This window comes from Vulpes lagopus, chromosome 24 (assembly GCF_018345385.1).
Source record: "Vulpes lagopus strain Blue_001 chromosome 24, ASM1834538v1, whole genome shotgun sequence".
NCBI lineage: Eukaryota > Metazoa > Chordata > Mammalia > Carnivora > Canidae > Vulpes > Vulpes lagopus.
Window position 1 is genome coordinate 21,415,254 of NC_054847.1, and position 144,179 is coordinate 21,559,432.

A 144,179-nucleotide genomic window follows, 5' to 3' on the forward strand; every position below is an offset into this window, starting at 1 on the left:
TAAAGAGCATTTTGTTTGTATTTATTTCTAAAAGCTAAGCTGTGTTTTACAAAATTTAGTGTAAGAAAGAATCAAAGAGGGGGCTAGGTGAAAATGCTTTCTTGAGGGGATTGTGATATAGTCTCATTTATTCTGATCCAATGGGTTAGAGTTTAGCAGAAAATCTACATTTTTAACAAGCATCCTTGGTGATTCAGAAGCAGGTGGTTATGCAAACTTGTTTTGATACTGAGAAACAATAGTCTGTGTATAGGATTTAGGGATAAATAATTAGATTTTTCATGTATTAGAGGTTGTTAATTTTATGTACTCTTAAGAAAAGATGTACAGGAAAGAAAAGTTGGCAGATCATAAAATATCACTTCTAAGAGAATTTCTAAGATTTCATCTACTTTATGGACTGAATGTTTGTGTCCCTCTAAAATTCATATGAAGTGTCCTTGTGCTAGTATCTCAGTGGCCACATGAAGCAGATGATAACATCTAACTGGCTGGGGGTGATTTTAGGCTTTTGGAAGAATAATGGTGATTTTTAGTGAAGTCAAAGACTTTGGCACATAGGCTTTCTGGGTAAATGACAAGGACCACAGCCAGGCCAGGGCTGCTTCATCCATCTAAGAATTGCACAAATGCTTAATATATTTAGGAGTTAGATCACAATAAAAGTGATATGGACAAACTTTTCATCAGTCTCAACTCTTCCAGGATCTAGAGTCATTGCTGAACTGAGTGCTATGGAACCAAAATGGGGGTCAACCTTTGGTATTTCTGAAAATCAGGCTAACGAGCTCTTAGACCATTTATACAATTTATCCTTCATACTAAGAGTAGGAAATTTTGAATAAAAAAAATGGTGCCAATTATGTCACATTTTATAAAGTATACTTATGTGGAAAACAAAATGTTAAATTTCTTGTCTTTGGCTTCAATTCCATTTTTAAAATATATATTAAATGCCAATTGTGTGCAAAGAACTGCACTCTAGGAAATACAGAAATTCAATTTCAGACTATCTCATGGAGTAGATAGGCTCAAATGCCACAAACTATGATGCAAATTAGATCTGTTTGAATTCTCTAATTGCAGGAGTAAAAACAGAAGCTAAGAGACCAGAGAAGCACTTTGCAATTGAAGTGACTCTCTTAAGTGTGCAGGTGGTAAATAATTTTGTATAAGGTAATCTGCTATATTCTTGAAATCTTTATACTTTAAGCACCTCATTACTCATTCCAGCATTGTTAGAGAACAAGGATTTGTGTGTACATAAATTTTCTAGACAACTGTTGCTTACCTCCTCAAGCACCAATTCCATTTTCAAGTATGATTTTTAAAATTTATTATAAAAGTAATGGAGAATAGTATAAAAAATGAAAACAAAATAGTTAAAATATCACTATTGGGACTTCTAGCTTTAGCTCTGACATAAACATCTTGAAAGCTGTTACTCTTAATCTTACAAGGAAAGGATGGACAAACTAAAAATCAAGACCTGGGTGAGGGGACGCCTGGGTGGCTCAGTGGTTGAGCATTTGCCTTTGGCTCAGGTTGTGATCCCTGGGTCCTGGGATTGAGTCGCCTGCTTCTCCCTCTGCCTCTGTCTCTGCCTCTCTCTGTGTCTCTCATGAATAAATAAATATAATATTTTTTTTTTTAAAAAGACCTGGGTAAGACCTGGGGTCACACAGCAGTCTACTACCCTGAAATCTGGAGAGAGAAAGAGAGAGAGAGAGAGAGAGAGAGAGAGAGAGAGAGATCCATTCAGAAATCTGAGCTAAAGCAAGAAAGATAGATAGATAGATGATAGATGATTAGATAGATAGATAGATAGATAATAGATAGATAGATGATAGATTAGATAGATAGATAGATAGATAGATAGATAGATAGATAGATGATAGAGAAATCAAGATCTTCTTACCTGGGTCAAAATGTACTGATGCCATAATCTGGTTGGAACATTTAAAAGACAACTTTGGTGAATTCCTAGACCCAAGTGTGGACTAACCTGAGAGTGAATCTCTTCTGAGCTGATGTCTTAGGAGAGTCTACAAAACATTCCTGAGCAATCCTCCCAGGAACTTTACTAGATTCTTTCTGTGAGAATCTGAGAAAAAGTCCCTCATGGCTCTGGAAAGGGAAAGAGAAAAATAACCAGAGTCATCCTTATAACGAAGTCCCACTCTCTAGGTAAAAAGACTGCCAAAATTCAGTTCTGATACATTATTTCAGCTGGAGAAAGGGAATCCCTCCTTATTCCAGCTCCCTCTGGTTTTCCTACCTTACCAAAGGGGAAAAATACTCAGTAAAGGACATTACTTCATTGAAATAGGTTAGTAATCCTTCAGGCAAGGAAAGAAGTAGGGGGCAGAGAGTAAATTTATACCAATAAAGAAACCTTGTGATGGTCCCATAACCGAGACACAGGCTCTGTAAAAGACTGGAATTTAATTGGAAGATTATAGAAAGCACCATGCCAACAGGGCTCTAGAATAATAGTAGATTGCAGTTTAAAGATCTTCAAAGTACAGACTGTATTCAAAGAGCAGTTCTTAGGAAACCCCAAAGGACACAAAATTGAGGACACTAGAGGAACTTAAAGTCTCTGGCACCTACAGCTGAAAAAAAGATAGTGTAAGGTCGTCTAACTTCTAGAAAGATTAACATGAGTCCTCACACTAAGAGACTATTTAACTCAGTTCCTATCACCTGATACAATATATCCAGTTTTCAACAAGAAAGTATAAGACGTGTTAAAAAACAAGAAAACCTCACTCTGTGAAAGCAAAGATTTTATAAAGAAAGGAAAGGCATCACTGAAATGAAGGTAAAATAAACTTCTTTATTTTTCTCATTCTTAATTTAAAAATATAACAGCTGTTTTAAAAAACAATAGTTACAATATTTTACATGATTATAGTGTATGGATGTGGATAAATGAAATAAATGGGCAGTAATGTTACAAGAGATAAGAAGGAAGAAATGTAATTCCTCTGTTACAAGTTCCCTATATATTGGTATAGTTTATTTGAGGTTTCACTTAGGTTAGTTAAAAATGGATATTGTAAACTCTAAAAATAATAAAGAAGTATAATGGATATGCTAAGAGAGGAGATAAAATTGAATCATGTAAAATGCTCTATTAAAATTAAAGAAGGGAGAAGAAAAAAGTGGAAATAAAGAGATAAAGAATAAATGCCAGGAATAGATAGGTACAGTCCTGGTAGGTATTAATCCAACTGTATCAATACTCACTTAAAATGTGAATTGTCCAAGTACACCAATTAAAAGATAGATTGTTAGAGAGGATAAAAATAAGGTACAACTATAGGTTGTCTGTAAGTAACCCACTTTAAAGTCTTAAGTTAAAACTAAAAAGATGTGGGCAGCCCTGGTGGCTCAGAGGTTTAGCGCCGCCTTCAGCCTAGGGTGTGATCCTGGAGACCCAGGAAGGAGTCCAATGTTGGGCTCCCTGCATGGAGCCTGCTTCTCCTTTTACCTGTGTCTCTGCCTCTCTCTCTGTGTCTCTAATAAATAAATAAAATCTTAAAAAAAAACCTAAAGAGATGAAGAAAGATATATCATGACAATGATGAAAAAGAAAGCTGGTATAGCTACATTAATTTTGGTCAAAGTAGACTTCAGAACAAGGGAAATTATCAAGGATAAAAAGGGACATTATTTGATGATAAAAGGGTCAATTCTCTTGGAACATAACAGTCTTAATGGTTGTACACCCAACAACAGCAAAATACATGTGGCAAAAACTGAAACATATATCTGAAAAAATTATTGTTAGAGACCTCAGCACCTTTGTGTTAATAATTGATAGATCAAACTGGAAGATCTGGATATAGGTGACTTGAGTAGCTATTTCCATCAACTTGATCTGACTGGCATTTTTATAGAACACTCCACCCAGAATATATATTTTTTTCAGGCTTATGTGGAACATTCACCAAAATAGACCATGTGCCGGTTAATGAAATATACCTAACACATTTAACACTAGAAATCATACAAAGTGTTCATTACGCTAAGTGAAAGTTGCCAGACACAAAAAACTATGCATTACTCATCTTTTACAAAATTTAATTTGGAACACCGATTAGAATTTCATTATATTTATATACACTAAATTTAAGAGAATGACCATATTTACATTAATGAATCTTTCTTTTGAAACTATCATATTTACATTAATGAAGCTTTCTATTGAAATGATTATGACTATTATTATAATATGACCCCAAACTGAGCTGTATATATTAACCTTATAAATTTATTTCTAGATATTTTGTAGGATTAAAAAAAAGACTCTTTGGCAAATGGATAAAACTCTTATTTATATTATTTTATAAATTATTTTATTACATTTATATTAAATATATATATATTTTTTAGCTAAGCAACTTGAATTCTTATGTAAGGAAGTGTATCATCTGAAAATTGAATTTTGGCCTTTATTTTCCAAAAATGTTGAATAGTATATCTTTCTCCTCTTTCTATATGAGCAAAACCAATTGCTTTTATTTAGGAAAGTGATATACTCCTTTCCTTTATGCCTCTCTGTTTTCATGTTGTTACGCTTTAAAAAATGACCCTGTCATAATTATGAGAAACCATGGCACCTATGTGTATTTTTATTTTTCTTCTGATTGCTCTTGCCTGTCTTCTGTTCATTCTACTAGACACTAAAGAGGCAGCTTTTGACTTGTTTTATTCTCCATTGCCTCATTATTTCATAATTCATTACTCTCATATATGAGCATTTTTATTTCTCTTCTATTTTTTGCTTTGGGTTTACTTCATGATTATTTTTCTAACTCCTATGTTGGATATTTAACACATTTTCAGTTTTTCTTCTTTCCTGGTGAATGAATTTAAGGTTCTAAATTTTCGTATAAGGAATAGTCTAGCTTTAATATGTAAGTGACAATATGGTCATTTTCAAGATCATTCAGGTCTCAATAACTCCTATGATATGTTTTAATTTCACTTTTAGTTCATTAGATATTTAGAATGTATAAATTTTCTAAACATATATTTTTATGTTATCTATTCTATTAGTTTCTAACTTAATCGCCTTGTGGTCCAAAATATGGAAAGTATATTTTTTTGAAATCTGTCATAACTTGGTTTTTTTTTTTTGCCTTAAAATGTAGCTAATGTAAATAAAATTTTCATGTGTACTTGAAAAAAATGTATATTCTTTAATTGTTAGATGTAGGGTTCTATCTATGTCCATTAGATAATGTAAAGTATTTTCATTTTTTTCCTGCTTGACACATCAATAACTGAGATAGACATCTAAAATAATTTGTGTACTAATGAGGCCACAACAGAGTCTGGATTTTCATTCTGAATTGATTATATATCCTTTTGTTTGTTTTGATTTGTTGTCTTTAGTTTCTATTTATTTCGGTAACCACATGCATGATGAGTCAGTCATGCAGCCTTACTTCCTATATATCTTATAGACTCCACCAAGATTTTTCTTCTTGCTGTGATGTTTTCTTTAAGAATATTATTAAAAAGTTCTTCATGTGGTAAGTCTTTGAGCCCTTGGATACCTGAAAACTTATTTTCCTTCAAGACTTGCAATGATAATTTCATTATTTTCCTGTATATCAAGTTGCTTTGAGCATGCTGATGTTGATCTGATTCATATTTCTTTTTGGTGCTACACTTTCCCTTCCAATATCCTTTAAGAAATTTTTACAATTTCTTTTGCATCTGATGCTCTTAAATTTTGTAGTTATCATTTATCTGTGCATTTATAGTGATTTTCTCCATCCTTTTTGTTATTTAATTTTTAAATCCTAAGGTTTTTTGAAATTTTTAATTCTGGGAAAAAACTTGGTCAATATTCCTTTAAATATTACCTCATTTTTCCCCCCTCATTTCCTTTTAGACTCCTAGTGCATGGCTACTGACCTATATACCTCTAGCTTTCATAGCTCTGAATTCTTCCTTTGATACTTTCTTTCTTTTTATCCCTTCTTGATGAATTCCGAGGCAGATCTTTGAGTAAATCGCCCAATTCCCTATTTTGTTCACTATTCTGTTATTTAGCTGTTTTCAATTTGTTACATAAACTCCTGTACTAAGTGATTTATTTTAACCACTCTGGTTTTGTTCTCAGAATTGTTGCCCCGACTTAGGGATTTGCATTTAATATGTGCAATAGGAACCTCACCTCAGTGGCTTAACCAAAGGACACTTAATTTTATAACATATAATAAGTCTGAAATAGATTGTTCAGGAATTGTATCGTAGATTTATAATACCTGTAATGACTCAGGCCTCTTTTATCTTTTTCTGCTCAGCTTTTACTATCCTATGACTTTATCTTCATGTTTAATCTCACTTAGTATCAATGCCAGCACTGCATCTTTATCCCAGATAGAAAGGAAAAGGGATGGCAGAGGGCAAAACATACCTTTTTAAAGATGTTTTTGTAGATGTCCCATCCAGTAATTACTGCTTTTGTGTCGTTCGGCACTACTATTTCATATACAGCTTCAAGGAATGCTGGAAAACAGTTTGTTGGTTGAGCATAGGACCACTCTGGAAAGTAACTGGACCCACGTTGTAAAAAAGGAAAAATGTATGTTAAATAGTCAAGTGGCAGTATCTTCACCAATGCTTATGAAAATATGGTTCTGGAACTTAATATGTTTCTGATCTAAATATTCATTTTTTAGCCCAAAAATATCCTTTTATTATGTTTTTATATTTTTCTGTGCCCTCCTACTATTGAATAATTGTTGAATTTTCTGAATTTACCCTTTTTGTCTTTTATTTCATCTTCTCTGCCATTTTTTCTATCCCTTTACATTATATTATCTGAGAATTCAATAATTCAATCATGTATATTAATTCACTCTTCACTTTTGTTTATTTAGACTTTCTATCAATAACATTAATAACTTCTGTTAATTTTTAAGAACTCTTTCTTGTGCTGTGATTATTCTTTTGTCATAGAAATGTGATCTTCTCTTATGAATATAATATTTTATAAAAGATTTACAAGGATATTAATTTCATAATTTTAAGTTCTTTTATGACTTATGAATTAAATGTTTTCATCAGTATTTATTTTTCTGCTTTTAGGTTGGTGTTATTCATCTTATTTATACTAATGATTTTCTCCTAATGCTTGATGATTCTTGGTTACTGTTTGTGTTTATATCATGCTTATAAATGAGGAACTAATTTATTAGTTTTGAAAAGTTGATTGCAATTTTCAGAACACTGGGAGTTATCATTTCCCTGGATTCAGGGAAGTTGTGGTCAGAGGTACTCGGAGATTCAAGTCTGCTTTCTGTGTACCAGATTCCATTTCCTTGGGAGGATGCCTACTTTGCCATCCCATCTCCCCGCCTTTTTTTCCTGTCCTCTAGGGCTCATCTTATCTGGCCTATGTAGAAGAGATGTCTGATTTAGAAAGTTTTTTTTCCAGTCTTTAGCCTGAGAGCAAATACTACTTTTAGCTGCTTTGACAGTAAGTCCGACTATTCTTCAGTTTTTAAATTAATTTCCCCTATGGTGGCTATGTGGGGCCCCTTCTTCTTCCTGAGCTAGTTTTCCATGACCAGAGGCTATTCTCCTGCTCTTCAGTGATCTCCTGTCTTGCAGGGCTGGGGCTGCTATGTTGTCATAAAACTTATTTTGTATCTTGCAGACACTTTTCAACATTTCTGCTCTAGTGATGCTGCTGAAAACTGCTCAGTTATCTAGTGCTTACTGGGGATGTGTTTTTCTTCTGGATATGACTTTTGCTACTTATAAATGAGTCTTTGGAAAGGCAGAAAGGTAAATATGTGTGCCTGGTCAATCATCTGGAATCAGAAATAAAAGCATCTTTGCAGTGCTTTTCAGCAAGAATCTCATACTCATTATCTAAAGGTGGGGGAGAGTGAGAAATATTTTTGTAGCATATTTAAATAACCGGTCCCCATCACTCTTCCATGCATATTCTAGTTTCTGTCATCAACTCCAAGATCAGGGGTTCCAAATCCATGCTACATCAACCAATGCCATTTCTTCAAGCAATACAGAAGTTGGGAGTCCAAACCTTGATCCAAGTTGTATGTTTTCTAGCTTTGTTTCTTGTTTTATTTCTTGGAATATGTTTTCCCCATTTGTAAAATGGAATCAGTTACCTCCCTTCAGTGTTTTTTTTCAAGAATACATATATATGAAGATAAAATGATTACTGCTTTTTAGATGTAAAGCTATTGTTTTGTACCACATGAAGCTAAACTATGAAAATTTTCATCTTGTTATACTAGAGATGAACCAACATTCTTTTGAAACATGAATATATTTTATCTTATATTTTAATAAATTTACACTTCTTTTATCTCCACCCTGAACCCACTCTTTGCCTACAATTTAAGAATGGGGGACTTGTATCTCTTTAGTGCTCCAAACATTAATAAATCAGAGGCATGCTCAAGTGGTTGTTGAATTAACCTTTTTATATTTGAGAAAGAAAAAACTCCCAGATTCTATTAAAATCATCATTTGTTAATAAAATGAGATACATTAAAGTTTTTCAGAGAAATCTATATTTTTGTTGATGGATGAGAATTAAATCTGTGTGTGGCTTGAAGGACTGCAGGCAGGCTGCACCTGTTCGGTTGTCAGTGCTTAAATTTGTAACGCCAGAGTAGGTGTTGCTTCTCATTGTCAAGTATTAGAGTAAGCAAACTACACTTTCTATCAATCATACGTGGCATGCATTGTGTGTGCCTGCTGCCTCTTGAAGCTCTATTAAAAGAGTATAACACTGGACGGGAACTGTCAAAGATTTAATCTACCTGTGTCCGCCTCCTTCTGCATCCCAGTTGAATCATAGACTGATGAGAGATATTGGCATGCTGACAACACATAAGAGGGGGAAAACCTGTAGACATCATTCATGCATTGTATTTTATTTCTGTTTTGAAAGATTTGAGTTCCACATTTTGAATTTCCACATTCTAACTGTATACCACATATGCAAATTTGTGCTAGCAAAAGGAATATGTAGCTACTTTAAGATTCATGGTGCTGGTAGCAATGAGGTATTATTTTTCTAAAAAGCTTGACTTTGTTTAATGACACTCTGTGTGCTTCCTTGTTCATTGTGAAATAATCTAATTCTCTTTTTAATAGGAAAGGGTGATGACAAAGGCGTAGACACACAATCACCACCAGCTTTCAATGGGAAGGCTATTATATCAAATATTAATTACTTATGAGTTAAGAATAATTAGGTGTGAAAATTTAAAAAGTGAAACTGGAAAATGGAAATAAAGTAAATATACCCAAATTCAGAAAACAAGCACCTTGCTTTATCTGAAGGGATGGACTCTTTCCTGTCATGTCTCTCTAGCTTCTTCATGTGTATCTTTAAATAACAAACTGTAACCAATGTAGAGAACAAAATGTTGAACTATTAGTTTTCAAAATATCCAGCATTTCTTAGAGTGACCATTTATATTGTTGTTACATTGTAAAAAACAGACAATCTGTCACTGATGTTTTTGTAAAGTCATTTTGTAACTTAGATACACTGTTCTTCAGAGTTAACACAATATGAAGAGAAATTAGAACACTACAGGATAGTGTATCCCACAGTCCCTCCCATTCACGTGTCCCAGGTAAATTTTGGTCATTGTTGGGTCATCAGTTCATGTTTAAACATTCTGATAATTCTGGGGGCACCTGGGTGGCTCAGCAGTTGAGTGCCTGCCTTCCTCTCAGGGCGTGATCCTGGGTCTAGAAATCCCCACATCAGGTTCCCTATGGGGAGCCTGCTTCTTCCTGTCTATGTCTCTACCTCTCTCTCTCTCTGCATCACTCATGAATAAATAAATAAAATCTCTTAAAAAAAGCATTCTGATAATTATGAAAGTGAGTGTATTCTAAATTGTGAATTTAACACAGATCAGAATGCTTTAGCTTTTTGAAATGTCAATGAAAAAGTCCACACTGTGCTGTAAATGTATATTATGTATAAATATACTTTTTCATATGGAATTAAATTGTACTTTCTTGTGAATGTGGCTTAGGAAAACCTGAGTTATGGTTGTTTGAACTCTATGATTAGGAAAATGTTAATAAGTATTATTAATTATATTGACCACAAAAGAACCTTAGTATTTCTCTCATACAGTGTCTTATTTTTAATTATATCTTTGAAACAATAATTTCTTTTTACAGAAGCCATTAGTCCTGAAAATCAAGGAACATTCAGATTATTTCAATACTTTTGACATGTTGATAGATAATTTTATGTTATCAACATGAATGGATTAAGGGGATGGCTGGGTAAACATTATTTTAGGATATATTTCTGAGGATATTTCCAGAAGAGAGAACATTTCAGTTGGTAGGCTGATGAGAGTGTATTGCTCTCTCCAGTATGGGTGGGCACAATTCAATCTTTTGAGGGCCTGAATAGAACAAAAAGGTGGAGGAAGGTAAGATTCCTTTCTTGCTATCTGGTTGAACTGGGGTGTTAATCTTCTATTGGTTCTCTTTCTCTGGAAAGCTCTGACTGCTATAAACATATTAATACAATCAAATACTAAATAATTACCAAAAATCATGATGCATTATTTAAAAAATTATTTTCATAGATAAAACTCAGAAATATTAAGTAGTGTCTACTTTCTTTCCTTTGGGAGGATTTTTCTTACTTGCATTTTAGATTTTGATTATGCACAATCATCTATTGTGATTGTGCATTAGGCCTATTTTTCCTTATGGGACTGTTGTGTGGTCTACTTTGTAGAACCCTCCTTGCCAAATGCAACTCTTGCTTCTATTCTGGGACTCAGTATTTCATATTTCAGGCCACATGAAACTAAAATTTCTTAATTTCTCAATGTGGGAATCTTTCCCCATGTTAGTAGGAAATATTTAACTCCACAACCATTATTGTATAGATTTCAGATCTAAATTCCCTGCCAGTTTCCTGAGCAAAACAAGCAAGATCTTAGAGGCCATATATTAAGATAAGGCCTGACTTCTCAGGGACTGCTACTTCTTGCATGAAGGGATTTCTTTTCTTTTTTGTTATAGAACTTGAATTAATATTTATATTTGTATTATTGTTTTAAATTTTCTTTCTAGGATTCATCCTCTTTTAGAGAAAAGAAGGAAAGTCTTTATTTATCTGCATTAAAATGAGTTGGAAGCATCAAAATGAATTTCAAGTATACAGTGTACACTAGAAATATTTACATTCTAAAACTCTAACCATTTCCTCCAATAGTGGTAAATAATTCTTTATCTGTTTTCTGGTTATAAGGGAACAAATAACTTCATTTCATTCACATAGCTTACTTTTATAATTATGCAAGATCTAAAAGTTGGGCATTGTTACCCAAACTTCACAAACGAGTAAAGAGAAGTTCAGAAAAGCTAAGAAACTTGCCCACAGCCACTCAGCTAGTAACTGGCAAGAGAAGTTTGGAATCGGAAATTGTCTGATTTCAAATAATCTTTATTTTTTTTTTTTTTTTTTTTTTTTTTTTTATGATAGTCACAGAGAGAGAGAGAGGCAGAGACACAGGCGGAGGGAGAAGCAGGCTCCATGCACCGGGAGCCCGATGTGGGACTCGATCCCGGGTCTCCAGGATCGCGCCCTGGGCCAAAGGCAGGCGCCAAACCACTGCGCCACCCAGGGATCCCTGATTTCAAATAATCTTTAGCTTTCGGGAAGGTCTTGTAGCTGCCAATAAAATCAATCCAACCACTGAGCTGTCTATGATAAGGCCACTGGTCACAGTGACTTTTCTATATCAGATACAATGTAAGGTACTCCAATAACATTGTTCACTTAGGACAGTACACACTTCAGAACACATTCTGCATATTTCAGGGGCGGGGCATGATGGCAGAGGAGTAGGTTCCCCAAGTCACCTGTCCCCACCAACTTACCTCGATAATTTTCAAATCATCCTGAAAACCTATGAATTTGGCCTGAGATTTAAAGAGAGAACAGCTGGGACGCTACTACAGTGAGAAGAGTTCGTGCTTCCAACAAGGTAGGAAGACAAAAAAATAAAAATAAAAGAGCATCCAAGGGGGAAGGGCCCCCACGAGGAGCCGGGCCTCCCCTCCCCCCCCCCGCCCCCAGAGCCTCCAGGACAGGAAAGCCCAAGCCTGGAGAAGCGGGAACTTTAGCAATCTTCCCGGAGGGAAAGGTCTCACAGGGAGCTCGGGCAGGATCCCCAGAGGGGCAGTGGAGGCCCCAGGTCCCAGGGTCACTAACAGAGGAGGTGTGGCCCAGAGGAGAGCGCCCCACACTGCCGCCGAGCTACCTAAAGGGCTGGAGCACCTGGTGGGGCCTCGGGAGCAGCTCGGGCTGGGAAGGCTGCACGGCCGGGAGCGATTCCAGGGGCACAGGCCCCCGAGCCCAAGGCGCCGGGGGACACAGCCCCCATCCTGCGCTCCCCCTGGACAGGTGGAAGCGGGGAGGGCCCAGGACCATGAGGACGCTCCTGCCCCTGGCGGCCCCTGAGCTGTGCAGATGGGCGCCCCCGCCCTGGGAGCATGCAGGCCCCTGAGGACCGGGAGCTGTGGCAGTTACTGCAGGAGCTGACTCCAGGGCTGGAGAGCTGGCCGCCACCACTGCTGCTGTTCCTCCTGGTGTCACTCTGTGCCTGGGATGGAGCTGGGCTGCCAAGGAGCAGAGGCCCCACGGGATAAACAGCTCCCACTGAGCCGTGCACCGGGCAGGGGGCAGGGCAGCTCCCTCAGGTGCACCCACCTGAGACACAGCACCTCAGGCCCCACCCCTAGAAGACCAGCTGGGAGGACAGGGGAAGAGCAAGTTCTTGACCCAGCAGCACTGGGAAGCTCCAAGGGAAGTCGAGGGATTTACAGACTATAGAACCAGAGGATACCCTACCTTGTTTTTTTTTTGTTTGTTTGTTTGTTTGTATGTTTGTTCTCTTTTTTTTCTTCCTTTTTCCAGCACAACTTGTTTTTAGGCACTCTGCACTGAGCAAAATGACTAGAAAGAAGAACTCATCACAAAAGAAAGAATCAGAAACAGTACTCTCTCCCACAGAGTTCCAGAATTTGGATTACAATTCAAGTCAGAAAGCCAATTCAGAAGCACAATAATAAAGCTACTGGAGTCTCTGGAAAAAAGCATAAAGGATTCAAGAAACTTCATGACTGCAGAATTTAGATCTAATCAGGCCAAAATTAAAAATCAGTTAAATGAGATGCAATCCACTGGAGCTCCTAATGATGAGGGTTAATGAGGTAGAAGAACGAGTGACTGACATAGAAGACAAATTGATGGCAAAGGAAAGAAGCTGAGGAAAAAAGAGAAAAACGATTAAAAGGTCATGAAGAAAGGTTAAGGGAAATAAATGACAGCCTCAGAAGGAAAAATCTACATATAATTGGGGTTCCAGAGGGCGCCAAGAGGGCCAGAGTGCCAGAAAGTGTATTTGAACAAATCATAGCTGAGAACTTCCCTAACTTGGGGAGGGAAACAGGTATTCAGATCCAGGAGATAGAGGGACCTCCCTAAAATCAAAGAAAACCATTCAACATCCCGACATTTAATACTGAAACTTGCAAATTCCAAAGATATCGAGAAAATCCTTAAAGCAGCAAGAGAAAAGAGATCCCTAACTTATATGGGGAGAAGTATTAGGTTAACAGAAGACTTCTCCACAGAGACCCGGCAGACCAGAAAGGGGTGGCAGGATATATTCAAGGTCCTAAATGAGAAGAACATGTAGCCAAGAACACTCTATCCAGCAAGGCTCTCATTCAGAATAGAAGGAGAGATAAAGAGCTTCCAAGATAGGCAGAAACTGAAAGACTATGTGACCACCAAACCAGCTTTGCAAGAAATATTAAGGAGGACTCTGTAGAAGAAAGAGGAAGTCCAAAGAAACAATCTATAAAAACAGGGACTGAATAGGTATTATGATGACACTAAATTGATATCTTTCAATAGTAAGTCTGAATGTGAATGAGCTTAATGATCCCATCAAAAGATGCAGGGTTTCAGACTGGATAAAAAAGAAAGACCAATTTATTTTCTGTCTACAAGAGACTCATTTTAGACCTAAGGACACCTACAGCCTGAAAATAAAAGGTTGGAAAACCATTTACCATTCAAATGGTCCTCAAAAGAAAGCAGGGGTAACTATCCTCATATTAGATAAGTTAAAGTGTATCCCAAAGACTGTAGTAAGAGATGAAGAGGGACACTATATCATACTTAAAGTATCCAACAAGAGGACTTAACAATCATGAATATTTGTGTCCCTAATGTGGGAGCTGCCAAGTATATCAATCAATTAATAACCAAAGCTAAGACATAGTTAGATAATAATACACTTCTACTGGGAGACTTCAACATGGCACTTTCTGCAAATGACAGATATTCTAAGCACAACATCTCCAAAGAAACAACTGGACCAGATGGATTTCACAGATATTTATAGAACTTTACATCTGAATGCAACTGAATACACATTCTTCTCAAGTGCACATGGAACTTTCTCCAGAATAGACCACATACTGGGTCACAAATCAGGTCTTAACCAATACCAAAACATTGGGATTGTCCCCTGCATATTTTCAGACCATAAGGCTTTGAAACTAGAACTCAATCACAAGAAGAAATTTGGAAGAAATTCAAATACATGGAGGTTAAAGACCATCCTGCTAAAAAATGAAGGGTCAACCAGGAAATTAGAGAAAAATTAAATAGATTCATGGAAACTAATGAGAATGAAGATACAACCATTCAAAATCGTTGGGATACAGCAAAAGCAGTCCTGAGAGGGAAATACATGCTTGCAATACAAGCATCCCTCAAAAAACTGGAAAAAACTCAAATACAAAAGCTAACCTTGCACCTAAAGGAACTGGAGGAAGAACAGTAAATAAAACCTACACCCAGCAGAAGAAGAGAGTTAATAAAGATTCGAGCAGAACTAAATGAAATAGAGACCAGAAGAACTATGGAATAGATCAACAAAACCAGGAGTTGGTTCTTTGAAAGAATTAATAAGATAGATAAACCATTAGCCAGGATTATTATAAACAAAAGACAAAAGACTCAAATTAATAAAATCACAAAAAGAAAAGGAGAGATCACCACCAATACCAAGGATATACAAATGATTTTAAAAACATATTATGAGCAGCTATATGCCAATAAATTAGGCAGTCTAGAAGAAATGGATGCATTTCTGGAAAACCACAAACTACTGAAACTGGAAGAGGAAGAAATAGAAAACCTGAACAGGCTGATAACCAGGGAGAAAATTGAAGCAGTCATCAAAAACCTCCCAAGACACAAAAGTCCAGGGCCAGATGGCTTCCCAGGGGAATTCTATTAAACGTATAAAAAAGAAATAATACCTATTCTGCTAAAGCTGTTCCGAAAGATAGAAAGAGATGGAATACTTCCAAACTCATTCTACGCAGCCAGCATCACCTTAATTGCAAACCAGATGAAGATCTCACCAAAAAGAAGAATTATAGACCAATATCCCTGATGAACACAGATGCAAAAATTCTAAATGAGATACTAGCCAATAGGATCCAACAATACATTAAGAAGATTATTCACCATGACCAAGTGGGATTTATCCCCAGGATGCAAGGCTGGTTCAACACTCATAAAGTAATCAATGTGATAGATCATATCAGCAAGAGAAAAAACAAGAACCATATGATCCTCTCAATAGATGCAGAGAAAGCATTTGACAAAATACAGCATCCATTCCTGATCAAAACTCTTCAGAGTGTTGGGACAGAGGGAACATTCCTCAGCATCTTAAAAGCCCACAGCAAATATCATTCTCAATGGGGAAACACTGGGAGCCTTTCCCCTAAAATCAGGAACACGACAGGGATGTCCACTCTCACCACTGTTATTCAACATAGTACTAGGAGTCCTAGCCTCAGCAATCAGGCAACAAAAAGAAATAAAATGCCTTCAAATTGGCAAAGAAGAAGTTGAACTCTCCCTCTTTGCAGATGACATGATATTGCACATAGAAAACCCAAAAGACTCCACACCAAGATTGCTAGAACTCATACAGCAATTCAGCAGTGTGGCAGGATACAAAATCAATGCCCAGAAGTCAGTGGCATTTCTATACACTAACAATGAGACTGAAGAAAGAGAAATTAAGGCGTTAATCCCATTTATAATTTCACCCAAAAGCATAAGATACCTAGGAATAAACCTAACCAAAGAGGTAAAGGATCTATACCCTAAAAACTACAGAACACTTCTGAAAGAAATTGAGGAAGACACAAAGAGATGGAAAAATATTCCATGCTCATGGATTGGAAGAATTAATATTGTGAAAATGTCAATGCTACCCAGGCAATGTACACATTTAATGCAATCCCTATCAAAATACCATGGACTTTCTTCAGAGTTGGAACAAATCATCTTAAGATTTGTGTGGAATCAGAAAAGACGCTGAATAGCCAGGGGAATATTAAAAAAGAAAACCGTATCTGGGGGCATCACAATGCCAGAGTTCAGGTTGTACTACAAAGCTGTGATCATCAAGACAGTGTGGTACTGCACAAAAACAGACACATAGATCAATGGAACAGAATATATAGAGAATCCAGAAATGGGCCCTCAACTCTATGGCCAACTAATATTTGACAAAGCAGCAAAGACTATCCACTGGAAAAAGGACAGTCTCTTCAATCAATGGTGCTGGGAAAATTGGATAGCCACATGCAGAAGAATGAAACTAGCCCTTTCTCTTACACCTTACACAAAGATAAAATGGATGAAAGATCTACATGTGAGACAAGAATCCATCAAAATCCTAGAGGAGAACACAGGCAACATCCTTTTTGAACTTGGCCACAACAACTTCTTGCAAGATACATATGTGAAGGCAAGAGAAACAAAAGCAAAAATGAATTATTGGGACTTCATCAAGAGAAAAAGCTTCTGCACAGCAAAAGAAACAGTCCACAAAACTAAAAGACAACCTACAGAATGGGAGAAGATATTTGCAAATGACCTATCAGATAAAGGGCTAGTTTCCAAAAACTATAAAGAACTTATTCAACTCAACAGCAAAGAAACAAACAATCCAATCATGAAATGGGCAAAAGACATGAAGAGAAATATCACAGAGGAAGACCTAGACATGGCCAACATGCACATGAGAAAATGCTCTGCATCACTTGCCATCAGGGAAATACAAATCAAAACCACAATGAGATACCACCTCACACCAGTGAGAATGGGGAAAATTAACAAGGCAGGAAACCACAAATGTTGGAGAGGATGCAGAGAAAAGGGAACCCTCTTACACTGTTGGTGGGAATGTGAACTGGTGCAGCCACTCTGGAAAACTGTGTGGAGGTTCCTCAAAGAGTTAAAAATAGACCTGCCCTACGACCCAGTAATTGCACTGCTGGGGATTTACCCCAAAGATACAGATGCAGTGAAACAGCAGGACACCGCACCCCAACGTTTATAGCAGCAATGTCCACAACAGTCAAACTGTGGAAGGAGCCTCGGTGGCCATACACAGGTGAATGGATAAAGAAGCTGTGGTCTGTATATACAATGGAATGTTACTCAGCCATTAGAAAGGACAAATACCCACCATTTGCTTCAAGGTGGTTGGAACTGGAGGGTATGATGCTGAGTGAAGTAAGTCAATCGGAGAAGGACAAACATTATATGGTCTCATTCCTTTGGGGAATATAAAAAATAGTGAAAGGGATTAAAGGGGAAAGGAGAGAAAATGAGTGGGAAATATCAGAAAGGGAGACAGAACGTGAGAGACTCCTAACTCTGGGAAATGAACAAGGGGTGGTAGAAAGAGAGGTGGATGGGGGGTGGGGGACTGGGTGACAGGCACTGAGCGGGGCACTTGACTGGATGAGCACTGGGTGATATGCTATATGTTGGCAAATTGAACTCCAGTAAAGTGAAAGGATTAAAAAAAATTCTGCATATTTGCCTTCAGAGAGGTAGTTAAGAGAACTAACTCTTGAATCATATGTCTGCAGTTCAAATCCTAACCCTGTGTGACCATGAATAAGTTATTTAACCTCTCTGAGCTTAGTTTGCTTATCCACGAGGTGAAGATCAAGTAGTATTTCCCTGATTAGTTTTGGTGACATAAACAACAAATATATAAATAGCACTTAAAATAGTACTGGACACTTAGTAAAGAGTTTAATACATGTTAGTTATTATTATTCAAATGATCCATATGGAAATATCTTGCATCAGTTAGTCTATAATTGACAAAATATTTAGTATGCATCAAATATGGCAACAAAATTCTTAAATTCGTGAAATGCAACGTGTTTACCTTTTTCCAAGTGGATCTGTTAATTAAAGTCCTTTCTCATTAGCAGCTGTGCCTTTTTCATAGCAAAACTTTTTTTTTATACTTTCAATTTGTGAGAAGCTAAGAAGCATATGACAATTTTAATGAGGCTCCTGTCTGCTTACATGAAATAAAAATTCTTCCACAATTTTTCTAAACTTAAAGTTCTCATTAGAATTTTAATGCCTGTGTTTTACTCTTTTTCAAACTATCACTGACATCAGCACTGAACCTTTTACTGTGAAGTTTAATTTATATGTTGGAATGCCATGAACACATAAATATGCCTCATAACAACACTATATGGAATGTACTCTGAAATTGGAAATCATAGAAGTTAGTAATAATTTATGTGTCTCTCTGGAGTATTTAAATCTTCACTGATATTAAGTTCTTAATAAGTAATTTCTGATAACATTTCAGTGACCTGTCTCCTTAACGTTTCTTTTTCATTTAACTAAAGACCTTTCTTCATGGGGATGGCATTAATCCTAATAAGATGGAAATAGTATTCCTGCTTTTCTTTTTTTCCCCCCCACAGCCTATGCCATCTGAAAATTTCTGTATTGAAGGCTTTCCCATCAAGTGGAAGCAGATTCAGTAATTTCAACTTCACCTGCAGATGCTGGATCCTCCTCTATTCAAAGTAATATGATACCTGTTGTAAACTGAGAGAAGCAATCAATAGCTAAGAGTGAGGGGTCATTAGAAATGTTAGAGTCTCAAGCATTTGGACAAGATTTAAAATAGTACCATGAGGGATTAGCTAGGGGGTGAACAAGTTATGGATAAAAGGATATATTAAAATTTAAGTCTGACTCTCAATATCATTTAATAGGTTTCTTCAGGAGGAATCAGAGATCTAAGATTGACTAAGTGGAGGATCAAAGAGTGTCTCTATGTTTCTAAGATTGCTAAAATGAATTAAAAAGGCAACAGATCGTTAGGAACATAGGAAAGATTTTCAGCCTATTGCTTTCCAGGAGATGAGGGGAAAGTGGATTTATCAGATAGAGTGAAAAATGATAGAAGTGATGTCCAGGAAGTTATAGATTAGCAGGAGGTTAGCACTAGGAAATTTTAGCTATCCAAAATTTTCAGAGAAAAAAGAATGACTCCAAATGAGATGGTGGAGAGATGAAATATTATCTTCATTGCTTGACATCTTGATCCATTCATCCATCATTTTAATTAGGCACTGAAGAATATTAAGTCTAGAAATGGACCCAGATTTTGTGGATCTGAAGAGCATATATTTTTGGTGTCCTTAAGAATACAAAATTTCGGGACTCCTGGGTGGCTCTGTGGTTGAGCATCTGCCTTCAGTTCAGGGCATGATCCTGGGGTCCTGGGATCAAGTCCTGTATCGGTTTCCCCGCGGGAAGCCTGCTTCTTCCTCTGCCTATGTCTCTGCCTCTCTCATGAATAAGTAAATAAAATCTTAAAAAAAAATACCAAATATAAAATATATAGTTATAAGTATATGGGTAGGTAAGGCCCTTGGAAGAGTTCATGCAATTCAGAGGACCTGAAGCTAAATTTGGATTAGCTGTTCCCTAAGTTCACCTCTTGTTGAGTGCCTGCATTCCAGGTACTGAGCCAGACACAGTAGATAATATGGAGAGAGACTGAATATCTTATGTAAAACCAGGGCTGAAATGCACATAGTCATGGACTTTATCAGTCAAATATATATCTACCATGTTATTCTGAGTAGAGAAATGATTTTGTTTTCAATGGCAATGATGTATTTCTTAATGTCCTAAGGATCTATGGATCTATGGGCCACACATGGGCATCTTCAGCATATTGCTTGCTGTTACATTTTTCATAAATGAAAGGATAGCAATGTTTCAGTGCTCAGGCAATATTCAATTATTGCAATATGGCAGTTGAAATCTCTTGATGGTCCAATGATTTCATTGTAAGCAATATTTTTCTTCTACCAGACTCTACATAATAATTAACTAATTCCTGTCCACTCCAAAAAATGGAATGAATCAGAAATAATGAGGGGGAAAGAAAGACAAATAAAATGTCTTAATAAGCCACAAACAACAAGGCATTAAATAAACAAAGTGTTTGTGACATTATCACTGTAGCCTCTTTACCTTTGCTCTTGAAAGAGAACATTATCTTGGGTGTAATCTTACTTCATACAGAAATCTCTCTATATCATGTAATATTTTATTAATATAATAACAACAAAGCCATTGATAATAGTGGAATAATATTTTACAGTTACAGAACACTTCTCTTCAAGATAAGTGGGATAACAATAGCTCTGATTTCACTGCTTATTAAAACAGTTAAAATAATAGGTTTCTGATTTGCATAAGCTGCAGATTAATGGTGTTTACTGAGCAGTGGAAGTCGTACTTATATTCAGAATGCCAATGACAGGAGACATGAAAGTCGGAGGCATCCCGTCCTCCTGTAAACCAGTCACATGTTTATTTTTGGCAAAATGATAAAAGCACATTAGCATAGCAACTCAGTCAAGCTTAATGCAGAAATAACTAATTGAAAATCCTGGAGGTTCATGTAAGAATGAAATGAGTACTTTGTTTATTTAATTAAAGCAAAAGTAACTTTTTAATGACCCATTTAAAACCAAAGACACTTGAAAAACTGAGCAGGAAGTTTATAGCCTTATTGAAAATTGCAAGATTGCTTTGAATATGTAAATAAAGGTTACAAAAAGTGATAATGCTATTATAAGCTCCCACAGGAGAAAGAAAATGCTGTTTCTTGATTTTACTCTTCCTTCCTTCCTGCCTGCCTGCCTTCCTTGCATCTGTTATCTGTCTATCATCTATCTATCTATCTATCTATCTATCTATCTATCTATCATCTATCATCTATCTATCTATCTATCTATCTAATCTATCATTTATCTATAATCTGACTATGTGTCTAGCCATTCTCTTTCTCTATAATAAAAGATGGTATCCTTCCTTTAATGTGGACATCCCAGAGAAGGAGCGGCTCCCTGTCATTGGATACACCACAAGGGGAAGATGAATATAGTGTATTCCAGCCATAACAGCCTGCACTTCTTTCCAAGGCTGTTTTTTCCCCCTAGACCAATCCCCGGGTCCTTCAGACATAATGAATGAGCTTAGAGACTTGCAAGAGATTCAGTATCATTTGTATTTTATCCTAAAGGAAGAACTGAACCCTTTGACAGAGATCAGTATGCACAGAAATGAATACTTCCTGTAATGAAGTGTTGAAGGTGACTTATGTCAGTAATTGATACAAACATAGTTTTTTAAGGCTGGAAAGACTGCTCCCTAGGTATTTATTTGTTCTATCTTGGATTTTGTGATGGTGAGCTAGGTCTTGCAATTTTTGAAAGAGGATTTAAATGAAGAGCTCCTTCAAAGACTTATCAGTTTAATGTTTTATTCAAGTTAGTTTTTCACCCTCATGAATAAAGAATGATTAAATATATGGTAATATATATGGGGGGGGTTCAATTTTGTGATCTGCATTCTAGGCAGGAAAGTGTACATATAATTACGTATTCTTATACAAAAATATGCCATTAATTTTGAAGAATTCGAATAGAAATTCCAAATCTTAGCAAATTTTAGAACAAAAAAAACCTCACAGAATGTGGCCTTAAGATCCTCACCTTCACATACTTCCATCTCTTTTGTGAACATTCTACATTTTGCCCTTGGTAAATATAATTTATTCCTCTGGATATTTGCTTCTATGCCATGAAATTCAATGACTTAACTCATGTTGGATTTTCTCTAATGGTTAGATGGATTTATTTTCTACTCTAGCATGAATAAAACATTTGGTACCATTTTATCAGTATCAAGAAGGGCAGACCATCTCTAGGCAATGGAGAGAATGTTTCCCATATGTTGTCTTGTTTTGACTTACCAAACATAGACTGACAGTAATGATTTTTAGGTGTCCACTTATAGGTTCACCCACATTCTGTTTTGATTTGTTTAATTGTACACATATTTAATGTAAAAACCAAAAACAGAAGTGAAAACAGTGCAGGCCAATACAGAAAAATATAAAGAAGAAATCAAAGTTCCTTGAAAGCTCACTAATTAAATATAGCAGCATGAACACATTCTTTAGCACTCTCCATACATTTCTCTTTGAGCACACACAATTTTATATTAATGGGATTATATTTATTTATTAGTTTATTTGTTATTCTTATTATTAAATGAGATTAAATCTATAACATGATTTTCTGGTGGGCCCTTCAGCCCTGCATCCTTTTCCACTTCATTGGGTTCACTACCACTCACATCTGAGACTACCTGATGTATATCCTTCCTATTTTTCTTTCTAGGCTGACTTAGTCATACATACAATCATACCTGTACAGATTTGTTTTCTCATTTTGTTCTCATTTTGCATATTTAGTTTTGTTTATAAAAATTGGATCTCATTCTATACATTTGTCTGTAACTTGCTTTTCTCACTTAACAATAAATCTAGGCATCTAGGTGGTCTCACTTTCATACATTTTACTTTGTTGTACTTTGCAGATACTATGTCTTTACAGATTGAAAGCTTGTGGCAACCCAGCACTGAGCAAGTCTGTTCACACCATTTTTCTAACAGCATTTGCTCACTTAGTGTCTTTGTGTCACATTTTGGTAATTTTTGCAATATATCAAACTTTTCCATTATTACATTTGAGTTGCTGCAATCTCATGATAAAACTTTAATGGATGAGGCATTGCTTCTTATGGATGAGCAAAAAAAAAAAAAGTGGTTTCTTGAAATGGAATCTACTCCTGATGAAGATACTGTAAAGATTATTGAAGTGACAATAAAGCATTTAGAATGTCACATACATTTAGGTGATTAAGCAGTGACAGGGTTTGAGGGGATCGGCTCCAATTTTGAAAGGGTTCTACTGTGGGAAAATGCTTTTAACAGCAATGTCATTACAGAGAGATTGTGAAAAGAAGAGTCAACGGATGCACCAAAATTCATTGCTAGTTTTTGTTTGTGTGTTTGTTTGTTTGTTTGTTTGTTTTAAGATTTATTTGGGGCACCTGAGTGGCTCAGTCGGTTAAGCATCTGGCTTTTGGTTTCAGCTCAGGTCATGATCTCAGTGTCCAGGGATCCAGCCCTGCCTCTGACTCTGTGTTTAGTGGGGAGTCGCTACTCTCCTGACCTGTGCACACACATGCTTGCTCTCTCTCTTTCTCTCAAATAAATAAACAAAATATTAAAAAAGAGATTTATTTATTTATGAGAGAGAGAGGAGCAGAGGGAGGAACAGAGAGGGAGAGAATCTTAAAGCAGGGTTCACTCTGAGTGTGGAGCCCAATGCCGGGCTCAGTCTCACAACCCTGAGATCATAACCTGAACCAAAATTAAGAGTCAGATGCTTAACCAATTGAGCCACACAAATGGCCCTGAGACCTAATTCATTTTTAAAATTTGCCTTTTATTTTCAATGGATATATGGTTTATTCATTTTCTTATTAATGAGCATTTAGTTTGCTTATATTTTTGCCCTTAAAAACAATATAATATACATTCTATACGTACATCTGTATTGACTTACTCTTTTCTATAGTGGAGTAGATAATCCAAGAATGAAACTACCATGATAGAGTAGTTGCACTTTCAATTTTAATATTAATTTCCCTAAGAATGTTGGATAGCTTCTACTATGAATTGCCTATCCAAATCTTTGCCTTTTCTTTCTTCAATTAATTTTTTGTTTTTATCATATTTTAGGTTCTTATAAAAGATTTTGCATGCGTACATTTTAATCGTTTTCCTTGTTTCCTTTACATATTTTTCTCCAATTAGTTAGTCTGGTAGGATCTCAAGACAGAGGAGATGCACGATTGATTCTGTCTACAAGGTAGAACTCAGATCTAAGACAGGAGAAGCCTAGTGTAAGAATCAAATCGCCCTGATTACCATAAAAATCAAAGCCATCAAAGAACAATGAACCTGCTTTCATGTTTCTTTCTGATAAACTGGGCTTTCTTTTTTCCCCCACTTGTCAATTTCCCTGTTGTTGATTACATATCTAATACTTCCTTTGGTTTCCTTATGGCACCTGGTTGAGGGGACCAAATAATAGAAATTCCATCTTTGAAGCATCAGTATCTGAAGTAAGAACTGTGGGTCTTCCTTTCAATAGGCAAAATACTTTTAAAGATTACTGAGAAAGATCACTGGACTAACGAGTGTTTTTATTTATCCAGGCACTATGCTAATTATAGCTTATGTTGGCTTTAAGAGAACTTAAGGGTACAGAACTTTTAGGACTCAGAGAATGAAAGAAAGACTTACTTGACAAATAATTAAAAGATAAACTTCTCACTGCTCTCAAGGAGCTGTAGTCTGTGAGAAGTTACACACACATACACACACATTAAAATGCATTAAGAGCTTTGCCTGAGGTATAGCTGGAGTGTTAATTAGGTGGAAGAGAATGTCAGGCATTAACAGTGGAGAGTTTTGGGCAGCCCGGGTGGCTCAGCGGTTTAATGCCACCTTCACCCCAGGTTTGATCCTGGAGACCGGGGACTGAGTCCCATGTCAGGCTCCCTGCATGGAGCCTGCTTCTCCCTCTGTCTGTGTCTCTACCTCTCTCTCTCTGTGTGTGTCTTTCATGAATAAAAAAATAAAATCTTAAAAACAAAAACAAACAAACAAAAAACAGTGGAGAATTTTGCAGGGTCCAGTATGCATACTTTCCTGAGGTGAGGACCAGTACAATTTTATGACCACTGCATATGCAGTGCCTGGTTCAGTTTCTGGTTCCTAACTGTTCATACATAGTCAGTGACTGAATGAATAAAGGAATGGTAAGAGATTTTTGTTTTCTTTTGAAAGTCTGTGAATAGAGAAGTACTATGCTTAGATTAACACTTTAAAAGTATTTCAGTTGTATTAGTAGACAAAGTGCATTATGAGGGGCTAAATGGGACGTAGACTAATGAAGAGGATGTTTCAGTAACTCAGGAGCCAAATGATGGGAAAGTCTGAAGCTAGGACTTGAATATAGGTGGGAGAAACAATTTGAGAGGCAGTTTAGCTAGTAGAATCCACATAACTTGCTGGTTGATTTTATTTATTTATTTATTTTTTTAAGAAATAGAGTAAATGTTGGGCTAAAGTAAAGTCCTAAATTTCTGGCTTGGGCATTCAGTGGATGAGATTTCCATTGAACTAAATAGGAGAAAGAGGTGGAAGATGTTGGTTTTAAGTTTGAGTGTTGTGACAGTGTGCATACACACCTGGAGCTCAGGAAATAGGCAGTCTTAGCTTTGAAAATCCTAATCAATATGGCACAGTATTTGAAAATGTTGCTTATGATGAGTAGCAAAATGAGGATGAAAAGTATGGAAGACAAAGATCAGGGTAATAATATCTAAGGAGTGCAGGAGAAGTGGTTTTAAAGAAATTTGAGAAGGAGTGAACAGAGAATTAGAATGAAGAGGAGAAAGATTATTCTTTATGTTGACAAATGAGTAATTGATAAAGTCAACAAATTAAAAATAAGTAATTGATAAAGTCAACAAATTAAAAGGTATTCAGTGTATTGAGCATTGTCAGAATAGTTTCAGTACCATGATGGGGACCAAAGCATAGTTTTAGGTGGTATGAATGCCTGGATACAAGGCAAAATAGGCAAGGTAGAGATAAACCACTCTTTGAAAGCATGGTTGAAGGAAAGGTTGATACATATCCATGTTTAGCACATAATAGATGCTCAAAAAATGTTTGTTGAAGAAATAAATGAGTACCTAGGCTCTGAGTAGTTCCAGGCAACATGGTTATTAAATGATGAAAGAGACATAAACATGTTTTTATGTTGAAAGATATGGAGCCAAAGAAAAAAGAAAAAAGAAAGTAATATAAAATAATGAATGGAGAGTAAACAAAAGGAATGTTCAGGACTTAGACAAAATAATTCACTTTGCATAGAAAATAGGAGTAAAGATCTAAACAGACACTCAAGTGTTAACATATTTGTAAATGGAGGCAGGGGGTTGAGAGCATTTGTATGATAGTGCCCATTCTCTCTATAAATTAGGAAACACAGGCATGGGGCTGAAAGAAATGAGAAGAATGATTATAATGATTTTGGGGATAATGATAATTGGAACTGGTCATGGACAACTGGGACTGACCAACAAAACAGAGAACCCAGATGGCTTTACATATCAAAAGTCTGGTGGGGCAAATTGCTCATTTTCTTGTGCATTTCTCCAGCTATGTACATCAATACAAGAATAGATGCAGAAAGAAGGTGAGTGGATTGGTGATTTCCTAGGGTTTTTAGGTTTGGATCAATGGAAGGACAAAGGCATAAAGGAATGGATGGTACTGGCAAGACAGGTTTACCATATATAGGATCTTTACTTGAGAAAGAATAAAATAAAACCAGAAGTTTATTGAAAGATTTAGTGGTAATTAGATAGAAAAATTAACTGCACAGTTTCCTAAGGGATACTTATATCTTAATTATGTTATTATGATATTAAAAATTTGAAATTAAGGTTTCTAAGATGGATTATTACCAGCACTTGACAAGATCCAAGGAATTGCTGAAGTGGAGTGGAGATATAATATATATGTACATACATGTACATCAAATGACTATAATGCAATATTCAAAGTTTTACTTCATTGAGACAGAGGCATCAGATGCATAAATACTTTCATATATATAAATATACATGATATATTATCATAAATATATGATATAAAACATATATAAAATCTGGATTCACAGATTCTTAAAAATGGCTATGCTTCTCTAGAATGAGGGGCACTTGGGTGGCTCAGTTGGTTAGGCATATGACTCTTGATTTAGGCTCGAGTCATGGTCTCAGGGTCCTGAGATTGAGTCCTGCATCAGGCTCCTCGCTCAGTGCAGTGTCTGCTTGAGATTTCTCTCTCTCTCTCTCTCTCTCTCTCTCTCTCTCTCTCTCTCCCCCTCTACCCCTCATCCTGTTTTTTTTTTTTTCTTTCAAATAAATAAGTAAATGAGCCTTTGGCAGTCTGAATGAACTGCCAACACACTTGGGAGGTAGTTTTTACTTATTATGTGATTCATACCTGCTGTTTAAGAAAAATTCAAACACATCCATAAGAGCTTCAGTGAGGAGAATCCTGAAGGAATTGTTAGCATTAAGGAGGTTTAGTTCTGATGTGGGCATCGTTTTTAATTGACTTTCATCATAGAGTGTTGCTGTCAGTGGTCTAACAGATTCCTTCCTTTTTCTCTACTTTTTAGCACAACCCTGTGCTGAAAATCTGACCAGCAATTTTTACCTGCAAATCTGCAATCTCCTGAAATAATATTTGTTCAAATAGCATCATTCTATTCTAGATAAAAATACTCCAGCTTCCTCGCAAGAAATAGTGTTATTGCAAGCTTGAACTATTGAAAAAGTAATATTGCCTCCAAGGGGGTACGCCATCTTAATAAGACATATCTTCAAGACAAGGAAAAATGTACTTTCCAAATCCTACATGCGTTATAAACCACCACTTACGAAACCTTTGTTCTAAAGTGTTGCCAATTTTACCTGAGGCAGGCATTTTACTGCATTTAAAAGGTCTCCAAGGATGTTGGAGAATCTTAGGTGAACCTGCAGGCCTGGTGGATATAATGAAAACTAAACTTTTTGTTTTGTGAAGTTTTCTCAAGGCTTTTCTCCTGGGTATTGAAATGTAACTTCCATTTTGCTAGTCTAACTTCACCATGTAGTGCGAGCAGAAATTATAGGAAAAGAAATAGCTGGTGAACATAATAAACAAAAAAATAGAGCTCTTTCCCCACCTGCTGTTCTATGGAAGGACCTGATGGTAGAAATTTTGTTAATCTAATTAAAAATAGATGCCAGCGGTCCATAAACATGAGAGACCAGTATTATTTTTAGAATCTTTTACTTTTGTGACGTACTGGCTGGTTAGCTCTAGAAGAAGATTTTGGGGCACCTGGGCGGCTCAGTGGTTGAGCATTTGCCTACCGCTCAGGTAGTGATCCCGGGGTCGTGGGATCAAGCCCTGCATCAGGCTCTGCACAGCGAGCCTGCTTCTCCCTCTGCCTACGTCTCTGCCTCTCTCTGTGTTGCTCATGAATAAATAAATAAAATGAAAATTTAAAAAAGAAGATTACCAAACCGATTTACCCCCAAATTACTGCTAATGTCAGTTTTTCCTCTCCTTTAAAAATTCTCTCCTTTCTTGCCCAGTGAGTCCGTGTTTTACTCAAACTGACGAAGTAAACCAATTCACACTAGGGTGCTAATCCCTTACCATGTCCCTCTTTTCAGAGATATCTTCTGTTTATCTTCCTTTATATATGTGATCCTTTTTATCATTTGTTTGTCAAAAAATAAATTTTTTGAACAGGAACTATGCCTGTATAGTTCTAGAAATACAGAAGCAAACAACACCTTAAAGATCCCTGCTGTTAAGGAGTTTACATTCCAATGGAAGTCAGACAACAGCACTCAGATTCCATAATATACATACATATGGCCAAATGGAAGGTGCTGAGAAGAAATTAAAACAGGGTAAAGGAATAGAGAGTGGCTAATGGGCTTTATAAGTCTTGTCCCCAAAACCAAAATCATTATTTAAAAAACTTAAACACCAACTTAAAGAACGTTAGTAAAATCATTTAATTTCTATTCAAGCTGACACAAAAGAAATGGTAACAAAAATATTTCCCACTTTAGAGAATGTGACAATAGCATGACACCAGGGAAATGCTAGTGTTATATTTGGCTCCCTATTGGCATCAAAATTTTAATGGAGAAACTGAAAAAATATCCTTACTGATAAAAAGAGGAATAGTGAGGACAAAGTGGTAATAACGTCTAAATCTCCTCTGTCCAATATAGTTGTCACTGACAGGCATGGACACTGAACACTTGAAAATGTGGTTGGCCCAAACTGCCATGTGCTATGAGAGTAAAATGCACCCCTGAATTTCGAAGATTTACTATGCAAAAAAAAATTGTAAAATAGCTCATTAATTGTTTTTATATTGATTGCATGTTGACATCATGGCATGTTGTGTATACTGGATTAAAATTAGTTTCATCTGTTTCTTTTTACCTTTAAACATATGGCTACCAGAAAATTAAGCATTGCTTATGTGGCTCATATTGTATTTCTAAGGAACAGTGCTGTTTGAAACTCTCCAGCCTTAAATAAGGAATGAGCAAAATTTTTCTGTAAGGAGCCAGCCAGTAGATATTTACTGACCAAGAGAAAAGAACGGCAGATATGTTGTATGTAGTTCGGTAGCCATTTCAAGTACAACTATGTAAAAATGCAAACGTCATACTTAGATTGCAGGTGACACAAAAATAGATAGTGGGGAGCACCTGGGTGGCTCAGTTGATTGAGCGTCAGACTCCTGATTTCCACTCAGGTCATGATTTCAGAGTCCTGGGATCCAGCCTCAAGTCATGCAGGGCTCCATGCTCAGGGAGTCTGCCTCTGCCCTTCCCCCCACTTGTGTGCACACACACTTTCTTTCTCAACAAAATAAATCTTAAAAAAAAAAAAAAAAAGATAATGGGCTGGGAATGGCCCTCAGCCCATTTCTGCCTTAGTAAATTGTGGAAAGATGAAGGAGTTCAGAGCTCTGGGGTCAATGTTGATTCTATCACTGAGCCAAAAAGGCCTTGGGCCAGACTTGGTTTCTGTTTCTTTATCTTTGTTTGTAAAATGAAGGTGTTAACATCTACCCCTTCATGGAATTTAGCGAGATTTGATAGAATTGGTTCGGAAACCACTTGGCAAATGTGAGATAGTAAAAAAAGACTAGGGTATTTAGAAACACATCTTTTGCAACAATACATTATACATGCACACACATGAGTTCCTTATAAAAAGGGGGGGGGCATGAAATGGGTTGTATAATAACAGCCTAAATTGTTAGAAAACAACAAGATTTACACTTTATAATACATGTGTCCTGACCCTATAAAGAAAATGTGCAATCCCTTAAATCTGATTGCCCCCAAAATGTCACCAAGAAGCAGTAAGAAGCTCTCTGATGGTGAAATTTCAAACACCTGGGTTGGGGACCATCTTTGAGCAACGGTCCTATTTGAAATGTCTCACAACAGACCACGCAGTAAAGATCTTTAATATTGGGTGCTTTTGAGTCTTGCTTCTGTCTTTTTAGGAGTGAGAGAATTATCAGATCTCCACATGGCACTAGTAATCATGGGTGGAAGGGAAAAAAAAAAACTGGATGGAAAATGACTCCCTAAACTCTCTAAAAAGTTTATTTTTAGTATTAGTTTAATTTTAATATTTTCTCTAAATAACTTAATTTTAATATTTCTTTCATTTACCACAATAGCATGCAAATGAACAGAATGCAAGTATTTGTAACAATGTGTATGAGACAGGTGATTATTTAGGATACAGATAATCTTTGATGCCTGGATCACAGACTCCGCAAGATCTAACAGCGCTCAGGATGCACATATGCACCACCTTAGAGCATAATACCCATCCCATGAGATGAATTCATGAGAAATGTAGAGTTAATTTCATTTCCACAGTAATAATACTGACTTACACTAAGGCACCCTCATTTGCTGCCACCATGTATCCTCCAGGAGTGTCCCTAAATTCCATAAACCTCCTTCAGTTTTTGATAGTGTCCTCATTCTTCCATGTGTATTTTATCACAATCTCACTGTGAGCTTTGGCCTTTTGCAAGCTAGCATAAATACGCATTGATACTAAGTGTCTCTATCACTGGCCTCATAGGTGCAGAAGCAGAAAACAAAACTATTCACTAGTGGCCACGGTTTCAGATGCTCATGGCTCAAATGCAATTAAAGATGGGCACTGATTCTGAACAGGTGTCCCTTTGAGAATTTTCAAAAACTCATTTTTAGCACCGTTGTATACGATACACCATAATTGCCATGTAAAGTTGTTCTACAAAATTTCAAGGTTTCTACACAACTTAGTAAAAAGATTAAAGACTCTGAGGGGGGGGTGGAATCAGCCCAAGTTATAACTGCCTTGTTAACTGATTGAAATGTTCATCTGTCAACATTAGTTTAATGCCCAGAACAAAGCACAACTCCAGATCTTTCTTTGTCACTTGGTGTGATTCAATTATACTGAAGGTCAGTTGTTCAAATTAAAAAGTATCCACTCTTCTTGCCATCAAACTTAATTATTATCAAAGGCTTGCCCTTATTATTTATTTGTCTGTTTTTATGCTTAGGTGAAAAGATTGTGTAATATCCTACAGAGAAGCTAAAGCTGGATAACTTGGATTCAAGTTCAAATTCTGGAGTTTCCATACTTATGGAGATCCTAGATAAGTTATTTAATTTCTCTGGTCTCAGTTTCATCTGTAAAATGGAGACAATATCTATTTTATAGACTTATTAGAAGGTTTAAATCAGTTAATATTTATATAATGCCTGGCATGGAAAGACCCCATTGGAGCAGTTGTTAATTATAGTACATAGGTAAAGAGAACAGATCATAGTAGTCTAATAAGACTTAATTGGCATTATTGTGTAACTTTTATTTAGAAAACTTTATAAGATGGAACACATAGGTGGCTCAGTCAATGAAGCATCTAACTATTGCTTTCAGCTCAGATCGTGATCTCAGGGTTGTGAGATCAAGATCAAGCCCCGTGTTGGGCTCCCTGACCAGCAAGGAGTCTGCTTGAGATTCTGTCTCTCCCTCTTCACCTCCTCTGGCTCTTACACACACTCTCTCTGTCAAAATAAAGAAAGGAATAATAAATAAATAAATGCCTTTAAAACATAGAAAACCTTATAAGAACTCCAATTTGATATGGACTTTAGTATATTCCTATAATTTAAGGAGAACTCCTATAATTTAAGAGGAAAAATTTCATTGTAAATATGAAGATTATTAAAATTTTAAATTAAAAGAAATCCTAGAAATGTTAAAATCCAACTTACCTAATTTAATTAATGAGAAATTGAAGCCTAGAGAAGTATAATGATTTACCTAAGAACACAAAACTACTTAGTGACAGCTCAGATTACAACCAAAATATTCTAGTCCTTGATTCAGTGTTTCTTTTCAGGGCACCCTTCTGACTCAGTTAAATTTTAACAAACAAATGTATCTATGGCTTCAAAGAATTTTTCTACATATTTCAGGATCTAAATGTGTAAAGAAAAAGAGTGAAAAGGGGCATATTGTGAATCTTCAAATCAGGAATGCACATTCTTCCAGTTTATAGTTGCCAAATATGATTGAGGATGCCAGTTGTGTTGGGTTTCAGATAAATAGAAAATTTCTTTTTAATAAATACGGCCCTTTATAATATTTGGCGGTGACATACTTATCTGAAAAAAAATGTTTATCCGAAGTTAAAACACAACCAGTGATCCTGTATTGTAATTTGCTAAATATGCCAAACTATCTAGTCCCCAAAGGTGGTTTTATCAGTGAATGAATATAAATGGATTAACAATTTCTGTATGGACAGATAGGATAAGATCTAACCCAGGTTTGTGAGTTTTTTGAAGAGAGATAAAAGTGTCAGATTTGTAAAGGGGAGGTATTGTCATTACAACCTCATCCTGGACTTAGATATATTTGTGGTATTAATAACAATGGCTAACACTAAATGCTCTCCATGTGCCAGACTTTATAATAACTGTATAGCAAGACACACATGCGAACTTGAGACAGTGAGGCAGGAGGATATAATTCTTTGCCAGATAGAGCAGCAAATTTATTTTTATTTTTATTTGTTTAGAGCAGCAAATATTTTAAGCAACAGTACCATGAGCCCTGTGAGAAAGATGAGGCACTGAACACTTAAGAGATTCACCCACTGTCATATGGTTAGGTTTTGACTTGGGCATTCTGAGTCCATAGCCTGTGTTTTTAACACTCTACTGTCTTCTTGCTATGTGGGGACAATAGCCTGGACAGTCACCTATACCTGTTAGCACACACACTGAGCATCGGGATTGTGATCAGAGAGGATCCTGGCAACCTCCCTGCGATACCAGCTTCAGAAATACCAATAGTTCCCTTTGGGGGCCTTGCTTTCTTCACTATGTACAATACTGTAATTGAAACAGAATGCCGTTTTAGTTGTGCTATATAGGGTTTTAAAAAATGTATAAATAGTGTCCTGCACTTTAAATAGGATCCATTAGCAAGGCCCAGACACTATTAGCCGGTGAAATGACTTTCGGGTTCCAGATGTTTGTACACTTTTTTCCCCGTGATTCCCATGATTGCCACTGAGTGGTTACACCTCCTTTACCAAGCTGAATAATACATCACACTTAAACTGACATCTCACCAGAGACAGAATGCTTCTGGAAGGCCTTCGAGAGCCTGAGCTGTTGAAAAGGAATGGATATTAAAGTGAAATATTAGGCCACATAGTGGAGCATGGCTTGTTGCATACGAATGTTAAAATGATGTTATTGGCAAGTTTGAGAACACAATAAGGAGAAGATGATTATAACAGTTAGGAAAAATGACGTCTTATGAAAAATTCATTTATTACCTTAAATGGCTTGTTCATAATTGTAACCATTTTCCCATTGTGGTAAGAAAACATAAATCTTTTTTTTTTCCTTCATGCTCAGGTAGGTGATTTTTTTTCTTTTCTCCTTTTTAACATCCTTTCAAAACAGATCTATTTGCATGTTTCTAATTGATGAGAGAAATAAATTTTACTCAAATCAGCATCAAGTGAAACAAAAATTTGCATACGGTATTTCTGAGAGGAGATTCTGAGAACTCTTGCCTGGTCCTGTAATCTTACAAGTACATTTTATGGCACATAATTTTACCATAAACAGCCACTTTCCATTCAAGCATTTGAGTCATTCAGAGCAAAGCTTTACTGAAGGAGCATTAGGAAAAATCCCTATAGGTCCAGACTTTGAAACTTTTCCTTCTGGAAATGCATATGAGCATTAAAGAGGAGGCCAGCATTGGGCTTGACAACACATTATATATTCTTCTCCAAATAGGGCAGGGCATTTTTATTTGTGAGTATGTTATGGGATAACTTCATTCCTCTTTTTAAAAATAAGCCTAACATAAGAACAACGCCAGAGAGTTTTAAGAGTATGCGTTTTAATACACCCAATTCTCCTTTGCCAAATGAATATACTCATTTTTAAAAACTCATTTCCAGCATGTTTTAGATTTACTGGGCTTAAAGTGCTATGCCAGAGCCAGCAGACACACAGCTGGCAGTGGCTATGAATATGAAGATGAAGAATGGAACAGAGTCATTGTTCTCACCCTTAGCTCATATTGAAATCACCCGCAGAGATTCACAAACTCCTGCTGCCTGGGTTGCATTCCTAGCATTTCTGATTTAACCGGTTTGGAGTGCAACTGGGGCACCAGAATTTTAAGCCTTCCCAGGTGATTCTGATAGACAGCTAAGGGCTGTGAATCTCTGGAATCAGAATTGAGGGAAAAAAGCTTATGTTCAAGAGTGGGACAGACAGAGATCTTGTGCAGACATGAATGGCCTCATTCTGAATTGCCAGTCACCTGTTCCTCCGCCTCCTTCCCTGCCTGCTGGTGTCTTCCTCCTCTTTTTTTCTTCCCTACCATACACGGCGTCCTTACTATGTCACAAAGTGCCCTACGTGGACTCTCTTACTGAATCCTCAACACAAACATATGCTTTAGATAATATTACTTCTGTTTTGCAAGAAAGACAGGGATGGTCAGACAAGTTTAGCAGCAGGCACAAGTACTGTAAATTCACGATGATTTTGTGCTTGTGTCTCTGTTTTAGACATGAGCCCAGAAATGTACTCTATTCTTTTTATGATCCTTCTATGGGTAGGTGCTCTTTTCTGAATTTTTATTTTTTGCTTTTCAATTTGTGTTTGTGAAATTAAGATACTATTGAAAGTTCAGAGACACTCTTCTTCCCAGTATTCTCTCTCTAGTTTCTTTTTATTGTATAGAACCCACTCCTCTTAGGTACCTAATAACTACTACCTATTAGGTAGGACTAAGCATGGTTTTCTTTTCATATACAAATATCCCTAAGGAGAGAGAGGAGTATGGCAACAGAGTTAGCTATTAACATTTTTTTTTTTTTTTTTACAGTATAACCAAGGCTTTCCAAATTCTACTCTGGCTTTCTATCTTGGGGCTTGGGGCTTGGGTCAAGTCTAGTAGATAGTGGTGGTAGGGGGGGCAATAAACATATCTGAATGATTAGATGCCATCCTTAGACTCCATGTGGACATAGGGAATTGAGATGGTTAAGATGAAAGTGGAAACGACAGCCCCCAGTTTTGACATGTTCTCTGTAGTGAGACAATGGCAGTTGCACAGAAACCATCTCCTCCTTCTTATGAGTAAACTCACCTTTGGTACTCATCCTCTTGGCTTTAAATCTTAAGCTCTTATGGATGTGCTTGCCAGTATTTTGTACATACTCACATTATTGTTCAATAACATTCTTGGTCTAATGTGCTTCTGTATATTTTATACAATAAAACTTTTTCTAGCATGTGCACGGATCATAAACAGCTAATAAGTGATGAAGAAGAAAAAAAACTTAAGGAGTGGGGGCAATCTGGAGACACTTGATGATATAAATGAGGTGGAATGCTGGTATGGATGGATTATCTGTTTGTCTCTCTATTTTGCTTGTAAGGGAAAATATGAGAACAAAACTCATTTCCTTCAAAATTTATTTTGTATCTCCTTAGGAAATTTTGGCAGCTCAATGTTATGAATTTATATAAACATAGCAGGAGAAGTAGTTTATTTTGGTTTTGTGTTCCCCCCAAATGATGATAGTGGACAATGATGACTTTCATCCACAGTGTGACTATGTTTGCTGACAAAGAAGAAGTCACAAAATGATTACCTGCCACTGAGTGAGATTATAAGAGTGTCTTTAACCAATGAGTGATATTAAAAATACAATATATGGTCATATGACATATCTTCTAATGATTGTTCCTCAGGTTGCTCATTGTCATTAAAAGTCACCTCAGAAATTTAGTCCTGTGGGGCTTCTATTATTCTAAAGATTTTGAAAATATCTTTATGGCGTATATTTTTCACAAATACAGCATGAAGATGTTTCTACTTCCGCAATAGTGTACTTGAAGAAGTTGGGATTTTATTTTTTGGTCTGAAAATGTTCAGTGATAAGACCAAAATGTTATGCTAAATTTGAACAATCTTCAAAAGCTCTGTGTGGAGGAATTATCTCTGATAGTCATTCTTTTTTCTAAATAATTAAGGATCAGTTTTCACCCATAGAGGAAGCCCTGATTAGCTTGGGATAAAAGGCCTACTGGATAAGAGAGAAGCAGAAGCTACGTGTGTTGGAATTCTTAAACCCTGTTATCTGTCATAATAGAAAACAGCAGAGGCGCTGAGTCCCTCTCTCATTTTAAACCCTTGATCTTTGATTCAGTATAGAATAAGCATTTGCTGCATTCATGGCAATTCCAAAGAACACTCTCCCCAAGGCATTTTTGAGTCAGACTCTTGATTGCAACAGGATCACAACAGATCTGAGAGAGAGAAAAAGGAATTCCTTATAGTTTTTATTTTCCAAAATGACAAGTCAGAGAAGGTGCTTCCTTTGGTACTGTCTCTGATACTGAAATAAGCGTTGCTTGAATCTTTCTTTCTTGCATTCCAAGGGACACATTTAGGCTCAGTCAATATATTATAACATATTTTTCTTACTCCATCCTTTTGACCTTAACTTCACATGCCTCATGTTTGGGACCGGAGCAGATACATAGCAAGGAGCAGTGTACATACAGTCAGTGAGGCCAAAACACGTTAATAAGGAAGGGAGACTACGATTACAGCAAATTGCCAAAAACTTTAAAGATTCACTCTTATAAGATGGGAGATCAGGTTCGGAAGTTGCCAGGTGACTGAATATCTCGATGTGATTTAGTTATAATAGGACTGGATGTGAAGTGGCCTTTGGAGGCAAATCCAAAAGGAGAATGAGTAAAGTAGTTTGAACAATAAAAATTACATTGGAATAAGAACATCACTTTGCAAGGTTAGTCTTTGAAGGGCTGCTGTCTCGTGTGTAGCTAAGCTGTACAATACTTCATAGTCAATTTTTTCATAATTCACCATATGATTGATTTAGTCACTTGAAAACTCTGATGACTCTTCTCAATCTATACAGTCATGTCTCTAGCAATACATGGTAATTCAGTTTGATAAGAAAATCTGTTTAATATTTATAGACTAACCACGGTGGGTTAAACTAACATAAGTAGTGGTGGTAGTTATGACAGTGGCAGAGTGTGCTATTTTCAATACTCTCAATTTCATATTTTTAACACCACACAGAATAATCTAATGGGAAGACTGGGGGGCAATACGTGGCCCCTATAGGCCCTTTGACTTGATTTTACCCATGATCTTCACTAACATTTCAGATTTCTTTGTCTCAATAGCCAATTCAGCACCAAGTCCCTGGGATGGTATTAACTCAGTTTTATATCATTGGAGGTTGAATTTAAAAGCATTACATCTGAGGAGGGATGTCAACAAGATAGCTGAAAGAGGTTCCCTTTGCTCATATGCTCCCTTTAACAATAATTTGGCATCCACCTACAGACAAAAGTGCTTTTGTGAGAGTTGTGGGATTCAGATAGGAACCCCCAGTATGGTCCAAGAATGAGGAGAGCAATATTGAGAAGAGAAATCTGCATCTAGGTTGCTGACTTTCCAACCACTGTCCCAGGGATAAACTTAAAGACAATTCTACACCCTTGAGGCGCCATTTGGCTTTGGTCTACAGTCCCATTTGGCTTTGGTCTATTGCCAGCACTATATACAAAGGGACCCAGGAAGAGTCTTGCCCACCTGTATGTTGAGTAATAGGCATACAGACCTCTATCCTGACAGTAGATCCTGAAGTGGCCCATAAACTGTCTCCAGTCCCCTTAGCCATGGTCCAGAAGCCCCTGAAGAACACTGAATTAGACAACCACTATGGATGAGAGAGGCTTTGTGAAGATCCAGGAGTCTGGTGGAAGTTCCAGCACACTGTTGGAGCAAAAATAATCCAAGATCAAATGTTTTAACAAAGTTGGTAAAGGAGATGAGTGAGAGGAGGAGGAGGAGTGCTATGTCAAATGCTAGAGGAGATGAGTGCTATGTCAAATGTGAAAACAGTAATGCAAGACCTCAAGGCACATGAACAATCAAAGAAATGTGACACCACCAAGGGAACGATAATTTTCCAGAAACCAAGCCCCAAACCACAGAGATCTACAATTTACCTGATAAGGAATTCAAAGTAGCTGTTTTATGGTGGCTCCAGTGACATACAAGAAAATACAGAAAGACAATTCAATTAAATCAAGAAAACAATGCATACGCAATATGAGAAGTTTAACAAAGAGATAGGAATCATCAGAAAACATCAAACAGATTCTGGAGCAGAAGAATACAATGAACGTAATGAAAACTGCAATAGAAGGCATTGACAGTATAACGGGTTAGCAAAAGAAAGAAGCTATGAAATACTAGACAGGATCTCTGAAATATCAGTTAGAGGAGAAAAAAGATAAAATATATATATTTTTAAGCCTACATGAACTATGGGATACCAGTGAGAGAAACAATCTGTGAATTCCTGGAGTCCAGGAAGAAGAGTCCAGGAGAAAAGATCAGAAAGATTAAAGAAACAATGTCTGAGAATGTCCCAGATCTGGGGAAAGTGTTGTAAAGCCAAATTCACAAAGCTAACAACAGATCATTCCAAAATTTCAATTAATTGTGTTCTCCAAGACACATTGTAATAAAAACCTGCAGAAAGATAATTTTTGTGCCTAAAACCAACAGAAAGATAATTTTTTAAAGCATCAAGAAAGAGATTTCTCTCACAGAAGGGGAAAGCCCCCCCCCCCCAAAAAAAAGTTAATTTTAATGGATTTCTCAGCAGAAACCATGCAAAGAGAGAGTAGGATAATATATTCAAAGTGCTTGAAAAATAAAACAAAACAAAAAACTGCCAACCAGGAATACTTCACCTGCCAAAGATGTCCTTCAGAAGTAAGGGAGTTTATCACCACTAGACTTTGCTGGCAAGAAACAGTGAAAGAAGTTCATCAAGCCAAAAGAAAAGGATGTTAGTAACATGAAAATATAAGAAAGTATACAGCACACTGGCAAAAGTAAGTGTATAGTCAAATTCAATAATACTCTAATACTATAATACAATTGTGTGTTAACCCATGACTCTAGTATAAAGGTTAAGAGACAAAAGTGTTAAAAATAAGTATAGTTACATAATTTTTTAATAAATACATAATATAAGTAAAGTAGAGGTAAATTATGATATCAAAAAAACATGAAGGAGGGGAGTAAAGTATAGAGTTTTCATTTGCCATCAAAGTTAAGCTGTTATCAGTATGAAATAGACTGTTTTATCTATTGGATGTGTTATGTAAGCCTCACTGCAATCACAAAGCAAAAACCAACAGTAATACACAAAAGATAAAGAAAAGAGAATCAAAACATACCACTACAAAAAATTATTAAGTCATAAAGGAACAGCAATAAAAGAACTATAAAACATCCAGAAAACAATTAATTAAATGGAATTAAAGGTCCTTACCAGTCAGAATTATTTTATGTGTAAATACATTTAATTCAACAATCATATATATAAAATATTATTCAGGCATGAGAAATAAGAAATATGACGTTTGCAACAACATAGGTGGAATTGGAAGGCATATGCTAAGAAATAAGCCAGAGAGACAGAGACAAATACTGTGTTATCACTTATTTGTGGAATCCAAAAACATCAAATTCATAGAGACAGTAGAATGGTAGTTGCCAGGAGTTACAGGTGGAAGAAATGAGGAAATGTTGGCCAAAGAGTACAAATTTCTAATTTTCAGAGGAATGTATTCTGGAGATCTTATGTCCACCATGGTCTCTATAGTTAACAGTACTGTACTATATATTTAAAAGTTGCTAATAGAGTATATATTAAATGTTTTTATTTTAAAAAGGTAATTATGTGAGGTGATGGAGGTGTTAACTAACTCCATGCAGTAATCATTTCACAATATATACGTGTATCAAATAATCGCACATACATCTTAAACTTCACACAGAAAATAATAAAGTGAGTCTCTTGTAGAAAGAAAATATTACGTTGATATTATAGATTTAAAATTTCCTTTCTAAATGGAAAATGGTGCTATTATTAATAAAATAATAATAATACCACATAGGTAAAACTATGGTAGTTACTCTGATAAGCTTTTAATGAAAAAAAAAAAACTTAAAAATTTTTAAGTTAATCATTGAAGTTCAGTAGAGTTTCCACAAATCAAAATGAAATTTGTTGTAGTGGGAAAGGCACCTCAAATTTAGGGGAAATGCTGCAAGTCAGGGGATAGAGGAAAAAAGTTAGTTAAAATCCTTTTAAGTCCTAATTAGGCCACTTGTATCACTAAATGAAAAAAAAAAAGTGATACAAAAGTGTTATTTTACTTTTCTATGCAATGGAGATACTTTGAGGATTATTTATTTTTTTAAAGATTTTATTTATTTATTCATGAGAGACATAGAGAGGCAGAGACACAGGCAGAGGGAGAGGCAGGCTCCATGCAGGGAGCCCAATGTGGGACTCGATCCCGGGTCTCCAGGATCATGACCTGAGCTGAAGGCAGACGCTCAACCACTGAGCCACCCAGGTGCCCCTACTTTGAGGATTATAAATTTGAGTAAAAATATCAAACTCAATATAATCATACTATAGATTTTAAAATATACTAATATTGTATAGATGCTGTAGTCTCTGGAAATCCAATAATAAACATTAGTGAATTTTAATCATAGAACTTATCACATATTTGGTTCATGTTAGTGCTATCACGCCAACCAGTTTTCAGCTACTGTGTGTTAATCTAAAGGTGTTCAGAAAAATATGTATATTGATAAATTTTTCAACTAATTTTTATATGATATTTTAGAAGGAAAATACTCCTTTTCATGTTTTTTCTTTCCTTCTTTTAGAGTGGGAGAGAGAGGTGGGAGAGGGACAGAGGGAGAGAAAAAGAATTTCAACCAGGCCTCTTGCAGAGCCCCACTTGGGGCTCGATCTCACAACTCTGAGGTTGTGACCAGAGCCGAGATCAAGAGTTGGATGTTAACTTGACTGAGCCACCTGGGTGGCCCTCCATATCATGTTTTAAATGTTTCATTTTCACTTTGGTGAAGAGTGAAGGTTGGCCAATTAAAGGGAGCTGTAAACTTTCCAGGGTTTACAAATACTATAAAATTCTTTTTTTTTTAATTTTTTTTTAAATTTATGATAGTCACACAGAGAGAGAGAGAGAGAGAGAGAGAGAGAGAGAGAGAGAGGCAGAGACATAGGCAGAGGGAGAAGCAGGCTCCATGCACCGGGAGCCCGACGTGGGATTCGATCCCGGGTCTCCAGGATTGCGCCTTGGGCCAAAGGCAGGCGCTAAAACACTGCGCCACCCAGGGTTCCCTACTATAAAATTCTTAAATCATACAGATTCCTCTTGTCCCTGGCAATTGGCTTTGGCAGATGTAAAATTGATTTTTTTTTTTTGGGGGGGGGGTGTTGATTCTGATCCAGCATCCCAGCTAATTGGAAAACGATGCTTGTGATATAGCATGTGTTTAAAGTGGTCAAGATAGCAGATGGTCTCTAAAGCAAATTAAAAGCTAACAAGCCCAGTTGGGGCATGTCTGACAGCAGTACTTAAAATGCAAAGGGGAAATGGACAGAGTTCTGCTACTCTGACAATGGCAGTGGATTACACGGATCTGTTTTCTGTTTTGAATGGAAACCTAGGGTGTGTCTTTTTGCAGACAATCTTTCATTAAAGTGAAGCTCCCTGCCTCTGGTGCCTCTGTTAAGTCTCCTCTATATTCCTCCTCTAGGATTTATATATGCAATCTTTCAAGTTGAAAGTGGTTTTTTAAAAGATATAGTTATTTATTAGAAATAGGGGGAAAGAAAAAAAAAGTGAGAGAGAATATGCATGAGCAGGAGGGGCAGAGGGAGAGGGAAAGAGAGTCTGAAGCAGACTCTGCGCTGAGTGCAGAGCCCAATGCGGGCCTTGATCTCATGACCCTGAGATCATGACTTGAGCTGAAACCAAGAATCTGATGCTCAACTGACTGAGACACCCAGACAGCCCTCAATTTGTTAGTGTTTTCAGGATGTGTAGGGCACTCAGGTCATAATTATCATTCTTTGTCCTCCCCGCCCAAACAATAATTTCCTGACCTCTCTTCACCTGTAGCTACCTCCCCAACACACCCTGGTGTCTAACAAACCGGGATGTTTGTCTAACTGTGGAGAAGAGGTCTCACTCTGACTCAGTCTCACTGCTTGAGATGGATAAATCTAAGCAGTCTGACATGACAGCAGGGGTCTGAGCTTTGTCACTTGTGTCAGACACAAGGGCCATCTCCTTTCATTTGCTTACTCAGCATCAGGAGGAGACATGATTGGCAGCTTGGTGGATCAGAATTCTCTTCCCTCTCAAGCACATATCATGGGGATTTCCCTGGGAAGAATGATTCCATTAATTTAACCAAGAAATTTTGACAAGGTCACAGGAGCCTGCCCTGGCTATTTTGTAGGAAAATAAGAATAATATATTTTAGGTTCAAGTTTAGTTGGCCACCAAACAATTCCCTACTTTGGCCCGAATAAGAAAGTTAGTCCTATTTGCTGCATTTGTCACTAGAGGTGTGGATAAATATTTCACAGTACTCATTTTACTTTGGTGACATGAGAGTTATCAAAATTATCAGCTCTTTAGGTTTTTCTTTAGCATCATATGAAACATGTTAGACATTTCTTTGTTCTCTGGAACTTACATATTTGTTAGCAAGATTTAATATATTAATTCTTTATCTCACTTCGTGTACTAGGAATGCAGCAGACAGTTGGAAGATATAGATTGGCCAACTGGTTATTTGACAAACCCATGACACTATTGGTTTTACTAGATGATCAAGAGTGCTGCATTGTTGCCACTCATGCAGTATATCTAGTATACGAAACATTTTGGAACATGACTGCACTTTTCTGGCTATTGGTTTCATTTTGATACATTCTTCACTATATTTCCACTCTACAAATAGTTGCAAAAATCTGAATATTTTTCAGTGGTATTATTCAGAGATCACATGTCATTTGGGGAAAGTCTAGATGATTAATAGTTTTAATTTCTCATTTGGATACATTTTATTATAATGCAGACGCAACTTCCTTTGGGGACCCTATCAGTTCAGGGAGATAGCATTTTACTTCACTAGAATTTTTCATTGTTTCACTCAAAGCCTATATGAGAAATACCCTCCACTAGCCATGTAGATGGAAATACTGATTTACCAAGAATCGCTTAAGAAAAAAAAAGAGATGACTGATTTCATCTGTTGTAGGATGCATGTCTTTCTTTGCAACTTGGCTGAGCTTGATACCTCTTGATTTGGTATGGCAAGTATGTGTATTACAATGAAGAAATAGACATGAGTTTTCTGCTTATTACAAATTCTTGCTTTACTGCCTTTTGTATTTCATGAGTCAGTGCCAATCAAAATCTTTTTTTTTATAGTTTGTAGCTTGTATTAACTTTGTAGGAAAATCGTGGTTGTGTGTTTCGCAGATAAGGAAATCGACACTTCAATTTTTCATTTGTTTGGTCAAGGTCCTTCAGCTGGTAAAGCCTAGAAGTGAACCAAGGCTTTTCCACTAGACTCTGATGATAATACTCTGTTTACTCAGAAGCATTATTATACCCCCTCAGTCCTACATTTCATAGTTTTGACTGTTGAGCTTTTAAATGTTTTTGGAGGGGCACCTGGGTGGCTCAGTCAGTTAAGCATCTGACTCTTGATTTCATCTTAGGTCATGATCTCAGGGTTGTGACATTGAGCCCCAAGTTGGGCTCCATAGTCAGTGGAGAGTCTGGTTGAGATTATCTCTCTCTCTCTCTCTCTCCCACTGCCCCTCTCCTCTGCACACTCTCTCTCACTCAAATAAATAAATACATCTTTAAATGTTTTTGGAATTTCTTTGAGACATGAGTGAAGCAGTCATCTGACCCTTGCTGAGAGCAAAGACATGTGACTCTCCTTATCCATGCAGGCATCATAACCATGCAGTCAGGCCCCTATGCAGTGCTGGTTAGTGTTGAGAGGTGGGGATGGAACTATTTGAATAATCTTTTATTCAACTATGAACAGCTTGTTTCAGAGGCTGTCTCTCTGGAAAAACCTCCAGGCAGTGGTTGTTTTAACTCACCTGCTTTGCCTTTTGTATGAACACTTTGACAAGTGGAAAATATACACAAGATGAAAATTCAGTAATTCCAAGAGAGGAAGAAGAATCTTGAGGAGAACTATATTTCCCTTCCTCCTCTCAGGTACTATTGATCTTTTTTAAACCAAGACATCGAGATTTGAATTTGATCTCCAAACTTAGGTGAGAACATCGTCTCTGACAAGTCAGACTTCTGCCCCAGGGCTGGCCATCAATCTGAACTGTGCTGCCAGGCCTTTAACCTCTCCATCTTTGATGCAACAAACCATGAATACAGCAAAGACATAACTGTGAGAACATAATGTGAAAGGCTCCCTCATTTTCTGGCTCTGGAATATTGTGGAATCTTGGGTTGCAAGGGAACACTGTAAGGTTTTCTAAGTGATTTTCCACCATATTTTTAATATAGACCCTCCTAATGAGCTAAGAGAATATCCCCTATTTTCAATTCAGCCCTGCATGACTAGGACAAAGCCAGAGTCTGAGCTCTTCTTCTAATTAATCCCTGGATTTTGTGGGTTGTATATTTTTAGGAATTTGAGTAGTAGTAAATGTTATTTATTAAGCATCTACTGTGCTAATTATTTCATAAGCACAATAAACACATTTAAGTTGTACACGTTTATGAGGTAGATATTTTTACAGATAAGGCACAGAGATAAATAACTATCCTGTTTATTGGTTATCATATTTAATAAGTTGTGGAGTTGGGTTTCCAGCCCAGGTTTGTCTCATTGGAAAGATAATACTCTTATTAGATCATACCATGCTGTTTGAAGAAAACAAATTTTTTTCTCCCATAATTTTCTTATCTTTTTCTTCTTTTTTTTTTTTTTTTTTTATCTTTTTCTTCTTGATAAAGCAACATATATAACTTTTTTTTTAGATTATTTATTTATTTATTTATTTATTTATTTATTTATTCATGAGAGACACAGAGAGAGAGGTAGAGACCCCGGCAGAGGGAGAAGTAGGTTCCTTGCAGGGAGCCTGATGTGCGACTTGATTCCTGGGACCCCAGGATCATGCCCTGAGCCAAAGGCAGATGCTTAACCGCTGAGCCACCCATGCATCCCCTAAAGCAACATATAACTGTTTGCTGCTCACAGTTTAAAAGACCATATTTTCTATCTTTGCTGATGTTTTTGAAGTCTAAGTAGATATTTACATACAATGCCTCATTCCTGCATTCTCTTCTAGAGCTTAAGCTAGTTTAATACCTCCAATTTAATACAGTGAAACCCAGAACCTGTGTACACTAACATTTTAAATTTTACATCCTAAATTGAGTCCTTTTATCAGTGCTAAGATTTCTTGTACCAGAATGGGGGATGAAGTTCTCTGAGTCATCTTCATATCTACCCTAGGATACCAGTGCTATTATGTGAGGAGAGAGGAGAAATTTAGAGGAATGGATAAAGATGTGAGATATATTATTAAGCCGCAAAAAAAAAAAAAAAAAGAATGAAATCTTGCCATTTGTAACGTGAATGGACCTAAAAGATATAATGCTAAGTGAAATAAGTTCAGTCAGAGAAAGACAAATACCATATTATTTCATTCTCTAAAACTATTTTTAAACATTGTTTACAAAAACATTGGGCAGATTTGGATTTGTCTTTGGAGTATGTTAAAAGTGCACTAGTGCACTTACGTTTAACCATGATAGCACCTTCAGTATTCCCTGAGGATATCAAACTTCCTTATTCCCAGGACTTGATCAGTCTGTTTTGCTGGGCCCCAAAGGCTCTTCCCCTAGTTCATTCTGAAGAATATTTAGTCCTTCTTTATAGTTCTGTATATGCATGCTTCCCTAACACTCTCTCACTTTCTTAGTCCTATATCTGTTTTGTATTCTATCTGCATCTGACTGTGAATCTCTGTATTTCTGAATGTATGTATTTATGAATCTATATGGCAAATTAGCTTGACACACCTCAGTATAAGCAGAAGCTCTTTCTTCCCCTCTGAATCCAAGAAGCTAGCACAATGTATAGCACTTAGTAGTCACTAGATAAGTTTACCAATTAAAATGAAGCACTCTAAATTTCAGAATTATATTATGGGTTGGTTTATGAGATTCTGGTGGGTTTCACTAAAGAGAAAGATGTATTTCTCAAGGAAGCTGATTACTGAACATCAGTGTTTTATTGGGATAGCTGAAACAGTGAAGAAATTTTGCAATCATTTTTTGTTAAGGCAAAATCTAATTTTCATTGTCTACTTCTTAATAACAAAAGTTTATAGCTTATTATTTTAAGAACTTAAAAGGAAAGAATCACTAAGATAGCATATAAATAATAAAACCATTAAAACTGAATTTCAGTATCCCTTGACATAGGCATTATTCTTAGCCAGTCAGTTAGAAAATGTTTTAACTAGCAAGAGACATCTTTTTTCTTGTATATGTGTCTTTGTATTCTAATGAGATAAAGAAACTTGGCTAAAGTACTCATGGAAGACATATTACTTCCTTCAAAATACAACTTTAATAGTTCTTACAGAGATAGAGTACAAAGCCAGGGCTAGATGGCTCTAGACTGGGAGGTGGCATGCTAGGGCTTATGGGTCAAACCAAATCCATCATCTATTTTTATGCAGCGTAGGAGTTAAGGATGACTTAAAAATTTTTAAATCATTGAAAAAACTCAAAAGAAGAATTATGTTTCACATCATGTGGAAATTATATAAAATTTAAACTCTAGTGTCTATAAATGAAGTTATATAGGCATTGAGCCATAGCTATTCACTTATATCTTGTCTGTGGTTTGCTGTTGCGCCACAGTGGCAGAGTTGAGTAGTTTCCACAGAGGCATTATGGCCCACGACTGTAAAATATTTATTATCTGACCTGTTAAAGAAAGTTTGCCAATGTGTCCTCTAAAAGACAAGCTTCTAGTGCGTCTTCCATGTCCATTTATCTTGGGAGATGTGTACAATCAATCAACACTTCCTTGTTACACCGGACAGTCTGTGTTCAGGTTCTCACATGGTTATATGAGAAATCAATGAGATTCAGTTCTAGAGTTCCTGATAAATCTAGCTTGTGTCATAAAAATAAACAGGGTTAAAATGTAACCTCTATTCTTGTTTGTCCAGCACATTTTAATAAATAAGGAAGAATGGAAAATATTCCTACAAGACTCAGTGATGTGTCACAGAGATAAGATGAATTTATTAAACCAAAGTATTTTCATTTACAGTAATCCACTAATTATTCTTAGTTGTCATCCAGCTCTGCACCCATTGAAATACACTTGTTTTTATGACTCCAAGAAAAAGGTAGCTATAGACTAGAACAAGAAATTAAATATTTGGCTTTGCCTTACAAAATGGTCTCTCATATTTAAGCATCTATGAGGATTGAAGCTTTGGGTTTGCAAAAATAAGATTTTGTTGGGAGAAAAGGTTTTATAAAACAATCAAATGTCTGAGCCCCAATAAGGTAAAAATAGAGTCAAGCCTCATTTTTTGACCTTTCTGCTATTATTCAAGGAGAAGGCTGTATTATAATCACCAGTTTGCTAGGAAAGTAAGAACTAGGAGAAGGGGGAGAAGTAAGTAGGAGGAAAGAAAGGCAGGAATGCACAGCACTGGCAATATCTTTGTTGTATTCCTTACCTCCTCCTCTAAGTTTTAACCAATGGTTAGGTGATGGAAATATTCAGTTAAGTTGGGGGATGCGAAAGAGCAGGAGTCTCTCTCCTCAGTCCTTCAGCAAAGCTTGGAATACCTGGAGTCTCATAACAACATGTTCAATATGGCTGAATCCACACATCCAAGCAGTCTCTGAACCCAAGGACGGTGAGTGGTGGCCCAGCCTGGGAAAACCTTTCTGCTCCGTTATGCAGGGACCAATAAGGGCTCTAGCAGTTTCAGATAAAATAAGCAGACCAAAATTATACTGTAAGAACTCTGAAAATTAAACTGCTATTGGAACTTTGGAACAAAAGTAGGTCAAGACCTCGAGTCCCTTGTGACACCTAAGCAGAGTGACTTCCTGCTAAAATCAAACATTTTAATAGGACATAGGCCCTCATAGAGTAATAGACAATATGTTCTGGATGCCATAAAAATCACTTAACGTATTAAGAGCCCAGGAAACAAAAACTTGAAAAAGAGAATCAACTGACAACACCACTGAGATGAATCAGATGTTAGAAGTATCTGACAAGGATTGTGAAGCAGCTATTAAAATGTTGCTTTAACAATACATTATAAAATCTCTTGAATGATGAAAAAATTAAAATCTCAGAAAAGTAATAAAAATATCACCTAAGGAAAATTATAGAACTGAAAAATAAAATAACAAAAATAAAAAGAATTACTGGATGAGCTCAGTAGAAGATTTCTGTTTTTCAAATCTTGGACCACATAATGTAATTGGAAGAAATAGTTAAAAAAAAAAAAAAACTCAAGTAAACACTTTGCAAGGCAGTATTGCAATATACACGCCTGGCACGGTGACCATGATGTTGCTCGGTGGCTACAGGGAAAGTGGTCCAGTCTCAGTTCTCACTGCCGTCATCCAGAGTGAACGTGTCAAAGAGGTACTCTGTGATGCCAGCTTTGGGGGTCCTTATCTTGTGCAGATTGGTTAGATGGCCACCCACTCTTTGATGAAGTTGACCTGCTCAAGCAGGTAGTAACTCCTCAGAAAGTTATCTAAGTGGGACTCACTCTTATTGGTGGCCAGCTGGTGAGGCTACAACCAAATAATGAATATGAGGACAAAACGACACAGATAAACTAATATGAACAACAGAGAGAAAATGGATGATAAAAGCAAATACAAAAACAAAAACCTGAAGAGGGACTCAAGCCCTTGTGGAACAATAATAAGAGATCCAAAAATTATATCATCACAGTCTCAGAAAGACAGGAGAAAGAGGGTGGGATTGAAAGAGCATTTGAATAAATTTGGGTACTACCTCCCCAAATATGGTGAAACACACAAAACTACATATCCAAGAAGCTGTGTGAACCCCAAACAGGTTAAGCTCAAAGAAATTCACGTCAAGATACATCATCAGTAAATTTTTGAAAATTAAAAATAAGGAAAAAATATTGGAAGCAACCAGAATTAAACAGTACATTACTTGTAGACAAATGCTAAATCAAACGACAGTGTATTTTTCATTTGAATCAACGAAGGCCAGAAGGAAAAGGTATAATATTTTTTCCAAGTGCTGAAAGAAATGTCAAAACAAATCCTATAACTTATGCAACTAATCATTTATAAATGAAATAAAATAAAGATGATTTCTAATTACATAAAATTAAAAAAAAATATCTCTAACAGACCTACCCTCAAGATTGGCTAATGGAAATTTTTCAAACATAAATGAAATAACAAAATAAGTTTTGGAGCATCAGGGAAGAAGAAACCAACAGAAAGACCAGAATTATGAAAATATACAATAGACTGCCTTTTTTCTAATGAGTTTAATAAATTGCACTTGATGATTGAAGCAAATATTATAACATCAGACAATACTTAGGGCGAAAATATGTAAAAATGTGTAAGAAAGGGAGCAAAAAGCAAGTGTGATTTCCATACTTCACTCAAAGCGGTAAAATGCTAATGCTAGCAGACAGTTTTAAGTCAGAAAAAATACTGTAGTACCCAAAACTGCCACTACAAAAACTATACAGAACATGAAGAATAAATCAAGATCAGATGCCAGAACTAGTTCTAATACTCTTCGGAAAGGTAAGAAAAGAGAATCAGGGACATGAACCATCAGAAATAAATAGAAAACAAAAAATAACATATAATATATTAACTGCTTACATATCAATTATTAAATGGAAATTATCTAAAATACAAAAGACTAAGATTAGCAAAGTAGACCCGAATGAGATCTTTGTGAAACTCATTACAAATATAAAGATACAGATAGATTGAAAGCCAAAGAATGGAAAAAGGTACAATATGCACATACAAATTTTTTAAAAAAGCACAAGCAGTATAGTAATATCTGGTAGACTCTAAAACAAAAAAAATATATTTCAATGTGAAACATATTTTAAATATATATGAAACATTTTTTTTTCAAAATATGTGAAACAAAAACTAATAGAGCTAAAAGGAGGCAAAAAAATGTATATATACTTGAGGACTTTAGCACTTGTCCCTAAAAAATTGAGGGAACTACAAGGCAAAATCCACAAAGGTATAAATAATATGAATGACATAATCAACCAATGGAAACTAATATACATTGAACACTTCATTCAGGACCTAGAATATATATATTTTCAAGTGCTCATAGAACATTTTTCACAACAGAAAATATGCTGTGCTATAAAACAAACCTTGAAAAATTTAAAAGGTTTGAAACTGCAAAATGTGGTCTCTGATCATAAGGGAATCAAACTAGTAATTAAGAATATAAGACAATAGGAAAATCTCTAAACATGTGGAAGTTAAACAATACACTTATAAATTATCCAGAGATCAAAGAATAAACCTCAATAGAGATAAATAAATAGAATTGAATAAAATTGAATATACAACATAACAAAATTTATAGAACACAACTAAAGCAGCACCAAGAAGGAAATTTATAGCACTAAATACTTTAGAAACAAGGAAAATTTTCACATCAATTACCTAAGTCCCTACCTCAACAAAAGAAGAGCAAAATAAACCCATTCAAGCAGAAGGAAGAAATAATAGAGATAACAGCAGAAATCAAGGACATCAAATAGGAAAACAAAATATAAGACAAAGAAGAAAGTCTTAAAAATTCAATATATTTGATAAACCTACAGTGAGAATGACAAAAAAATAAAATGAGAGAAGATACTTATCACCAATATTAGGAATGAAATAGGATCTAGCACTACAGATCCTGCTGCCATTGAGAAGGTAATAAAGACATACTATGAACAACTTCATGCTCATAAATTTGACAATAAAAGAAATGGACCAATTCCTTGAAAATTCAACAAACGTGAAATAAGTAATCTAAATAGTTATGACCATGAAAGAAACTGAATTTATAACTAAAAGTTCCCTCCAAAAAGACATTTTCAGGGCAGCCCCGGGGGCTCAGCAAGTTTAGCACCGCCTTCTGCCCAGACCGTGATCCTGGAGTTCCCAGGATCGAGTCTCAGGTCGGGCTCCCTGCATGGAGCCTGCTTCTCCCTCTGCCTGTCTCTGCCTCTCTCTCTCTCTCTCTCTCTCTCTGTATCTCTCATGAATAAATAAATAAATAAAACTTAAAAAAATAAAGACATTTTCAGTTTAGATTATTTCAGTGGAGAATTCTAGTAAGCATTTTTTTCTTTAAGATTTTATTCATTTATTCATGAGAGACAGAGAGAGAGAGAGAGAGAGAGAGAGAGAGAGAGAGGCAGAGACACAGGCAGAGGGAGAAGCAGGCTCCGTGCAAGGAGCCCGACATGAGACTCGATCCCAGGTCTCCAGAATCACGCCTGGGGCGAAGGCAGGTGCTAAACCGCTGAGCCACCCAGGGATCCCCTCTACTAAACATTTAAAGGAAAAATAACACCAATTTACTCATTGTTTTCCGGAAAGAGGAAGGGGCAAAACTTGTCAACTCTGCATGAGGCTACTGTTACCTTGATTCTAAGAACCAAACAAAAACAGTATAAAAAATAAATAGAATTATGGACATTATTGTTCATGAAATTAGATGCGAAAAATCTCATTAAAATATTATTAAACTGAATCACACATTATATAAAAATAATTATATACTTCAGCCAAATGAGACTTATGAGAGTCTTAACAAAACTTAACAAAACATATACAAAATATGTTTGCTGAAAATAAAAGATTCTGATAAAAATTAAAGAAGATCTAAATAAATGGAAAGAATCATAGATTGGACCACTCAACACAGTGAAAATGTCAACTCACCAAAGTGACCTATGGTTTCAAAGCAATTCCTATCAAAATCCCAGAATTTTTTTATTTTTTAAAGGTATAGACAAACTTGCTCTAAAATATAGGCAGAAAGGTACAGGCCCTAGGATAGTTAAAACAACAATATTGACAAAGAATAAGGTGGGATCAAATACTGCTCTGATATTAATACTTCATATAAAAAATACTTCATATATAGCTACAGTAACCAAAACTGCATAGCTTTGGCAGGAGGATAGACACATTCATCAATGCAACATAACAGAGAACCTAGAAATTGATCAGTAAAATATGCCTGATTTTGATAAGTGTGCAAAAGCAATTAAGTATAAGAAGGATCAACTTTTCAACAAATGGTGCTGGGAATCCATTGGCCAGAAAGCTGAAACCTCACCCTTATACAAAATTAACTCAAAATGGATTGTTGACTTAAGTGCAAAATGTAAGCCTATAAAAATATAGTAAAATTCCCTAAGTAAAAATTTAGAAAATAGGAGAAAATCTTCAGAATCAACTCTAGGCGAAGTTCTTAGACATATCACCAAAACTGTGACCCATAAAAGGAAAAGTCAGCAAATTTGACCTTAACAAAATTAAAAACCTTGCTATATGGAAGCCCGTGTGAGGAAAATGAATGGCAAGATATAGTATAGGACAATCACCTCTGTGACAAAGGGGTGGGATCTTGAATATACAAAACTCTCAAAACTCAATAGTAAAGGAAAAAGAACAAATCTGGCTATAAATGGACAAAAAACATGGATAGAAATTTCACTGAAGAAGATATATAGATGGCAAATAAGCATTTGGAAAGATGTTCATCATCGTTAGTCACTAGGCAAATGTAAATTAAAACCACAGTGATCTAGGTCTACATATCTATCAAATGGCTATAATATAAAATAGCTTGTAAGTAGAAATGCTGGCAAGAGAAACATTGGATTACTCACACATTTCTGGTGGAAGTGTAAAATAGTACAATCACTTCGAAAACGGTTTCTTAGAAAAAGAACTAAACGTGGAAGTAGGGTAAGACCCAGAAATTGTACTCCTGGCATGAATCCCAGGAAAATAAAAACTTACGTTTACATGAAAACTTTATGTAAATATTGTTAGCAGCTTTATTTGTAATAATCAAAAACTGCAATCAACCCGGCTATCCTTCAACTGATGAATGGTTTAACAAACTATGTTGTACACACACAATGGCATACTACTTAGCAGCAAAAAGAAACAAAATATTGACACATGTAACAATTTGAATCATCGCTCTCCAGGGAATATTATTGACGGAAATAATAAAACAACCCTAAAACCTGAAAATATTATCTATGATTCCATTTTTATAACATTTGAAATTATGAGTTTTAGAAATGGTGGACAGATTAGTGGTTACCTGGGATTGGAGATGGGAAGATGGGGACAAGAAGAAAATGGGTGTAGTGTAAAAGGACATACAAGGGTCCTTATGATTTTGTAGCTACTTAGCATCTTGACTGGTGGTAGATAAATGAACCCACACAGGTGATAAAATTATATAGAACATACTATACACACACGTATGTATATAAGTAAAACTGGGTAAATCTGAGTAAGATTGGTGCATTATATCCATATCAACATTCTTTTTTTTTCCATATCAACATTCTGATTATGATATTAAACTATAGTTTTGCAAATGTTCCCCTAGGGAAAACTAGGAAAAGTATACAAATAATCTCTTCGAGTTATTTTTTACAAGTGTATGTGCACCTTCAATCATTTCTCCAAAATTTTAATTAAAAATATTCTGAGACTTTTTTTTAAATTTTTATTTATTTATGATAGTCACAGAGAGAGAGAGAGAGGCAGAGACACAGGCAGAGGGAGAAGCAGGCTCCATGCACCAGGAGCCTGACGTGGGATTCGATCCCGGGTCTCCAGGATCGCGCCCTGGGCCAAAGGCAGGCGCCAAACCGCTGCGCCACCCAGGTATCCCATATTCTGAGACTTTAACAGTCATTGTTGATAAACTATTTCCACAAAGAGGTTTTTTTGAGGAAAAAAAAAAAAAGTCCTGTGAAATGTAGGGATCTCCCAAGATCATAGACTGTGGCAGCCCTCTCTACCATCGGTAGTAGGTGGCAGCACAATAATCCAAAGTGCAGGCAGGGGCAGTTTTACCTCCACATCTACCAGCACAGGGTGAACAGACCAGATCAATCAGCAAGAGACGATTGAATGAGACCAGGAAGGATCAGATATGTGCTCCTTCCCTGACACATGGGCAAAGCCTCTTTCCCACCAGTTCCAAAACTCAGATCTTGGCCAGAAGGAAGCACCAGCCTAGAAAAGTGCAGAAACTGAAAGACTGAAAGACTCCTGAAAGACTCCTTTCCTAGAAGGGCCTGAACAGTCACGTGGACACTGTCTAAAATACTGCTACCTGAATCTGGCTAAAATATAATTGGGTTAGACTGGGTAGCCAGGAATGGAATAGTGCAAGTTAGCCATTTTAGATGGGTGTTAACCAGAGCAAACTTGAATTCAGTTTTAAAATCTAGAGATTACATACATATTTGCATAATCTGGCTCATGGATTTTAAGTGTTCACCGTAGTAAAATAATTCCACTGTGCTGAATATATTTGAAAGTGGAGCCACACAGGTGATGAGGAACATGGTAAGTCTGAATAAGTCAGCTTTCCCTCAGCATCTGCTTCAGAGCATCTTTGGCAATCTGCTCCATCCCTTTAGAATGACCATGACCTTGAAGACGAAGAAGCAAATGGTTCAAGCCCAGAAAAATTCCTGCCCACAAATTACTTATGCTCAATTGAGGTAAATGCAGTCCCTTAGCCATAAATTAGACTGACAATCTATGTATTGCTAGTAACTGGTGTGGAACTACCAGCTGCAGAACCAGGGTTGGATAAGAAAAGTTGGATTTTGAGCTGTCTTGGGATATCTAACCTAAATATGAGGTACATTTTCTGGATTTGTATCACATAATTTTTGACCATTATTTTTCCTTCCTGATGTCAAGGGATTTGGAAGCCTTTATTAGCTTCTGCTAAATAATGTAATACGAGCTTGACTCTTTTTCAGTATTTTGAATATAAGCCTGAATTTTTAGCTATTGGAAATAGTGTCTAGTTCAATTGTTCTTAATCTTTCCCCTTTTGTTATTTTCCCCTTTGACCTCATATATTAAACTGTTTAGTTCTGCATATGTAATCTTTAGAGTCATTTATTACTGAGTATGCAACACAAGTATTGAATACCAATTGTCCAGTTTCCATTAGGCTTTTAAAAGTCACTGGGCCTAGTTTTTGGAGCTTCATTATCACCTTTAAAAAATAATTATTTCTCACATCCAGAAAATCACGGTTGAAGGGGAGCAAAGTCGGCCATGCCAAAATGTGCCACCTCAGCATGTGGAGTGTTTTGAGCTGAAGGCATTAAGACATAGCAGACTCAGAAAAGCCTTTTAACTTTTCCTTAACTGCCTAAAAGAATTTAGATGGTGCATCTGTACCAGGAAAAAGGCTATTTCCAGAAATAACCTTATGTCAGAAAGACTTATCCGTATGATATGGCACACATTTGTTTACCAAACATTTGGTCTTCTCATCTTCCCGGGATTGTCTTCCTCCCTTTTGAAGCCCTAGACCCCTACACCTTCTCCTTAGCTCAAGATGCTATATAAACCTCAATTGCCTATGTTTGAGTGTCTCGTTGATGAGGGGCTCTCCTATATATGTAATTACATTTGTTTACTCCTGTTAATTGGTCTTATGTCAATTGTATTATCAGGTCAGCCCACTAACTTAGAAAGGAAGAAGGGAAAAATTTTACCTCCCCAGTACAATCTTACAACCACTGTGGCACTGACACTAGATGCTTTTTTTTTCCTGACAATTCCTAAGTCACCCTCATTAGCGTGGCTAAAATAACCCGATACAATATCCTATAGTTGTAGGATTTCTTCATGGAAGGCACATTTGATGAATAGATACTCGCTTATGCATGGCTTGAGGCTTCTTCGGAAGCTTTCCTCTGAGTCATCCCTGCTTTATCTAGAGTGAGACGTAGGCCCTGAAAGGATACCTTTATGCCAGCCTAACATTGTAATTTAGCTGGCTGGCCTGCAGAGAGGTCAACCGAGGTCTTCTTGGTATTGTACAGTGGCCCATGACTCAGACTTCTGCATTTATTATTGCTCTCTCATGCCTTTAGAAAATGTACATTGATAAGCAACTGCTTTTGCAACACATGAGAAATGACAGCTTGAAGAGATAGCTGGAACAATTAAACTCAACGATTACTGTTAAAATTCCAGCCACGTAGAAGGCATTATAATCAGCATTGCAGAGGATTCACAGATGAGACAGGTAGATTCTCTTCCCTCTGATTGCCTACCATTCAATATCATCTGTAAGTCATACATTTTATTTCATATATTTTCATGTTTATCTTGTCATTGGACCCTTAAAATATTTATAGATGAGAAAGTTGAGGGTGGAGAGCTATGACTTGCCTAAAATTATAGAACTAGTGTGTAGTGGGCAATGCACAGTCTTAGAACCAGGTTCTCCTGACAACTACCCAGCCCATTGATCCTTCTCCAAACCTATTTCTGTTAACATTGTCCAATACCTGTTTGGATTTTTAAATTAAGGGCTTTAGGGTTTTGTTTTGCTTTGTTTTAGTACATTATCTTTTAGAGAATAATGTATGCTTGATGTGAAAAGTAACTGAAAAAAATTCCGATGCCAAGATTATATATTCACATCAAAGCATTCCAATTGTTAGAACAATCTATACCTCATGTGTTATGCTTATTTTATCTCTAAAAGCGATAGTAGATTTGAGACCAGGTATTATCAGTGTTTCTCATAATTAATTGAATGCTGGTAGCCTGCTAGAGAAATAAGCATATGATTACATCATTAAAAGAATGAAATATTTATTATTTTTAGGAAGGATTTCTTGATCTTCTTTTCCTAACAGTTTCTCTCATTATCTTCTATAAGTATTAGTTATCTTACAGTAAAGTGTTCTTAATGCCAAATGTTCCCATGAAAAAAACAATGCTCTGCATTCAAATTATTTTGCACTTAGGGTATCTTTATAAAGTTGTACTATTAAACAGTCATTGAGTCAGTGTAGTACTTTAAGGAAATAGACAAAATAGACAAAATGAGAAATGTAAATAAATGCAGGTGATTGAAAAGAGGCTGGACATCCAGAGATTCTCTCTACACGTATTTTACTCTAAGAACCCTTTCTTGCAAAATTCAAGGAGCTTGTCTATAAAAGCTGTGGTCCTCGCATAGCAGCAAGAGTAGAAGCCAAAGAGTTCCTAAACCTGGAAAAAAGTCCAAGATACCAGGACCAGAACAGATGTAACTGGTTGAATTGCAGAACAAGAGGTATAATGACTGAAGGGCCAGTGGAAGAGATTAGCCAGTCGATGAATGGCTTTAAGTAGTGGGCACTACTTAAAGAAATATTGAAATGAGAATATGGATACAGGAAGAGAAAACAAAGGCATGACAAATCAAGAAATTAATAGAGCAGAATGGGGGCATTAAACGAAGTGAAGCAAACATTAAACACTTCCTCTAGACACTACTAAATCTCTGAAAGGAAGAGACCATGGATTTTATACATCTAAGTGAAAGGTAAAGGTGAAGTCAAATGGTCAGCAAGGATCAAGACACTTTACAGGTATGTTAAACGTCTATATCGTTTAGTTTTTCACTTTGGCAACATAGGCTTCAGGGTTCATTAGTCAAAAGAAAATATCTTTAGTTGATGGTGAAAGTGAATTATTTTCTTCAGATAAATCAAAGATTTAAATTTCAAAATTACTAAATAATACATGCTCACATATGAAAGGTCTCCCTCTCCTCAACAAGAAGAAAAAACAACCTGTCATTTTTTCCTTCAGTGACTGTGAGCACCTTAGTTAGCATGGATAACTTTTCCATATGAGTCTCCAACCTGACGGGATCATGTTCACAGGTAGTTGAACTTCAACCATATTGTTGAATTTATTGTTGAATTCAAACTCAGTGGTTGCTATTTGCTTTGTAGCAAATTCAGAATCAGCGCAAAATACCAATCATTGGTTTCCCAACTTCTATCAGATTTCACTGCGCAATGTCCTGCTTTCATTAGCTAGTAAAACAGTCTGCTTCCACAATTGTTTTAACTTTGATACTTGTCTTTCTCTTTTTCTTCTCTCAATTATCTTTGTTTTCTACTTTTCTTTTTTATTCCTATAGTAGTTTCAAGTCATGACAGGCATTGTGTGCTTCATCTTTTAAAATGGTATGAATTTATGGTATTTCTTTTTGGACCTGGGTTTTACCACTATTCTGTAATTTTTTTTCCTCCTAAAGTTAACACAACATTAAAAAAATAAATTCTAATTCATGTTAAATTTTGGAATGTGAATTTTTTTAATATGTTCTTACTTATACATAATTGTGACAAATTTAGAACCCTTCTAGATAATTTGCTCATTAAGAATACCATGTAGAAAGTCTCAGCTTCTTCATTTTGTAAACTACCTGGCTTTGTATTGCACTTTAAACATATTCAATAAGGATATAATTTTATCTTTTATGTCCAGTTCATCAAGTAGGTAATGGTTGTTCATGAATCACATTTTAATCATTATAGAGCCATATCTTAAAATTTAAAATTTCTTTTTGATTGACCTGCTAATTTCCCCTAGAAAGTACATAATTATTTGTTCTTATTATTTTTGAACTACCTCCCTACCTTTTTTCTCATCTAGCACTTTCCATAATGAACCTACTAATTTTATACTTTAATATTTTTGACCCTTTAATGTATTATTTTACTCCCTTTCCTACTTATTTTTCTAAAAACGTGAGTATATTTCCTAGATTTTTATGGCAGTAGGGGATGAAGTTCTACTTTCCTAAACATTTAATACAAGTAATAATGAATAATAAAGGAGGCAAAGGACAAGTTCGTTCTAGATTATTTCTTCCCTCAGCATTATTCTTCACCATTTTCAACAATTTTATTTTTTCTCCATATATAGCAACATAAATCACCTGTCATTTGTGGAAAATGCTCTCTATGGAGCTGTTTTGATGTTGTAGTATGTTTGTATTCACACACTATGCTTTTTCTTCTCTAATATTTGTTTGTGACAGCTCAGAGAAAGTCTTTGCCATAGATCTTGGACTATCTGGGTCTCCAACCATTTTTAATCCAAAATCCTTTTTTACAATTCATAGGCACTGTTTCAAAGCCTCAAATCTTTTTTTTTTTTTTCTATCATGTCAACATACATGGTATGTATAATAATAACCAATTCCTCTCTGTCTTTGGTAAATTAGCCACCTCTTCTTTGATCTTCTTAAACTTACAAATAAATTCCTCTCCTTTTCTTAATAAAAATATTTCTATGTAACTAAAATGTTGCAGAATTAATACTCAGATATTCCTTCTAATGAAGCCTGCAAAGCTTATCATTTTAATTTTTCTCATGGGTGAAGGGTAGGACAGATAACTTTCAATCATCTAGGAAAAGCCTGAATGATAACAAGCCGGTGCTATTCTTACTTTTTACTTTTGTATAGTCATAGTTAGGCTGTTGAATCATATCTCTATGGATACCATCTTTTTAAAATTTGACATTTTCACTTAGTATTAAATAACTGAAACCCAACACTTAAATAAGAGAACAACATTGTGGTCTAAATCCCACAAATATATAGATAACTAATATGCTAGTGAATACATGAGTCTGGATACTTTAGAATGTTATTCCTCTCTCAATGAAATAGAAAACAAAGGCAGGTTTATAGCAGAAAATGCTAGTTGCTTACTCATAGCATTTTTTTTTCTTCTTAGTCATCCTGATTTTATTCAGGACAGCAAACATGTTCACCTAAGATACATTTTCAATCTCCTTGTAGCTATGCAAGTCTGTGTTTCTGACTCAATGAAATGAAAAAAGTGAAATCAATGGGTGGGACTTTGAGGAAAGCATCTAAAAAAGAGTTAACTAAGTTTCTTTATGCTTTCTGGAATTCATACATGATGGCTGGAGTTCTAGCAGCTAGAACTTGGGAATAAATAGATCTTTAATAGCCATAGAACCACAATACCACTGAGATTTCTGCTCCCAGACTTCTTTTATGTGACATTTGAATAATGTCTAAGACTTATTCTAACTGAAAGAAAATCAAAAGAAAGGAAAGTGTGATTAAGTTTTTCAACTTTCTATTTTCATTTGAGTTAAGTTTTACAGCATGATCTTATAATTGGTTGCTGTTTTCAATTTGCAAGTATAACTACTTGTATCCACATATAAATTCAAAAATACAAGTGCTCCTGGAACTAACAGCTCAATTTTTATTTTACCCTTAGAGTATATATTTTGATTCCTATATAATTTTTTTCATGGCTATGATAATAATAGCTGTGAGTCAAACATATCTGGGTTCAATTCTTGTCTATACAATTTACCAGCTGCATGGCCTTCAACTTAAGTTCTTTAAGCATCAGTTTTAAAATGAGGCTTATAACATTTAATTCTCTACATTATTATAAATTTAAATAAAATATACTTCTAAAGTATTTATAACAATACTTGTGTAATAGTCTTAGTGGGAAACACACACATATGTATATGTGTGTGTGTATATATATATATAACATATATACCTCAAACTAATGTAACATCGTGTGTCAATTATACTTAAGGAAAAGAAACTAGAGATAAAAAGTAATATTAATATCTTGATATATTACTTGTCACATTAACAATGAAGGCTGGGCATCTGGTGACTGGCTCACACTTATGTTCCATCCAGTAGGGCTTTTTAGTTCTTTTTCAATAGTCTGTGTTTGTAGTCCCTTCACCATGTGAGATAGCTTGGTACCTTGTATTATAAATGTTGAATAAAATCAGAGGAAATATGGAAAAAGAAAGAATGTATATAACATTATTTCAATAAATAATGATTACTGTGATTATTGCTATAGTCTGGCCATCATTTTACACACACTTCTGCTCCTTTGGTTATGCTTCCTCTTTCAATCTCTGCTTTAAACATCTAATTGCTCCAGTAGATAGTAATCTCAAATGTCATATGCAAAAGTCTTTTCTTATATATTTTATTAATTTGATATTAGTACTTAACTTTTTAAAAAAAGATTTTATTTATTTATTTGACAGAGAGAGAGAGAGAGAGTGAGTGAGCAGGGCAGGCGGAGGGGAGGGGGACATGCTTCCCTCAGAACAGGGAGCCTGATGAGGAGCAGTGTTTAGCTCTTATATTATTATTTAAACACTCATTTTCTATCTTCTAGCTCTACTTTTAAGTACCTTGAGGACCACTGCTGATTACCACAGTTCTTTATAGCTCTCTTAACAATTGATCAATGCTATCCATGGAATGGACATCCAAAATGCGTTTGTACATAAATAAATGGACTAAGCATACTTACTCATGGCATAATTTCCTTAGCTTAAACCCTGAATATTAGATTTTTTGTCATTGCTTTAACAAACTTTACCCCAAGACTGAAGTTAAACTCAAGAATTTCTATCATAGTGTGTTCTCCATTGTTGCATTCATGGTAACCTGCAAACATTTCTGACTTTCCTGTTTTAATTTCTGTCTCACAATTCTCTTGCCCAGGTCATAGCACTAGAGGTCCTCTACTACAGTGCCACTGAAAATGTGCTTCATGAAACAGTCCTGATCCACAAATTCCATGTTACTCACTGGTCCATGATGAGATAATTACAGAAATTGAGATAAAACACATAAAAACTTTTATAACAATTTGGTATTTCGTGGACATACAAATATATGATCTTTACCCCTATCTCATTGATCTAGATATAGACTACTTTCAGTATGCATAATGAGTTACATATTACAAACTATGAAGAAGTCATGGACATTTGGACAATATATAGGTCCATATGGATTGAGAATGAAGCACATACACACAAGATCTTTACCACAGATAGTTTTGAGTTGCACTATATTGACAGACCCTGAAACAAGAACTCACAAGATGTTAGACTCAGCCTTGGCGGAAATAAAATTTGCGTAGGTGTCTATGGTTTTACATAGTTTTTCTTTGCCCAGGCTCTTATAACATAGTCTAGTATTCTTTACCACCTCTTCTTCCAAATAAATTGCATTGCATTGTGAGTTACCAGTTATTTTTCAGTATCAAAGTCTGGATTTTCAAGGGCTTCAGGTTCACCAGTATTGACTCTCATCAACATCATGGCATACAGTAATAAGAATCCTTGTGTTATGGATTATAAGTTGAAGAAAGACACAATTGTCACTGTACCTTTAATTTTTCAAAACTTGCCTGGTGCTCATTGCCACCCCCAGCTCTAATGTTTTTCTTCTACTGAGTACAAAGAGATCATGGAAGCTAATTTTAAATTAGCAGTAACAAGTTATGGTTCTATGTCATTGGCTGCTCACTTTCTTTCCCCTCATACTTCCAACTGTATGGTCACTGACATTTAGTAGACCTTCATTATAAATTAGAGTCCTTTCATTACTTAATATAAATATGCTTTTAGGCCTCTTTCATTTTCTCATGTAACTAAGTCAATTCATATTATATATAAATAGAGATAATTGTTCAAGAAAGTGAGCTTGAATATATTGAGAACGTGTCATGTGCCTAACATTGTGCTAGTGAGTATTTCGGATATTAAAAAGGTTTTTTTGATCACTTACTTTTAGATGTATTTCCTAGTTAAGGGTCTAAACAGGAAATATGTACTGAATATCTACTTGCAAGATACTTTGCTAAATGGTTTAAAAGTATAGCAAAAGCATGTATGTCTCTGAGGGGAATATATTCTAATATTCTAAGATATATATTAGAATATATTCCTACACATTCTATGTCCTACACATGTAGGACAAAGAATAAGACAAAATAATATCCATGCTGTCAAATCCTTATCTGGATCCTGCTGTTTTTAATTCTTTGCATGTTAAAAGTTCATTTTAATGGATATAATAATTTATTTTAATGCATACTGATTATCATATTATTATAATCCACGTGGATTGAGTGCCTGCTGTCTGCCAGGCAATGCTCTAATTGCTTCTACCTGCATTAGTTTGTTTAATCCTCAGGATCACTCTGTGAAATGGTGCTATCATTAGTTTCATTTCATAATATGCTTACTCTTAGATTTAATACAAATATTTAGTATTTTTTAAAGTGGGAAACTAAGACAAATCAAGTGATTTAACCAAGATTTCATAACTACATAAAGTAATGAAAATAGACATGTAAGGAATTGTTCTACATGGTTTTGATTTGGTAGAGAATACATAATCCATTAGAGTAAATTACAGTCTCCCAGCTTGACAAGGATGCGTTAGTATTTGGAAATCTTCTCTAACCACAAGACAATTGGAAAAGGCCTGCACACAACTTTCAGATGAATTAATTATCTTATTAAATGAATAGTTATTTGGGTACCTACTATGTGGTAGGAATTGTTCAAGACATCAGCATTTACAGAGAGAAATGAGATGGACAGAGGCCTCTTCCTTATATCCTGTAGGCTCTAGAAGAGGGTTTGTGTAATATCCACCTGCACCAATGTTTTCCTAAATGAAAGCCATCACTGTAGATTATTTTAATAAAAATGTGGTAAGATCAAATAATTTTACCTCCTGAGAGATGGAAGCTCTTTCTCCATTTTCAACATGATCTTCAGTCACATGTTATCTCTTTTAGCCTTTTCAACGCTCTTCCTCTGTGTCCTGTGATTGTTCAGTCATAAAACTCAGCCATGTAGTATGAGACTCAATTAAGCTGTAACGTAATAAATTCCAGCAGACATTTGAAAGAGCAATTTCCGGATACTGAGTTTAGTCACACAGCCACTTTGTTTTATATGTCAATCTGTTTTTGTCTCTTTCCATCTGTTTCTCACTCAAGCTGATCCCCCTGGAAGAAGCCAGAGGTTCCATGTTACGAGGCAGGTGACACCTCAGCCAACATTTGAACATGAGGGTGCAAGGCAAGGATGTCATTCTGCAAAGTTTCAGAAGCCTGGGGTTCTGCTACAATTGAACTAGATTAGCTGAGGAAACTTAATTTAACTGAATCTCAGTTTCGCTACCTACAAAATGGACCTACAAAATGAGGACAAAAATAATAATAAGATACCTTAAAGATGAAATAAGTCATGGACTACTTGAACAAGTGAAAGTCATGTAGATGATAAGGCAATGTAATAGAATGAAAAGAAGAAGGATTTTGACACCAGGCAAGTAGAGCTAATAGAATTAGCTATTACTTAGCTAATAGTTTAGTTTAGCCTAGAGGTTCCTGATTCAGACTGCCTGGGTTCAAATCCTGGCTAACTGGTTACCAGTGATACAACTTAAGGCTATTTGTGTGATTTATCTCTCTCTTTTCTTATCTCTAATATGTTAATAATAGTTTTACCTGCCTTTGTTTTTCTTTTAATTTTTAAATGAGAAAAATAAATGCCCTTAGTATAATATCCTAAAATGAGCTTGCATTTATTATGTATTTAGTGTTCTAAATCATAAGTGATTTAGATTTATTTAGTGTTATAAATACATAATAAATCCACATTTTATTATGTAGGTAGTGTTCTGTGTGTTTCATAAGTACCATCTTGTTTTGTTTTTAATGTAATTAATGTAATGGGTACTATTATTACCGGCATTTTATAGATGGAGAAACTTAAACATAGAGTCATGTAAGTTGCCCAGATTTGTTAAAGATAATAAATATTGGAACAAAGTTTAGACCTTTAAGTTGTGAGTCTAGAACTTATGCCTTAATATTGTGCTTTACTGCCTAAAATGATGGGAAGAGTGGGTATAGGAAGGATGGAAATCCATTACCCTAAATTCCAATTTACTACCTGTGTGGCCTTAGGCAACTTTAAACATTCTAGGTCTCAGTTTCCTCACCCAAGGATGAAAAAAATTGGTTGTGTGCATTGAATGTGAAAACATATGGAAAAGCAAAGTGTATAGCCTGCATATACACATAAAGAATATGAAAGATAAATTAGCACCTGCCAAAGTATGAGACACAAAGTAATTTCTTTGACTTTAAATGTTATTTTCAGAGTTTTATGTAGTTTTTTTCCTGAAAAACAAAAGAAAGCATAAGACATACATATTATGTGGTATTTGAAAAGTATAAATACCTGAAAAGAAGAATCACCAGTATTCCACCCAGAAGCCATTACTTGAATTGCCAGAATAATGTGCAATTAAAGAATTTAAAGGTTTTTTTTAATAATTTTTTTTTCTTTCTTCCTAACACTTCAGTGCAAAGGGGAAGACTTTATTGTGCAGCACACAGCAATCATCTTCACATACCTCCATCAACACAGAGAGTTCTCTGGCCGCTCCTGTTTGGTCTGAGTTTCTGTGGCTTAATGGCTGTCTAGCTTCTTAAAGGCTCTCAAATCTCTTTCCTCCTCTTACTCATGCCCTGTTGTAATGTTTGTCCCTTCTGTGCAGTTGGACCTACTGACTCACTTCTGATTAATAAATGAAGGGATGTAAAACTGAAAGGATATTACTCTGGATGTCTTGGTAGCATGACCATAGCATGACAGTAGAAAGTAGCATGGCAGCCTGACAGTAAAAAGTTTTTCAAAATTGGGCCAGCACAGAGAAAACAGATCACCCAGAAGGAGAAACAATAGCAAAAATAGAGTTTTAAACCAAATGGAGCTTGCCGAAGCCAGCCTTGTTCACTGGTTTAGGGCTTGTTCTTTGGCAAAGTTTTCTATTATCTGCAGCCAAGGGTCTTAAACGATCTATTAATGCCTGGTTTTAAACCCATATATAAAACATTTCACCCTAAAATATTGTCATTAATAAACTAGCAAATATTCATTAAGTGACTCTGGCATGCACAGCAATGTTGAATCTCCAGTTGGATAAACTACTATTAGCTTTAAGAAATTAGGACTCAACCAAATGAAATATTACCAATCCAGTGTTGACTTGCCACTCAAGATGAAGAAAGTTCCTTAAAACATATTATACAGAACATTTTTCAAGATAGTCTCTCTCAAGTAAGTTAAATAGTTGCAATTTAGTAATTTGTTATATCATATGATCGCTTAAAATATTACTAGGTTAGGATCTCATTCTTTCTCTGGGTGTGCAGAGGAAAATTATGAAAGGACATTAGCATCATTCTATCCATTTTGAAGTCATAGTCACCCTATCTGCATTCTGAAATATCATAAGAGATTTAGAAAAGGCTTTTACCGAGGAAATGAGGCATTTATCAAACAGATTTGAATTTGCTTTAGGTTGTGTTTAATACAACTAAAGTCCTTAGCTCCTGGCTATGTTAATATAATTTAAAGGTGACCATAAAATTTTGTTCTCTGGAGCTAACCCTTTGAAAGTTAGTTGCTTTTTAAATTAATATGAATAATACATGAAATGTAGATGGAGATTTTTCTAGACTCACTCCATTGCATCATTATCAAGATATGGCAAATAACTGCTAACAAAAGAGGTTCAAAAATAAAACAGGATAGCATATATTATGCATTCATATTATTGCTGCACATCATTTTTTCTACTAACTTTTGAAGTACATGACTACTGAAAAATCATGGAAAATATTGGTTGTAAATGCATCTCATGCCTTAAAAACTGAACGAAATTCTTAGCTTTTCTGCCTGATTTAACTGATGCATATAACTGATGCTCATCAGTTATATGGAGTTCTCACATATAATTTACCATGTCTAATAATTAAAATAATTAATATAAAATGTTTTACAATGTAAACTATTTCGAGCACTATCAAGTCTTTATTTGATATCTCAGTGGACGTTTAGGATACCCCATTGTCTTCATTCTATCAATATTGAGTGTAATATACAAAATTCAGAAGAAATTAATTTTAGATTTTTAATGTTTTCATAGCAATGACTTTCTATGGTTGAATTTACATTAATAACATCTGGAACAGACTCATGGGGTTTAAGTAGTTTGATCTTCAAAAATATGTGTAATCTTCAGAACAACAGTTTGATATAAATAGACATCCTGAGGATTCTCAGAAATACTTGGTAAAAGGATTAGACTTTCCCTAATTAGGCTGAATAATAATGCTGACTATGCCTTATGATTATAAGAGGTAATCCTCTGATGTGTGAAGATACTAGGGACTCTTGGGTTCTCTGGCTGATTGCAATCTATTGGATGGATGTGTCTTAGTTTAATAGACCAGTCTTTTCTTGGGTTATATTTCAGGCATAAAATGAACAGTTTAGTCAAGTGTTATTGTAAACAAGAAAAGTTTCTTAGTATCCATGAATCACAGAAGACACATGTCTCTCCAGCTCTGCATCATTGGCTACGCTAGTTCTATATGCAGAGTTAAATTACATATATATGTAATACAGGTATTATGTATAACACACACATACACATATCCTTTGATTAATGGGCCTAGTAAAACTCCGGGTCATAGTTTCTTACTTAAAATTATTTTTTTAAATGTTGAAAATCTTAAGTTGTTCTCAATTTTTACCCTACAATTTTACTTTCTAGGGAGAGGATTTCCAAGAGATATTAATATTTGGTTCATATGGGTCCAGAGGGTTTCACTGGGCAACTCTACTAAACTTTCATTTTCCAGATAATCTCAAATGATATTTATATTCTTCCAGAGAATAGAAAAAAAGAAACTTTCTACGACAACAATAGCACCAATGAAGTCAGAATTTCTACTTAATAGAAAAACGCAAAGGCATTCCCATGGAGTCAGGGACAAGATAAGAATATTCAATATTTTCACTACTGTTTAACATTATATTAGAGCAGAAATTCTTAGTTTATGCTACTAAAGTTTTGGCTGGATAATTCATTGTTATGAGGGCTTTCTTGTACATTTTAAGATGTTAAATAGCATTTCTGGATTCTCCCCACAAGATGCTATTAGCACCAGCACCCTGCAATCAAAAATGTCGCCAGAAATTTCCAAATATTCCTTGGGGAATGAAACCACTTCTGGTTAATAAGCACTAGATTAGTAGCTTTAACCAATGAAATTGGATCAGATAAAAACATAACAACATAAGAATTGGAAAAGAATAAGATGGTTTAGAAAACTACTGTTTACAGATGGTGTGGTTATGTATCTGGAAATTGTAGGATAAGAACACAATGAAAAATCACTAAGTTGATGTTAAAATTAATATGCAAATTCTTTGGTCATATACAAATAATAATTGTTTAGAAAATATAACAGGAAATAATTTATAATAGCAACAAAACATATTGGAATAAATATGAAAAATCTGTGTGAAGAAAATGTAAAACACTTCCATAAAGCACACAAATAGTTTTCAACAGATACAAAGACACATTTTTCTCTTTTTTTAAAAGATTATTTATTTATTTATTTATTCATGAGAGACACACAGAGAGAGTCAGAGACACAGGCAGAGGGAGAAGCAGGCTCCCTGCAGGAGCCCGACGTGGGACTCCATCCTGGGTCTCCAGGATCAGGTCCTGGACTGAAGGCGGCGCTAAACCGCTGAGCCACCAGGGTTGCCCCACATTTTTTTCTTGAACAGTTCCACTCAATATGATAAAGATGCCAATTCCTTAAGGTTAATATATGATATAAGATATAAATAAAATGTCAGTAACTTTTAGTGGAACTGAGTAAGTTGATTCTAAAGTTCATATGGGGATTAAAATACCAAGAAGAGCTAGGAAAATCTAGAAAGAGGAACAGTGGTGGAGTGTGGAGACAAATCACTCCCCCAGAGAGTAAAGTTCTGTATCAACTGATTGTAAGTAAAATGTGTATTAGGGGGACATAAATTAGGGAATAGAATGAAAAGCCCAGAAATACACTCTAGTACATATGTATATTTAATATATGATAAAATTTGAATCTAAAATGACTAAGAAAATGACAGATGTATTGAGACTAGAGGATAGCCATTTTAGAAAATAAGAATCTAGATCCTTTTCTTACACAAGACATCAGAATAAACTCTAAATGAGTAGGAAATAAAGATGTGCAAGTGCTAGAAAAAAAAACAACAACAAGAACAACAACAATAAAAAACCCACAAAAAATCCTCCCCTTACAATCTGGCTGTGGAGAAATTAAAAAGCTTGACAATGTACTTTGTAGAAGAAACGGGCATTCTCATACATTGCAGATAAGATTACAAAATGTTCCAGCTCCTTGAAGGAACGTTAAAATATCTAACCAAATTACATATGCAATTACTTTTACAATCTATATCCCATTTTAAGGAATTTTCCTGATAATATAATCAACACATACAAAATAATATATCCATGAGGATAATTATTATAACATGATTTTCTTTAGCAAAAAGTTGATGCAACCTAAATGTCCATCTAGGAAAGACTGGTTGATTAAACCAAGACACATCCATCCAATAGATTGCAATCAGCTGGAAAAAAGAAAAAGCTGTGGGAGATCAGTATAAACTAGTCCAGTATAAATTTGAAAATAAATTGTTAAATTAATTATAGGACTTTGTGAGAATATACCTTGTAGGAAACATGTAACTATTTATAAATATGTTAAAATATGTTTTTTTTGAAAAAAGAACACAGCAAAGATAAATTGGAACAGGATGAAAAAAGTATAATAAAGAGAGTAGTTGGGGTTGTAGTTTAGAGAAGAGAGGGACAGTAGTGAGACATTTCTGAGTACATATTTTTTACAGGTTGACTTGAAATAAATCTATCACATATTAAAAGAACAAAATTAAATGAGAAAAGATAAAATGAATAGATATAAACACAGCCAACTTTTAATAAATACTAACTTCAAAGTTTAGAATAAAAACACAAAATCACCCAACTATTAATTTAAGTAAATTGTGTATCCTACAGTCTAAAAAAATCCTTTAAAGATATCTTCCAAGGACAAAAAGAATCTCAATAAAATGGCAAACTTAATTTAGTAAGTTTAATGTTGTTAATGAAACTGGTAATTCTGAAAGTATTATCTGTGTTTGAAGAAGAAAGAAAATGAATATATATATTTGTGATTTAGGGAAATACGGTTTTCAGCGTAGAAGATATGAAGTGAAGGAAAAGAAAAATTAGCAACAAACTCTAGATGATTAGATTGAATTGGAGATTTCAACATGAACTCAGGATTTTATTTTTGCTTTCATTTTTTTTTTTTTTTGCAACATGTAATTCTTACAGTGAGAAAAGCATGGATCTTCCTTATTCCTTGTGCATCTTACTATTCAATTCTCTCTCAACATAGGCAACAATCATTCTGATTTCAATGATCATAGATTACTGTTGTATGTTCCAGATCTTCAAATGAATTGAATTATGCATATGTGCTATTTTATGTCTGGCTTCTTATATTCAGTATATGCCAGTGAGAGATACCTATATTGTCTGTATCAGAAGTTTATTCATTTTTACTCGTAGAGTTTCATTATATTAATTTGAGGATTCATCCATTCTCTTTTTGGCAAGCACTAGGCTTTGCTTCTTCTGTCCAGAAAAATTCTGTTCTTTGAGTTTCATTATCCCTGTTGCGATTTGGAAAGTGCCCTTGGGTAAAGAGCTCACTTCAGGCTTTTCCCTTGTCACATGGAATCACAAATGAATGCTGTTTGTTATCCAAACCTTAAAAGCAGTTATGTCATATACTTTGCTCGGTTTTACAGTTGTTTAAGGTAGAGGTTACATCCAATACCTGTTACTTCATTGTGGGTGGAAATGTAATTCAATCAGGACTTTAAAATATATGTATATTTGTCTATTCTGTCCACAAAAGGGTCTAGAAGTAATGATAGCCCAGTAGCAATGGGCAAATTTAGTCTCCATATCACCGTTTTTAAGTGCTTTCCTCAAAAAAACAAACCAGAGCTTCACAGAGAGATAATGGATTCCAGGTGTGTACCTGAACAGAAGTTGATCCTGGGACCTGGGACTTTTTTTTATGCCAAAAGCAAAGAAGTACTCAAAAACTGTTCAGGTATTCAAAAGAACACAGGAAACCCCCTGATTGAAAAGGTCCCCTTATGAAAAAAATAGGCTCAAAGGATATCCTTTCATGAGTAGGTATATTTGAATATGGCTTTTATATTATATGACATCATGGAATCAATTACAAATTTGAGAGTTGAAAATATTTTGTGTTTTTTCTCTTCTGACATAATAATCGTTATGGTTGTTAGACATAATATTAATAGGTATTTCTGGCACTGTATTTCAAACACTTTTTGAGCATTTTACCTACATCAACTAATTTAATCATAAAAAACTCTGAGATGGTTATAATTATTATCTCAATTACATAGACATATATATTACTTTTCAACTTTTTCTCTTCTGGTATAGAGCAAAAATTTTTCATAATATTACAAGTGTTTCAAAATCATTTATAAATAATTTATCATAATAAAATTTCCAAAAGTTATTGAATTAAAAAATAGTATTACAAATATATTAGAATTTTATACATATAAAAATGTACATACAAACCTTGCTCAACTTACTATGGCATTATGTCCAATAAACCCATCATAATTAAAAAATACCAAGAGTCAAAAATGTATTTACTACACCTAACCTACTGAACATCATAGCTTAGCCTAGCCTATCTTAACTGTGCTCAGAATGTGCCCAACACATTATTCTACAGTTGGGCAAAATAGTCTAATGCAAAGCCTATTTTATGATAGAGCACTTAACATCTCATATAATTTATTGAAAACTGTGCTGAAGGTGCACAACAGAATGGTTATATGGATACAGAATGGTTATAGTGTATCAGTTGTTCTCCCTTATGAGTGCATGATTGACTGACAGCTATGGCTCACTGCCACTGCCTCACAAGAAAGTATGAATCACATGCCACTAGCCCTGGAAAAAATCAATATTCAAAATGTGAAGTATAGTTCCCCGTTGAACGCATATTGCTTTCATACCATTGTCTTAGAAGTCTTAGATCGAGATGCCAGCCAGGTTGATTCTTTCTAGGCCTATGAGAATGAATCTGTCCCATGGCTCTGCCTTAGCTTTTGGTGGTTTGTTGGAATCGTTGGAGTTATTGGGCATGTAGCTATGGCACCCTCATCTCTGCCTTCATGTTCACATGACATTTCCCTTATATGTTTATGTTTAAATTTTCCTTTATTATAAGGACACTGGTCATACTGGATTAGGGGTCCACCCTACTGTAGTATGACCTCACCTCAAATAATTGCATCTGCAATAACTATTTCCAAGTTAGGTCACATTCTGAGGTCCTAGGGGCTAAGATTTCAGCAGAGGAACTCTGTGGGGAACAATTCAACTCATAACAATAACAAATGCATGTAGCCCTAAAATTATGATTTCATCTTGCCTATTTTAAAATTTTGTAATCATCTTGCGTACGTCTTTGGTGACTTGATTCTTTGCATAATATTCTGTTCCTGAGATTTATCTTTGTTAATACTTGTATCATATTTCTTCTGTTTTATAAATATACAATGATTTATTTATTTATGCATTATATTATCAGTAGATATGAGGATTGGTTTAATTTTAAGTTTTTACTCTAAAAATTGCTGCCATGGCTATTCCTATACAAGTCTCCAGATGCATATTGCCTGGAACTATCTAGGGCAGTATTTTCACCTAGTCTCTGCTGTATCTGGATTACAGATGTGTGGGCTTATCAACACACCCCTGCCACCCCGACCCTACACCCCTGCCTCAGCCCTTGGGCAGTAGGCAGCCTCACTCATTACCCTAGTATGCTGTGCAAATATTATCTCCTTTTGTGGACTTTAAAAATGCTAAAAAGTACTGCCTAACAATAATGTTAATGGGACATAGGACATGTGCACATTTATTAGATGCTACCAAATTTTAATTTTAATGCCTGATTTTGATGAAGAATTTACCTCCTACTTGCATGTTAATTTTTCTTTATATAGTTTTTGGGCAAGTTAATAGGTAATACAAACTTAGAAGTTCTATATCTTCTAGGTAAATTGTATCCTTTTAAAATGTATGGTGACCTTTGCTAATTTAATCATTCTTTTTTACCTTCAAATCTCTATTTGTGGGTAGGATTTCCCTTATTTTTTTCAATCATTTTCATTCTAATCTCCCTGGCCTTAAATATTAGATATATCACCTGTCAACAGTATATAAATATCTTCAACTTCTTCAAGTAGTCTAAAAACTGAAGAAATTACTACAATTATTCTTCAATCACTTATTCATTGAACATGTAAAATGGAACAAGTTCTGTTCTAGGTCTTGGAGTACCTGAGTCAAAGGAAAATGCTAAGGTCTGTATTGTTGGGAGGTTTATATTCTAGTGGGGGAAGATAAATAATATCATCAAATAAATAAATGTATGATATACTATGTGAGAAATATTGTAGAGGAAAAGGAAGAAAAAGGAACAGGATAAGGAAATGTGGCGGACAGAATTCTGAAAACACTGCTCAGTGACCCTTGTGTTTGTATAATACCCTCCCCTTGAGTATGGGGAAGATCTGTGAGTTTAATGATATACCAAGAGGGATTTTATAGACTAATAAAGTTCCTTCATCAGTTGACTTGGAGTTAATCAAAAGGGAGATTATCCTAGGTGGGCCTGGTATAATCACATGAGGCCTTTAAAAGATAGTGAAACATAAAAGAGATATTCTTCTGGCCCAGGAGATTAAGTCAATTACCAGATTGAGAGAGGAAAAGGCCACGTGGCATGAAATTGAGGGCAATCTCCATGAGTGGATTGCAGGCAATGGTTGGCAGCCAATAAAAAAATGGGGTTGCTTAGCCCTTCAACCACAAAGAGATGAATTCTACCAATTACCATGAGCTTGAAAGAGGACCCTGGACCCCAGGTGAGACCTTCACTACCAGCCATCTCACATCTCACTGTTGTCTGTGAGATGTGAACAGAGGACCTAGTTAGGTGGTCCCTGGCCTCCAACCCGGGAGAATTGTGAGATAATAAATGTGTGCTTTAAGCTGCTAAGTTTGTGGTGATTTGTTATACTATAATAAAACACTAATATAGGGGGATTGGGCCAGAGAAGACTTTCTTTCTTTAGATTTTATTTAAATTCAAGTACTTAACTTATAGTGTATTATTAGTTTCAGAGGTAGAATTTAGTTATTTGTTATTTGCATATAACACAACAGCTCATTATATCAAGTGCCTTCCTTAATGCCCGTTACCCAATTAGCCCATCCCTCCACCCAGAGAAGGCTTCTTTATAAAGGCAAGATATGAGTCAAAAGGTGAAGAGTGAATGGGGAACCATTTCAAGATTTTGATAATTTGAATAAAATGCTGAAGTAAATATCAAAATTCCCATTCATCAATGAAATAGTAATTGTGGAGACTTTGCTGCATGTGCAATAAGCATTTACTTGTGCTAACAGGAGATACCACAGATGTAAGGACATTGGCTTTTCTTTTTTCTTTTTTTAAAAGATTTTATTTATTTATTCATGAGAGACAAAGGGAGAGAGGCAGAGACCTAGGCAAGAGGGAGAAGAAGGCTCCTCGCAGGGAGCCCCACCCGGGACTTGATCTTCAGACCCTAGGATTATGCCCTGCATTGAAGGCAGATGCTGGACCGCCATGCCACCCAGGCGTCCTACTTTTCTTAAGAGTTTAAACTCATTTGGGCAGAGAAAACAAGTGCAGTAATTATTTATAAGACCACATGCATATAAGGCCTAGCTTCTTATGTAGTGTGGCCACAGGTTGAAGAACAACAGAAGTAGAAAACAATGCAGACTGCGAGAACCAAGGAAACGTTTATGGAGAAAGTAGCTTCAATGAGTGCGGTAGAAGTGAAGGAAACATAGGAGCTTTGGAAAGCATTACAGAAAGTGGTCAACAACTGAGTAAGGAAGCCCAGTATTCTGACAGCAGCATCAGATTTAGAGATGGAAGTACCACTAGAAGATGTTGCCAACTTTCTTCATTTCTTTTTACACCAGGCATGGTGTGGAATGATTCTTCTATTTTGATCCCCTCCCCAGTCTTCTACCCCGAAAAACAAATAACGATAATCTTATTTCATCCACAAACACTAAAGATATTGTCCTAAATATACATGTAAAATACCATGGATTCACGCTAGTGAATGAATAAGTGCATTCCAGAAAATTCGAAAATGTAGAGTTTTAGTTTTTAAAAATAGTGTTGAAGTTTAATATGATTCCCTATGACGGCTTAAGTTCCTCAAAGGAGTAGTTATGATTTGAGTTAGTATTTTCAGTAGAGAGGACAATGAGTATGGCTTTGCAAAATGGATTACCAAATGAATGATGAATGAATGAATGAATGAATGAATGGCAATCTGGTTTATTTAATCATGTATGCGTTTCAGCAGATGGTTGAATTTAGGGGGTGCAAGCCTCACCCTGATCTCCTCACACCTGTCCACCTTCTCTTGAAATATACTGTCTCCAGGCCCAGCCATGTTCCAAGATGAAATACCACCATGTAGAGTCAGAGCAAATGAAATCAATTGATTCATCATATTCTTAATGAGTGTTGGCAAACACCAAGACTGGCAGACAGATGGGATTCCACAGAGAAGGTACAGATGGACCAGTCAGCCCAGAAGGGAATTTCTTGTTTGTTTGGAAAAGCAAATGTTTCATTTTAATACAACTTTCATGGTTGTATTGTTGTAGTTAATATTTTCAAACCATGAAAATATCTATAGAAATATGAGACTTATTACAAATACCACCTTACCTTGTGTTATTTCTTCTTGATCAGACTTCCAGAAGAGATTTTTTTTTTAAAGAAAGTAGGGCCCTGCAAAGTTATCTATATCTCAAAAAATACTATTATGCCTTAATTTAGAATTAAATAAGGACTCCTGGCTTAATGGTCCTTGAAGAATTTTGTTATAGCATAGGAGTTTTTCTGAGATTTCTTTGAGTCAGACAACAACACATGTTTAAGGTCTAAAGAAGGATTGGAAATCATTCTAGGATTAGGAAACACAATCTTTGATCACTTGATTATTTTCAGAAATATCCAGTGTGCAAGGGTGCTGATTATAGAGAGAAAGGATCCTCATGTAGGAACATAAACTCTCAGGAGACTAAATCAATTGCTTAAGGATGCCCTGATCCAAATGATATATTTTATTCTGAATTTGTGGGTCTGATGAGCTGGAATGGAGTGTGCTATCACAGGTGCTACTGTTTTGCATTGTCTTTAGTACTGTCCTGGGAAGCAGCAGAATCTAACTCTGTGTTTTGTAGAGTTAGCACTTGTTAGTACTCAATAAATATTTAATAGTACAATGTGCCACACATACTAATGTGTTGAATATTTTAATTTTCTGCATTCCTGTGTGACTTAGTCAACATTGCATATTAAAGAAAACTTTTTGAAGCTTAAACTTGAGTGAATATAGAAAAGTTCAAAAATTAAGTTGAAACTGTCAATCAAGAGGCCCTCTCTCCCCTTAGATGAGTTGTTTAAATGAGGTGATTAGCTCAATGGAATACATTTATTCATGTGAGAATATGCCCAATGAAACTCTCTGATTGGGGAGAACACACAATAGTGTGAGAGAAGACTTCCATTTAGAACTCACTCAGAATGGAGATAAGGTGGTTCAATTGCATTGTAAGAGTTTAGTGTGTAGTTTTATTTTCATGACAGTCTGCTTGTTTTAAGTCAAAGCAGCTTACTCCATCAAGTCTAGCTATAAAATTATTTCTCGTATATACTACTTATGAGGTAATCTACTTTTCTAGCTAACCACTAAGTCCTGACCTGGATGAGTTCTGTGAAACACTCAATTCGGGATGCCTGGGTGGCTCAGTGGTTGAGCATCTACCTTTGACTCAGGTCGTGATCCCTGGGTCCTCGGATCGAGTTCCACATTGGGCTCCCAGGAGGAGCCTGCTTCTCCCTCTGCCTGTGTCTTTGCCTCTCTGCATGTCTCTCATGAATAATTTTTTTTTATTTTTTTAAAGAAACTTCACTCACTTCAAGCATGATTTCACTTACCTGACAGCTTTCCATAAGCGGGCTGGCATAGAAACTCTACACAGCCAGGGGAAAGGCAAATAAAGATGGGTGCTTAGGATGATTTTGACCATCTTGCAGGACAGCCCCCAAACCAACAGGAACGGATTTAGGGGAAAGATGATGGTCAGGGTCAGGCACTGTAAATGACTCCAACTTGCCAGCAACTATGCACACAACCTATCCTGACCTTACTTGCTCTACATTGTTTTTTTACCCCAGCTTCCATTCCACTTTGATTTTTAAGGATTTTTTTTTTTTAAACCATGCCTGCTGTAACTGATTATGCCTTACTTTCTCAAACTCCAAGCACATACAAATCACCAGAGGTCTTGTGAAAAGGCACATCCTGACTCAGTAGGTCTGGGCTAGAGCCTGATATCCTAAAATTCTAACAGACTTTTAGGTGATACTTCAGCTGCTGCTGTATTAAAAGTTTGCCTGTGAGATGTGAACAGAGGGCCTAGCTAGGTGGTGTCTGGCCTAACTAGGCAAGAGTCTGGAACACTGGTTATCAACCCTGTGTAGACATCAGAATCATGTGTGTGGCTTTAAAAAAAAAATCACAGATGTGATTTAGTAAATCTTGGGGCACTTATTTTTTTGGGGGGGGGCTTATTTATGGTTGTAAAACTCTCTAGGTGACTCTAACTACTAACCAAATATAAGAAAACCCATTGGGAGAGATGTTTTACCATTTGAACATAATCACCTATCATTTTTTCTTCAGTTTTAAAATAGAATATCACATATGAAATCTGGGCCGGGTAACAGTATTTTCTCATTTGCCCGTAATAATAAATATTTACTGGTTTGTTCCCTTGGTTACTCAGCAATTTATACCTTTATTCAAACTGTCTTATTATCTATTATTTCATATCTAAATGATTGGGAGAGGAGCAGATAACTTAGCTCTGATAGAGGAGGCAGCAGAAAGGGTCCTAGGAAATGTATTCAGTTCAGATCAGTTACAATAAACACAGCAATGGTGGTGTGGTGATGGTGTTGATCTGGGCGAATGGAAGAAAATCCCAAAACTATAAGCAAGGGAACACTGTTATTCCAAAATTGTAAGGCAGTGAACACTGTTATTTTTCTAAATTTGTTCAGAGCCATAACTAAAGTTAGAACAAATTATTCAAAACCTAAAAAGAAAAAAAGAAGAAGTAAATGTCTGTGCTTAAAATCCTTTGTGTTATTTCAAAACCACAGTGAGATACCACCTCACACGAGTAAGAATGGTGAAAATTTACAAGACAGGAAACAACAAACGGAGAAGATGTGGAGAGAGGGGAACCCCCTTGCACTGTTGGTGGGAATGTGAACTGGTACAGCCACTCTGGAAAACTGAGGTTCCTCAAAGAGTTAAAAATAGATCTGCCCTATGACCCAGCAATTGCACTGCTGGGGATCTACCCCAAAGATACAGATGCAGTGAAATGAGGGAACACCTGCACCCCAATTTTTATAGCAGCAATGTCCACAATAGCCCAACTGTGGAAGGAGCCTCGGTGTCCATCAATAGATGAATGGATAAAGAAGATGTGGTCTATATATACAATGGAATATTACTCAGCCATTAGGAAGGACAAATACCCACCATTTGTTTCAACGTGGATGGAACTGGAGGGTATTATGCTGAGTGAAGTAAGTCAATTGGAGAAGGACAAATATTATATGGTTTCATTCATTCAGGGAGTATAAAAAATAGTGAAAGAGAATAAAGGGGAAAGGAGAGAAAATGAGTGGGAAATATCAGAGAGGGAGACAGAACATGAGAGACTCCTAACTCTGGGAAATGAACAAGGGGTAGTAGAAGGGGAGGTGGAGGGGGATGGGGTGACTGGATGACAGGCACTGAGGGAGGCACTTGATGGGATAAGCACTGGGTGTTATGCTATATGTTGACAAATTGAACTCCAATAAAAAAACATACAAAAACTAATTTTTGCATAGATTATATGTTCAAGTGATAATCTTTCTGCTATCCTGGTTAAATAAACCATATTATTAAAATAAAAAAAAAAATCCTTTGTGTTCAGGCACATGGATATCTATAAAGCTCTTTGAGCTCTGCACAAATGACTGGCTACCTTAGGTCTCCAAGTATAGGAAAGAAGAGACAGATCTAACAAGAAACAAAATAGAAAAGCACACGTCCTTTGAATAACCTGCATCGATCTGCTTCCTCCCTACCATCATTTCTTAACTCCAGAACAGCATCTTTCCATTCACTTGTGTTTGTTTGAGCTCAAGTTATAAGGTATGTGGCTAGTGCCAGTGGGAAGTAACAGCAGACTTCTGTTACAGGTTACCTTTAACTGCTTAGGTCTCCTTTAGGTCTCAGGGCCCTACTTCTGAACTTCCAAGGTCACTCTCCCTGTTATGTACCCAACCCATATCTTTTCTAATGTGGTTGGAAGCAGGAGAAATGAAAAGTTGCAGTGAGTTTAAAAAGAAAGGGAATTCCAACATGAATATAGGAGTAGCCCATCTAGACCTGTAAAATCTGTCCCTCAGGAAAATTGCTGAACAATATTCAACTATGAAGACATCTATTTCTGAAATTGTAGAAATTGTTTTATTATCTTGAGGTGACATTTCTGGACCCTCTAAATGTATAATAAATGTAAAATGGGAATTTATCCTAATGGAATTAGGACAATATTCAACTGAAAAATGTTATATGATATTCTTTCAAAGAGACTCTCATCAAATTAAACTCTAGATGTATTTTCTTTGCCTAAAATTACATCGATTCTGCACATTTTCCTACAACCATAAAGGATATTAAATATTAAGTTATAGTAGGCTTTACATTCCTTCTTGTTCAAGCTAGTTTATTTTCTAAGTTTTGGCAAAAAGAGCTACTTAGAATGCACTGCTACATGTGATTTTCAAGGAATATTTCTAATGAAGAGAGAAGGACAATGAAATTGGCAATTAGTTTTAAATAAGTCATTTATCCTGTTATTCTGGGAAAGAAGTGACATAGATTTTCCTAAGAGAACAGAAGGAGAAAAAGCAAAACTATGAGATTCAATTAACTGAGGAAAAGACAGATTATTTGTAATATTTCTTTTCACTGCTATATTTTGGCAGTTTATGATTTATATTGTCAAATTACTAAGGATTCTAATATTGGAAGAAATTCTAGAATGAGAATTTTAAAAATATTCCACTGTAAAAAGTATGATTTTATTATCTGCTTTATTTGAAGATCAGATTATCCAGAAAAAAAATTGAGATTTGTAAATAAATTTTATTACTAACATTCCATATCCTAATTATTTTTATTTATCTGGTTTTCTTTTTTTCTTAATTTTTTTTTTTTTTTTTGAGAGAAAATGTGCTCCTACTGGTGTAAGCAGTGGGAAATGGGGAGGGACAGAGAGAGAGAGAGAGAGAGAGAGAGAGAGAGAGAATCTTAAGCAGACTCCACACCCAACAGTAGCGCTATCCAGGGCTGGATCTCATGACTCTGATATCATAATCTTAGCCCAAATCAATAGTTGGTCGCTTAAGAGACTGAGCCTCCCAGATACCCCTACTTATTTGTTTTTCTAATTAATTATTTTTAGAAATGGTAAGCCAATTTCTCTTTTCATCTTAAATTCTCAAAACCTGGAAGTCAATTCTCCAAATTAGTGAGGGGAAAGTTTTGGAATCTTTGGTTCCCTCCCAAAAGTTACATTATGCAATTGATTATTGTTGCCATAAGAAGTAGATCATATAGAGATAAGTTTAAATAACGAAACAATGGGACACTTAAACTCTGCTTCTTAGATGGAAAGGTGCTTTACTGTGGTTGGATTATGAGGTTCTAAACTTGACTTTATTTAGCATGATCAGTTAATGGAGATACTGCCTGACTGAGAAATTTAATAAATATTAATCACTATTTTAAAGTGTCACTATTTTTAAAGATTTCAAATATAATAAAATAAATTTAATTTCAAAACCTATTCAAATTCTTTTAAAATTATTATAATCTTTCCTATATCATTTCAGATTACTATGGTGCCATAGATTGAATTTATAATGACCTCCTTCCAGTTATTAATTATATGGCCATAGATAAATACTACAAAGACTTGACTGAATAATTTTGTTTAATAGCTTGTCTACAGAGTGTTCATCATATGATATTTTTCTCAAATGGGCATTACTTATCTATTACTGTAGGATGCATACAGGTGAAGGAATTTTTGGATATCTCTCTAATCTTTGGATAGAAGAAAAATATTTAGTTGTATATACCTTACCTTATACTACAATACGATATAAACTCCAGGGCAGCCCAGGTGGCTCAGCGGTTTAGCGTCGCCTTCAGCCCAGGATCTGATCCTGGAGTCCCGGATCGAGTCCCATGTCGGGCTCCCAACATGGAGCCTGCTTCTCCCTCTGCCTTGTCTCTGCCTCTCTCTCTCTCTCTCTCTATCTTTCTCTCTATGTGTGTGTGTGTCTTTCATGAATAAATAAATACAATCTTAAAAAAAATATATAAACTTTGGAGGAGTTAAAGTGACATATAAATAAAAAAATAAATAGAAAAAAAAAGAAACTTAATAGAGGGAAATAATAGGAAGTATTTTTATTAGCTTGGGTTAGGTAGGTCTTTTAAGCAAGGTATAAAATATCAGAAAAAAGAAGTCTGAGATACTGAATACTGCATTATTTCTAATTTTGAGGGTAAATATATTTTAAATGAGAATGCATTTGCAACATACAAACAGGATTAATTGCTATTTTTCAGTGTACTTCTACAAAAAGAAAATAATGAGAAAGAAAGATGAAAAAAAGAAAGAAAGAAAAAAGAAAGAAAGAAAGAAAGAAAGAAAGAAAGAAAGAAAGAAAGAAAGAAAGAAATCTAAGAGAATACTAGTGAAATCTATGTACAGACAACTCACAGAAGAGATGCAAAATCCTGAGGTGCATATTCATTCCAATTACATTACTAGTGACCATGGAAAGACAAATTAAAACAAAAAATAGTCTACCAATTTTCATTTTTTAAAATGAGATATTCTAGTGAGACTAATCTTTTACATAGTTGGTAGGAATGTGAATAGATACTAGAACGCTGAAGGTCAATTTGATAGTGTCCAGCAAAGTAGAACAAAAAGTACCTTTCAGAATATTCATGTAGCTAAAAGCAATGGTAGCTCTGAGATAAGGGTCTCATAATGTTTGCTTCAAAAACTATGGAGAAAAACAAGAAGCAAAAATAAAACTACACAAAATCATGCCTCCAGCAAAATATGAAATCAAGGGACCCAAACTTCAAATTAAGTAAAGCCAATAGGAAACACCAAATCACCGTGACTGATCTCTTAAATACCTTTCTACCCCATGACTTCTTGGCAGAAAACGTAGGCCAAGAAAAACTGATGAAAAAGAGAAGAGAGTTGCTAGCCTAAAAAACACTCCCAAAAGGTATAAGGACACCGTAAGTCTAAAAATATGAAAAGAGTGTCCTGGCAGATTAGAGCATGGCCTATAAAAAGACACTTTATGATATTGATTCGAAGGAGAATTTTTTAAATTCATAGCTTCTATGGGAGAAAAATGAACAAAAAGAGACTGGAATTCTTTGGCAACTGGGAAACATTTTCACAAGACAGGAGCAAGGCAAGTATATCCATTTTTCTCCTTTACCATTCAACATTGTGCTATCGATATCAGCCAATACAGTTAAGTAAGAGAAATCAATTGAAGCATAGCAATGGGCAAGAAAGTTAAAGTATCTCTATTTTCATATGATATGAATGTACAGCTAGAAAACTCCACATAAAATTAACAATGAAACTAGCTTTAAACAATAAAAAAAGTTCAGTGAAGTACCAAGGTATAAAATTACAATATAAAAGTCAATAGTCTTCATACACAGACAATAACTAGTTAGAGAACATAATGGTAAAGAAAATCATCATTTATAATAGCAATAAAAGTATTACACACTCATGATTCAATTTAACAATTATGTGTAAAATATGTAGGAAGGAATCTTTAGAACATTCTTCAAAGATCCAAAGCTAGATTTGAACAAATAGAAAAAGGTCTACTGATCTTTCATAATACAATTCAATATTATAAAGATGTCAGTTCTGGAAAATTTGCATTTTGTGAAAGAATAAATTTTTTATTGTAGTAAAATATACATAACATAAAACTTACCATTTTAACCATTTTTAAGTGTTCAATGGCATGACATTAAATGGATTCACAATGTTGTGCAACAATCACCACTCCCAAAGATAAATCCAATAAATTTCTAATGGGTCAGACAACTTGGTACTCAAGTTCATACAGGAAAAAGAAGCACACCAGAATAGCCAGGGGAAACAAAACAAAACAAAAACAAAACAACCATAAAACATTGAAAAGTAAAAACTTTAAGGGAGGTTATCCCAACTAAGTCCTAAAGTATACCATGAAGCCTCTATAATTAAAAACAGTATGGTATCAGCACATGATGGGCTAGTATAATAGTGGCATCAAATAAACATATCCACATATAGACTCAAATATGTAAGGAAAATTAGTATAGGATAAAGGTGTCTTCACTGCCACAATAGACTTTTTAATTAATAGTCTGGCACAATTGGAAATTTAGAAAAAAGATAACATTAGATCCATACCTTATACCATACATAAGGTTAAGCTCCAAATGTATAGATCCAAATGCCAAAAAATAAAACACACAAATTCTAGAAGAAAATCAGATTACCTGCTGTTAAAATGTTTTAAAAATCTAATAAGACTGATTCAGATCAGTCTGAATTAAGGTCAAAACATGTATTTAAAGCAATTCAAGTAAAACTTAAAAATGTTTCCTACCTTAATTTTTCTTTTTTTTTTATATAAGTTTAAAAAATAAAGTAAAAGGTACATATATATATGTATATATATATATATATACTTATATATATATATATATAATAATTTGGTATTAGTACTGAGTGTTGTATGTAAGCGATAATCAGTAATTCTACACCTTAAACTAATATTACACTGTATGTTAAATAACTGAAATTTAAGGAAAAACTTGAAGAAAAAAATAATTTGCTGTTGACTTATCTTTTACTTGGTGATATTCCTCAATTTTTTTCACTATTATTTTTCCACTCTCCATGATTTTACATAACAAAAGCAAACTTAAACAGCTTAGTTCTTTTACAAAAGGAACAAGAAAAATCTTAACTGATACCTAAATGCGCACATTTAACTATAAATAAAAGCAGATTGAGCAGATTCCTTGACTAAGGTACAAAGTACTAAGTGAGTTATGTGAAGATGTGAGGTACATATAGTACCTACTCTCAAAGAATTTGCGGTATAAATATGAAAGTCAAAGCAACCTCAAAATGATCAGCCCACATTCATAGCATTTTGCTCTTTAAGATAAATTACTCTGATTTCCCAACTCCGTGAATTACTGAATTTGAGAATACATATTTGTGATATCACTAATCTTTCTAATGCTATTTTATATGTCATTTAAATAATTTTTTCCCCAGCTTCCTTAAGTAATGATTAGTACACATTAAAACTGCAGGTAATATACACAATTTGGCGATTTGGGACATGTGTATACAATAAATAGTGTTACCATCATAACCATCATAACAATCCAGGTAATGGATATATATGGATATTTACTTATTCATGATAGACAGACAGAGAGAGAGAGAGAGAGAGAGAGAGGCAGAGACACAGGCAGAGGAAGAAGCAGGTTCCATGCCAGAACCCGATGTGGGACTCCAGGATCAGGCCCTGGGCCAAAGGCAGGCACCAAACCGCTGAACCACCCAGGGATCCTTAAAAGTTTCCTTATGTTCCTCCCCTCCCCTGCCTTTTGTGCGTGTGTGTTCAAGGAGATCTAACATCTTAATAAGAGATCCAACATCTTAACAAACTTTAAAACACACAGTATCTTCTTGTTCAATATAGGCCTATGTTGTACACCAGATCTTTGAAACTTAACTTGTGTAACTAACCATACTCATGGAAAAATCGTTCTCTGGATCCCTCTCTGGCGATCCTTCTGTTATCTGCTTCTATAGCTCCAACTATTTTAGATGCCTCATGTAAGAGGAATCATGCAGCATTTGTCCTTCTGAGACTGGCTAATTTTGCTTAGCATAATGTTTTCCAGGTCCATTCATGTTGTAGAAAGTGGTAGGATTTCCTTCTTTTTAAGAGCTGAATAACCGTTTTTTTATCCATTCATCTGTTGATGAACATTTATGTTGTTTCCATACACTGGCCATTGTGAATACGAGAATGCAAATATCTCCCATGATTTCAATTCTTTTAGATACATACTCAGAAGTGGAATTGCAAAAAAAAAAAAAAAAAAAAAAAAAGAAAGAAAGAAAGAAAAAAAAAGAAGTGGAATTGCTACATCCATTTTTAAAGGAAAGGCCATACTGTTTCCCATAGCCATGGTACCATTTTCCTTTGCACCAATAAGTATACAAGAGTTCCAATTTCTCCAAAATCTTGCAATGTCATCTTTTCTTTTATTACAGCAGTCACTTGACATGTGTGAGGTGATATCTTACTATTGTTTTGATTTGCATTTCCTTGATGATTAGCAATATTGAGCATCTCTTCATATACCCGTCAGCTGTTTTTGTATCTTCTTTGGAGAAATATCTATTCAAGTCCTTTGCCCATTTTTTAATAGTTATTTGGTTTGTTTGTTTCTGCTATTGAATTTTAGGAATGTCTTATATATTTTGGAAATTGACCCCTTCTTACAACAGTTTACAAATATGTTCTCATATTCATAGGTTGTCTTTTCACTCTGTTGACTGTTTCCTTTGATGTACAGCATTTTTATTTGACATGATACTACTTGATCTTTTTCTGTTTGTTGCTTGTGCTTTTTCTATCACATCCAAGAAATCATTGCTGGGGCCAATTTCAAGAAACTCTCCACCCATGTTTTCTTCTAGCAATTTTATAGTTTTGGATTTTATGTTGAACTCTTTGATCCATTTTGAATTACTTTTTGTTTGCATGATGAAATATAAGGATCCCATTTTATTCTTTTGTATGTAGATATCCAGTTTTCCCTACACCATGTTTTTTTTTTTTTTCCTACACCATGTTATTGAAGAGACTATCCTTTACCAATTGCACATTCTTGGCACTCTTGTTGACTGTATATGCGTGTGTTTTTTCTGGGCTCTCTATTCTGTTCCATTGGTCTGTATGTCTAATTTTTTGTCTGTACCATACTATTTTGATTTCTGTAGCTTTGCAATAGATTTCAAAATCAGAAAATATGGTGCCTCGAGCTTTTTTATTCTTGCTCAAAGTTGCTTTACCTATTTGGAGCCTTTTCTGGGTCCATGTGAAATTTGGGACTTTAAAAATATTCATGTAAAAACTGTCTTTGGGATTTTGATTGCATTAAATGCATAGATTGCTTTAGGTAGTATGGACATTTTATTAATATTAATTCTCCTGGTCTGTGAACACAGGATATCTTTCCACTTATTTGTGTCTGCCTTCCTGTGGGGATGTGACTCAGAATGAAACCAGAAGTCTAGACAAATAGTTCTATAATTTTTAATTGAGAGTCCAAGCAATAAAATTTTGCCTCAGAACATCCATGGTTTCTATTTTGTAGAATTTTAGTGGATATTACTGTTCTCTCCTCCCTCAACATTTAAAAAAAAATTTTTTTCCCCATCACTAAATTAAGTGACATCTGTAACCCATCAACTTTATTTGGTTGCCTATCTGTCTTTTTTGAGCTGACTTGGGTCTAGGTTTATTTGATGTGCCTAACTTCTCTATGGTCGAAACTATGTTCTTTATTATTATTATTATTATTATTTTTTTTTAATTTTATGATAGTCACAGAGAGAGAGAGAGGAGAGACATAGGCAGAGGGAGAAGCAGGCTCCATGCACCGGGAGCCCGATGTGGGATTCGATCCCAGGTCTCCAGAATCGCGCCCTGGGCCAAAGGCAGGCGCCAAACCGCTGCGCCACCCAGGGATCCCGGAAACTATGTTCTTAATAGTTTTCTTTTCCTTATATAGCCAGAGATCCTCTCGAATGGGTGCTGATTATATTTTTTTCCTTTGAAGGGGTATTTTGTTTTCTCCAAGAGTGGTTTTTTGAAAATTATTTCAATAGAATTGCAACAAATCTTTCTTGTTTATGAAGCCAAGCTACACTCTAATATTCTCTGAAGTAATGCTATAGTTATTTCCTTAATTCAGTTCACTTGTTATAATAGATCTTCATGCAAGCAGAAAATTACCATGACCCTTGAGCTTCTTCTAGAAGTCTACTATTTTTTACCACCAATAAAGTGAGCTCAGTGTTACAAGGATACTTAATTGCCAAGGCAGAGTGAAGATAGATGGAAATTAAAATTCAAAGGCCAAGTATCTTTTAGAAGTAGGCTATATTACAGATTTAGTTATCACAAGGGATAAACTAAGAGATGCTACAAAAATCCTCTTAATTGTCCTGAGCTCTTTGATATGGATCATAAAATATTTTCAAAGCCCTTCAAGAAGAAAATGTTTGTTTATTCTTAGGGGGTGAATAGGTCATTCAGTTGATAAATTTCAGTATATTTTCCTATATAAAAATAAAACTTCAAAACACAAATTATTTTTTTATCTTTCTTTAAGAATTAGTCACTATACTATTTCCATTTTGTGCTTAGCTACAGCCTGATACACATACATAGACACACATACACAACTACACAATACATTTCTCTTTACAGATTTTTAAATATAATTTTTGTTGCCACTGTAATTATCTTTCTTCACAACTCACAACAGGGCCCTTTCAAACCAATCATTTTTCTCACTATTGATCTTGAACTTTCATTTTTCTCCCAGCATCACTGAGCTATGTGATCCTTTCCCCAAATTCCTCAAAATAATAATAATTACGTTTTCCTCTCTAATTGTTTGCACTTTTTTTTTCTTTTTAAATACTTTTTATTTTGAAATAATTATAGATTGACAGAGATCAGCAAAAATATTTGAGAGGTCCTAGGTACTACTGGTCCAGATCCCTCTAATGGTTACATTTTGCATAATTATAGTACAATATTAAAACCAGGAAATTAACATTGATACAAAATACATGTAGAGCACTGCTATGCCACTTTATTACATGTGTAGAGTCAAGTAACTATCACACCAATCAAGATACATAATTATTCTATCACCACAGAGATAACTCTCATGCTCTCCCTTTATTTTATTTTATTTTTTTTTTCATGCTCTCCCTTTATAGTTACACCCACTGTTCCTTCTTACAATCATCCCTAACCACTGGTAACCACTACCACTCTATAATTTTGTTATTTCAAGAATGATATATAAATGGAATCATAAAATATGTGACCTTCACAGATTGTTTTTTGTTTGTTTGTTTACTAGTGCCCCTACATAGACTTGTTTTTTAATCCATTCTGCCAATTTCTGAATTTCATTTCATGTATTAGATAATTTACAATTAAAGTAATTACTTACATATTAGATCTTAAGTCTGACATTTTATTTTTGTTGTTGTTGTTGTCTATTACCTCTGTTTTTCAATTCTCTATACTTGGGTTAGAGAGTTGGGTTGCCTGAACTTTAAAAAAAATTCCAAAAAATTAAAAATTAAAAAATTCCATTTTGATTTATCTGTAGTATTTTGGGAGTATACCTGTTAGCATACATTTTTAGTAGTTGCTCTATAGGTTACATTATACAGACAGAGTTTATTGCAATCTACTGAGGCTAATACTTTACCAGATCCAGTATAGATAGACACTTTACCTCCTTCAAATCCCTTTGCCTTCACTCATGTATAATTTATGGTCCTAAATGTTCCCTCTCCGTACATTGAGGAGCCATATCTGGCTAGATATTTGGTAGTTATGTTGAGACTCTGATATTATTTTAGGAAGCACAAGATAAGACCCTATTTATTTAATTATATTTTTGTTCTATCCATTGTTCTTTCTTCCTTCCTGATATTCTAAGACTTCTTATCATTTCCTTTTGACTTCAGACTTAATTTAGCGTTGTTTTAGATTAGTCTGCTACTTACCAATTTTCTTAGTTTTCCTATATTTGAAAATGTCTTTATTTCTTTTTCATTCCTAAAGGTGAATTTGTCCAGATATAAAATTGAGGATTGATAATTCTTCTCTTTTAGCACTTAAAAAGTGTTGTGCTTTTCCTTTCTGGCCTCCATGATCATGATGAGATTCTATTGTCAGTTTAATTGCTTTTTCGTTACAGGTAAGATGTCATTTTTTTCCCATCACTTTTACGATTTTTTCTTTGTCTTAATTTTCAGAAGCTTGATTATGATGTGCCTTGGGTTAATCCTGTGTTTCTCTCAACTTCTTCTTCTTCCTTTTTTTTTTTTTTTAAGATTTTATTTATTTATTTATGAGAGACACACACAGAGAGAGGTAGAGACACAGGCAGAGGGAGAAGCAGGCCCTATGTAGGAAGCCCCATGTGGGACTTGATCCCAGGTCTCCAGGATAATGCCCTGGGCTGAAGTTGGTGCTAAACAGCTGAGCCACCTGGGCTGCCCCTCTCTCAGCTTCTTAAATCAGCAGGTCTGTGTCTTTTAACAAATTTGGAATATTTCCTGCCATTATTTTTAAAAATACTTTCTGTGTCCTACCTTCTAGGATTCTAAGTGCCAAAAACACGGCAGATCTTTTGTTATAATAAGCCCACATGCACCTAAGATTTTGGTTAATTCTTTTATGTCTATTTTCTCTTTGTGAGTCATATAAGGGTAATCTCTGCTGTTCTAATTCAGATGCAATAACTTTTTCTTCTATGTTCTCCATTTGCTGTTGAGCCCAACCACTGGATGTTTTACTTTAGTTATTGTCCTTTTCATTTCTAAAATTTCCATTTGATTTCCTTTATATTTTCAATTTCTCTACTTAGACTTTTTAAAATTTAAGCGTGTTTAAAATTGCTTATTGAAACATCCTGTGATGGATACTCTAAACTCCTGGATAGAAAATTCTAACTTTAGTGCCATCTTAGTATTGGCTTTGTTGATTGCCTTTTCTCATTCAAGTCAACATATTCCTAGTCCTTAGTGTGACGAAGAATTGTTGAAAATTCTAAATATTTTTGGTAGTTATGTTGAGACTCTGATATTATTTAAATTTTCTGTCAACAGGATTCCCTGGACACTGATCTATGCTATTATTTTTGTAATTTATTTAACTACTAATGATTGTGCATGTGTATGCATGTGTAGAAAATTGTGTATATGTATTGTTTTGAAGTTTCTTCAAAGACGGGAGTCATGACTATTTTTTTTTTCTATAAATCTCTGATATGTAAGTTCTTTACACATATTATCCATCAGTATGTGTTATTGATAGACTGGCTATTGAAATAAAAATCAGCCGCATGAACTCAGGCCATAAAATTTGTTACACCATGATGTAACCAAACGCTAAAAATGTAAGCCTGTACAACTGTAGTTAAGAAAGTAAAGACAGGTAGCAAAGCTAATACAGAATGTCTTTAATAGATAAGATTCAAAAATAGTGTCTGGAGTGATAATAAAGACATATAATAGTATAGATATAATAGTCTGGAGTAATAATAAAGACATTCACCACTGAAAAAATTTCTGGAGGTTGGTATTTTCCTTTTTTAGCAGCCAAAAAACCTGAGACTTAAGAATGTTACAGACTTCCCTTTTCAATAAGCAGCAGCTCTGATATTTAGATCTAGGAACTGGTCTGACTCCAAAACACATTCTCCCCTCTACCCAGTCTCTGTGATTCATTCCATAGTAGAAATTACATTATAGACATTCAATATGCAGGAAATGAAGTGAAAATTTATTTTAATGTTCTTCCTGACAACAACCTTTTAGTTATTTAGGTGTATGACTCCCTTTATAATTGTGTATAGAGAAACCAACATTGAAACATCAAGTAATGATGTCAGTAACCACAAGGTCTAGTCCTGATCCTGCCACTCTCTGTGCATCACCCAGCGAGTCCTACAGCCTTTCTAAGGCTCTTTTCTCATACAGTTTAGTGAGAGTTTCCACATAAGGACATTGAAATATTGATTTTGAATATCATTTACTTGTATTTAAAATGTGACCTCCTGCTTACCCCTCCTCTCCTCCTCTTCCTCTCTCTTGTTCTTCTTTTCTTTTTCTCCTTCACATCTTTTTCCTTGCCCTTCTCCTTCTCCCCCTCCTCCTCCTCTTCTTCCTCCTCCTCCTCTTCCTCTTTCTTTCTTTCTTCTTCTTCTTCTTCTTCTTCTTCTTCTTCTTCTTCTTCTTCTTCTTCTTCTTCTTCTTCTTCTTCCTTCTTCATTATTCTTTTTAGATAATGGTAAAATATTCTTTCCAATATTTTAGGAGCTAATGCTACTTTATGTTTTAGTGAATCACTGCACTTGACACTTGACATTTGTGCTTTTAAGTCAACAGTTTTCTGATTATGAATTAGCCAGTTTCTCACTCTAATTAGTAGTTGTGCTCTGATTTGATTTGTCATTGGAAAATCGTGAACAACTGATTCATAAGACACTAATCCAAGAGGAACATGCATGTCAGGTTATTATTTTAATTAGCTCTCATGAGCTGAACTTCCTGAATAGCTTATTGTCAAAACATTTCTCCTCTTCCCAGGAGTGATTAAGAGACAGACGAATGACTTCTACACCAGATTTGATGAGGCAGGAGTAACTTTTAAAAGACATTTTCAAAGTACTGTTTGACAAAGCCTTGGACAGAGCCTAGCTACAGAACTTGCCCTTTGGTAAAATGTTTAAGGTGCATAGAAATTAACCATGAACATAAGCAGAGGTTAGCAACATAACATATAGTTATCAAAATGGGGAAAATTAAAGGAAGTGTCTAATTATGGACTAGGTAATCTGGAAGCAACAGTTTTACACACTGGAAAAAGCATAAATTCTTCTTAGGTCACCTAAAGAATTCAAGCTAAGAAAAAAGGGAAAACATGGAATTTTGATGTATTTGGAAATGAAAACCATTATAGACACTGAAGTGGTTAATCTGTACCTATTAGCATAATCTAGGAGGATTTTATAATCTAAGAGGATTTTATTTATTTATTTATTTATTTATTTATTTATTTATTTATTTAAAGATTTAATTTATTTTATTCACGAGAGACACACACAGAGAGAGGGGCAGAGACATAGGCAGAGGGAGAAGCAGGCTCCACGTAGGGAGCCCGACGTGGGTCTCAATCCCAGGTCTCCAGGATCATACCCTGGGCTGAAGGTGGTGCTAAACCGCTGAGCCACCTGGGCTGCCCAAGGATTTTATAATAAGTAGGGACATGTGTGACAAATGTACTTATTTTTATAATATAAATATCAATTGTATGTCAAACTACAGTTCATATTTCAGTACTAGCTTTCTTTATTCACAGATTCAGACTTAACATCGAAGATAATTTTTTAAATTAGTTGTATGCTTGTGACTAAAGGGAGTCTTCCTTACTTATCTCAGAAGTAAAGATCTAAACAATTTTATAACTGTATTCTGACATGTATTATAGGTCATTCCATATTAGTACCTAATTTTTTCACTACTATTTTCCATTTCATTGCAACCCTGTTATTCAAAAATCAATGTCCATTATAAGGGAAGAATAAAAATAGATAAATAAATGGAACCAGATAAGCCTTGCTGCAGTTTAAGATGGTAACTTGTCTTCCTTGATTAGAATTCTACTTCCATTTGATTTCAAAGATATTATTTTATCATTCTATCACTCTGAATTGTCTTTTATCATTCAGTATTTTATAGTTACTTTTGTGACTGGGATATAGATAAGAAGTCTGAGCTGAAGTTTTTGAGATTTATTTTATGTTTTATTTTCTATATGCATTTAATTGATTCAACTGGCACCAAAATATGAGCAGAACTCAGATTTATCTCAGCTCAAGAACCTGTGAAAGGAAAGGCAAGATTGCCTTAGGATACCACTAAGGACAGGCATTTCCAATTGAGGGTAAAAGACAGTAGTTCCCCTACCTTTCTTTGAATTAGTTTACTATTTATCACGCTGATGAACAGAGTAGCTGATGGGATGGGGGCGGGGGAAAAGATCACACACACGTAACACGGAGGTAATACTGAACTGAATATGCTACTAATGCATATAAAACACTCTACTCATGGAAGTGAGACTTAATATTTCTGTCCAACAATCTAATCTAGCCAAGCTTTGCTCAAGTGTGTTCTTTCCTTAGCTATTTCCATGACTTCCTGTCACAGTACTGGCTGGCATGAAGAGAAAGTTATCATTTTCTTAGATTCTGGAAGCAACAGTCATATCTGGCTTCTCTTAAGTAACTCAGTGACTTTAAGAAAGCCACAGCTACTGATGAGAAAAGGAGTGTGTGTGTGGGGGGGAGGGGCGGGGGTGTTAGGGAATATTTTTATTTATTTATATTTATTGACTTTCTTCAAGAACAACTGATTATGTGTCAACAAGGTATAACATTATTCAAAAACATTTATCAAAAGTACTTCATTTTTCCAGAATTGTTTAGGATCTTGGAGTGACATACTTATGAAGCTAACCTGAGGGAGATCACAGCCAGTGGGGAAAAATAAATAGTGTGCTAAAATTTAGGCTACAGGAAGATGTTAGGAGAGCTTAGAAGAGGGAAATCCAGTGGTAGTGGACAGGGAAAGTTTCTTAGGGGATCTGATTCCTGTGTCACTTCCTGAGCAGGAGTGAGCCAGGAGAAAAGATGAGATGACAGGGGCATTCCAAGCAAAGGATACAGGATTCATGGGTTGAGGAATTGGAAAGAAAATGTGATGTATTCCATGAAGCAGAATCCATGGTGTTTCTGGTACAGCAAATGTAGGACGTGATGTGATAGAAAATTGAACTCAAGCAGTGCTTTCAGTGTATTCAGATCACAGGGGATCTTGTTAAAATGCAGGTAGTGATTCTGTAGGTTCAGGGTGGGGCCTGAGATTCTGCATGTTTAACAAGCTCCCGAATGTTGGCTGCCAATGTTGTTGGCACGCGGACTGTGCTTTGAGTGGCAGAGATGTGAATTAGAAAAAGATAGCTTTGCCTCGTAAAGGTTGTCATTGTAAAGGTATGAGGGGTTCATACTGGGAAGGGACGTGATAAGATTTCCATTTTAGATAAATTGCCCTGGTGAAAATGTAGATGGTAAGACTGGAGGCAAGACGAAAAGCCTATTTATCTAACAAACAGTTTATTGTTCTAAGTGTCTTCTGAATATCAGCATATTTGATCTTAACTTTATTATCTTAATTTTTACCAAGATAATAATCTTTATTATATTTAATTTTACAGATAAGGAAACTGTGTCACAGAGAAGAAAAATAATTTGCTCCAAGCCATACAGAATTGGTAGACAGGACTTAGGGCCAGCAGTTTGGCTCTGGGGTCCACGCTTCTAATTTCTCTGTTATGCTGTGCTAGAGCGTCCATGAGGGATAATATGAGTGAGTCAGGGCAGTGATGGTCCTGAGACATAACGCTTTGCCACTCCAGCTGTGGTCCAAGGACCCACAGCCCCCGTTATGACCTCCAGAATACCCTCCCACATCCCAGGCCTACAGAATCAGCATCTGCATTTTGACAAGATCCCTAGGTGATTTTTATGAAACCTAAATTTGGAAACAAAATCAACTTATTTAGCAAACTCACTTCATAGGCATTGTATAGTCTAATTAGGAGGCATATCACTTCTGGTAACTTTTCTTTTAATGACTTTAGAAACTTTGCTTCCATTAATTATGTTAGGGTTGCAAAATGTTGATATTCTAGTCCTCCATTTGTTATCTATGACACTTTAAAGAAATCCTCCCTTATTTACTATCAAATTACCATGGAATAAAGATCAAAATTGATTATTTCCCTTTATTATTTTCAGAATAATAAGTTAGTTCTCTAGAATCCTCTAAAGGTGATCAATAAAATGTTTAGTATTATTATATATACAGACATTTTAAAATATTTGATCTATTTTAGTGCATTATCTTCATCAGTGTTTAAATGTCACATGTTTCACAACGGAGCTCATTCAAGATGGTTTCTCAATTCTGACATGAAGACAGTGGGCCTTTCTAACTAAATGCCTTGCTTCTTCTTATGTCAGGATATGCTGTACATTTCATACTGTACACTTTCTGCCATTTCTTTAAAGAGTCTTGGTTTCTTTTGAAAGGAAATATGAATGTTTATATAAGAAATATGAAAACTTCTTAATTGGATTCTTCTATTTTCCCCTGACTTAAAGCAAACTCCTTAGCATCTTCCGTAGCAATAGACTATATGAATTTAATTCACATTTCCAAATTTTGCTGTTAGCATTTACATAATATATGCTCTAACTAGACAAATCTATTATTTCTTGAACTCTCCTAACCCATTTCAAACGTTAATCTACATTTAATAGTCTTCTGGGAAAAATTTCTCTTGCCCTTATTTATTTTAATTTATATAATGAGGTAAGGATCCCATGTAAATCCCACCTATCCTTTAAAGTTTTTTCTGTCTAGCGATCACAATGTCTTTTCCTCCTATTTCTAGCTTATTGTAAGCTTTTTAGGGCAGGGCCTTGTTGTATTTTTGCCCTCTCTTCTATTGCATCCTTCGTCCCACATTATAGGAGGCACTTGATTAACATTTGCAAATTTACCGATTTATCCTCAAAAAACTTCTTTACTCACAAAATTAAAAATCCTTTTTCTTTTCTTGATACATTATTAATTATGCAAAATCGATATTTGAATAGTAAGAAAAAAGCTGTTGACTAGAAATCTGAAATAATTTTTTTAGTCTCCTTAAGGTGAATAACAATGAAAACCATCAGGGCCAGCTACATAAATAGATATAATGTTGACTCACTGATGCCAGATTCTTAAAAGCATGTCACATAAGCATTTTATTATATTCTTAGTTTTAACACTATGAACTTTAAACTTTGGTCACCTATTTGCAAAACAAGTGATATTGTTCATTCAGATACCAACTTGACAATGGTAGAAGGTGAAGTGAGTTTCTGAAGATGAAAAGAAGCCATGTGATATAAATTCTAAAAGAAGGAAAATATGGAAGAAAATAATGGGATAGTGGGAAATAAAAAGTGAGGTAAGCATATAGGAAGCAAGTGAATTTAGAAAAAGGTTTTGTAGGCAAAATTTTAAAGCAGCTCTAAAATGTTGAGAACAAAACTACAAAATCAATACCTAAGAGATATGACCAGACATGTGCAAACTTGTACACCCAAATCAATATTACACTGTATGTTAACTAACTGAAATTTACATTTAAACATAAAAAGAGGGCATTGGTGAACATAAGACAGAACTGAAAGCATTTATTAAGCACTTATATGTGTGCCAGGCATTGTACTAGTTTCTGGGATTTTGAAAAGTAATTTTTTTCCCTGATAGAGTCTTTTAGTGTCAGTCTTCTGGTTCATGAACAAAAAAAGCCAGCAAGATCAAGCAGTCATCAGTGGGCTATGTTCAGCAGGAATCAGAGACAGTGTGGGCAGGACTCAGCACCCACTCCCTAGCGAGATTGCATTGCTCCCTAGCAGAGGATGAATGCTCCTTGCTCAGTCCGGAGCAGCAGGGCGCATCAAGCTGCAGGAATGTACTCACGTTATATAACTTCTAGTTTTGATTTACAATCTTACTGAAATTTGATTTACTTTAGTAGGTTCGTCTATCAGTAAATAATGTTACTACCTGAAAATAAGAGTGGCCAATCATCTTAGGTCGTTTCTCGTGATCAATTACTGTGTCGTTTGGTTTTGGTTTGGTTTTGGTTAATGCACTGGCCTTCCCTAAGCTGGGTAAACACAAGTTTATCCCTTTGAAACAGGGCCAGGATGAGGGTGAAGCAAATGAGGTCTAGGGCACAAAGAAAGTCAGAATTTTAAATCAAGATAAAATCCATATTGCTGCCGTTTCCCTTTGCCTCAGGCTTCGAAAGGTCTCTTGTAACTTATCCTATCTCTACTTAACATTTGGCTATTTTGTTCATCGTGATTTTTTGCGTGAATTGTGATATTTTAAGACATTGTATTGGAGTATCATTTACCGTGTACGCTGGCTTCCTGGTGATCCCTTAATTTTGCCCCTCAAGGGAGTTGGGAATCTTAATCTGGCCCTGCTCTGAAACCTCTGATGCTAACATTGCATTTGTGACTTAATGCTGATGCACATTCCTGGAAGACCAGGTCTTCACCAAAGCAAGTCCATGCATTAGCCAAGTAGGCTGGCAAACTATTGATATTATAGTTGTTGTTGCTAATATCCTTAACTTGTCAGACATTCTTTCAAACTGTAGTGAGTTCTTTCCGAATTAAAGCTTAGGAGAGAATTATTTCACATGTCATAATACTTTGACTCTCTGTGTTTGATAGGGTTTCTAGGTTGCAGTCTAAAATATATGACACAGACATAGAGAAAGCCATGTACCCATTGAAAGATTATATGAATAGATGAAATCACACAGAAGGAATTCAAAAGTTAGTTGAAATGTATGGCAAAATAAAATTAACTTTAATATTAGGAAGGAGCTGTGGGACTCAATAAAATATCCACAAAGAACTCAGTTAAAACACCAAGTGGTTTTTTTTTTTTCATTTTACAAAGAAAATGAATAAACTTTATGCACCTTTTGCCTGCCTGTGGATTTAGTTTTCTGCTGACATCATATTCACAGCTGACACTAGAGACCTTTGTCACTTTTGTACATTCAGTGCAAAGTAGAACAGAGAGTAGGTGTTTGAGTATTAAATACTTTTGTACCCTTGGGATCTGAAGCTCTGTGAGACAGTAGGTATCTTTTCTATTAAAAAGCCTCCAATTCTACTGAATTGTATGTTTCCCTCTTTCCTACCCCAGTATCCACCCTCTATTCCTAGAAATTTATTCTCAGGAGATGATTGCAGTTGATTTTGGGAAGTCACTAAAGGATAGGCAGATTGAGAGACAAGAGGAAGCTGAGAGACAGCTAAAGCACAATCAAGTAATCAGATCGGGAGAGAGAAGAAAATAAGAAATCATTGGAGAGGCTGTATGTAAGACCAAGGCTTAATTTTATCTTAGGTAAATTATCCTTAGCTGCTGTAAACCTCAGTTTCCTGATTTGCAAAATGGGGAGTAAAAAACTCTTGTTGCTGACAGGATATACTAAGATAGTGTTTGTAAAATCTCAAGTACAGAGTCTGGTAATAAATAATTATTGTTAATATCGCAGAAAGATAGTGAAGTTGAATACACCACACCATATACAATAGAGGATGATTCCCCACCCTGCTGTAAACATATATGTACCCACGTATATGTTTGTGCTCATGTGTGTATGTATGCAATGTGTACATGCCCATGTAAGTGTGGGTATGTATGTGCATGTATATATGTAAGCAAACACTCTTTCTTCCCCAAATGAAGCTCCAAACCACTAAACCTACATGTTAGATATTGTCACTATGCTTTACTTAAATCATAAATTTAGTAAATTTGTGATTTACTAACAAGTCCATTTATTAAGCTAGGATTCTTTGAAATGACTCTCATACATTTCTTCCAAAGAACTTTTACTTACCTGAAATGTAGAAGGAGAAAAAAACATTCTTTTCTAAAATATTTGGTGATAACAGTATCTGGAAGTCATATAGAAGACCACTAGAATCAAGTCTATGTTCAATAGTTGAAGTGAAAGAACTTGATCAATAATTACAAGGCTATTAATTTGAGTCTTCACAACTGCAAAGAGAGTCAATGAGCCTTGGGTATCTAAGCTCTGAGGCCTTAATAGCTTAAGTATTAATAATTCATTAATATTCACGAATGCCATGCAGGCCGTAATAGCCATAATAGTAACCTTCATGATGGTGAAAAATGACAGCGCTCAGGACAAACCAGTCTTTTTATTTTTGTTACTTATATTCTTTCTGGAAGTTTGATGCTCTCTTTAGACAAATGCCTCTCCTTAGTGGCAAAAATAACAGGAAAAAGGGAAGGAAAAAAGGAGAGAAGTTTGCTGGAGCTACACTCACATTTAGAGAGCAGACTGCCCTTGAAACTATCTGAGCAGAGAAGCATATGATGGAAGAACTTAATGTTGTGAGTCCATCAGGCTTGATAAAAACCTGTGTCACACAAAGGAGTGCTACGCAGAGGAGCCAATGAGCTGAAGATGCAATGAGCCCAGTGGCATTGATGGTGTATATGCAAACTTAAATCAACTTGGAGACAATTGAGAATGGAAGATCATTTTTAGTTTCATTTCAGCTTTTCCCTCCTATGTGTGTTTACTGAGCACTTTCTGTATGATAACCATGGTCCTAGACTCTACGTGGGATAAGCATATGGGTAAGTCTTTTAGTAAGATGCCATATCTTTGTATCGTTTCCTAAAACACCCAGCATATGGCATGATTCCTAATTCATTCTCAAAAGCTGTTGCTAAATTCACTTAAAATGTAAAATAGAGTTACTGTCTCTATGAGTGGGCACTCCGATGGCAGAACAAAACATAAATATATGTAAGAAGAAGCAAAAAAAAAAAAACCAAAAAAAAGCAAGTGCTCATAAAAGGTGAAAACAATAAGTACAAAGGTTAGGAACAGTCATCCGAACGCAAGGGTGAGATTAAGGTACAGGCCCTGTTGGTGTAGCAAGAACAAATGTTCAAATGAAAAAAAAAATGTAGTTTGTTCTCAATGGACAGACAGTTCAAGAGATCAGCTGGAATGGAAGATCCAAAATGGTAAGAAATGGTAGATACCATTAGACATCCTCAGTGGGACCAGATCCAGAACTTTGGATCTCATTTTTTGGACAAGTAGGAGCACTGAAATTTAGAAACATCATAATTGATGGATTGAAACATAAGAATACTATGAACAAAACCAGAAAATAGGAGATTGCTTCAATAATTTAGTATGAGTTGATTAAATATTTTGGTCCACCTGAAATGATAAATGTGTAAGGACCTGCAAAATATCTTTAGCAGAAAGAGGATGAACTTTGGAGGCAGATTGATACGGATTTTTCTTTTTTCTAGACATAGATTTAAATCCTGGCTCTGCCACTTTCTCGCTTTATAACTTTGGGAAAATAATCTAATTGTTCTAAGCCTCACTTTTTTCATCTGTAAAGGGACATAAAATGCCTACATTGTAGAATGGCTAACATACTACAGAGCAGAGTCAATGCTCAGTAATTGTCAACTGTCCTCCCTTCACTTAACCATAAATCCCAGCCCTTTTTGTGCAGAATTTGACTCTTACCAAAGATTCAATGGACAGAAAGCTCTGAAGTGAACTCTGCATGTAATAATAATTAAAAAGAGCTAGTACAGTATACAAGTGATGATTTGCTTTTACAGTTTTATATTCTTTCTCTATATCTGTATATATCTGTGTAAATATATATACACATATGTTATCCTTCCCTCTCAGGGAAGTACACACACACACACACACACACACACAGGCCCTGGACACTTATTATTCATGGATACGAGCAAAACTATTTGCATTTGCAACAAGGAATGCGTTCACAGATAGGTTATGACTGTTTTGTTTTTCTCCCCAAGGCAGTAGGAACTGAAAACTAGAAGGTCTTTTCACTGAGGAGGTAACTTCTTCCTACAACTTTTCCACCCTTAATCAGAGGAGTGTACTTTCTGTTTATTCTTTTTCCCCTGCAGCAATTTAACTTCTTTGCAGAGTGGAGAAGCTCGATTTGCATACAGAAAACAATGATACTTCCTTTCTCTAAGTAAAAAGCAGCAGAGTTTCACAGAAAGAGTACAAGATTTGGACAGTCTTGAGTTCAAAGTTTTGCGTGGCCACTTAAATCGGATGTGAAATGTTAGAATAAATTTAAAAAAATACACCTTTTGAGACTTGTTCTTTTTTTCTTCCCACTAAAAACAGGGAAATGATAAGTTCAGCTTTGTTGAGTTATTGAATTAAATGAGATATCTTATGTAAAGCTCCTGACATTGTATCAGTGACATAACAATCTAAATCGGCTTCAGCTGAATCTCATGATAAAGGCATCTGCTCACATAACAAAAATACCTTCTTTCTTTAGCTGTTGTGAACCATCAAAGATGGGTAATTTCCTAGAGTTGCTTAACAGGCTCCCAGAGATTCTCAGGGCAACTGCAGGATGAAGCTCAGAATGTACTTGAATATGACTCAAACAGGGTCATGTTAGCACCAAGAGCCCCATTCCAAGCCCCGACTCTTCTGTGACCCTTTTCCTCTCTTTTTTTTTTTTTTTTTTTTTTTTTTGCAGCATTTCTCATTAGTTGTTCAGCAAGATACAACCAAGGCTGAACATGGGAGAGAAACAAATGCAGGGGTGCTTGTTCCAATATGGGTTCCATTACCTATCACCTTTGGCTGCAAATTTGTCAGAGTGGACACGGTTGTGCAGTTCTCTCCAAGCTCAGAGGCCTCAGGTAATGCTTTGGCAGCATGAGTTTTGTCTGTAAACTCAAGATTATATAGAGCATAAATTTGCAATAAATTCTGGTTCCCTTCTCTAATGCTCAATTGCTTCTTGTCATAAAATTGTGGATTAGGATAATCAGCAGGATTTCTTAAGAAAGAGTACTCAGTATGTCTTCCTCAAAATAAACTTAATGAAGCTAAAGTGAAACTTTGCTTTAAAATGTTAACTGATCCATCGCGTAATTGTTATTTACAACGTAATAGGCAACAGTAGTAACAGGCATCATAGGAGTCTTTATTATAGGCATAATATTGCCAAGTTTTGTACTTAACAAAATTGGGAAGTTGCACTTCACATATTGGCAATATTTCATAATGTTCAAGAATGAAGTTTCTGGGATCAAACTACCTTTGCTTGAAACCCAAGCTCTGCTGCTTACAAACTGTGTGGCCTTGGGCAGCTTATTTAACCTCTGTGCATCATCTCCCTTATCTCTAAAGTGTGCATAATAATTGGATGTTTGTGATTAGTTAGTAAATTAATGCAAATAAAAAGCTTAGAAGGGCCTGTTCGAAGGCAATGCCCTCGGTAAATGTTGAGATATTATTATTATTATTTTTTTTACTGCTTCTTTCTATAAGCTTTACTTCTTGAATCCAGTTTTCTGATATTCTCTTTTTTAATATCATGCTCATCCCATCCAATTTCCTGAGTCCTCTCCTCCCACGGAGTACTATCTAGATCTGAGCACCTATATCTTACCTCATGCTTACATTTCTAAGATAGCCTTACCCTCCTGCCCCCACCCCCCCGCCCAGATGCTAGCCTCAAGATGGAGCCCACCACAACTCTGTTTCTACCCAAATAGCAAGCTACAGTAATGAAAGATCAATCAGAAAAGTTGCTGACATCAAGGGTTCCCACTTGTAATAATGGATGACCCAGCAGTTCGGTGGGATACACTCATGACAGTCCAGGAACATTCATCATCCTAGACTAGCCAGCTGGAAGTCAATGGCAGGAAAGTCTGAAAATAGTAGGTAAAATAGCCTTAGGTAAGGCATTGAAGCTCGGCATTAGGACTTCAGTTCCTGCCTGGGGAGAAATCTACAGGAAAAAACCACTCTCTTCTTTTGGAAAGATTAATGGGAACCGGGATACAATGTGGAAATCAGGAAGCTTGCTTTCCAGAACTAGCAACAAGACAGAAACAGAGAGAGGCTGAATTCCCATTTATTGAAAGGTGATTCATGAGGTTGCCCTGATTTAGGGTGAAACCTGCTATCTATAGAGGCCTCTAGATTTGGTAGGACTAAGACAGAAGAAGATGGAAGAACTGCATCATCTGTAAAACCAAAAGGGAAAGGCTGAGTGAGATATGTCTGGGGATACATCAACCTGTCCAGCTAAAAAGGCTTAGGCAATGATACATTTACAGTCTGAATTTGGAGAGTGTTAAATGTAAGGCTAAGAGCTTAGTATGTCTCTTTTAGGAAGAAGGAAGTGATTACAATTTTGAGTAGAGGGGTGGCATGAGGCAGGCAGGGTTTAGGAATGCTGTTTTGTTTGAATAAGTAGCATATATTAAAGGTGTGAAGGAACTGTGATAATTCTGTCAGTAGAACAGGTATGAGGAAAAGTCTGTGTTGGGTTGTGGAAGTAGCTAATATTCAAGATTTGTTAATATGAAAAGATAACCAAAACACACCTCTGTTAGTTTTCACTAATAAAGAAGTCCTCTAAAGGTAAATAAATCCAGTTCTTTGGGGATTGTCTAAGTTTACAAATAACTCTTATGCTAAAATATATAACCAAACCAAACCAAACAAATAACTCTTATGCTAAAATATAAAACCAAAAGTTTGTGTTTTGTGTAATGGTCAACAGGCAGCATGGGTAGAGAAAAGGTGAAAGTTAAGATACACTAAGCTGTTATGAGTTGTTATGATACACTGTGAGGCAGGACTCTGTATGCTCTTGAGTCTCTTGGTAACTCATAGATAATAGGATACCCAATGGCATGCCTGTCCATTTCTAACTCCTGCATGACAGCTAGAAGAAACCGTTTTGTTTTTTTTTTTTTTGGTAACATTGTATGATGGTCCTCTCCCCCTTCTTTTGGCATTTGCCAAAAGCAAACCCAATAATCCGAAATACCTTGAAAAAAAGTATTTATTACTTTTGGCAGAAAAGAAAAAAAATATAATAAGAAGATGCCATGTTTCAGATAAAGAGTGGTTTTTCGTTTTAGTCTTTATAGAATGTCAGCTGCTTTTGCAACAGCTTCCCTGAGGGAAATATGTTCTTGACCTCCAGAGTAAAGGAAAAAAATTGGGAAGTAAGTTATGGGGCTATGAAGCCAGTAATCAGTTTTCCTTCAAGCAACAGGACAAGATTTTAGATTGGTCATTGTCATTCCCATTGCCATTGTCATTACTGTGATGATGGGTATTAGCAGCAGACATGGAAGAAATAAGAAAGTTGCACTTCATGAATCATCCAATAATGAAAGGGTTTAGGGCAGTGTTTCTCAAAGCGTACCTCAGAAAGCTTCTTAGGATAAGTTATACTCTTTTGGGTTGGGCCCTGTTGGCACCTGAATTTATAATAAGATCCTCAAATGATTTGAATCCAGGCTTAAATTTAAACATTATTAGTTTATTGTTTTCTGACATACATCCTCCTTTTTTCCTACTCACCAATGTTGATTTTTTTTCCCCAGGTAAAAATAATGACTCACTAGAGTGGAAGCTCATCTGAGACACTCAAAACTGTAAATGCTAGGGACACCTGGATGGCTCAGTGATTGAGCATCTGCCTTTGGCTCAGGATATGATCCTAGGGTCTGGGATCGAGTCCCACGTCAGGCTCCTTGCAGGGAGCCTGCTTCTCCCTCTGTCTCTCTCTCTCTTTCTGTGTGTCTCTCATGAATAAATAAATAAAATCTTTGTTAAGAAAAATTGTAAATGCCAAATTATGTGTTTGTGTGCTTATGTGTACATGTGGGCATATTAAGTGTATGGAACTTACCTTGTTAACTGCTACATTGTGCCATCCACAACAGTTTGAACTGTATTGCACAACTTTTTGTGTAAGGTTTTCAGCAATCAAAACTGGATAAGCTAAATAAGGATTACATTCCCAAGCTTCCCTGCAGGAGATTGAGGCCTTGCAACTAAGTTCTGGTCAATGGAATAGAGGAGAAATTTAGGTGTGCCATGTTTAATGTTAGTTCAAAAAATGTCCTCATAACTCTGCCTCTACATTTCTGTGACTTAACCTATCTCACAGCATCTATCCTTTCTTCAAGTCTTTGAAGTTTTTCAGGTATTCCTAATGACCCCCATAATACACAGAAACTTGACTTTTCCATCCAGTAGTTATTCTCTGACCCTTTGCATCAATGTCACCCCCTTCAGAGTGTAATTACCTTAGTTAAATTTGTCCATGTCCTTGTTTATCAAGGTAAAGGCTAACTAGTCTGATAAGTTTAATGGGCATTGAGAGTTAATGGCTTAATTATCTCTCATTATTTAATTAATATGTTAATTTCTCTCATTAATTAAATAATGAATGCATTTAAAGTAAATTCTTTAACCTGGGGCTCTTTGGATTCTTTTTCTGACTTTGTTTCCACTCCCAGCTCTAGGCACATATTTTGCTCCAGCTAAATAAATGAGTCTTTCCTGCTCATTTTATCCTCATCATCTGTTTCTGACTCCAGGCTTTCTTCACGTTGGCTGGAATGCTCACTAAAACTTTTCTCCAAATATAATTCTTTCCCAGACTTTATGGTTCACCTTCATTCTTAGACTATCCCTTGGTAATCCCTGATCAAAGTCATCTCTCCCTCTCTTGCTACATGATTGTTCTAATAGTGTTTATTCAACAAATATATGCTGTACAAATAAAATGTTCCAGGCAGTGGGGATACCAAGAGAATAAAATCAAATTCCTTTCTTCCAGGAATAATGTGTCATGTCATGAGTATAAACAAACAATTATAATATAATGACAGAAGGTATGATAGATAATTGTTACATTCAGTGAAGTGTAATCTTTACTGATCAATTAACATGTAAAGTATATATGACTTTGCTGTCTTAGGTATTCGGTATGCACAGTTGTGGGTTTTTTGTTTTTGTTTTTGTTTTTGTTTTTTTTTTAGTGTTGCTATGTGTGAGGACCATAAGCTACACTTTCTTAGACATGCTTAGAAATCTATTATGAAGCTATTGAGAACCAGAAAAAGAACAATAACAACAACAAAAAATCAGAGGATGACTGAAGACTAAAGAATATTAAGAATAAGCATCAGGAAAGAAGGGGCTAGTACGTGTGGAACCAGTCCTGTGCCAGTTTTGAATTTAGAAGTCAAGAGGCTTTTCTCATTTCCATCAGCCCCCTTGGAATCTGCCTCCATTGTGCAAACAGACCCAAACTAGCCTGCTGGATAAGAGACGGGAAGTCCAATAACTGTCATCCTTGGTGAGAGCCAGTCCCCAGACACCCTACCAAATGACCAAAGATATAAGAGCAAGCTCAACTTAGACTAGTGAAGCCTGGCACATACCCACAGAACTGCCCAACTAATTATCAATAATAATAATAAATTATATAATAATTTGAAATTAATACTTATGTTAATATTAATATAACAATAAAGCATTTTTTATTTAAGTTACTAAGCCTAAAGGTAGTGTCTTCTTCCACAAACACTGAACACTGACTTATACAGTTGATTGGTGGTTAAGAAGACTTAAAGTGGGGAGGGATGATGCAATAGTAATTGCTACTAGTAGCTCACATTCACTAAGCACTTACTATGTGTGAATTTCTATGTGTGTATATACTGAATGTTTATCATAAAAGGTGTGTAGTGTGTGTGCTCTGTAAACCACTCTGAGTGGTAAATATTCTCCTTTTTACAGGTAAGGAAACTGAGACCTAAAGTAGCTAAGGAATCAGACCAATAGGGGCAGAGCTCTAAGGGACAAAGCCAGCATTTAAAATCTTTCTTCCTAATCACTTCTGTCTTGATTCTATGTTATATTGCCTTTCAATGAAAAGAGTAAATCAGAACCAGGGCAGATGTGTGTTAGAATGCTCCTTTAATGTGCTTCTCATAGGATGTCTCATTAATTCCTGTGGCTTCTTAATGAGTCATGTTAACCTTGATATCATCTTCAAAGTTCCCAACCCAGTTTCTTGTTCCAGTTCCTTAATCCAAAAGAGAGATACTGATGAGAATTTCATGCCCACTGACAAGCCAGGGGCGAAGACTTTTGAACAGGCTGAGCTCGAGGTTCTTTAATACACAGTCACACAGTTAGAACTAGTCTATCTGTGCTCAAGGCACTGGTGTTCATTAAGGTAATTCTGGAGCTTTGAGACAACCCGGTCTTAATAGTGACATTTCTCACGAGTGGAAAATAGTATATTGCATAGGTCATTTCAGCACTCAAAAATTCATGTTCTATTTACTTTTTAATGAGTAACCATATTACTGGGGTGATAGTTATATCTGCTCAACAGAGTTTTCCAAGGGCATCCTTTGATTATGTTAGCCTGGGATTTTTGCTACTATTGTGTGTTTTGAGGAATTATTTTTATATAGATGTACATGAATTTTGACAAATTTTTATAGTCAGATAACCACCAGCACAATTAATACATAAAATATTTTCATCAATCCCTAGTTTCCTAAATGTTCCTTCGTAGTCAATTGCCTCTTCTCACCCCAGCTTTTGGCAACCATTGATCTGATTTCTGTCCCCATATTTTTTCCTATTTTGGAAGGTCAGAGGCACATACTTGCTTTCTCTGTCTGCCTTCTTACTTAGCACAATGCTTTTGAAATGCACCTACATTATTATATAAATCAGTAGTTTGCTGATTAGTATTTCATTTTATGATTGTATCACAAGTTGTTCATCTGTTCTACTGTTGAAGACACTTGAGTTGTTTCCAGTTTTTGGCAATTATGGGTAAAGCTGCTATAACATTCATGTACAGATCTTTGTATGGACATAAGTTTTTTTCTTTTTCTTCTGCATAAATGCCTAGCCATGAGATTGCTGAATCACATAAGGTATGGACTGAATGTTTGTGTCACCCAAATCCATATGTAGAAGCCCTAACCCCTAATATAGTGGTATTAGGAGGTGGGGGTCTTCTTCGGGAGGTAATTAGGTTTAGATAAGGATAGAATCCCCATGATGGAATTGCTGGCCTTATGATAAGGGTAAAAGACACCAGAGCTTCTCTCCTTCATGTGAAGATAAAGCCAGAAGGCGGCCATCTGCAAGCTAGGAAGTGGGCTGAATCTGCCAACACCTTAATCTTGGACTTCCCAGCCTCCAGAACTGTGAGAAATGACATGTCTGTTTCTTAAGCCATTCTGTCCATGGTGTTTTGTTATAGCACCCCAAGCTTACTAAGACATATGGTAAGTACATATTTTGCCTAGGTTTTTGCCATAGTTACCTTTTAATTTTTCTTACCTTTTAACTTTTAATTTTTCTGCTTTACCAATTATGACTTATTTGTACTTTAAATTTTACATCGTTTTAAAAGTAAGCCAAAAATACTTTTTATTATCTTTTAGTTTCCTTCCTTATTTATTAATGCTCAAAAACAACTCTTTAAACTCAGATGTTTGCTCTGCCACATAGCCAAATATGTGATCCATTCCATCTTGAAAGAAACAATTGTGAACTTGTTTTTTCTAAAATATTTAATTTGTAAATTGAAGCTTATGCTTTATGCACCAAAACCAAAATAAACATTCTGTGAAGGACAATGGCAGGCAGAATGACTTGATGGAAAGACTTAAATAAATGTAAAATTCATTCAGCTTTTCCTCATGACGGCCTAATTTAATCAATACACCTGCAGTTGATTGCTGCCTTTTAATGTGTATATCATATATCATGTATGGAGGAGGCACATCACTATTGCACCTTGAAATATGAATAAAGAGATAAAAACAAGAGAGAAAAAAAGGAAGTTACAAGGATGATTACAGCATTTTGCAGGAAGGTAGCCAGACAGGCTTTAAATATATTTTAGATCTATTGAATTAAACCACGAATGAGTCATTGTCTGGAAAATAATTTATATTTATATTAAAGTATTTACTTGTACCTTCTTGGCATAGGAATAATTTATACAATGCATCCTATAGCAATCCAAACAGAAAGTTTTTTAGAGGATAATTATATTCCATAAAGAAAGGTAGATAGCACTTTGCAGAACGAAAGAGTAACAGATACCATTAGAATACATTTCACAGGTTTAAAACTGCATTAAATAACAATAATAAATGTATCTATTAAGATATAGTCAAGATTCTCCTTGCCCTAAAATAAGAGAAAAACTCAATTTATCAATTGGAATATATATATATATATATATATATATATATATAGAGAGAGAGAGAGAGAGAGAGAGAGAATAGATGTACATGAATTTTGACAAATTTTTATAGTCAGATAACCACCAGCACAATTAATACATAAAATATTTTCATCAATCCCTAGTTTCCTAAATGTTCCTAATATATATATACTGTTAACTCAGAAGAATTCCTTAGGAAATTGTCATATTATCCTATTCAATTTTAGGGCCCATGGAAGATAGTACAGTTCGGTACTCCCTCCTATCCCAGACAGGATGGAGAACCAGGGTGATGGCTAGCATTGTAGCAACCAGGACCCTGGAGTCCCTGACTTATTTCTGAAGTGACGTCTGCTGTCACTGGATCTATATAATTATTTTCTAAATGGTTGAGTCTTGGTAGATCCTGATGAACATCTTTACAAGATGATTAGTTGTATTCTAAGGAGTGACATTTGCTTTTCCTTAAAATAAGTTTGTTCTCTAGCTGTATGCCAGTAGTCAGGTCATCCATATTACAGATTATGACACTAGTCACAAAAACAACGATGATTTCTCCTCGCTACCTTTTTTGAGCAGGTATTTTTATTCCTTTATATGTGTTGGGCTTTGTGCTAAATTATTCCCATATTATCTTTAGTCATCACAACCATGCTAGAAAAAAGGAAGTGTAATCCTTACTTTGCAGATGAAAAATGAATTCCAAGGGTTGATAATTTGCCACAGATGAGTCAAGTTCATAGTACATGATTTGTCTGACTTGGGTACTCATATCTGTCTTGGTTATTTCTGGGGACACTGTTGATTTCATATAAGAGCAATCATTTTACTCTTCATGTTTACTGACAGGTACCCTGAAATTTCCAGTTATTCAGTCTTCCTCAAATGATAACACTCCAGTAACAGAGTCCAGTGACTTTAAAGCATTAGAAGCACAAACCTGTATTGGCTGGGGAGTCAACATATGATTAAGATAGTCTCAACCAGGTCAAAGAAAAAGATGAATATTCAGTGTATTGCTTGAATATAAGCAAGTGATTGATTATAAACCAGGAAGTGGTCATAAATAAGGAAGATTCTGCTTTTATTGTTCTGGGGCAGACATCTTGTGACAATAAGCAACACTAGTTTGAGAATGACAACAACACTCCAAGGATGATTGTAAGAAAAGAACCAGAGAGAAATATGATTCTTGATATCACCATTGGGCTGCTGAAATAACTAGCCTTTGAGCACGCTCTTTCCCTGAGCTTCCTGTTATGTGAGATAATAAAGTTATTTGTATTGAAAGCCAGTTTACCAGATATTCAGTACAGCATCTTCCCCTCAATAACTAATCTATACCTGTTTCTCTCCCCAGTATAGAAACATGTTAATTCTTAGTAATGTTTTGATGAATCTTTATGAAAAAGAGGTAAAAATGTAAATGTAGCATGTGGTCTTCCTCAACAGTAAAGCAGTTTAAATAATAATTGCCTGCACAGGATTCTCATTTTATGATACTGTAAAGCCGTATACGCATGTTTAGGGCCGTAGCCATACATTACAGTTTATTTCTGCACAGAGCTCTATGTAATTTGAAAGCAGTAGCAGAGAAATGATGAAGATTGCTCTCCTGGAGCAGAACTGCAATGAAGATATCCAGTTCCTAAGCCCCAGTCACCAGTGGACCACCTAAGGTGAAAACGATAAATTAATTCATCTTGTAGCAGAGAGTGCCATTCCTTGCCTTTAAATATATGCAGTTTATCTGTCATCATCTGTGGGAATGGATCGCTGGACAACAAGCTATTCCCAGAAACATTTTCAGATAAGATGATGATTTTTCTCTAAAAATTGTATTTTTATGTAAACTGCAGCCCAAATATAGTCGAATTGCAGTTAGAGAACACATTCATCTCCAAATTATGCATCAAGATGCATCTGATAACCTTGAAAGTATATCTATTTGGAAGGGTTTAGTGCCACTCTTAAATAGGTCTATATTTTTAAATATATTATGTTTCTGTGTAAAATATAACAAAATATGTGTGGCTATTAAAAACTTAAAATCAATGCTTCAAGTTTAATACCATAAAAAATGAATTTCCATAAAATATGCATAACAGAGATACGGATGCTGAAGATGGAAAGCAGATCATTTTTTTTGGTAAAATATAAAATGCTTACATCATTCTGGTGGTTTTTTTTTTTTTTTTTTTTTTTTTTGCCCCTTTCCTTCTAAAACTGATGAGGGAGCTTTTTTCAATTCTCATTACTATTTTCTAATTTTGAAAGTAATGACAACATTGTAGAGAGTCTTGGCAAATAAACTGAGCAAATCTTTTGTCATAAGTAAATTAATTAATTACAATCGTTTTTTTCCCATGTCAAGAAAGTCACAGGTTCTAGGCCTATCCATGTTCACATAGTCATGTGGATGCTCATGTCGGAAGAAAAGCTCATCAACAATCAAATTCACATAAACAACTGGAAGTTTTAAAATCACATTACATAGTCCATCGATCTATACCATTTTCTGTGGACAGAAGCTTTTCAGTAAATCCTCCGTTCAGTTTTGTTTTCTGAAACAGCTTGAGAATGTAGAGTTAGTCTTTCTTTCTTCTAGTTAAGAATTGAACACTTGTAAGCACAGGGAAAATTACCTTCTTACCTATTTCTTTATTAAATTCTTTTGGGAGAAGTAAAGGAACTGGATAATATTTTTTTAAATCCCTGAATCATGAGGATGTCAATAAGTCTTTTGAGAATATGCTGAGCAAAGTCCTTCAGGTACTTTGTAAGGATCATTCAGTAAAAGCCTTCTCACTAGAGAACTAAAAGAGACATTATTTACAATCACTTTCACTCACAGATGCAAACAAGATGTCTTCAGAGGCAGCACAGAGTGGACTAATCCCATGTATTACCCAATTGCTCAATTCTGGTTAGAACTTTTATTCTGTGATTGAGAAACACAGCTCTACACATGGACTGGTATACAGTACAAAAAACTTCTGAGAATAGATGTTGGCCAGAAACTTTTAGAGAAATTTGATTATTTTATCAATCAAATATGCCCCAAATGGGGAAATTTATAGTTGCAGTTTTAAAAATAGGAGAATGACATCAAACATGCCAAACCTCTAGTCTGTCTGATTCTGAACAATTTTAATTGTAGTGAATTCATTCCACGTTTCTTTCCAAAGATCTTTTGCCATTCCAGAATTGTGCAATTTTGTGATGTCTGCCCAAAACTCTCATCCACATCAACCATTTATTTGTGTCAACTCTTTACTCACACATCAAACATCAGCACAGTTTATCTCCTATTAACAAGGGAACCAAGCAGAAAATGGACATATGAGGAAAGGTTCTAAGTTTTAGAATTGTGAAAACTGAGTGAAGGAAGCCTCTAGGGCTAGGAATTTCTCTAATGCTTGAGAAGGGTTTGTTTTGTGCTGTCCTTTGCTCTAAGCATTTTGAAAATATTAACTCAGTTTAGGGCTCTAGGAATTAGAGTTCATTAGTATACTTCCACCATCTATCATAATCCATCTTGCAAGTGAGCAAACTGAGCACAGAGATTATAGGAAACTTGCTAAAGATAAAACCAGAATTCAGATTCCAGCAGACCACCTCCCAAGTCTATGGATTTAATATAATTTTATCTGCTTATCTATACTGGCCACCATAAATCTTTCTTGACATGTAAAATTTGACATACTGTGCAAAAAACTAGAAAAATCGTATTTGTTCTCTTACTTCTTTTCAGTCTTGATTCCACTATTAAAAAAAAAAAAGCAACATCTTTACTTGGCATAATTTCAGAGTTTCAAGATACATTCTATGAGTCGAAGAACATGATATTCCCTTCCCCTGTTAGATGACACAGAAACATTCCTCTCAGAATATCTTCCTGGTGACAGTGCAGCTGTCCAGAACAAGAAAGCAGATTAAATATGCTAAACCTTCTGCCAAAGATACATTATCTTTGTTGGTCAACAAAAGATATCTGATAGATAGAGGGACATTTAAATTTAAATCATCCTAACTACCAAATGCAAGATGAATCTTTGCCTACCATTCTTAGACTACAATTTTAAAGTTTCAGTTAAATGCCAAAGCTTATTGCACTATCACCTAAAGGTTCTGACTTACTTAGAAAGTTTGCTGGGAACAAGTCATGTTGCAATTGCATTCACGGAGGTGAAGGATGTTGTCAAGAATTCCAAATCATGCTTGTTGCCCACATGCATCTTATTGTTGAGTTAAAGAATGAAGCATACCGTGTCTACAGAAATGAGACTATATAGCATGAATTTGTCTCTAAATGCAAAAAAAATGGGTCTAGGAAGAATGATATGAATAGATGTCAATGTGAGGTGGTGTGTGGAAGTGAGTTGGCATCAAAGGCAACGACTTCCAGGAGGAGGACTGACATTGGCTAAGTGTAGATTTAGAAAGCAGTGCATATTTTGTTGGTGTGACAAGGCATGAGAGAAGCAGTGGAAATGGGAGTGAGCCTGGTTTCGTGTAGGGCACATTTAAGGAAATAGAGAATGTGAGACCAAACAGGAGTGGTGGAGCGAGCGAGGGTGAGGTGAATCCATAGATTGTCTCTAGCTCAGGACCTTTGGCTTTGCTAATTATTCTGTGGCCTACTACTCAGCCTTCCCTGAACACACCAGAGACACAAAAATACCTCTGCACCTTTGATCAAACTATTCCTTTAGCCCACGATTATCTCTTCTCTTCCCCCAGCCTATTAAAAGTCATATACCCTTCAAGTTTCCACTTACACTCTTCTCTCTGAGTCATTTGCTAATAGTTCCCCAATTAAGCTTAATTATTCCATCACCTGCACTCCGCAGTCTGTGAACGCTGCTAGAGTCAGGCTCTCTGTCATGCTGAACGTTGTTAGCTGTTTGCACGACTCTCTCTTTGGAGGGAGAGCAGAGGTGGTGTGTTTGCAACACTCCACAGCACAGGCATGTGCTTTTGAATAGATTTTTCTTGGTAACGTATGCTGGACTGAGAGGAAGCAGTTTGAAAAGAGCTCTGGGATGAGATGTAAAGCTCCTGAAGGTAGAACATATCCAAACATAAAGAGGAAGGAAGATATTTCATCTAGGGTCAGCTCATTCTTGTAACATGGTACAGGCATCACGGGCCTGGGATCACAGACTTGATCTTTGTGTGATCTATTAGCTTTTCTCTGCTCCACAGTTATAGACCGGACTCTCTCCATTGCGGCCAGCCCTTTTATGCATTTGTTCTCAATGGAAGAGTGGAGACACAGGTCCTATGAATGAAAACGAAAAAAAAGAAAAGAGGTTCAATTTTGATATATTGATATATTATATATATAAATTTATACCCAATTGCTCAGTTCTGGTTAGAACTTTTATTCTGTGATTGGGAATGCAGTTTGTTTTTAACTTTGGATTTTTGGGATGATTTCAAAGTTGGATGATTTAAAACAACAAAACAAAACAAGACAAACAAACAAAACCACATGTCATCTCAGAGAGGCCACAGAAGAATTTCCATTAATCACACACATAAGTATCTATGAAGTCCCATGTAGCCCACTCTACTCATGGACCAAAAGGTGATTCAGGACAGACACTTTCTGTTTTAGGTCGTCTTTAGTTCAGGAACTGGAAAACTAACTCTGAGGGATAAATCCTAATAAATTATTTCCTGGGCCCAACACATGCCAGAAGCATCCTCATCTATGACACATTCAGTAGAAACACAACTCTCCCTGCTTTAGTGTTATTAGATATACAGAAAAAACCATGTTACTAAAATTGTTTCCTTGTTTTTTTTTGTTTTGTTTTTTGTTGTTTGTTTGTTTTCTTGTACACAGAGCTATACTCCATTTCTGATTCCTTTGCAATTAGGTGAGGCCTTCTGATTGAGTTCCAACTAATGAAATGTTCCAATTTCAGGTCAAGCCGTTAGAAATCCACCACACAGGGTCCTTCCAGCTCCTTCCCCATCTGTTGACTGTGTATCAAGTCAGGGCATACTTGAAGATGATGGACTCACCAGTAGCCCGGGTCACTGCAGGAGACAAACCCCACACCTCCCTCCCTCCCAATCCAGACTCACATAAGGATGTTTCAAAGCAAGAAATAAACTGCTATGTTTAGCCATGGAAATTGTGGGGGTTTTTTTTTGCTTCTGTTTGTTTGTTTGAACAGGAGTTAGCCTGCCTTAAATAAAAGAATCTCTAAAAAGCTTTTCTTTTATGAACAGTGAGTCTCAACCCAGGATAATTTTATTAACCAAAGATCATTTGGTAATATCTGGAGACATTTTTGATTGTTACAACTTGGTAGAGAGATGCTATGGGAATGTCATGAGTATAGACCAAGGATGCTGCTACATCCTATGATACACAGGATGGCTCCCACAGCAAAGGATGATCTAGCCCATAGTGTGAATGGTGCCAAGGGTGATGAACCTTATTAACTATTGTGAATAGTTGAAAAACACATTGTCTTTATCTTAACATGGGTTTCATTGCAAATATAACATGAGTTCTATTGCAACTAGACTATATTAGTAATTAATGATCCTGACCTAATAGAATTTGAAGTATTAGAACATTCAGGGGGTGGCAGGACCACTTATGGAAATTACCAGGAAAGCAGAGTAAACAGGGTATGGCTGTTATACAGATTTGTTGGTGCCTTTTTTATTCAGAGGAGTTTCTAGAAATTTGGTCATCTCCATTTCCTGCTACAAAGTGATACCCCTATAAATGTAGATTTTCCTTATACTTGCAAATGCTTCTTACAAAAGGGTAACTTCTTGGTATTTTGAACCTCTCTTGTGTTTGCTGCTTCTTATAAATAATCAGCCTAAAATATTTTTTATGCCAAAGAGGTATCTATTGGGGTAACATTCTGTTTCCCTTAACCTAATTTAACTCTCTAATGGGGATATTGATATCATACTGTAACAATTGATGGGGTGTTGGACTCTTGATTTGGACACAGGTCTTGTCTCAGAGTCCTGAGAGTGGGCCCCATGTCGGGCTCAGTGCTGGGTGTGGAGCCTGTTCAAGATTCTCTCTCTCCCTCTTCCTAACCCTCTCTCCCTCTCTAAGAACAATAACAAACAGTTGCTAAATAAAACTTAAGTAATTTGAGTTTGTCATCAGAGAACTTTCCATCTCCCTATTTTCTTGAACTCCATTTACAATGCTTCTTTTCACCTGTGCACACATACACAGAAATGTTTGGTGTTTAATGTTTTCATGTTGCCTGACTTCTGACCAACTGGCATCTCAGGGCAAAATCATACTTGGAAAAATGGTCAGGCATCAATCTATACTTTTTATCATCTGATATGCCACTCCTTATGCATCTGATTATCCAGGTCTCATTCTCTCAAAGCCTTGTGCTCCAATAAGCTGGTAACACAATAAACAAAATATAATACATATTAATGACTTTATGTTATTCTGCCCTGAATGAACTAACTTTTAACAGGATCCTATTATTCCAAAAAGGCAACTGAGTTATGAAAACAGCTGTGAATTGAGATTGTAGCCCTAGTTAGACAGCTAATTAACTAGAAAACTGGAAGTTGAGCATAGTGCATGTCACACTATCATAGGTACCTGATGAGAGTTGCAAATAAAGTGTTATTGGTGATCAGAAGAAGGAAAATCTCCAAGTTCAGAAATCTAGGATATCTTCTAGAAAAAATGGCAACATTTGAGCTAAGCATTGATGATAGATAACAAGCATAGGGTTAGGGAAAGACATTTTTATTTATTTATTTATTTATTTATTTATTTATTTATTTTTTTAGGGAAAGACATTAAATACCATAAAGGTTATATAAAATGTTGAGAAGAAATATTGGAATCATGGATCTGTAACTGGAGAATAGCTACAGTTATACTAAGTTTTAACATGTGTGCATTAGCTTATTAGAATTGCCAACAAAGTACCATAGTTCGGGTGACCTGAAGTATAGACATTTACTTTCTTCCATTCTGGAGGCTAGAAGTCCAAGATCAAAGTATTGGCAGGTTTAGTGTCTTCTCTTCTTGGCTTATAGACAGCCACCTTCTTCCTGTGTCCTCATATGGCCTTTTCTCTGTGTGCATATGTCTTTGTACCAGAAATATCTCTTCTTATAAGAATACAAGTCAGATTGGTATAGGGCCCACCCTAATGACCTCATTTTAACAATCACCTCTTTAAAGTCTCTATCTCCAAAAACAATCAGATTATGATGTATTGGGAGTTAGGGTTTCAACATAAGAATTTTGGGGGCACACAATCCAGACCATAACAATGTGTAAGGCTTGAAGTGAGACCTATGGTGGGAAATTGGTTAGATAGAAGTGTCATACCATTTAAGTAGACTGGCCTTTCTCTGTAGGTCCCATTCAAGGATTTAGAAAAACCTCTTCCTATCAATGAGCTCTACTTTAGAAAGTTAAATCGGGTGAAAGGAAACAGAATATGTCAGCCCAATATATGTCTCTTTGGCATTAAAATTATTTTAAGCTGAGTATTTTTAAGAAATAGCAGATACAGGAGATGATCTGAATATTGAGAAATTATCCTTTTATAAAAGACATTTATAGGCATAAGGAAAATTCCATTTGTAAGGTGTGTCTCTCTCTTTGTAGCAGGAGAGGGAGATAACCAAACTTCTAGAAACTCTTAGGAGTAGAGAAGACATCAACAAATCTGCATTATAACCGTGTCTTTGTTTGCTGTGTTTTCCTGGTAACTTCCCATAAGTGGCTCTTGTCACCCTCAGCCCCCAATATCTTTCTTTTGTCTGTTAAAGATGATACTTAAGGTGGTGGCTTGGGCTACTTCAAGGAATTAGCTTTTCTGGGTATCCCTCTTGAATACAAAAGGTATATATGTTATTAAACTTCTATTTTGCTCCTGTTAATCTTTCTATATATATATATATATATATTATATATATAATAATATAAAATACATAAAATATATATAAGACAGATATATATGTATTATATATATATATCTGTCTTTTTGAAAATCTTTCTATATATATTTTATATATTAAAAATATATATATTATATATTAAAATATATATTAAAATATTATTAAATATTTATATATATTTATATGTAAATCTGTCTTTTATATATATATGTATATATATATATATAAGACCCCATATATAAATATATGAGTGTCCTAGCCAAGAACCTAGATGGATAGAGATAAAATAATTTTTCCTCCCTTACACAACAGGAGAGTAGTAGAGGTGAGAATGATAAGGTAATTCTCTCTGAAGACCAAAGGTGGAAGACCTTGAGAATTTATTGGATATGATTTGCAGAAGAGAAAAAAAAGTCAAAAGATAATTCTCATTTTCCTGAATTTGTCCACAGCCAATGGGATCCAGTGATTCTAGTATGGATGTCAGAAGATGAATGGATCTTTGTGGCATGTGATGCCTTGGATTCCAGATACAATGAGGTTCTGATGGTTGTCAAGAAAGATGTCCAGGAGACAGTTGGTACAAATACTTAGAAGTGTGGGTTAGGAAGGGTGCACCACCAGTTTCAAGGTGATAAAGGCAACTTCAGAGTGAGTCAGATTCCCACCAGTACCACATGTATGAAGAAAAAGAAAATGGACAGAACAAGGGATGACTGTGTGAGAGGCTCTGGCAATGTCATAAAAGAGTGTTTTTAAAATGTTTCATGTCCTTCAAACCCCCTGCATAGGCAGCTGCCATTTCTGCTCATGAAAAGGAGAGGGCTGGCTGAGTAGAATGGGGTCACCAAGACTCCATTTGCATCACAATGGAGCCTGCCATCTGACACTTCTCACAAAACCTAATATTTGGCAGAAAGAAATGCCAATATGCATATATACATGCATATATACCTTTTGGCAGCCCATCCCATGCTGATTTGGAGATTTCCTTTTAATTAAGCATTTCAGGGTAGAGTACATACAACCCATAGAGTCCCACCCTGGAGCCTCCAAGGCGGGCAGTCACCCTTCTGCACTCTGTTCTCTGCTTCCACCAGGGCAGGTCATGTTTTCAACGGAAGTTCTTCTATCTGACCCCATTAACACTATCTTTCTAGATCTGGCATCAATAAATTATTATTTTAGTCTGCTGGAGAATGCATACTCTGGTCCACTTCCACTCCAGAAGATTTAGGCGTTGGTCTTTGAGAGTCCCTGAAACCCTATTACGTTAATTGTCTCGCTCTGCCTTCCCTGTTACAATGCTGATGCTTACAAAAAGGAAAGTGGGTGCTTTCATGCAAATGGATGTGGCCTTATCTCTCAGTTCACCCACTCAGCATCCCAGGTCTCTTCTCCTCCCCATTCTGTCGTTGTATGCAATTTATTTTAAGTACTCTGAAGAGATGCTTCAGGTTGATACTAACCGGTTCTGATCTCTCCGGTCCCTCTCCACGAGCTCTGTAGGAAAACTCCAATTGCAAAATAGCAAATAACCGTTACCAAATCTCTCAGGGAAGCTAAATAAATGATCAGATGCTCAGGCAGCAAACTAAATTATCAGAATCCTCTTAGGCACATGTCTGGCTTTGATAATCTTCCTATTCTTCTGACTTTCCTGTTGAACTGACCTCTGGACACCAAGTCAAATTTATAAGTCTTTTCACACAGAGCCGGGATAGGTCATTATACCTGGAAGTCCCAGACCTGGACTACCAGGGAACATGAAAGACGGCTTTCATCACTCAATTACAAGTTTAAGTGCTATGCAGACACCCTCAGGAGTTAAGATCAGCAGCTTTCCCCGGATTAGAATTGACAGTGTCTTCACGGCTGTATTCGGAGTTTACCACTTTGGAGCACTGAGTTATATGATGGAATTATTGAGAAGGTAAAAAGATGAAAACAATTGAGATGGAGCAAAGGGCAAGGTTTATGTATGGAAGGGCATGACTCTCTCTTGGAAAACAAATAAAAATCTGTGTTTCCTGACAACTGTGAGATATGTACATTTCAAAGGTTGATTAAGATGTGGAGGGCACAAGAAAACACTTCCTTCATAATACAAGTTAAAATTGTAAAGCCAGCAAATAGAAGAGAAGAATCCTAACGGGACCAATGCATGTAAGTCATCAGCATGCTTTCCCTTAGTGAGAACAGACGGACTTAAGCCAAAACAGAATACTTCTGCTCTTTTAGACCGAACCATATGTTTCCAAACACTTTATAAAGATAATATTCCCCACTCCTCCAACATTAGATTAGAGCAACCTGTGTTGAATTGCTATAGAAGTGAATAGACCTCAAGAAATGGAAAAGCCTTTCAAATCTAACACAGCAACCTAACAAATTCCTGTGTGGGAAAACTTTGGAAACATGATGAATGGAGAGTTTTCCACTATCTGTTGCATCGCTGGAATTGAAGTCTCTCTATCTTTTATTCTTAATTGGCCATTTAATAACCTGGACTGTTGGCCAGCCACAATAAATTCTTGGTTTGAAAACAAAAAGCAACAAACAAACAACTATTACTCAAAGCAAATGAAAGTTCTCCCTGGGGTGAAAAAAAACATCACAAAGTGGTTGTAGAACATAAAATCCTAAATAAAAATCCTTTTAATTTGTCTTGGATGTTGAAGTGGGTGGGTGGGGGAATACAGCAAGTGGAGTTTGTGTGCTTTGCCAGCAGTTTCTGAAAATGACAATGCCAGGCCTATTTAACTCTCATAATTACCTGTCACCATGCTTCCAGGGACTGGCTGGAGACGAGGGAGCTGCACGCCTGGCAGCGCAGTGCTGACTGAGAGATAAAAATTGGGGACATGCCTGGGGCTTGCTCATCCTGACGATGCTGTGTGGGGAGCTGTGCCCGCTGACACAGTCCCCGGATAGATAAAGCAGTTAAGTGGCCCCAAGCAATAGCATGCATGTTCCAGGGTCAAAAGAAAGTGTCAGACGGGCTTGACGGCACTGCTAAGAAATCAGAGCCCCTTCTATATTTAAATGCACTGAGGTTTCTTTTTTTTTTTGCACTGAGTTTTTTTTTTGAAAAAAAGTGTAAATCTCTTCAGTTGTGTCAGTTTTATTTATTGACTTGTGCAAATTATCTCCTTTTGTAATGGCCAGTTTTCCTTTGGATTTAGGGACTCTGCGTGGCATTCTGTTTTCCCCTCTAGATTGCCAGTCCAGTTGCCTAGTGAGGAAGCTGAAAGATTTCTTGGAGAGCTATATCTCACTCCTTAGACATCTTTGGCCATTATCATGGCTCAACTCTAGGTCCAATTTTTGTTCTTGAGTACATTTCCTTTTAAAAGATATCACTATTGCAAACAGAAGGTTTTGGGGATATTGAGGGCTCTCGAAGCCCACGGAACTTACCCTTGTGACATGAATTAGGTAAAAGGCTCTAACCAAAGAATCAGAAGACTTGATTTTAGGATATGCTTTTCCATCTTAATAGAATGAGAAAAAGAGAAAGAAAAAGAAAGAAAGAAAGAAAGAAAGAAAGAAAGAAAGAAAGAAAGAAAGAAGAAAAAGAAAGAAAAAGAAAAAGAAAAAGAAAAGAAAAGAAAGAAAAAGAAAAAGAAAAAGAAAAAGAAAAAGAAAAGAAAAAGAAAAAGGAAAAGAAAAAGAAAAAGAAAAAAGATCACTTCTTTCAGTTTCTTTATTTAGAAAAGGTGAAGTGTAATCTTTTGTCTGTTTTGGAAGTTGGCTGCTGAGTATAAATGAAATATTCTAAGTGAAATCATATTTTGATCTCTAAAACACTATGCAAGCTATAATGTGACAATAATGGCAGGGAGGATGCACATCACTTCCTGGCAAACAGTAAGGGCAGAAATAACAAGGAGACCTACATTGTTGGGCTGTCTTGTTGTTTTGCCATTTAGATATATTTACTTTTTATTTATTTATTTATTTTAAAGATTTTTATTTATTTATTCATGAGAGATACAGAGAGAGAGACAGGCAGACACAGGCAGAGGGAGAAGCAGACTCCATGCAGGGAGCACGATGTGGGACTCAATCCTAGACTCCAGGATCATGCTCTGAGCCAAAGGCTGATGCTCAACCACTGAGCCACCCAGGTGTCCCTTTACTTTTTATTAAAAATTAAAAAGTTAAGGTGGATCATTTTTATAAGTAGTTGTGAAATAATTTAATATACAACTAGCTAACTATATTTATGTGTGTTCATTCATATATTTATTTACCCACTTATTTATTTGTTCTATGGTGTATTTTTAGCCCTCCTGGGACCTTACATCCCTTGCTCAAGTCCCTCTCACACCATACTAGGTCTTTGTTCAAGATGACATAAAAATTTAGGTTCTGAATAGACATCAGCTACCTAGACAGGAGACTAGATATAAAACCTGTTTATCATACTAAATGATAGTCCCTTTGTAAAAAGGATTTGCAATAAGTTACAAGGAGATGGGATTTATAGGGGATTGTTTTGAATTTGTGTCTTTAGAAGAATAAATAAAAGAAAGCATGTGAACACACGAATTGAGATATGGTTACAAAGAAGAGAGAGCCATCTCAGGGCTTGTTTTCCATCATGTGTCTATCTGGTTTTGTATTTGGGCCTTCATCTAATCTTGATATGACTTTGTTTGTCATTGAACTGATATGGAATGTATCAGTATAATAAATGAACCAAAAGAATTAGGTTGTGAAGCTTCAGATCCTAGGAAGCTGTTGGAGTGGCCCTGATACAGCCAGGATTTCTGTAGGTAAATGATCCAATCACACTTTTCTTCCACAAACATTGACTAGTGAAACTACAAACTAGTGGGTTCAGAAGATCAGCATATTTTCAGAAGGATGGAATATAGATAGTGCTGCCAAAGTAAAATGAACTTCTGAGCCAAATTAATTACCATCTGTAAAGTATCTATGTGGTTGAAACATGACAAAAGTATACAACTTGATCAGAATTCATATTGGCTTCTTGAAGAGCTGTATGCATTTTTATTGTACGCTAGAGATACAATAAAACCATAACCTAGAAATTACCAGAATACAAGCAATTAAGTGGTCTGAAAATAAGATGGTGACTATAGCAGGCATTTACTGAGTAAGATGGAAGAGAAGAAAAATATTTCTTTGGTTCAACACTAGATTTTTATGTCTATAAAATCAAATGGCTAAAAGCTGCAATTGGAAGGAAGGACTGGGTTAAATCTAAGTGATGCTTTTCTTGAGATGGTATGCATGCATCAACAGGATGTGTGTAACATTCTTCAGAAATCACAAACTCTAATCCTTCAGATTTTGTGTGTCAGAAATGGGGATTCAGCTCTTCTTTGTTTAAGGGGATGACCTCTTCTCTGTTTTGAGACTGTGATGCTCATACATGGGCCGAAGAAATGGATAGTGGCCAGTCTGGAAACAAGATACCACAAGGGGTATTGACAATAAGGAAGAATTATCTTTCACTTCCTATATTATTAATGAATAGTTAATACCAAAAATATTAAAGATTAGCTTAATAATAATAATAATTCTCCCTTAAAATATGGATGATGTAACTATCTTCTGTCTAAGGCTGAAGACCAAATCGGCAACACTAGGCTATCAGTAAAATTTTACCTCTATTCAGGTACTATTGTGCACTCTGTAATCAGCATCATCCACTAACATGGAACAGAATTTACAGTCAAGTGGGATAAGTAAAAAAAAATCTTCTAAACTCTCCAAATACTGATTTGAACCTTGCTGACCATACATTGACTTTCTAGCACATAGTATGGTGATAAGAACTCAATTTGTATTTCTGGAATCAATATCTTACCTTGGTCTACATCCACACTTCAGACTAATCATTTTACATTTTATTCCTTTGCACTGGAACAGATATATCAATCACAAAGCATTTTTAACAACCACCATGTGGATGTGTAGTTCAAAATTCAGGCTTTAAAATACAGTTTTATGACCCCCCAAATCATATTCTTGAATTGTTCCTAATGCCCTAGCTAGGTTTTTCCACTCCTTTTTGCTATATCAGATTCTGGGCAACATAGAACAGGTCGGTTATTTCACTTTCCTTGAATGTGATAATGATGTGCAAAAGGCCCTCTGCCTATGAACACCTGTAAATGATTGATGTCGTTGCAGAGGAGAAAATTGATTGTTGTCATTTCCTAGGCTGAGTGTTAGCTGGACGATGTCTCTATTCCCCCCTATTAAATGATTCCTCAGCTGCTGCCGCTGGGGTTAAAATCTATTTCTTTGCAAATAAATGCTCCATTTCTAGGGCATTGCGTCTATCTATTTTTGTATGCTTTACATGTTGATTGTAATAGAAAAATCTCAGTGTCAAATAATACCAGGAATAAGAAATAGAACTCACGACATATTTCTTTCCTTTGTACAGGATATATCCCTTTCTCTGGCACCTCTTGTTCATTTTGCCAAAGACGTTTATTGTCCTGCTGAAGTGTATTCTTAGGTGACTATTCTCTTTATTGTAGTTCTTGTTTTCAGTTTGCCACGAATGGGAAGTCATCATGCTGCCAGGTAGGTATTACTTTGTTCCTGAATAGGGTTACTGTGTGGGGAGGATAGAGTAAAGAGAATGCGGCAACAAGAGGGAAAAATGCTTTCTATGTATGTTTTCGTTTTCTCTGCTGATTACTTTCAAAGCCTCTGAGCTCACATTGTGACCTCTGATTTAGGCATGTTTTTGTGGTTCTGTGTTGATTGAGACACTGCTGTGTTGGGTTGACTTTTCTTCCAGCTGAGACGGTAAAGCACAGCAGCACAATAGAACAGAATTGGAATTAAGGAGCATGCAAATTGTGTAAGTCAGGTCCATGGGCAGACAATAGTCCTTCACTCTGGCTGTAGTTGATAACCTAGTGAAGGAAGGCTGTCGCTTGATTGGATTAAACCTGCTATTGCACATGCACAAAAGGCCAAAATTAAACAGAATTGTCTCTGAAACAAAGAGAGAGTTTCTGAAAATAGCTAGAGAAAGGGCACATTTTTCTCCAAAAACCTTCTGCAATGGGGAGAACAGCTCTCAAAAGAGCTTGCAGAGTCATTGGAATGTATATTTGAAATAGATTTATTCTTTGACCAAGGATAACTTAATGAAGTAAACTTTGGTCAAACAATGGAAATAATGTTCCATCAGGGAAACAAAACACTGTTTTATAAGGGAAAAAAGGTGTTTGCTTGGTTAGCAACTTAAAGAATTGAAATACCACGAGAAGCTCTGCCACTCGTCCCAAAGGATATTTTTAAATTCTGCATGGTAAAGCCTTTTGGCTTGTACTTGATTCATATATGCCTTTGGAGCTTAGACATTTTGCAAGGTCCTTTAAAACAGGTCTAGACTTATGGAAAAAGAAAGAGATTGCCAGAGGAGGATAAATTGAGACTGAGTAGAAAGGAAATCTAAGAGCTAGTAATAAATAATATGAAGAAGACCCTCTGATTCAGTCATTCCAATTAATTTTTTTAAAAATCAGTAATGCCTTAAGGATTTGTCATTATGGTAAACATTGCACATAGATTATTGTATCTGGTCCTTACAACATAATCACACGTAGCTGCTATTGTTCTCATTGTACATGTTAGGCGTCAGATTAGGGCTATATTAGATCTTAATTCAATAATTTATAGAAGATTCCACAGCTAGAAAAATGGCAGAGATAAAGGTTGGCCACAGCCCATACTGAAATGCCCATACTCTTGATCAGTGCACTATTCTTCCCCAAAATGGGATCTGCAGAACTAAGTCCTTAGAAGCAGTCTGCAGAAATATCTCTAATGAATTAAAGAATCATCTTAAGCTATAACCTGTATAACCTCTCACTTTGGTGAATCACATGGGATATTTAACTAAAGAACTAACTAAAGAACCAACAGTTCTGAAGTTAACAAATGTATTATACTTTTTTAGACTTCCAGCATTTCCCCAGTATAATTGATAAAAATTCTCTTTATAGTATCAACCGAAGGACCTTCATTTTCTTATGTTGTTGGTCAATGATTCCCTACTTAAAGAAAGATGTATCCAGTGCCTACCAAGTCAAAGTCAACGTGTTAGGCTTTGTTCACAAATGTAGCCTCTGCCCTTGAAGACTCTAAAACCAAATGAGGGGTTAAGGGTGCAGAAGATAAGTGCACAAATCTGTAATGATGATTGCAATTGAGTAGAGAGAGGCTAATAGCTGTGAAAAAAATGATGAAGGGGCAAGTCAGTGATTTTGAGTTGTTGTCAACTGTTGATAGTAGGTGACAAATAACTGGTGCATAAATGCCAACGTGGTATCTGTAGCATAAGTATATTTTAATTGCCAATAACTTTGATATCTCCTAATAAAGAGAAAAAAATTAGATTTTGTTCAATCAAATGGTTTATGACTAGTAATGAAGCATGATGATTATATGATATCCAATCAGAGATTAATGTTGTGAAGATGATTGCTACTATTAATGTGTTAGACCCGAATCATGAGATGTATGTTGAATATGCCAGTGTTTTCTTATGGCCTTAATAAAGAAACTCATACCCAGGACAGGCATTTTTCTCTCTCTATAGAAGATAACAATTTTAAGCTATTTTATTCTACCACTCCCAGAAATTCCTTGCATTCTACTTAAAAATGTGTGTTTGTGTTGATCTAAAGGGTTACTAAAAAGTACATGTGCTTGAATTACACTAGATATTGTGATTATTATAAAGCTGTATCAGAACTTGGACTCTCATGTCAAAAATAGAAATTTATTAAATTGATATATGAATAAAAATATTTATATATAAATACATTCAAATGGATAACTTTCTCAAGAATTTTTAATTCAAGTCAGATAGACCATAAATTGAAAATCAAAGCCCTAAAAAGTGAACAAAGTCAGATATCATGTAAAATGTGACTCCAAAGATAGAGGTTAAATCATGAAATGGAGAAAGAATTGGGTGAATCAGATGATATATAAGAGAGCAGAATTCTTCAACAAATCTTGAACATTCACATCCTGAGAATCAGGTTTTGGGAAAATCTGAGAATAATTAGCAGTGTTAGGTGAGATGAGTTTCAGAATTTTGCAATGTACTCAACACATACACACATGCACACACACAAACTGATGGCAATGGAAGTAGATTAAAGTGGAGTTTTTGTTATTTTTTGAAGATTAGGTATCTTGTCCCTGAGGACATACATTACCAGTCTTTGGAACTACATATCTATCTGATAAAGGGCAATGGCTGAGAATTCAGGTCTTACATGGGGATTATTCTGGGATGGTCACCATATAGAATGCATCTCATTGACTTTTGAACTATTGGTTTATGGAAAAGCTACCTGATAATTTTAAGTTTCAATTTAACACATACAATCAGAACAGGTAAACTTGAGTTTGTTCTTTTTAGAGTGTAGGCTTGCTAAAAGATTTTTAGTATTTGAATCCAAACAGGAGATCGGTGTTCATATTTGATTTTTTGTAGAGGCTCCTTTTGAAGGCAAGTCAATTCCAACTAAGATTAGTACGATTCTTGGCAGTATCACTTTAACTTTTCCTATTCCTTATCCAAATTTGGCTTTCTACTGAATGACCATAACAGACTGGAATTACCAAAACAGAACAAGTTGGAGCCTCTCCTGTGTGGATTAACAAAGGTTAGTCAAAGTATCAGGGAAGTTGTGTTATTCCCATCTGCCTAATCTTTTCTAGGCACTAGAATGAAGAGCAGAAGAGATTTGCCTGAGGGTGTTCTGAACTCTTGCCCATTCGAGAGAAATTGAAGACAAAACATTAGACTCAGCAACATTTCATTATGTATAGAATTAAGGACTTGGATCTTCTTAGACCAGCTGGTTGGGATAGCACTGACTTATGTAGTAGATGAAGGAGGGAATGAATCATTTATCAGAGTCCTAATCAAGCTACCCACTTAGAAGAATGAAATTAAGCTCCTCAAACACCCAGGCTTAGATGCAAAGGTTTATTTATTAGGGATAAAATTCATAAGTGGAAAGTAGTGGCACTACAAATTTGATTCTTTGTTTGGAAATCTCAGAAAGCCAACTCAAATTGACTTCAGATTAAAAACAGTGGGAGATATTTGTGTGCCAACATGTTCAGGAAATCCAGAGGTTGATCATATTCTGTCTCTCTTTCTCTCTCCCTGCCCCTCCCTCCCTCTCTTTCTCTGTCCAGTCTTTCTTTTTCTTTTATTTTCAGCTTTGGTTAACTCTGTTACAGACAGGCTTGGTCATGAATATTTTCCAACCCAAAACCTTGTAACAGATAACCCCAAGAGAGGGAAGTATTTTCTTTCCCAGCAACCATCTATCAAATCACCTAGAAAGACTCTAATTAGCTCTCCCTGGGACTCATGTTTAACTCCTGGATCAATCACCTTGCATAGAGAGAGGGAGTATTATGGTTAACCAGGTGAGGTCAGGTGCCTACTGGCCAATGGACTTGTATAAACTTGGAAATTTTCAATTTTGTACGAAATAACAGGAAGAAGGATAGGTAGTTTTCCGGTGGTTAAAAATGATTTGGGCAGAAAAACACAACAGAGGTTCCCATTATTGTGACTACTGGATGTAAAGCAATATATTCTCATAGTCATGAATTTAGCTAGCAAAGGATATATTGATAAGTATTACTTTTGGATCTTGCACTGATTATTGCTAGGACTTCTCCCAAATTGGTTCCTTGTTTAAGGGAAAGTGAAGTCAAATTGGGTCTTAATGAAGACATCACTGATAACAACAAAGGCATATACAGCATCAACCACAGCCTATGGCCAAGTTTCAATCCTGCCATGATGTTTCCCTTCAGATCCATTCACTAGAGGCAAGGGCTTCCTCGTTCTCCCTTTATCTTCCCTAAAACAGCTGCATTGAAGCAAGGTTTTATTTCACATTGATCTGATTCTTCTACCTTTCTTAGTATACTAAAATTTAGGAGCTAGAGCAACTAACATATTTTCTGGTCAGCAGGGTTGTTACAATTGCTTTCTTATCACAATTGCAATTCTAGAAGTAACTGGATGCTCATTCTCCTTTATCTCTCATGGTGTGATAATCACAAGTGGAGTACTTAGGAATTTTGAATACACATGCTGCTTACCAGTGGATTTTGCATCTTCTCTGATCTCTATGATACAGCAGCTGTGGTGTGTTTTGTTTGTAATGTAAAGTTAATCTAAATAGTTAAAAATAAGCTTATAGGTAAGTTGAGATATCAAGCCTACTTTGGCAATTGAGGTATCTTTACAGATCTGCTTATTAGCTGTACGTATTTACAATTTTTGACTTCATGTATAAAATGTCCCTCAATCTTCTGTATGCCCTAGAGTGTTTACTCTTTGCTATATTCCTTTTCAATTCTATGTGGACTTACTTCATTGGTTTATATGAGCAAATTCACATATGAATGGAGAGTAAACTAGAGTTGAAGACTGGGAGGTTGGTTTCTTATTTCAGCTGTCCCCTTTGGTTCTGAGAAATAATTGGCATATATTACCATGTAACTTTAAGGTGTACAGCATGATGATTTGATTTTACATATACTCTGAAATAAATACTACCATAGGTTCAGCTGACATTAATCTTCCCAAATAGAAAAAAATAAAAAGAAAAGAAAGAAGAAAAGAATACAGAGGGAAAAAAGTCTCGTGATGAAAGCTCTTAGGATTTACTCTTAACAACTTCCCTACAGGGGCACCTGGGTGGCTCAGTCTGTTAAGCATCTGATTCTTGATTTCAGCTCAGGTCATTATCTCAGGGTCATGGAATTGAGTCCCACATCAGGCTCTGCACTGGTCATGGAGCCTGCTTAAGACTATTTTTCTTCCTCTTCTCTCTCTGCCCTTCTCCCCTTCTCTAAAAACAAAACAAAACTTCCCTATATAAAATACAGCAGTGTGGGTAATAGTCATCATGCTTAGTATGTCCCTTGTGCTAATTTATCTTATAACTGGAATCTCCCTCAAATCCTCCTCACCCCACACTTCACATCTAATAACCACGGTCTAATCTCTTTTTCTATGAGTTAGGCTATTTGGCTGTTTGGTTTTTATTTCTTTATTTCTTTAAGATTCCATGTATATCTTATATCTATACCTATATATCTATATCTATATCTATGTCTATGTCTATATCTATATCTGTATCTATATCTATATCCTCTATATCTATATCATCTATATCTATATCTATATCATCTATATCTATATCTATCTAATCTTCTTTAGCTATTCATCCTTCAGTGGACACAGGCTGTTTCCATGTCTTGACTATTGTCAAAATTGCTGCTATGAACATTATAATGAATATATCTTTTTAAGTTAGTGTTTTTGTTTCCTTTGGATATATTCCCAGAAGTGGCATCACTGGATCATATGGTAGTTCTATTTTTAATTTCTAGAGGATCCTCCATACTGTTTTCCATAATGACTATGCCAATTTACAATTCCACCAAGAGCACACAAATGTTCCCTTTTCTCCACATCCACTATTAGCATTATCTCTTGTCTTTCTGATGATGGCCATTCTAAAAGGCATAAGGTATTATCTCATTGTGGTTTTACTTTGCATTTCATTAATGATTAGTGATGTTGAGCATCTTTTCGTGTACTTCTTGCATTTTGTATATCTTTTTTGGAAAAATGTTTTTTTCCAGTCCTCTTAAATTGGCTTATTTCATTTTTCTATTAAGCTCTATGAATTCTTTGTACACTTTGGATAACAACTATACTGATAACAACAGTATATCAGATATACATTTACAAATAGTTTTTTTTCACATTTCATAGGTTGTCTTTTCAATTTGTCAAAGGTTTATTGATGTAGCTTCACTTGTTTATTTTTTATTTTGGAGGAGAAGTAAAATTGTAAAATATAGGAATTCTATTAAAGTTAAATTGTTGTCAAGGGCACCTGGGTGGCTCAGTTGGTTAAGTGTCTGCTTTCAACTCAGGTCGTGATGATGGCATCCTGGGATCAAGCCCCACTTTGGGTTCTCAGCTCAGCTGGGAGCCTGCTTTTCCATCTCCCACTGCCTACCACTCCCCCTGATTGAGTTCTGTCTCTCTGTCAAATAAATAAATTAAACAAATAAATAAATAATCTTTTAAATAAGTTATCCGTTTAAAATATGGTGATATAAGTTTTAGATATTTTATATAAGCCTTAAGGTAACTACAAGGGAAAATCTTTCAGTAATTAAAATTAGGAGGGACCACTCCAGGCTACTCTTAATTTCCCAACCTGGCTCTCTGGTTGAGAGGGGCCAGGTGTTACTCTAAGCCTTGGCTATGAATCGCAGTGAGATTCTCAGTGGCTAAGCCTGCAGATTTCCCTGCTATCCCAGGGGTCCAAGATCAGAGTTAAGACTCCCATGAAACAACCCACAATGCTGAGAGAGATGGCTTGTTGCTCTTCTCCCTGGACTGTCCTTTCTCACTGGAGGAACTGGAGGCTCAGGAAGACGTCTTTGAGTAGTGCTGCCTTGGCCTGGGTGGGGGGAGGGACTATGTGTTCAATGTGTTGGGCTTCTCTCATCCTTCTATCAGAGCCTCTCTTGGTTGCCGGGGTTTAGGGAGCTTCAGCCTCACCCCTGTGTTCTAGGATACTCTCAGTGGTGTCTCGTTCTTTCATGGATATAGCTGTTCTTGTGAGGGGGAGCAAAGTCAGGAACAACTGATGTCACCATCTTGGTGACATCACTTTGTGTTTCAGCATTTTAAAAGTACCCTTGGCCAAAATGGAAGACTTAGACTTATTTCCTTTTATTTCTACAATTACAGATTTTAAAAGGATTAGGAAAACATATACAATGGAATAGGTTGAGAAGAAAAATCTTATGTGGCTAAATGCTACTTACAAACAATTCTAAAACCAGTGACTTCCCTGAAACAATCATTCCTCTTGACTGTACTATAACTTTGGACTTCTTCCCATCAGCATAAGAAATAAGAATATTCTAGCATAATGCATCTGGGAAAGAACCCCAAATATATATTTTTTAATTACGAATGAATATCAAAACCATCTTAGATACTTATATATCTAGTCTCTTTTTAATGCTTCAATAAGAAAACTCGAAGTTTTATGAGAAAAAAATAAAACAAGACTTTGTAGTTAAACACCAAGTACCCTGTGATTGGCTCTCTGAACTGCAGTTTACACAGCCAATCTGGATGTATGGTTGACAGTATGTATGGTCTACTCCAGGCACAGAATTTATAAGAATTTTTGCCTTCTTTGACGTGGATATTGTCAGGATCACCTGTTCTTTTTTAATTCTAGATGACATCTGTATTCTGGATCTGAAATGATCTTAACTTGCCTCCCACTCCAAACTCCAGGTGTTATAGAACCCAACTCACATTTATTTTTACGTAGCTATGTTTTGTAAGTAGCTCTTACTTCACCCTGTTACATGCTTTATAACATTCAACACATTTTGGGTTCACAGTAAATGTTACTAAATGTGGTGATTATACAAACCTACATTTTCAAATACCAACTGCATATAATCCTATATCAGACTGTTTGTCTGATTTCAGGGTCCAGACTTTACTTTTCCCACAAATCTGTAAATCAAAGCAAATTAAAGTTTGCTTACTGGCCAGCTTTGTGATGATATATCTCTCTGTGATACCACTTTGCAATTAATATTAGTTCCTATACTTCTCATGATGGCACCTAGAGTTACCTACTGTGAAATGGGGAAATGAACATTTTCTTCGGAAAGCTGAAAACCTTGTTTTTGAATCCAACATAGCTCCTCTGAATGTAAGTTCCTGGTGTGGTTTAAGATCATGTTTTTAAACTGGTCTCTCTCAAAGGGGCAGTATTGTGAAAGTTGCAAGCCACTGTTCACACATAGAGCTTATTGTAATACTACAATAAGTAGTTTTCTTTTTTTAATATTGCTATTCACTTCATCTTTGTTGTTATCGTTCATGCACCTGGAGGCTACTTGGCAATGGGTGAACGCATAGGAAACAAGAAGACAGCAAATTCCATTGCACGTTCATAATCTAGAAAAGGCAAGCACTGTGACAGAAATGACTCTCACTGTATTATTCTGCTTTCTCCTGAAATGCACGTGCTCACATTCACAAATCAGTTTGCCTCAAGCTTTTAGGACAAGCACAGCTCTGTGCTGTCTCAAAGGAGAAGCAGTCGAAAACTTAAGATAGTGTATGTAATAAACATGCTCAATTCACTCAGCAGCAAGCAATTCATGGGAAATGTTGACTGGACTCTAGCCATGTAGCATATTAACTCATATCTTCAAATCATTGCATTTGAGGTGTGTGTGTGTGTGTGTGTGCATATGCATGTTTGTGTGCATCTACAACTGCTGGAAATAAATAAAACCACTTTTTAAAGGCAGTCTGAGTTTCCCTGCCTTACCTTAGAAGAGTTACTGAAAGAAACTAAACTAATAATTAATCTTCCTCTTTTCTTTCCAGTTGGATGGTCAACTAAACACCTTAGTTCCTTTATTCTCTCATTTTGGTCATTGGAGTAATATCGTCTAGCTTCATATTCAAACTTTATGATATGATTGACAATGGACTTTGGCATCATTCTGATCTAAAGAGGAAAATAAAGCCAGTGTATGCCACACTTTACTCAAGAGACTCTAGAGGTAAGCTAACTATTCATTTCTGGATTCCCCACGTTGAAAACAAAGATTAAGACATATATCACCAAAAGGATGCATAGTGTCTATAAAGAAGAACCAAACAAAATTGCTTCTTGGGAAGAGAGTTTGTGGTTGTTAATCTCTTTGTTCACTTTTTCTGATTGTATGAATTTATTCTTAATTTCTACCATGGATTCTCATAAAATAAATATCATATAATGTGTTAGATATGCTTCTTGTAACATGTACAATATACAAAATGCTAAATCTGTAGGTTTCTTTCTCTTAACTCATTTATTATCCATAAATATTTAATGAGTAACTAGCATATGCCAGACACAGTGGTCAGATTTGGAAATACAATGCTGGTTAACTCAATATCCCAAATTCAAAAACAGAAATTCCAGTCTGGGTGACAAAATAACAGATTATGTCAATGAAGTGTTTTAGATTCAATGATATAATTTAAGGTATAATGGATTCTGGTAGATGGAAAACAGGAAGGATAGTAGATTGAGACTTAAGAGTAGATTAGCAAAACATTTCTGGAAAGTATGGGTGGGGTCTTAAGTAATCGATAGGAAACATTTAATAATTGCAATAACAAAATCCAGTAGAACATATGGACTTTCACATATTTTAGGCATTATGTTGTGAATGTTATTCCACATAACTAATTTTTAAATAAAATTTTGGCATCAGTCAGTTTAATATTTTATTTTCTGGAGAAAAAGCAGAGTTAAAATATTCATTTTACCCAGATGCTTTTTTCTTGCATCAAAACTGAGTAGGCAGGTAAGTCTGTCATGTCCACTCAAAACTTGGGGGATGGACTATGGAAAGATTTAGTCAATTATTCTTTTTTTTATTCATTCCATGGGTATTTATTGAGTAACATGAGGTGCTGTAATTATTCTCTACTGCTTTACATAGAACCAAATTAGTAAGTTAAAAGTTAAAATATGACAAAGGATGTCATCCACTTTATTGACAAAATAGCTGTAATGATTAAAAGTAGATTCTAGGGGTATCTGGGTGGCTCAGTCAGTTAAGCAACCAACTTTTTATCTCAGCTCAGGTCTTGATCTCAGGGTGGTGAGTTCAAGACCTGTTCTGGGTTCCATGCTGGATATGGAGTCTATTTAAAAAAAAGAAAAAAAAAACAAACAAATTCTAGGTAACCAATGAAATTTCTACTATATTTTGCATTGGTCAAATCACTGCATTGCCACTCATTAAGAAGAAAAATAGGAAGAAGAACATTCAGAATTAAACAATCTGCATTATTATAAGAGAAGAATATTTCTCTATTTGACTCAGAAATCACTCCTTTGAAGGGTCAACCATACAAATTAGTTTCTTGACTGCCTACTCATTTGTTTAGATTTGGGACTAATTCCACTAGACTGAAAATAATTTTCTGTAATAATGCTTATTTTCCCTTCACAGGAAAACCTTGGGGGAGAAAAAAACCTATTCTTTTCATATGATTGTAAAATTAAAATCACCTTATCTGTAAAAGAGAAAAAGATGCCGATTTATGATTTCCACTCCTAGTGTCAGTTTTCATTGCCAGGTGTAATTTTTTATGTTGGTGTTCACTATCTCAGATACTACTTTTTCTAACAAATACTCTGGCCTCTTCGTAGGAAATGAGGTGTGTGCAGCTGATTGCTCTGGAGATGAATGATGGAGACGATACTTTGGATTTTGCCAACACTTCGAATGGCATCCAATTGTCAAATCCTGTGGACCTTTCTGCATTCTCATCTTATTCCATCTGTCAACAACACGTTTGTGATCATCACAATTTGTTTACATAGCACTCCTGCTTTACTTCCTTCCTCCTCTGTCTGCCAGCTTCTTTTATGTTTTGTTTGTTTTCTTGTTTGTTTGTCTGTTTTATTCCTCTTCATCCTGGACCATAATATAGGTACACCCAAGGCCTTGGTCTTGTTCACTGGTCTTCTTTCTATATACTTTCTTGCTAATTGATCTCACCAAGTCCCATAGCTTGAATATCATCTCTACTGGAAGATATCATTTCCAAAGGCTTTTTCCCTCCTAGTTTGGACCTCTTTAATGTATTCCATACTTGTGTATCTAACTATCAATTTGAAATTTTTACTTAAATATCTAAAAGGCTCAAATTTAATATGTTGAAAAATAAAGTTTTAATTAAAAATGTACCTAATCTTCTGGTTGACTATCTCAAAATAGTCAAAATATATTTCTCTATATTGCCATTTTGTTGGGTTGAAAACCCTGATATCACTTTGATATCATTGTCTACTGTCATACCAATCTCTCACTTGAGACTGATATTTTCTTAAATATGCCTTTGAATTATACACAAACTTGGCCATTTTCATCACTTTCAATCACCTTCATTTCTCACATGGTTCTTATCAGTATCCCCTCAATAGTTTCCCTGAATCCATCCTTTGCCCCCTATTATCTCTTCTTTCCACCTCTGTTTCAATGATGCTAATACAATATATATGAAAATATACCTCTTCCTTCTCAAACCTTCAACTTACTGAGTTCTTGGCCCTTTATGTTGCACCTTCCACCTTTCCTTCTATCTCATCTTTCCACTCCCTATTTTGATCACTCTAATCCAGCCACATCATCTTCCTTATTTGCCCTTAAACATACTCAGCCCTGGGGAGTACTTCATACTGTGCTCCCTCAAGTTCCCTCATTGTCTCTTCCTCAGTTTCTATAGATCTCTGCACAAGTATCCCCTTAACAAAGAAACCTTTCCTGGCCATTTCACATAAAATAGCATCCCTTATTCTTAACTTCTATCCAATTACTACCACCTAATGGACTTTATGAATTCATTTATCTCTGTCTCCCATCACTAGAATATAAGCTCCATGAGAGTGTGCACTCAGATTTTATTTACTATTATAGTCCAAGCACCTAAAATAGTATGCTTAAAAAAACAAGCACTAAAACAAAACAGAACTTATTTATTGAATAAATAAATCAAATTTAGGACAGACATTATCTGGCCTATTTAATTGCCTTTTAGTTAGATTAGTCTCACATGGCAGTATGTTTTATTTCCAAAGTGTAACTGGGGTGGTATGATAAAGATACCTTAATTTCTAATTGAAGGAATAGTGATGTGATGCAGGGTTAGCATATTTTGGTTTACTATGTGGGGTAGAAGCTTCATGGGGTGAAAACCCACACTGACAAAACCCCAGAAATGATTAATGTGGTTCACCTGTAACTCACAACCAGCAATTTCTCATAGCTCTGGTAAGCAACTCTGCTGACTCTCAGGAATTATCCCAGTAAGTAATAAATCACAAAAGTAATTAAAATGCCCACTTAGAGTTCCATAGACTTCTTATATTCAACCCCACATCCAATTGTCTGAGAGAAATTATTGACTTAGATTTAGGATCAGAAAATAGTACAAAGCCATTCATGTGAAGTATACTGTAAGATTTGTTATTTTCATTTTTTCCTCTGCCCCCTTTTTAGTTACTATATTTGAGAGTATGACCTTGACATAGAAGGACATAGAAGAGTGTTGGACAGAGAATGGGCAAGAAATAATCTATTCCTTAAAGGCGTAAATCCATCCCCTTAAAACTGGAAAATAAAACTTGATCGGAGTATCACACTTAAAATTGAGCCCAATGTCACCTTAACTACAAATAAGGCATTGGAAGGGAAGCACATTAACAGAGTTGACGTATTTCATGATGTCAGCTGCAACAAAGTCTGTGAGGCCAGAAAGTCTGCCCGAATTCTAAAAGAAGAGCAATGCTTTGTGAGCGCCTACCCTCTTTTTACCTCAAGTCTCTTCTATACCCTCTCACTTTTCCCCACACACAAACCCTGTGCAATTCCAGGACCTGCCCCTTCTCCCTTCCATCATCAGGCCAGCTAAGTGCTCTCTGGGAAACACATACTTGTCTTGAAGAGTCTTTTCCTTTGCTATGGAAGATATGGGAGGTTTTTCTTGTTCTGTGTCTATTTAATTCACTGATGCCTTTTAAGATTCATTCTTTCTTTTCTACCAAGAAGAATTGCTTGGGCATGGACGGGAGAAAAAAAACAGGGGAAACAGTCATTCCAAGGACACTGGATGCATGAATGTTATGGTGGAAGAGAAGGCTTTCTCCTGAAATGGAGGTTAGGAAGTTTGCAGGGACCTCACTTGATGCAGCCCTTGTGCATTGTACTCTCATTGGTCTTGAGTTATTCAAGATGCCACGAAGCCTGCCATTACACTGTGCTGTCCTCTGTCCTTGAGGATGTTACGGGCACAGACCTGTCATCAGTTTCCCCATCTCCTATCTGTATTCATCCACCCCATCCTCCTACAGAAGAATGCGGGGACAATTTGGGGAAATCTTTCATCATTTCAGATTTTCATTGTAAAAATTGTGAAAGGATCAACTGAATAATAAATGAAAAAAATAGTCTTTGAGATGCTGAAGAAAAGTGCTATATTTATAGAAAGTACTATGTCATGAATTTTTTTCCTTGCAAAACACTTCACGCTGCCATAAAACATCCCAAGACTTTAGTAAAAGTGTTTGTTATTTCTGTACACCTCCCCAGGAATATTTTTAGATGCTTCAAACCTCCTCTTTTTCTCTTTCTCTTTCTCCTTTTTCTTTCTAGTTTGCCTATTTTAGTTCCTTCCTTTACAATTCTCATTATGAAAAATTTCTCCTCTGTTTGCAGCTTAATAACTAGGTCAATCAGACGAACTTAGGCTTAGGAAAGAAAGTAGAGGTCACCAAAAGTAGAGAAAAGAGAAAAAGCAATAGATGAATTTTAGAAATAAAGATTTCTAAATTTACACTGGAAAGAAATTACTAAAGGGGCTGGAAGCATAGGAGCAAATACTAGGAACCTCTGTTTCTGTCTCTCTCTCTGTCTCTCTCTGTCTCTCTGTCTCTCTGTCTCTCCGTCTCTCTGTCTCTATGTATATATTTACATTGCAACACACACACACACACACACACACACACATATACTTAAAAGTAGGCACAAACTTCCAAATTGAAACAGCTAGAGAGTTTCTAGAGTATATGATTTTTCTCCCCTCAAGAAATTATTTAGAAAATTTGTCTACCCATCTTGGATTTGTTCATTTTCTGGCTCTAAAGGAAGTTCACAGCCTGAGTAGGCATGAAGAAAACGACCTCTGGGACTGAGTTGCTCATCTAATTGATATGAACGTTGAGCTTTAGGGGGTACCATGGTGCCAGTATAGGCACTGGAAGAGGTAATTTGTTAAATGGCTCCCGGTGCTATGTTAATTTGTCGCACACCAGGAGCTTTTGCTCTCAGAACATAGCATATAATATTCTCCTGGCTCTTGAGGGCTGGGCCTGGGAGAGGTAACGAAGCATGGTGAATCAGGCTGTGTAGGGCATGCTATGGAAGAGGAGGAGCAGAAAGAAAATTGTGAGGAGGTTCCTATTTGGTGTTAATTATTCTTATATGACATTGTCTGTGAGGCAATGTACACCCATATAATCAGTTATATTTCAAACTTTTAGCAAAGATTTCTTTATGCTTATAAACCTGAGAGACACTTTTTGACTTAGTCTGAAAAGTGATTTAATTTGTCTAATTTATAGATAATATATTACATTAAATATATAACATCATATAAAATTAAATAGCAATGTCTTTATTAGAAAAAGTTATAATGTCCTTTTTAGTATTTTTGAGCATTCTAGTGCTCAAATAGTAGGGCATCTAAGTGTCCTATGTGAAAAAAAAATCCGATGTGAAAAAAGTGTCTTATGTGAAAAAAATTTCCTGACTTTTGCTAATTATTGCCAGAATTATCTTTATTTTGTAGATGGAGAAACCGAAGGTCACATAGCTATTTAAGGCACAGATCTGTAAAACTGTATTTTGACTCAAATTCAGTGCTATTTCACCACATACATACATACATTTTTGAGGTAAAAACCTATATGTTCTGTGAACAGTAATATTTAGCAATAACTGTTGAGTTGTAAGAGAGTGATTATAGCAGTTGCTTATGCATATTATTGTGCATGGAATTGATATGCAGTGACTTAATACTGACATGTTTCCTCCAACTTCTTCTTCTTTCATTAACAGGCTCTGTGGCAATGGGGAAATTACTCAACTTATCTGAATCTCAATATACTTTTTCATAATAGTGGTAAAGGTATTGGCTCATACCATCAACACCAGCACTTTTTAGTACCTGCTATGAATTGGACACTATGGTAGTTGCTAAGATTAATAAGAGAAACTAGGCATGACATCCCTGGAAGTGCTCAAAATCTTATTGAAAGAGATTAGATGAATTCATAAGTCCCTTCAAGCTTCTCATTTCTAGGGTCTAACATTGTACAAGAAACTACAATACATGCTGTTGACTATTGGTAATGTAGACAAATTTGGGGGGAATTTAGAGAAAGTGTGAACAGAGACATTGCCATCACTGCCATCATGGGAATACCCACGTTGTGTTGGAGTCATTTCTCATTTCTAGCAAAGCAGTAATATACGGGAGAAAGCTCTATACTTGTTGAAAATGAGCTGTGCAATTAAATTGGAATAAATGTAGAAAAAGAAGACCCTTTAGGAGAAGCAGCAAGATGGCCGAGACCAATCCTTTTAAGTTTGTTTCCATTATTAATTTCTCTGCCACTATTTTTCTCTTTCAGCATGGTAGTGTTTGGAGCTCAGAACAATTTTCCCTACAATCTCAAAACTGGGCACCTACTACTTGTTTGGTTTCTTCTCCTCCAGTCAGTTTCCCCAGGTCTCACAGGGTCCCCATGGGGACCCAGAATGCTACACTTAGCTGCAGGGAAGATAAAGCGGGATGTGAAGTCTGTGGAGGATTTGTTTGAAAAAGTTAAGGGAATAAAGCTTGATCTATATATCTGCTTATTGTGCACATGTGTATGTGTGTGTATGTGCATGTTGTTGCTGCAATTAAAAAAAAAGCCTTTTTGTAGAGCAGGGAGTAAAAACAAAGAGCTATGAGAATGTATAGCTATTCTCTGCCAAGGGAAGACCTCCTTTGCTAGATTTGAGCTAGATTAGCCAATTTATTTTCCCCTGGGTAAAAAGTGGACTTTATAGACCACAAGATGTCCAACACCGAAATGCACACTTGTATGTGTTGGCAAAGCCAAGACTGCAGAACTTCAAATGCAGATGAGACCAATAATTCCAAAAGACAAGACACAGAGATGATGAAAGTATAGGGATTTTTTTTTTTTTAATAAAAGACTTCTGACAATGTTTTTAAATATTGGGGTCATCACTTAGGACATATATTTAATTGTATTTTCCCACAATGAATTTATGAATGTAACAGTAATTTCTAAACTATGAGAGATAGGTAGGTAGACTATTCACTCTAAATCCGGTAAAGCACACAGGCCTGCATGAGCTAGCAGAAGAGGATGCATACTAACCTATAGGTAGAGTACAGGGACAGCTTCCGGAATGGGAGGGAGGCTCTGTTTTTTGTAGGGTGGCTGACTTATATGCCACAGAACAAAACCAGAATATTAGAGCCTAAATCAATCTAAATGTCCCACTTAATATGCATGTTAGAGAAATAAAACCAATGTCTAGTTTAAAAAACAGGACAAAACAGAACAAGAGTATTGACCAAATGGAGATGCACTGCATGATAAGTGTCAAATGACAGGACATTTTGTTTTTACATATCCTGCTTCAATCTTTATTTTTTCCACTTTTTTCACATCAATCGGACAAAACTTTGAAGTTATACAAATGAAAAGTTATACAAATGAAAAGATCCAAAAAAAAGGAGATTTGGAAATTCTCAACTTTTGAAACTAGATGGGTCAATTAATTTAATTTCTAAATACCCATTGTCTTGTTTTGATGGCATTAAAAGGATGATATATATGGTGATTGACCTTGGAAAAGATTATTGAATATGCTAATGGCTTAAATGGCTAAATATTTGCTTAGCTTGGGGATTAGTTCTAAAATCAGGTAAGTATGGTGACAAGGCCCTGGAAACATCTACAAATACTTTATTAATATAAACAAGATCTATATGGGAATAGAAGCATTGAGTTAAGACTTTAAAAGATATCTTTCTTTGGGAAGTTTATGGGGTCTACTGTTTAAAAGTAAGTACCAAAATATAATAAGCATTATTAGTTTCTAGGTACTTTTTACTGCTCTTCAGAGTTCTTCTGTGATTATATAAGATAATGCCACAAACTAAAGTATTTAAGGTTAAAGGGGCATAATTTATGATTCATGCAACTTATTTTCAAATGGAAAAATTTAAAGAGAAGGAGGGAGGAAAAGAAGAGACAAAGTGATGAAGACAGAAGATACTTAGAGAGAGATAGGAAGATGAAGAAAAGTAAACTGATATGGGTGAGGCATATACAAGAGTTCTTTGTACTATTCTTGCAACTTTTCTGTATGTTTCAAATTGATTTAAAATTTCAAGGGTCTTTATAAAACAATCAGTAGTACAGAATCTTCTTCTGTGTGAGTTTATGACAAAAATAATTTTCTGGAAAGAAAAAAACCCAGAATACCAAAAGCTAACAATTGTTAACAATATCAGTCATGCACATTCTTTGCTTTCTTCTGCTCTCTATGGCTAATACTGATCAACAGTCCATCTTCTCACTGATCTCTGGATGAAAAGTTGCACTTTCACTGGCTCTACTGTTATTCTTGACTTACTGTCATAAAAAACACAGTCTGAAATTTGTCCCTGGTTTACATATAGGATGTGAACTTATTGCGTGCAAACCAGAAAAGGAAGACATGGTGTTTTTAGGGTATATGTGTGTGTGTGTGTGTGTGTGTGTATAATTTTCATTAACATTAAATAATCACACATAGCTAGTGGCTACCATATTGCACAGAACAGGACCATATTATTTTTACAATTATGCGATCCTATCTTTTAACACAGCATTGAAAACTGTATGAAGGACTCCATTTTATCTCTGAATTTTGTTAAAATCTCTTGGATCCAAGAACACTCATGTTAAGTAAGTAAGGTGAGAGATATTCCTAGAGAGTGAAATCTTAAAAGAATCTCATGAAATTCAAATCTTGCAGAAATTCAAAAAGGCAAAAGAAAAGAGAAAACAACTTTCTGGCCACCTGTGCATGTGAGATCTTAGCCATACAGAGAGGAAAGCTGTTTCTACATTGTCACCTGGGTTATTACATTCTGCTTTGATAAAAACAGAGTGATTAAATTTAACCTGAATTTAGATCCCTAGTTGTTTCTTAAGATGCCTTGAAAAAAGGATTACTCCTTAATACAGTATTGCAAGACATAAAGAGTTACTGTGTTTGCAAGGCAAACAATAATAATATAGACATTTCACATCTCAAGAATAAAACAGCCAATTTGTGTGTCATGATTTTTTGACCCTCGTCAAAAGATATGTATTTATTAAAAGTTCTAATTTTTTTTTTCAAGAAATGAATGAGTTTTGGGAGAAAAATAAGCTTAATGAAACAGTAAGTTCCTTAAGTGTATGCTGTCATCTTAAGAATGATAAAGAGATAAAGACCATAAGCTTGCATTGTAACAATCAGTGTCACCATGTCACTTTTTACTAATGCATGTGACCAAGTGTGATTTAGAAGAAACTGTGAACTCAAATTCTGAGTGCACAGACTTTGACCACAGTGTCAAAAAATAGAAGTTTTATGTAATTATGTACCTAGATATAATATATTCTCTGCAATTAATGTGCACATACAATTGGGTTTAGAAGTCAGTGTTTTCTGCTTACTGATTTTTCCAAATTTTCTTGTTTAAATTCCCAAGAAAACAATGTACTGGTTCAAGCTGAGCTTGGCATTGAACCACACTTTGTCCTTTACCAGACTATGGATGAGCTATCTTGGTTAAATTGCCCAGTTTGTTCTAAATATATGCACTTATGAGGCA